General features: G+C 47.7%; 1 protein-coding gene and 1 pseudogene across 1 annotated transcript; one reads left to right on the plus strand and one right to left on the minus strand.

The window, feature by feature from the left end:
- The first annotated feature begins 27,806 nt into the window (after positions 1-27,806).
- Positions 27,807-79,264, plus strand: AKR1D1 (aldo-keto reductase family 1 member D1). The gene is made up of 8 exons (XM_066590152.1): positions 27,807-27,944; positions 70,286-70,453; positions 71,045-71,161; positions 72,327-72,404; positions 77,228-77,350; positions 77,430-77,539; positions 78,810-78,975; positions 79,135-79,264. The coding sequence occupies exons 1-8, from the start codon at positions 27,819-27,821 to the stop codon at positions 79,219-79,221; spliced, it is 975 nt and encodes a 324-aa protein (XP_066446249.1). The 5' UTR covers positions 27,807-27,818; the 3' UTR covers positions 79,222-79,264.
- A 311-nt stretch (positions 79,265-79,575) lies between these two features.
- On the minus strand, positions 79,576-97,632 carry LOC136610945 (dihydrodiol dehydrogenase 3-like; annotated as a pseudogene).
- Positions 97,633-144,179: the final 46,547 nt, after the last annotated feature.

A 144,179-nucleotide genomic window follows, 5' to 3' on the forward strand; every position in this document is an offset into this window, starting at 1 on the left:
TTGTCGCCGCTGGAGGGGCGACTGGATCCTGACCCACCCCCTGACTACCCTCCAAAGCCCCACCCTCCCGTACAAAAGGTGGCATACCAGCCGGGGAATCGGGGACACCTGTTCCTGCAGGAACAGGGGCAGCAGGAACAGGGGCAGCAGGGGTACCAACAGCCGCATCCATTACCGCACTCACTTCTCCATTAGCTGCTGGACCAGGACCCATGTTACCTTTACTCTTAATTTTCTCTTTATGCCCTGAGGGCAAGTCCATGGCACCTTTGGTGGGTGGCTGAAGATGTACTTCAACATTTCTTTTGACATTGGTGGCTGTAGCTCCGCCCACCTTAGCCACTCTTGGATTTGCAGTTCCCCCAGCTTTCCTTCCAGCAGCAGAAGGATGTTTACCATGTGTGGGAGGATCGGCAGACCCAGCCACCACCCCCTGCGTCCCCTCTGCACCGGAAAGGCGCTTTAGGGACACAGGGGGGACAGCTAAGCCACCACCGGTGGGACCTGGTGCCGGATCACGCCCCCCTCCCACTGGGACGTGACCAACAGCGCCAGCACCTCTGGACTGGCCGCGACTCTTCGCTTTCCGAACGCTCTTCTCCACCTCCTTTACTCCTCCATTCCCACTACTAGCACAAGTGGGCTTGGAGTTTTGGGCCGCATTAACCCTCTCTTCCCCAGTCCCCTGCACCGGACCCACCATAGAGCCCGGGACTAGGAGCTCAGGGTTACCACCCTGGTCTGACTTTTCAGCCAAACCAGAGTGCTTGGTGACATAAACGAACTTTTCTTGAATATACGTTTTTTCCTTTTTCCTCCTCTTTTTGCTTGAGGTTTCTGGGGGCAAATCCTTTCCAAAGTAGCAGGATTGTAGCCTCTCTGGGGACTCCTGCAGCTGTATCTGCCGCATTATCAGCGCCCCCTCTCCACTGCTGCTGCAGCTGTCGTCGGTGTCCTCCTGGTCAGATTCGCCTGACGTGGGGGGCAGGCTGACCTGTTCAGCTGGGATGCTGAGCCCTGTAGTCCCACCTGGCAGCGACGATTGCTGCTCACCAGAGCACCCAGCTCGCCCATCCTCAGCACTGTCTGATTCGCCTGTGCTGCTGCTTGAGCACCTGGCAGAGCGCTCTTTAATAGCAGCGCTGCTCACCGACGCCATTTTGCTAAACCTTTCGTCGTTTAACAGTTTTTCTTTGAAAGGCCCGCTTCTTTGCAGAATCCTTTCCCTCTCCTCTGCATAAAACTCAATGTCCTCCTCACAGGCTTCAATCTGCCGCGATATGGCTAACTTCCTGGTGCGGGATCTGGCCCGCTCCGCATCATAGCGGGCAACGTGCAGCTCCTGCTTATATTTATTCAGCTGCCTCCCGACATGCCCAAAGTCCTTCATATACTTTGCAATGCGTGATGCCACATCCGTTACAGACTCGCCCTCCTTGCGATCAGCCCAACTTGCCTGCAAACGTTGTTTTGCCGCATGGTCCTCCACTCTCTTCCTCTGGCTGCGGGTCCTCTTGGGCTCCTCCAGGGGAGTCAGGGTGACATTGCTGCCACTCCGACCAGGTGTTCTCCCCTCCTGGGGTGCAGTCCTCCCTCCCCCCGACCGAGGCCAGAGGGAGGAGGTCTGGGACTCCATGGCTGGAGCAAGCCCAGCACCTGTAGACTTGGCTGGGTAAGCTTTCCTCTTACTGGTGACCACACCCTGGTTCCTGCAGAGCTCTCACACACCCAACCTTCTCCTGAGATGCACTCACTATTCTGCTGGTGGTGTCACTGTGTACATACATTACTTATCCTGTACTGATCCTGAGTTACATCCTGTATTATACTCCAGAGCTGCACTCACTATTCTGCTGGTGGTGTCACTGTGTACATACATTACTTATCCTGTACTGATCCTGAGTTACATCCTGTATTATACCCCAGAGCTGCACTCACTATTCTGCTGGTGGAGTCACTGTGTACATACATTACTTATCCTGTACTGCTCCTGAGTTACATCCTGTATTATACCCCAGAGCTGCACTCACTATTCTGCTGGTAGAGTCACTGTGTACATACATTACTTATCCTGTACTGACCCTGAGTTACATCCTGTATTATACTCCAGAAGCTGCACTCACTATTCTGCTGGTGGAGTCACTGTGTACATACATTACTTATCCTGTACTGCTCCTGAGTTACATCCTGTATTATACTCCAGAGCTGCTCTCACTATTCTGCTGGTGGAGTCACTGTGTACATATATTACTTATCCTGTACTGATCCCGAGTTACATCCTGTATTATACTCCAGAGCTGCACTCACTATTCTGCTGGTGGAGTCACTGTGTACATATATTACTTATCCTGTACTGATCCTGAGTTACATCCTGTATTATACCCCAGAACTGCACTCACTATTCTGCTGGTGGAGTCACTGTGTACATACATTACTTATCCTGTACTGATCCCGAGTTACATCCTGTATTATACTCCAGAGCTGCACTCACTATTCTGCTGGTGGAGTCACTGTGTACATATATTACTTATCCTGTACTGATCCTGAGTTACATCCTGTATTATACCCCAGAACTGCACTCACTATTCTGCTGGTGGAGTCACTGTGTACATACATTACTTATCCTGTACTGCTCCTGAGTTACATCCTGTATTATACCCCAGAGCTGCACTCACTATTCTGCTGGTAGTCACTGTGTACATACATTACTTATCCTGTACTGCTCCTGAGTTACATCCTGTATTATACTCCAGAGCTGCACTCACTATTCTGCTGGTGGTGTCACTGTGTACATACATTACTTATCCTGTACTGATCCTGAGTTACATCCTGTATTATACCCCAGAGCTGCACTCACTATTCTGCTGGTGGAGTCACTGTGTACATACATTACTTATCCTGTACTGCTCCTGAGTTACATCCTGTATTATACCCCAGAGCTGCACTCACTATTCTGCTGCTGGAGTCACTGTACATACATTACTTATCCTGTACTGATCCTGAGTTACATGCTGTATTATACTCCAGAGCTGCATTCACTATTCTGCTGGTGGTGTCACTGTGTACATACATTACTTATCCTGTACTGATCCTGAGTTACATCCTGTATTATACTCTAGAGCTGCACTCACTATTCTGCTGGTGGTGGAGTCACTGTGTACATACATTACTGATCCTGTACTGCTCCTGAGTTACATCCTGTATTATACCCCAGAGCTGCACTCACTATTCTGCTGGTGGAGTCACTGTGTACATACATTACTTATCCTGTACTGAGCCTGAGTTACATCCTGTGTTATACTCCAGAGCTGCACTCACTATTCTGCTGGTGGAGTCACTGTGCACATACATTACTTATCCTGTACTGCTCCTGAGTTACATCCTGTGTTATACTCCAGAGCTGCACTCACTATTCTGCTGGTGGAGTCACTGTGTACATACATTACTTATCCTGTACTGATCCTGAGTTACATGCTGTATTATACTCCAGAGCTGCATTCACTATTCTGCTGGTGGTGTCACTGTGTACATACATTACTTATCCTGTACTGATCCTGAGTTACATCCTGTATTATACTCTAGAGCTGCACTCACTATTCTGCTGGTGGTGGAGTCACTGTGTACATACATTACTGATCCTGTACTGCTCCTGAGTTACATCCTGTATTATACCCCAGAGCTGCACTCACTATTCTGCTGGTGGAGTCACTGTGTACATACATTACTTATCCTGTACTGAGCCTGAGTTACATCCTGTGTTATACTCCAGAGCTGCACTCACTATTCTGCTGGTGGAGTCACTGTGCACATACATTACTTATCCTGTACTGCTCCTGAGTTACATCCTGTGTTATACTCCAGAGCTGCACTCACTATTCTGCTGGTGGAGTCACTGTGTACATACATTACTTATCCTGTACTGATCCTGAGTTCCATCCTGTATTATACTGCAGAGCTGCACTCACTGTTCTGCTGCTGGAGTCACTATGTACATACATTACTTATCCTGTACTGATCCTGAGTTACATCCTGTATTATACCCCAGAGCTGCACTCACTATTCTGCTGGTGGAGTCACTGTGTACATACATTACTTATCCTGTACTGCTCCTGAGTTACATCCTGTATTATACCCCAGAGCTGCACTCACTATTCTGCTGGTGGAGTCACTGTGTACATACATTACTTATCCTGTACTGAGCCTGAGTTACATCCTGTGTTATACTCCAGAGCTGCACTCACTATTCTGCTGGTGGAGTCACTGTGCACATACATTACTTATCCTGTACTGCTCCTGAGTTACATCCTGTGTTATACTCCAGAGCTGCACTCACTATTCTGCTGGTGGAGTCACTGTGTACATACATTACTTATCCTGTACTGATCCTGAGTTCCATCCTGTATTATACTGCAGAGCTGCACTCACTGTTCTGCTGCTGGAGTCACTATGTACATACATTACTTATCCTGTACTGATCCTGAGTTACATCCTGTATTATACCCCAGAGCTGCACTCACTATTCTGCTGGTGGAGTCACTGTGTACATACATTACTTATCCTGTACTGCTCCTGAGTTACATCCTGTATTATACTCCAGAGCTGCACTCACTATTCTGCTGGTGGAGTCACTGTGTACATACATTACTTATCCTGTACTGATCCTGAGTTACATCCTGTATTATACTCCAGAGCTGCACTCACTATTCTGCTGGTGGAGTCACTGTGTACATACATTACTTATCCTGTACTGCTCCTGAGTTACATCCTGTATTATACCCCAGAGCTGCACTCACTATTCTGCTGGTGGAGTCACTGTGTGCATACATTACTTATCCTGTACTGATCCTGAGTTACATCCTGTATTATACTCCAGAGCTGCACTCACTATTCTGCTGGTGGAGTCACTGTGTACATACATTACTTATCCTGTACTGCTCCTGAGTTACATCCTGTATTATACCCCAGAGCTGCACTCACTATTCTGCTGGTGGAGTCACTGTATACATACATTACTTATCCTGTACTGATGCTGAGTTACATCCTGTAGATCTTTTATTATAAAAGTGAAAAACATAACAATAAACAGAACATAAATATCGCTCACTTGGCATAAAAGACATAAACATAAACCAAAACAAATCATCACTTATATTAACTGTACTTTGCCTTACTGCAGGACAAAGGGACAAAAGCAAAAGGTCCATCTGGTCCAAATAATACACACCGCACACTACACCAACCTGCACTCCAAACTACACTCACTCATCCTCACCAATACATATACACTACATACTACATATAACAATATACACACGTGAGAAAACATCCCTAACTCACAGGATCCAGCCGGAAATCCCAAGAAAGAAGAAAGAAAACGACTAATAACCGAAGCAATGATATAATAATAATGCAAACAACAACAAAAGTAATAATAATAACAATAATAAGAACAACCCAATACCTTTTTTTTTTTTTTTTTTTTTTTTATGCCCACCACCTAAAGAATTAAACCTTACATAATCCTAAACTAACCCTATATCCAGACCAAACCACCACACACCCCAAACAACCCCCTACGGTGCAGCCACGGGAGCCACGCCTGCATCCCAAGTCCGTGCTCAATGTCTATGTCCAGGACGAGCCGAGCTGCACCGCATACACACACCCTGCCCGCCGCAGCCTGAGGGCCACGCCCGCACCAACAGTCCGTGCCCAGTGTTCATTGTCCGGGACGTGTCAAGCTACGGCTGAGGCATAAATCCCCCCTCCCCCCAATAAGCCCCCACCCAACCTATCTATAACCCCTCACCCTATATACAAAACAAACCATATAACATATCTTATATTACACAACTACAAACCAACACTACACATTAATACCCGAAAGCCTAAGGTTCAGTTACCTGCAGCCGTACATACTTTATCTTTGACCAAAAACAAAAACTCTACTAGTGTCACACACAGCCCTCCACCAGGACTGGATATGATAAGTCGGGCACCGACCAAATAGAAAAACTATCCCTATAGTTAATCTGTCCCTACAATGTCCCTACTCCTTCCCTAAAACTTACCCTCAGAGAAACTGTCCCTACCTCTCCCTATTCTGTCCCTACAAAGACCCTAACAATAAGAAGACTGTCCCTAACGGAATACAAACCCTCTCCATAGGAGAGAGGCCTTAGTCGTGCCCAACCTCTCATAATCCAGAGAGCGCACCTTCACAAGGTCACCCAGGATGTTCCTATTCACCTCATCCACGGGGAGGATTTTCTCTTCCGTCGAAACTAGACACCGTGCGTTCCAAATGTGAAACCTGACCACTAGGCTGACTAAGAATAAAGTGCACCGGTCCCTGCCACCAAGGTCCCCGAATGCCCCATAGACCCATTCCGCATACGAGAGGCGTGCCAACCTGGGCCAACCAATGGAGGCTCCCACCCGTTTGTACACCTCTGTATTAAAGGGACACTGAAGCAGGAAATGCTCCATGCTTTCCAGTACGTTGCTGCACTCCTGGCGGGGGCAACCCCTGTCAATCAGAGGCCTGCTCTTCAAGTTACCCCTTACATACAGTCTCCCGTGGAAACAGCGCCAAGCCAAGTCCCAAAACTTCAAGGGGATCCTGTCAGAATTCAGTAAACGTAACCCTCCCTCCAGGTCCCGACTTGGGCAGTCCTTGAGCGCCAGGGGCTTCTGGAAATGGGTCAACAGAACCCTCTTATCGAGGAGTTTCCTCGACAGAGTTCTGATCTCCCACATCCCCAGACCCCACCGACGTATCATCTTCAGAACCACGGTAGCGTAAGCCGGAAGATGCCCGTGCGGCGTGCGAAGATCCTTCACTCGCCCTCCTGTCTCCCATTCCTAGAAGAAAGGCCGAAGCCATCCCCAACAGGAGAATACCCACGGAGGAGCCCTCTCTTGCCAGAGGTTGCCTATATTGATCTTAACAAAAGGTGTTTACGAGAAACACCACGGGGTTGACCATAGATAACCCCCCTAGTCTCCTCGTGCGATATGTGACATCTCTCCTAATTAGGTTCAACCTGTTCCCCCACAACATTACGAAGAACAGGTTGTAGACCCGGGTCCAGAGAGGTTCTGGCAAAATGCATACGCTGCCCAGGTAGATGAATAAAGGGAGCAGGTATGTTTTGATCAGGTTAACCCTTTCCCGAAGGGTCAAAGACCAACCCTTCCACTGGGCCACCTTCTGAGTGGCACCATCGAGCCTGACCACCCAATTTTGCATGGGGTAATCTCCCCGGCCAAATTTGATGCCGAGTTCTGGGGCACTGGAAGGGTGTCCGGGAGACCAAATGTAGGATCTCCCCTTCCTAACCAGAGACTTTCGCACTTATCCCAGTTGATGCCAGACCCGGATGCTTCCGAGTAGCGATCCACCTCTGCCATCACGTACTCTGCCTCCCCCCTCGAGGACACAAAGACGGTGACGTCATCAGCGTACGCTGCCACCCTGAGGGAGGCTTCCGGCACCGCCCGATCCATCCCGACCCCCGCCATAGGCCCACCATCAATCATCCTAAGGAAAGGATCAATGGCAAACACGTACAGCAAGGGGCTCAGAGGACAACCCTGATGGACGCCAGACCCAACCTCAAATGGGTGGCCGACCCAACCGTTCACTAGCGGGAAAGTCTCAGCCCCCGCGTACAATGTCTTGAGCCAATTGACAAACCCCACTGGCAGGCCATATCTCAGAAGAACAGACCAGAGGTACTCGTGATTAACCCGATCAAACGCTTTGGCCTGATCCAAGGACAGCAAGTACCCCTCCCAGTGACCAGCCCTACCCTGCTCCACTGCCTCCCGGACACCTAGAACAGCACTAAAGGTGCTACGACCTGGAACAGAGCAATGCTGGGCGCCCGAGAGGAGCCGGGGTGCAAACTTGACCAGCCGATTAAACAGCACTTTTGCCAGAACCTTCCTGTCCGTATTGAGAAGCGCTATGGGACGCCAGTTCTCAATACGGCTCGAGTCTTTACCCTTTGACAGAAGGATCAAAGCCGACCTTCTCATTGACTTTGGGAGAGTGTCCGAGGAAAGACACTCATTGAAAACCTCAGTCAAGAGGGGACTCAAGAGGTCCTTAAAGGTCTTATAGTACTCAGATGTTAAGCCATCCGGTCCTGGCGATTTTTTGAGCGCAAGCCCATCAATCGCCAGTTTAACTTCCTCTATGTTGATCTCCTCTGTCAAAACATTAAAGGAGATGTCTCGAGGAAGCAGTTAATTTTTTTTTTTGCCCAGTCCCCCCCATTAAACACACATTACTAAGCCCCCCTGTAAATGACATTTCTAGCTGGTTCGTACTTACCGTTCCAGCGTTTCAGCAAGTTATAAAAGTTTCCTCAAGATGGCCGCCGGCTCTTTCCCAGTCGCTCGCTGCAGCCCGACGTGCGCGCTCCCGAGACGCCGCCAGCTGTGTCTCCATGGCAACCGGACGCATCGCAGCCGCCGACCAGACGCCCCGCAGCCGCCGACCAGACAGCAGGTAACCGGCGCTAGCCCCCGGCTCCCCAGCGCTAGCTCCCCCGGCGCAGCGACAGCCCCCCCCATCGCAGCGACAGCCCCCCCGGCCTAGCGACAGCCCCCCCGGCCTAGCGACAGCCCCCCCGGCCTAGCGCTAGCCCCCCCGGCGCAGCGACAGCCCCCCCGGCCTAGCGCTAGCTCCCCCGGCGCAGCGACAGCCCCCCCGCCCGGCGCAGCCCGGCGCAGCGGCAGCCCCCCCCGACCCATCACTTACCTGGGAGGCTTCTCGGGGCTGCTGGGCTGGGCTGGGCTGGTCTTCTCCGCTGGGCAGCTCCAGTTTCTGCACCTTCCTCTAACAGAGGAAGGTACAGAATGGCCGCTCCAGCGCGCTCCCGAGCAGTGACAGCTCGTCTGCGCATGCGCAGAAGAGCTGTAGCGGGGAGCACACTGAAGCGGCTCGTGCTGAATGGAGAAGACCGGACTGCGCAAGCGCGTCTAAAAAAGCAAGCTGCCAGCGAATTTAGACGGAACCATGGAGACGAGGACGCTAGCAACGGAGCAGGTAAGTGAATAACTTCTGTATGGCTCATATTTAATGCACAATGTACATTACAAAGTGCATTAATATGGCCATACAGAAGTGTATAACCCCACTTGGTTTCGCGAGACCACCCCTTTAAGGGAGATGTCATCCCCTGGCTCAGGAACAGCTTCAGCCAGGAAAGCCGACATCACATCTCGATCTAGATCCCTCTTTCTCAAAAGGTGCGAGTAGAAGGATCTGATGACTTCCAGAATCCCTGATCTGGACCTGTTCAGAGATCCCGTACCGTCGATCAGTCCAGTGACAACTTTACGATTCACTGACATCTTGCAGTTTCTGTAAGGGTCAGGTGAGTGGTACTTCCCGAAGTCCCTCTCAAAAACCAAAGATGCGTGCCTATTATACTGGCAGCCTTTGAGCAAAGACTTCACTCTGGAGATCTCCTCGCGGCTACCTCCAGTCGAGACGAGATGTTCGAGTTTCCTCCTCAGGCCCTGATAAAGACGGTACTTACTCAGGCTCCTGAGGCTAGAGAGCTGGCGGAAGAACCTCGCCGCCCTCATCTTGAGCATCTCCCACCACTCTGACTTACTGCTACAAAGATCCAGTAATGGTACCTGGCTCTGCAGAAAATCCTCAAAGGACTGTCTTATCTCCGCTTCCTCCAGGAGTGATGAATTCAGCCTCCATAAGCCTCTACTCATCCGGGGGGTCTCTGCAACATTCAGAGAAAACAAAATCAGACAGTGGTCGGAGAATTCCACCTCAACAACAGAAACTGGTGAAGAGATGGCTTCCTCCTTCAAATAAAACCTATCTATTCTAGACCTACACTCGCCTCTATAATAGGTGAAACCCGTGTGGCCTGGGGTGTGCCGGATGTGGACATCCACCAGGCGAGCTTCGCTAGCTATGCTATTAAGCGCGAAGCTATCATAAGTCAGCTTGCCTAGGGAGCCTCCCCTGTCACGGGTCCTCGTGACTGCGTTAAAGTCACCCCCAAAGATCACCTGCCGACTGGTAAAAAGGTACGGCTTGATCCTCATAAAGAGATCCTTGCGGTCCCGCTTGGTTTGGGGACCGTAGATGTTGATTAGCCGAAGCTCTTGTCCCTTCATGAGAACATCCAGGATCAGGCACCTCCCTATTTCTAACTCGATAACCCGTCGGCATTCAACCGCTGCGGTAAAAAGTACCGCCACTCCGCTATATGGCTCGGCCGCAAGAGACCAGTAAGATGGACCAGACCTCCATTCCCTCCTTGCCTTATGCACAGCTGCCAAATTTGGCAGCCTGGTCTCTTGCAAAAACAAAATGTCGGCTTCAACGCGGCCGAGAAAATCAAAGGCCGCAAATCTAGCCATATCAGACTTAATGCTGGCAACATTAATGGATGCCAGCGTCAACGGAGCGGGTGCCGCCATCATTGGTGATTGAGTTAGATGGCTTTCTTCTTCCCACCCCCCTTCTCATCAGGGTCTGAGGATGACCCCTTGCCACGTTTCTTGGACACTGAAAGGTCCATGGCAAGGGGCTCCTCAACCTCGTCCTCCTTGCCACTGGGCTCTGGGCCAGCCCTCCCCCTGGAGGTCACCAAACCCCCACAAGAGGAAGGCTCAGCACCCCCTGTAGGCCCCACGCTTGTCCTAGGCACCTCTTCCTCCGAGGACGAGAGAGCTTGGTACCTGTTGGAGAGCCCAACAAGAGGAGAGTTTGGATTGCCTTCCTGCACCTGGCCCGTTGCAGGGGAAGATTTCCCTTCCCTTTTTTCATTTTCTTGGAGCCCTGCTTGCGCTTTTTCTTTTGCCACTCATCCTTGCCCTCACCCACACTTTCATAGTGGGAAGAATCTGAATAAGTGGCATCCTCTTCCCTTTGGATCCTCCTGACCTCCTCATCCAGCTCCCTGTCCCCTGGAGCCTCAACCACATGATTTGCGTCCGGAGCAGGGGCCAGCATTGACCCACCTGCCACCTGGGTTTCCACCAGCTCCCTGCCCCTTCCGCGCTTCTCTTGGCGCCTTAGCTTGGCTGCCCCAGCATGTTTGTTCTTCCTTGGCTCCTGGGCTCCATCGCCTCTGCTGGTCCCCTCCCCTGCAGAAGCAACCTCACGGCTCTCCTCCACTGGGGCCCTGACCGCATTGGCGAAAGAGCGCGGACAGCGACTGAATGGGTGACCGAGGTCACCACACAGGTGACACCTAATCTCTGTACAAGATGCCGCAAGATGACCTACCTCGCCACACAGAGCGCACTTGATGACGTTACAGGCTGCACTCAAATGTGTGGGGTCGCCGCACTTGTGACAGAGCTTCGGCTGCCCCTGGTAGAAGGCCAAGATACGATCCCTGCCAAGGAAAGCCGCGGATGGTATGTGGGCCACCGAATTCCCTGAACGCTTAAGTTTCACCATAAATGTCCAGGCTCCGGACCAGATGCCGTGTTCGTCCCGGTTCTTATTGGGCATATCCACCACCTCTCCGTACCGACTTATCCAAGTCATGATATCGTAACAAGAGAGGGACTCGTTACGAGTCAAAACGGTCACTCTCTTGACTCCAGTCTAGCGGGTTACCACTTGTGCAGCGAAACCGCGCCAGCCGGGCTCGTCCTTCATCAGCTCATAATTCCCCCAGAAGAGCTCCAGGCCCTCCGGGCGAGCAAAGCTGATGTCGAACTCAGACGTGCCATAAGGATGGATCAGGGCATAGATGTCATTTGCCCTGAAACCCATCTTCAGCAGAAGCTCCACCACCTTACTCCTGGATGGGCATGCGTCATTGCCTCTCCACTGAAGACGAGCCACATTCCTACGGCCAATGTCCTGCCCGGTTGTCGGCAGGGACCAAACGGTCTCCCCCCTTTGTTCTCGGAAGGCACCAAGACCATGTCTCTCCACCCAGAGAGACAAATCCACAACTCTGCCCCCTACATTCATCGAGCTCTCCCCCCTCCTCAAGGCCTCCAGGAGGCGCTGTTGCAAAACGCCGTCCCCAGAGCCCAAAGACGAGGAGGACGCATCCCCCCTCCCTCCAGCGGCGACACTGGCATAACTTCTACCAGATGTTGTCGCCGCTGGAGGGGCGACTGGATCCTGACCCACCCCCTGACTACCCTCCAAAGCCCCACCCTCCCGTACAAAAGGTGGCATACTAGCCGGGGAATCGGGGACACCTGTTCCTGCAGGAACAGGGGCAGCAGGAACAGGGGCAGCAGGGGTACCAACAGCCGCATCCATTACCGCACTCACTTCTCCATTAGCTGCTGGACCAGGACCCATGTTACCTTTACTCTTAATTTTCTCTTTATGCCCTGAGGGCAAGTCCATGGCACCTTTGGTGGGTGGCTGAAGATGTACTTCAACATTTCTTTTGACATTGGTGGCTGTAGCCTCGCCCACCTTAGCCACTCTTGGATCTGCAGTTCCCCCAGCTTTCCTTCCAGCAGCAGAAGGATGTTTACCATGTGTGGGAGGATCGGCAGACCCAGCCACCACCCCCTGCGCCCCCTCTGCACCGGAAAGGAGCTTTAGGGACACAGGGGGGACAGCTAAGCCACCACCGGTGGGACCTGGCGCCGGATCACGCCCCCCTCCCACTGGGACGTGACCAACAGCGCCAGCACCTCTGGACTGGCCGCGACCCTTTGCTTTCCCAACGCTCTTCTCCACCTCCTTTACTCCTCCATTCCCACTACTAGCACAAGTGGGCTTGGAGTTTTGGGCCGCATTAACCCTCTCTTCCCCAGTCCCCTGCACCGGACCCACCATAGAGCCCGGGACTAGGAGCTCAGGGTTACCACCCTGGTCTGACTTTTCAGCCAAACCAGAGTGCTTGGTGACATAAACGAACTTTTCTTGAATATACGTTTTTTCCTTTTTCCTCCTCTTTTTGTTTGAGGTTTCTGGGGGCAAATCCTTTCCAAAGTAGCAGGATTGTAGCCTCTCTGGGGACTCCTGCAGCTGTATCTGCCGCATTATCAGCGCCCCCTCTCCACTGCTGCTGCAGCTGTCGTCGGTGTCCTCCTGGTCAGATTCGCCTGACGTGGGGGGCAGGCTGACCTGTTCAGCTGGGATGCTGGGCCCAGTAGTCCCACCTGGCAGCGACGATTGCTGCTCACCAGAGCACCCAGCTCGACCATCCTCAGCACTGTCTGATTCGCCTGTGCTGCTGCTTGAGCACCTGGCAGAGCGCTCTTTAATAGCAGCGCTGCTCACAGACGCCATTTTGCTAAACCTTTCGTCGTTTAACAGTTTCTCTTTGAAAGGCCCGCTTCTTTGCAGAATCCTTTCCCTCTCCTCTGCATAAAACTCAATGGCCTCCTCACAAGCTTCAATCTGCCGCGATATGGCTAACTTCCTGGTGCGGGATCTGGCCCGCTCCGCATCATAGCGGGCAACGTGCAGCTCCTGCTTATATTTATTCAGCTGCCTCCTGACATGCCCAAAGTCCTTCATATACTTGGCAATACGGGTTGCCACATCCGTCACTGACTCGCCCTCCTTGCGATCAGCCCAACTTGCCTGCAAACGTTGTTTTGCCGCATGGTCCTCCACTCTCTTCCTCTGGCTGCGGGTCCTCTTGGGCTCCTCCAGGGGAGTCAGGGTGACATTGCTGCCACTCTGACCAGGTGTTCTCCCCTCCTGGGGTGCAGTCCTCCCTCCCCCCGACCGAAGCCGGAGGGAGGAGGTCTGGGACTCCATGGCTGGAGCAAGCCCAGCACCTGTAGACTTGGCTGGGTAAGCTTTCCTCTTACTGGTGACCACACCCTGGATCCTGCAGAGCTCTCACACACCCAACCTTCTCCAGAGATGCACTCACTATTCTGCTGGTGGAGTCACTGTGTACATACATTACTTATCCTGTACTGCTCCTGAGTTACATCCTGTATTATCCTCCAGAGCTGCGCTCACTATTCTGTTGGTGGAGTCACTGTGTACATACATTCCTTATCCTGTACTGATCCTGAGTTACATCCTGTATTATACCCCAGAGCTGCACTCACTATTCTGCTGGTGGAGTCACTGTGTACATACATTACTTATCCTGTACTGATCCTGAGTTACATCCTGTATTATACTCCAGAGCTGCACTCACTATTCTGCTGGTGGAGTCACTGTATACATACATTACTTATCCTGTACTGATCCTGAGTTACATCCTGTATTATACTGCAGAGCTGCACTCACTATTCTGCTGGTGGAGTCACTGTGTACATACATTACTTATCCTGTACTGATCCTGAGTTACATCCTGTATTATACTCCAGAGCTGCACTCACTATTCTGCTGGTGGAGTCACTGTATACATACATTACTTATCCTGTACTGATCCGGAGTTACATCCTGTATTATACCCCAGAGCTGCACTCACTATTCTGCTGGTGGAGTCACTGTGTACATACATTACTTATCCTGTACTGCTCCTGAGTTACATCCTGTATTATACTCCAGAGCTGCACTCACTATTCTGCTGGTGGTGGAGTCACTGTGTACATACATTACTTATCCTGTACTGACCCGGAGTTACATCCTGTATTATACCCCAGAGCTGCACTCACTATTCTGCTGGTGGAGTCACTGTGTACATACATTACTTATCCTGTACTGCTCCTGAGTTACATCCTGTATTATACTCCAGAGCTGCACTCACTATTCTGCTGGTGGAGTCACTGTGTACATACATTACTTATCCTGTACTGATCCTGAGTTACATCCTGTATTATCCTCCAGAGCTGCGCTCACTATTCTGTTGATGGAGTCACTGTGTACATACATTTCTTATCCTGTGTTATACCCCGTGGCAGGGGATCTGTTGTTGTCTGGTCCCCAGATATCATTCTTGCCATGTTGCTCACATCTAGTTCTGTCTTGAGTTCTCTTATCTCGGAATGATTAAAATAAGCCTGATAAGTACAACCTGCACTCACTATAATCTACGCAACCCAAGCAGATTGCAGGGCATATTAACATGTGAACGTGCGGAGCAGCGCTCTCCTTATCATAGCAGCTCAGTGATTAACGCGTCATTCATGATTCACACATGACAATGAAATGTTTAATTCCATGTGTAATAAAAGGTCGTTTCCCCATGGGGGTGCATTAACCCATGATATAAACTATCCAGTGGGGGTCAGTGGGGGGTCCGTACATTCCAACCTCTGAACAACAAGAAGAGAGACAACTGTAGCCGCACTGGAAAGTGTTGATGACAGGCCACGCCTCTCTCACACAAAGCCACACCCTCAGTCATCCCATAATAGTGCCCTTCCAGTGACCCCCTCACAGTAACAATGACCCCCATAGTGGTCCCAGTAGTAATAGTGCCCTCCATAGTGGCACAGGTAGTAATAGAACCCCCTATGGTAATACTGACACAATGCTAGACATGGCCATGGGCCACCTTTCGTGAGATGTGTCGCTGCCATCAATTTCTAGATGAGTTGTTTTTGTGAGTGAAATGGTAATCTGCCCCCCCCCCCCCCCCCGTCTGATATGTCCTACGGGGAATTAAAGGTGATTGGATGAGCGTTATAAAGATTGTGTTATTTATTTACATCTTACACAGCGTCCCAACTTTTCTGGAATTGGAGTTGCATGGTGACCCCATAGTGGAGCATCAGCCACCCAACAAGCATCTAACTCACCTGCAGGCCAAGTCTGCTGCTGTGATCAGTGCGACCTCTGACCTCTCTGCCAGTGTCTGCATGCCAGAACACAGTCCCCGGAGGACAGGTCAGGGGTTGCACTAATTATAACAGCAAGCCAGTTAAATGCTTGTCGGGTGGGGAGGTAGGACATGCCTCCTGCTAAACTGCACTGCATCCCAAATCTGGGACTGTCCCACAGAATCCAGGTTGATTGCCAGCATGGGGGTCTGACCTCTGGGACCCCCACCCATCAACGAAATGTGGTTCTGTATGTCACCCACAGAAAGGAAGGAGTGGTGGAGCCAGTGTGCTGCCCCTCCATTCATCTCAGCATACGGTGCTTTTTCTTGGGTCCAAAAGCCGGGCAGCTGGACGGAAACCGAACGGACCCCATTATACTCAACAGGGTCCGTGTGGCGATGTTCGGTTCTATCCCAAGATCGAGTCATTTGGCCACGAGGATTTCCCTTCCTGCTCCCCAAACAGAGCAGAAAAGCGGAGCCCTGGGCGCAGGTGTGACACCACGCAGACGGATACTAGAGCCGCGGCGAGCGCGGGGTCCGAGGGCCGGTGGGAAAGACTTGTTTTCACTCAAATTTTTCCACTATGTTAAAAGAAGGATCAAAATATCAACAACAGAGAAACGCGGTCAAGAGCCTCGGTGTCAGTGAACCTGGAGATGAACCTGATAACTCCTGGCAGGAGTATCAGAGTAGGGGGTGAGTAATACCGCCTGCAGCCATCAACCGCACCTCCTCATCAAGCGTACAGCCAGGGCCAAACTGACACAAGCCTTGTTTTTCACGAAGTTTTCTCCTTCAGTTTTTATGGTGATAATTCTGGATTGTCATGAAGATGATCAGAGGAAATGCAATAAATTAGAAGGTTTCAGGCCACTCAAGAAAGTTTAGCAAGAGCTAGCACCTCTCTTAAGGAGGATTCAGCTGCAGGATCGGTTCAACACCAGTGCAGAGCGGGTCAGGAATGGCAGCAGGCAGGAGGCACGCACAGTGGGGTGAAGGCTTCTGGAGGCCGTCTGGGGTCAATAACAGCAGCAAAAAACATCAAGGTCAGACACATTCTGTAGGAAGTAGAGGGATTAGACTGCAGAGGACTGGGAGAGTTATTTTCTCTGATGAAGCTCCTTCAAACTGTTTGAGACATCTGGAAGAAAAGCTGAGCGCTACCATGAGTCCTGTGTCATGCCAACCGTACAGCATCCTGAGATTATTCATGGGTGGGTTTGCTTTTCATCCAAGGGAGCGGGCTCACAGCCTAAGAACACCATGAATAAGGAATGGGGTCTTAGCCTCCTTCAAGAGCAACTTCTCCCAACCGTCCAGGAGCAATGTGTTGATGAACAATGCTTGCTCCAGCACGACGGAGCTCCATGTCACAAGGCAAAAGTGAGAACTAAGTGGCTCGGTGAACAAAACTTTGAAGGTTTGGGTCCATGGCCAGGAAACTCCCCAGATCTCAATCCCATTGAGAAAGTGTGGTCAGTGCTCAAAAAGGATGGACAAACAAAAACCCAGAACTTGTGATAAACTCCAAGCACTGATTAGGAGGAACGGGTTGTCATCAGTTTTTGGCCCAAATGCCGATATCCAGCATGCCCGGGCGGATTGCAAAAGTCTTCCAAAAATAAGGGGCAACACAGTAAACATTGTGTCATTGCTTATCAATTAAAGGTTGAAAACTTATGAAATGCTTCTAATTGTACTTCAGTAACCATAGAAACATCCAACTAAAAGATCTAAAAACAGTGAAGCAGCAAACTATGTGAAAACCAACATTTGTGTCAGTCTCAAAACGCTTGGCCACGACTGTACATCTGACCTAAATTGTTGTTCTAGTGCAGTAACAGGGACTGATTGCCATTATGTCCCATTGTTCTTTGCAGGTACTGGCCCTTTAAGCTGATTCTTCTGATGTTAGTAATGATGACTGCCAGCACTGTTCTGCTGAAGGACTTTATGGTTATGTTCAGGTCGGCAGGTCCTGAAGCTTAAGCAGAAGTAGTGATGCAGTTGATGAAAGGTCTGCGGCAACTTTGAGTTGTGACTGTAATGGTTGCATGAGACAGCATGGAATTTGCAAGTATCATCTGAATGGGGGGGGGGGGGGGGGCAGAACCTACTTTGGGTCCAGAAAGTGAAGCTCACTAAAGCCATAGAACCTAGGATCCTGTGGCTGCTAATCTGCCATCCTGGCCTCTTGACTGTGGCCTTATTTGAGACTGCTGACCTGATAGGGAAATCTCGAATTCAAGCATTCATGGATGACTGGAGCATTATAGACTAGACTATGGGCTAAACATGCTCTGGGGAATGTAAAAGAGAAACTATTAGCTCATAAATCTACTGCCCTATTTGAGTTCTATTTAATAAAAAATTACCCTGTGAGAGTAACAAAGACTGTAACTGCCAAGCAGTGTGACTACATAAAGAGAGACTGTAACTCCAAAGCTGTGTGCCTTCATAAAGGCAGACTGTAACCACAAAGCTGTGTGTCCTCATAAGGAGAGACTTGAAATCATAAAGCTGTGTGCTCTTATAAAGTGAGACTGAAACCACAAAGCTGTGTGTACTCATAGAGAAAGGCTGCAAACATAAAGCTGTGTATTTTCATAAAAAGAGACTGTAACCACAAAGCTGTGTGTCCTCATAAAGTGAGACTGTAACCACAAAGCTGTGTGTCCTCATAAAGTGAGACTGTAACCACAAAGCTGTGTGTCCTCATAAAGGCAGACTGTAACCACAAAGCTGTGTGTCCTCATAAAGTGAGACTGTAACCACAAAGCTGTGTGTCCTCATAAAGTGAGACTGTAACCACAAAGCTGTGTGCCCTCATAAAGGCAGACTGTAACCACAAAGCTGTGTGTCCTCATAAAGTGAGACTGTAACCACAAAGCTGTGTGCCCTCATAAAGGCAGACTGTAACCACAAAGCTGTGTGTCCTCATAAAGTGAGACTGTAACCACAAAGCTGTGTGCCCTCATAAAGGCAGACTTTAACCACAAAGCTGTGTGCCCTCATAAAGAGGGACTGTAACTACAATGCTGTTTGCCCTGATAAGAGACTGTTTGTTGCTTGTACTAATTGCCAAGCTGAATGTGCCCGTTAGAGACTATAAGTGCTAAACCATTAGGATTGTAAACATTTCAGTCTGTGCCTCCGGTGGAGTAAAGTTATTCAAGTTCATTACTATGTGTTCACATCCATTACTGTGCCGTCCTCCAATGGGGTTTCGCAGTAAGGGTCAATGGTCACATTCAAATTTTTCCTTCCTGGGGGACATTCACATCTTGTCTTCATTGTGTTCCAGGGTTCCATTCTGGGGTCCCTGAAAACAGGATTCAGAGCCCCGAACAGAACCATTGGCTGTCAATCATCAGATGAAGACCATTAAGGACTAAGTTATATTACCAGGCGCTGCCACTGCATTGTGCCCATCATCGGAGGTCGCCACTTATAAGGAAAGGCCAAGATTTCATGCGAATACAGCTTGGCACCACATACTAATGAGTTCTGGGTAAAAGGCCCCTTTAAGACCCGTCTGCTGATTGCGGAGTGATTTCACAGTGTTTGTGGAGTATGAGGCATCACCATCGCTCCTCTCAGGACATTTTGTGTCAATATGAGATTGTTGAATCTGAAGATGTAAAACTATGCGACTTGTTTACATTGGGCAGCCGTGAGCACATTGAGTGATGGTCTTGTGCTCCCTGCTTACATCTTAGTCTTGATTCATCACAATCATATGACCTTTTCAATTGACACATTGTTCTTGAAGTACAATGGGTTACATGACCAGAACGTGACCCCCGAGGGCAGCAGAGCTACTCCTCACGGCAGAAGTTGTAAAACTACCTTCAGCGTTCTTGAGGAGTCTTACCCCATTCCTCATTGACAGCGGCCTCCAGCTCACTAATATTCTTTGGTTTATGGGCTGCCTTCTTCACATCCCACCAAAGATTTTCTACAGGGTTCAAATCAGGAAATTGTGGTGGCCACTCCAGAATCTACCAGGACTTCTTCTGAATCCAAGTCTTGGTGGACTTTGAGGTCTGCTTGGGATCACTGTCCTGCTGAAAGGTCCAATGATGCCCAAGCTTCAGCTATCTCGTAGAAGGCATGATGTTTCTATCAGCGTATGCTTTGTTCTTCCTCCTCCAGACATACCCACAAAGTTCCACTTTTGTTTTATCGCTCCACAGAGCAGATTCCCAGGTCTTCTGTGGCCGATTTATATGGTTTTCAGCAGACTGGAGCGACTTCTCTTGTGCTTTTGGGTCAATAGATGTGATGTTTTGGAGTTTCGTCATTAAGACCTTCAGTGTTTAGATTGTGCTTCAGTGCAAATAGAAACCTCAGAGCTGCTGCTAGATCTTTCTGCAAGTCTTTTGCAGTTACTGGAGGGTTTTTGAATGCTTGCATCCTCAGCAATCTGGTGGCAGCCGGAGATCGCTTCCTTTTGCTGCCACCTCCAGGTAGGTCAGCCAGTGTTCCTATAACTCAGAACTGCTTCCAGCTGCATCTCGAGGAGCCCTCAGGGTTGTTGGGTCTTTGCTATCTTTCTGTGTTCTTTTCCTTCTTTGTACAAGGCAATGAACTCTCCTTTTAACTTTTTGGACCACTCTCTTAACTTTTGTCCCATTTAGACGGGAGAGTCGTCCAAACGACTGCATAAGCACTGAGGTTACCGCTAAGGTCATTAGCGCTCGTGCAGAGCATTAGACAGGCAGTTTACTGCTGGATCGCGGGCTTCTTATTCAGCGAGTCATCTTAATGGTAAGAACGCCCCACGGTATTCACCTAGATCTTCTGTTATTTAGTTCATTTTGTCTCTCTGGTTAGTTGGTCTCTCCTGTCCTTGCCCTAGGGTCCCCATCAGTGTAGAGTAGGGACCGCCACCCAGTTGTCGCCCTGGGGTTTAGCCCAGGGGGGCAAGTAGGTAGGGACAAGGGAGAGGGTTGGTTGTAGGGACTTCCAGTCTTCCGTTTCTAACCGACCCTGATAGTCGAAAGCTTTCACCAAGGATAGAAGTTCCAACCTGCTCCAACTACACCTCCAACTGAACTGAAAAGCTGCAAATGAAATCCGCGGACAGATATAAACCAACGACTAATAAGCACCCAAACACTCACCAAACATGCCCGCATGCATAGTTAGATGGAAATACTACAGAATATACAAATGAGATAAAAGGAAAAAAACCTCAGCGCTCGTACCATAGAATAGGTAGAAATAGAGTATACTGAAGAGATTAAAGTTATATCACTTACTTCAGGGAGGCGCCTTTAGGGTAGGCGCCTCCTAATCCAAATAGGCGTATCAAATATGGTGCCGATCAACAATGATGAACAGGTTCCACGATTTTAATAAAATAGAATAAAATATACACAACGCGTTTCGGCCGCACTTGAAAAAGGCCGTGCGGCCGAAACGCGTTGTGTATTATATTTTATCTTGTTTTATTAAAATCGTGGAACCTGTTCATCATTGTTGATCGGCACCATATTTGATACGCCTATTTGGATTAGGAGGCGCCTACCCTAAAGGCGCCTCCCTGAAGTAAGTGATATAACTTTAATCTCTTCAGTATACTCTATTTCTACCTATTCTATGGTACGAGCGCTGAGGTTTTTTTCCTTTTATCTCATTTATATCTTCCTCCTTCATGCCATGATTGGAGTTTCCCTCTAGCCGCTCTCTCTTATGAGATTGTTTACAGCACCTAGGAATATTCGTCTTCACCTGGCAATCAAGACCCCTCACCTACTACACTTTTCAGTATCCTTCCAGTGAGCGCCAAATCCTTACTCATCACAGAATATACAAGGTATTGGTTCATGTCTTGGCCAAGACACTTAAGCCCACGAGCCCGCGACAAAGGTCCTCATTGTCTCGTGGGTCCCTCTTCTACAACAGAGCTTACCCATGAATCATGCCTGCATGCGGGGCAGTCATCCCCTTCAGGAATCTAGGACCTGCCTCCTGCACAGACACACAGAACTGGACACTGTTCATATCTACACAAAAACATCCATTACTGGAAACACCAGGGTATTGGGAAACCAGCATTCTCTAGCCAGAGAGGTTGGTATATATGTGTAGCAGACTGGTGGTGATTGGCTGGCTATAGATCTCACACCCAATTATCTCAGTTATCCCACACCTGTGAAGGTGCGCTCCTGCAAACCCGTAGAACAACAGGTCCCAGCAGCACAGCTTAACATTAGCAATATTTAAAATATGCAATCAGACATTACAGTCAACGCAGCCCTCGGCAGTCCGGGAATTGGTCAGTTATGTTTAGGGGGCATTTACTGTTTTTATACTGGGACTGAATATATTATTCTTCTGGCTGATGCAAATATAAGTTTGGTTCTGCTCCCATATCTATGTATTAAACTCACTTCTGGTACTGTATCTATGTAGTGAGCTCGGTATTGTTATTGCATCTATGCAGTAAGTTTGGTTCTGGTACCATATCTATAGAGTAAGTTTGTTTTCTTACAATATTTATGTAGTAAGCTCAGTTCTGGTACTGTATCTATGCAGTAAGCTCAGTTCTGGTACTGTATCTATGCAGTAAGCTCAGTTCTGGTACTGTATCTATGCAGTAAGCTCAGTTCTGGTACTGTATCTATGCAGTAAGCTCAGTTCTGGTACTGTATCTACAGAGTAAGTTTGTTTTCTTACAATATTTATGTAGTAAGCTCAGTTCTGGTACTGTATCTATGCAGTAAGCTCAGTTCTGGTACTGTATCTATGCAGTAAGCTCAGTTCTGGTACTGTATCTATAGAGTAAGTTTGTTTTCTTACAATATTTATGTAGTAAGCTCAGTTCTGGTACTGTATCTATGCAGTAAGCTCAGTTCTGGTACTGTATCTATGCAGTAAGCTTGGTTCTGTTATAGTATCTAAGCAGTAAGTTTAGTTAAGGAACCAAATCTATAGAGCACATGTGTTTCTGTTACCATACTTATGTAGTAGGCCTGGTTCTGGTACTGTTACTATACAGTAAACTTGGTTCTGGTATTGTATCTACACCATACATTTGCTTCTGATACCTTATCTATGGAGTAAGCTTGTTTGTGTTACCATATTTATGTAGCAAGCTCAGTTCTAGTACCGTATCTGTGTTGCACTATATGTGTAGAGCAGATTAGGGAGGTAAGGAAAATGATAATCTTATTGCTTAATGCTAATTTCCTGCATCAGCACTGAGTAATTATGGTTACAATCACCCAAAACGAGCGCATTGTAGCAATAACAGTGTAGATGGGGCAGTGCCAGGGGCGGCATGAGTTGTAAATGCAGTCCGGGTTACGAAATGATCTTCTGGGTCACAAGAAGTTATTCTTTGAAGAGAACAATCTGTCAGCAGTTCCTCCTTCCCACCTGAACTGTGACCGCTAGCAATCATTAGTGCTGAGCTGTGCTGCCCTTTGTAATGCTGCACTGTATACAGGACTGCGTGCGATGGCTGATATGCACTGTATACAGGACTGCGTGCGATGGCTGATATGCACTGTATACAGGACTGCGTGCGATGGCTGATATGCACTGTATACAGGACTGCGTGCGATGGCTGATATGCACTGTATACAGGACTGCGTGCGATGGCTGATATGCACTGTATACAGGACTGCGTGCGATGGCTGATATGCACTGTATACAGGACTGCGTGCGATGGCTGATATGCACTGTATACAGGACTGCGTGCGATGGCTGATATGCACTGTATACAGGACTGCGTGCGATGGCTGATATGCACTGTATACAGGACTGCGTGCGATGGCTGATATGCACTGTATACAGGACTGCGTGCGATGGCTGATATGCACTGTATACAGGACTGCGTGCGATGGCTGATATGCACTGTATACAGGACTGCGTGCGATGGCTGATATGCACTGTATACAGGACTGCGTGCGATGGCTGATATGCACTGTATACAGGACTGCGTGCGATGGCTGATATGCACTGTATACAGGACTGCGTGCGATGGCTGATATGCACTGTATACAGGACTGCGTGCGATGGCTGATATGCACTGTATACAGGACTGCGTGCGATGGCTGATATGCACTGTATACAGGACTGCGTGCGATGGCTGATATGCACTGTATACAGGACTGCGTGCGATGGCTGATATGCACTGTATACAGGACTGCGTGCGATGGCTGATATGCACTGTATACAGGACTGCGTGCGATGGCTGATATGCACTGTATACAGGACTGCGTGCGATGGCTGATATGCACTGTATACAGGACTGCGTGCGATGGCTGATATGCACTGTATACAGGACTGCGTGCGATGGCTGATATGCACTGTATTGTATTATACGTGTTAAGTGCTGAATTAATGTGCGCTGTGCCTTTAAGGTGATATTGGTGGTGGGCGCACTGGAGGGCTGTGGTCAGGGGTCTTGTGTGTAAGGCATATGGATGCGGTAATGAGGCCCAAACTGCGCTCTAGTAGAGGTCTGATTATAAATAGTAAGGACTCTGAGCGCCTCGTGGTCCGTTAGATAGAGTGCTGCTGACCCGCCGGGCACCTGCCGCCATCTAGAGAGCAGCGAGGAGGATCCGTGGTTGGAGTTTTGTGGAGAGTAGCGACTCTAAGACTCGGTCTACTTACCTCCCAACTATCAAACATCGAAAAGAGAGATGTCTGATTTTTGTTTACATTAAGCCACACCTCTAACCCTGCCCATACATGCCCAATCCTGCCCTGTCCCCTTAGTGCCCCCTCACAGTAATAGTGCCCCTTAGTGCCCCCTCACAGTAATAGTGCCCACTCTCGGTAACAGTTTCCACTAGTGCCCCCTCATAGCAATAGTGACCTGTAGCACCTACTCTGTTCTAGTGCCCGCTACTGCCCCCTCACAGTAATAGTGCCTTCTCGTGCCCCCTTATAAAATGAATGCCCTGTGGTGCCCCCTCACAGTAATAGTGCCCCTTATTGACATCCTCACACTATTAGTGCCCTGCTGATACCTCCCTGGTGTCTGACAGCGAAGGTGAGGGGCACGCCAGGTTGGAGGTCACCTCTTCAGCCATATATGGTGACTGTCAGGGTACGGGAGGGGCACGGGCCCTTACGCATCAATATTGGCGGATATTGCATCAATTCTTTTTGAACTCGGCAGTCGGGCGCACGAGCTGTAAATGTGTTGCTATTTACATTGAACCAAAAATAGTAAAGCCGTGTCAAAGTGTTCCAGTTGTCACATGGCAGCGCTGCGGGCGCCAAAAATACGCCAATCTCTATTCAAAAATTACATTTAGCTTTATGTACTAATATAAAAAAATAATAAAACAAAAAATGGGGGCAAATCAAGAAAAACAAAAACCCCTCGGGGGAGTTGGATCAGCGGGAGCCACTAATTAACGCCAAATGCCGCTTGGCTTAAAACAACCCTCGTTAGGTCCTGTTAGCGCCAGTTATTGCAGACGCTTTCTTGTAGGAACCCTTCGTAAGGACAGACAGCGGCTGGCCACGCCCCCTATCGGGGAAGAAGGAACGAGCGAGCGAGCGGGCGGGCGGGCGGGCGGGCGGTGTGTGGGAGCTTAACTACTTGTATAAACCCGAGCGGCTGGATTCTGGCAGACACTGTATAGGGGGTACACCCCGACTGACACTGTATGGGGGTACACCTCGACTGACACTGTATAGGGGTACACCCCGACTGACACTGTATGGGGGTACACCCCGAATGACACTGTATAGGGGGTACACCCCGACTGACACTGTATGGGGGTACACCCCGACTGACACTGTATGGGGGTACACCTCGACTGACACTGTATAGGGGTACACCCCGACTGACACTGTATGGGGGTACACCCCGAATGACACTGTATAGGGGGTACACCCCGACTGACACTGTATGGGGGTACACCTCGACTGACACTGTATGGGGGTACACCCCGACTGACACTGTATGGGGGTACACCCCGAATGACACTGTATAGGGGGTACACCCCGACTGACACTGTATGGGGGTACACCCCGAATGACACTGTATAGGGGGTACACCCCGACTGACACTGTATGGGGGTACACTGTGCCCGCCAATATATTGGGGATACACGGACTGGCACTGCAAGGCAGAGTATACCGTGGCTCGCACTGTGAGGGTGTACACTGACTGGCACTGCACGGTTGGGACACTGTGATTGGCACTATGGCTGACACTATATGGCAGAGTACACTGTGGCTGGCACTGTATGGTGGGGGGTACACAGTGGTTGGCACTGTATGAGGGTACACTGTGGCTGGCACTATATGGGTGTGCACTGTGGTTGGCACCGTATGAGGGTACACTGTGGCTGGCCTGTATGGATGCTACACTGTGGCTGGCACTGTATTGGGGGTACACTGTGGTTGGCACCATATGAGGGGACACTGTGGCTGGCCTGTATGGATGCTACACTGTGGCTGGCACTGTATGGGGGGACACTGTAGTTGGCACCATATGAGGGTACACTGTGGCTGGCACTGTATGAGGGGACACTGTAGTTGGCACCATATGAGGGTACACTGTGGCTGGCACTGTATGGAGGCTACACTGTGGCTGGCACTGTATTGGGGGTACACTGTGGTTGGCACCATATGAGGGTACACTGTGGCTGGCACTGTATGGAGGCTACACTATGCCTGGCACTGTATTGGGGGTACACTGTGGCTGGCACTGTTTGGGGGGTACACTGTGGCTGGCACCGTATGAGGGTACACTGTGACTGGCACTGTTCGGGGGGTACACTGTGGCTGGCACCATATGAGGGTACACTGTGGCTGGCACTGTATGGAGGCTACACTATGCCTGGCACTGTATTGGGGGTACACTGTGGATGGCACCATATGAGGGGACACTGTGGCTGGCACTGTATTTAGGCTACACTGTGGCTGGCACTGTTTGGGGGGTACACTGTGGCTGGCACCGTATGAGGGTACACTGTGGCTGGCACTGTTCGGGGGGTACACTGTGGCTGGCACCGTATGAGGGTACACTGTGGCTGGCACTGTATGGAGGCTACACTGTAGCTGGCACTGTATGTGGGATACACTGTGGTTGGCACCGTATGAGGGTACACTCTGGCTGGCACTATATGGGGGTGCACTGTGGTTGGCACCGCATGAGGGGACACTGTGGCTGGCACTGTATGAGGGTACACTGTGGCTGGCACTGTTCGGGGGTACACTGTGGCTGGCACTGTATGGAGGGTACACTATGGTTGGAACTGTAAGGGGGGTACACTGTAGCTGGCACTGTATGGAGGGTACACTATGGTTGGAACTGTAAGGGGGGTACACTGTAGCTGGCACTGTATGGGGGGACACTGTGGTTGGCACTGTATGAGGATACACTCTGGCTGGCACTGTATGGCAGAGTACACTGAGGCTGGCAGTTTGTGCCCATGTGTACCTCAGCACCTGGTATAGTTCCTCCCATGTTCCTTGTTGAACAATGTGACGTAATGACTGCGGGAATGACATCACAACAGATGCCACCTGCAGCTCCCCGGGGGGCAGGAGCCGTCGGGGTTGTGCCCGTGTAGACCTCCACCTGCAGGAACTGGAGGAGCGCAGTGCGCCCAGCTGGCGCAGCGTCTGCAATAGGTGCGCTGCTCCCGGACCTCCTGTCCTGCCCTATGTGCCCCTGCACCGGTGTCCTGCCCTCCGGTGTCCTCCTCCTCCTGCCCGGTGTCCCCCTGCACCGGTGTCCTCCTCCTCCTGCCCCCGGTGTCCTGCCCGGTGTCCCCCTGCACCGGTGTCCTGCCCTCCGGTGTCCTCCTCCTCCTGCCCCCGGTGTCCTGCCCTCCTGCCCGGTGTCCCCCTGCACCGGTGTCCTGCCCTCCTGCCCCCGGTGTCCTGCCCTCCTGCCCCCGGTGTCCCCCTCCTTCTGCCCCCGGTGTCCCCCTCCTTCTGCCCCCGGTGTCCTGCCCTCCTGCCCCCGGTGTCCTGCCCTCCTGCCCCCGGTGTCCTCCTCCTCCCCCTGCCCGGTGTCCTGCCCTTCTGCCCCCGGTGTCCCCCTCCTTCTGCCCCCGGTGTCCTCCTCCTTCTGCCCGGTGTCCTGCCCCCTGCCCGCCCCGTCCTTAGCGCCCCTTATGAATGGCAGGTTGCGCTCTCACTCCGGATCGCAGCATGGAGCTGAGCGCGGAGCAGCACCGCATCCCCCTGAGCGACGGCCACAGCATCCCGGTCCTGGGGCTGGGGACCTACTCCGCCCCCACCACGGTCAGTGCGATCCTACCCCGACTACCCCGTACTACCAGTGGCACTACTGTTATATTATGGGGACTATTATACCCCTGGCACTAGTATTATATTATGGGGACTACTGTTATATTATGGGGACTACTGTTATATTATGGGGACTACTATTATATTATGGGGACTACTATTATATTATGGGGACTATTATACCCCTGGCACTAGTATTATATTATGGGGACTACTATTATATTATGGGGAATACTGTTATATTATGGGGACTACTATTATATTATGGGGACTACTATTATATTATGGGGACTACTATTATATTATGGGGACTACTATTATATTATGGGGGCTACTGTTATATTATGGGGACTACTATTATATTATGGGCACTACTGTTATATTATGGGGACTATTATACCCCTGGCACTAGTATTATATTATGGGGACTACTGTTATATTATGGGGACTATTATACCCCTGGCACTACTGTTATATTATGGGGACTACTGTTATATTATGGGGACTACTATTATATTATGGGGACTACTATTATATTATGGGGACTATTATACCCCTGGCACTACTGTTATATTATGGGGACTACTGTTATATTATGGGGACTACTATTATATTATGGGGACTACTATTATATTATGGGGACTACTATTATATTATGGGGACTATTATACCCCTGGCACTACTGTTATATTATGGGGACTACTATTATATTATGGGGACTACTATTATATTATGGGGACTATTATACCCCTGGCACTACTGTTATATTATGGGGACTACTATTATATTATGGGGACTACTATTATATTATGGGGACTATTATACCCCTGGCACTACTGTTATATTATGGGGACTACTGTTATATTATGGTGACTACTGTTATATTATGGGGACTACTGTTATATTATGGGGACTATTATACCCCTGGCACTACTGTTATATTATGGGGACTACTGTTATATTATGGTGACTACTGTTATATTATGGGGAATACTGTTATATTATGGGGACTATTATACCACTGGCACTACTGTTATATTATGGGGACTACTGTTATATTATGGTGACTACTGTTATATTATGGGGAATACTGTTATATTATGGGGACTATTATACCACTGGCACTACTGTTATATTATGGGGACTACTGTTATATTATGGGGACTACTGTTATACCCCTGGCACTAGTATTATATTATGGGGACTACTGTTATATTATGGGGTCTATTATACCCCTGGCACTACTGTTATATTATGGGCACTACTATTATATTATGGTGACTACTATTATACCCCTGGCACTAGTACTATATATCTTGGCATTTCTCTTATACTGCTGGCACTAGAATTATAGTCTTGGCACTTCTCTTATACCCCTGGCACTACTATTATATTATTGGTACTACTATTATACCCCTGGCACTAGTACTGTATATCTTGGCATTTTTCTTATACTGCTGGCACTAGTAATATATTCTTGGCACTTCTCTTATACCCCTGGCACTACTATTATAGTCTTGGTATTACTATTATACCCCTGGCACTGCTATTGTAGTATTTGTACTTCTCTTATAACCCTGGCACTTGTATTATAGTCTTGGTACTTCTCTTATGCCCCTGGCACTAGTAATATATTCTTGGTGCTACTTTTATACCCCTGGCACTAGTATCATATTGTTGGTACTTCTCTTATACCCCTGGCACTTGTATTATAGTCTTTGTCCTTCTCTCATACCCCTGGCACTAGTAATATAGTCTTGGTACTATTATTATACCCCTGGCACTAGTATCATATTCTTGGTACTTCTCTTATACTCCTGGCACTTGTATTATAGTCTTTGTCCTTCTCTTATACCCCTGGCACTACTATTATATTCTTGGTACTTCTCTTATACCCCTGGCACTGGTATTATATTCTTGGTACTACAATTATACCCCTGGCACTAGTATGATATACTTGGTACTCCTATTATACCCCTGGCACTAGTATTATATTCTTGGTACTACTATTATACCCCTGGCACTAGTGTTATATTCGTGGTACCACTATTATACCCCTGGCACTAGTATTATAGCCTTGGTACTTCTCTTATACCCCTGGCACTAGTATGATATACTTGGTGCTACTATTATACCCCTGGCACTATTATAGCCTTGGTACTTCTCTTATACTCCTGGCACTAGTATCATATTATTGGTACTTCTCCTATACCCCTCGTTTACCCCTGGCACTAGTACTATATATCTTGGCATTTCTCTTATACTGCTGGCACTAGAATTATAGTCTTGGCACTTCTCTTATATCCCTGGCACTAGTATTATATTATGGGGACTACTATTATATTATTGGTACTACTATTATAGTCTTGGTACTACCATTTTTATCCCTGGCACTAGTATTATATTCTTGGTACTATTATTATACCCCTGACACTGCTATTGTAGTCTTGGTATTACTATTATATCCCTGGCACTAGTATTATATTCTTGGTACTACTATTATACCCCTGACACTGCTATTGTAGTCTTTGTACTTCTCTTATAACCCTGGCACTAGTATTATACTCTGGGCACTTCTCTTATACCCCTGGCACTACTATTATAGTCTTGGTACTTCTCTTATACCCATGGCACTAGTATCATATTGTTGGTACTTCTCTTATACCCCTGGCACTTGTATTATAGTCTTTGTCCTTCTATCATACCCCTGGCACTAGTAATATAGTCTTGGTACTACTTTTATACCCCCGGCACTAGTATCATATTCTTGGTACTTCTCTTATACCCCTGGCACTAGTATTATAGCCTTGGTACTTCTCTTATACTGCTGGCACTAGTAATATAGTCTTGGTACTTCTCTTATACCCCTGACACTAGTATTATATTCTTGGCACTTCTCTTATACCCCTGACACTAGTATTATATTCTTGGTACCACTATTATACCCCTGACACTAGTATTATATTCTTGGCACTTCTCTTATACCCCTGACACTAGTATTATATTCCTGGCACTTCTCTTATACCCCTGACACTAGTATTATATTCTTGGTACTACTATTATACCCCTGACACTAGTATTATATACTTGGTACCACTATTATACCCCTGGCACTAGTATTATATTCTTGGCACTTCTCTTATACCCCTGGCACTAGTATTATATTCTTGGTACTTCTCGTATACCCCTGGCACTAGTATTATAGCCTTGGTACTTCTCTTATACTGGTGGCACTAGTAATATAGTCTTGGTACTTCTCTTATACCCCTGGCACTAGTATTATATTCTTGGCACTTCTCTTATACCCCTCGCACTAGTATTATATACTTGGTACTACTATTATACCCCTGACACTAGTATTATATACTGGGTACCACTATTATACCCTTGGCACTAGTATTATATTATTGGCACTTCTCTTATACCCCTGGCACTAGTATTATATTCTTGGTACTTCTCTTATACCCCTGGCACTAGTATTATATTCTTGGTACCACTATTATACCCCTGGCACTAGTATTATATTCTTGGTACTTCTCTTATACCCCTGACACTAGTATTATAGTCTTGGTACTTCTCTTATACCCCTGGCACTAGTATGATATACTTGGTACTACTATTATACCCGTGGCACTACTATTATATTCTTGGTACTTCTCTTATACCCCTGGCACTAGTAATATATTCTTGGTACTACTATTATACCCCTGGCACTAGTATCATATTCTTGGTACTTATTTTATACCCCTCACACTAGTGTTATATTCTTGGTACTTCTCTTATGCCCCTGGCACTAGTATTATATTCTTCGTACTTCTCTTATACTCCTGACACTAAGTATTATAGTCTTGGTACTTCTCTTATGCCCCTGGCACTAGTATGATATACTTGGTACTACTATTATACCCGTGGCACTAGTATTATATTCTTGGTACTTCTCTTATACCCCTGGCACTAGTAATATATTCTTGGTACTACTATTATACCCCTGGCACTAGTATCATATTCTTGGTACTTATTTTATACCCCTCACACTAGTGTTATATTCTTGGTACTTCTCTTATGCCCCTGGCACTAGTATTATATTCTTCGTACTTCTCTTATACTCCTGACACTAAGTATTATAGTCTTGGTACTTCTCTTATACCCCTGGCACCAGTATGATATACTTGGTACTACTATTATACCCCTGGCACTAGTAATATATTCTTGGTACCACTATTATCCCCCTGGCACTAGTATTATATTCTTGGCACTTCTCTTATCCCCCTGGCACTAGTATGATATACTTGGTACTACTATTATACCCCTGGCACCAGTATTATATTCTTGGTACCACTAATATACCCCTGGCACTACTATTATATTCTTGGTACTTCTCTTATACCCCTGGCACTAGTATAATATTATTGGTACTTCTCTTATTCCCCTGGCACTAGTATTATATTCTTGGCACTTCTCTTATACTCCTGACACTAGTATTATATTCTTGGCACTTCTCTTATACCCCTGGCACTGGTGTTATATTCTTGGTACTACTATTATACCCCTGGCACTAGTATCATATTCTTGGTACTTATTTTATACCCCTGGCACTTGTATTATAGTTTTTGTACTCCTCTTATACCCCTGACACTAGTATCATATTCTTGGTACTTCTCTTATACCCCTAGCACTAGTATTATATTCTTGGCACTTCTCCTATACCCCTGGCACTAGTATTATATACTTGGTACTACTATTATACCCCTGGCACTAGTATTATATTCTTGGTGCTACTTTTATACCCCTGGCAGTAGTATTAGATTATTGGTACTACTATTATACCCCTGGCACTTGTGTTATAGTTTTTGTACTTCTCTTATACCCCTGGCACTAGTATTATATTCTTGGTACTTCTCTTATACCACTGGCACTAGAATGATATACTTGGTACTACTGTTATACCCCTGGCACTAGTATTATATTATTGGTACTTCTCGTATACCCCTGGAACTAGTATTATAGCCTTGGTACTTCTCTTATTCCCCTGGCACTAGTATGATATACTTGATACTACTATTATACCCCTGGCACTGGTATTACATTCTTGGCACTTCTCTTATCCCCCTGGCACTAGTATTATATACTTGGTACTACTATTATACCCCTGGTACTAGTATTATATTCTTGGTACCACTAATATACCCCTGGCACTACTATCATATTATTGGTACTTCTCTTATACCCCTGACACTAGTATTATAGACTTGGTACTTCTCTTTTACCCCTGGCACTAGTATTATAGACTTGATACTACTATTATACCCCTGACACTAGTATTATAGTCTTGGTACTTCTCATATACCCCTGGCACTAGTATTATAGACTTGGTACTTCTCTTTTACCCCTGGCACTAGTATTATAGACTTGGTACTTCTCTTTTACCCCTGGCACTAGTATTATATTCTTGATACTACTATTATACCCCTGGCACTGGTATTACATTCTTGGCACTTCTCTTATCCCCCTGGCACTAGTATTATATACTTGGTACTACTATTATACCCCTGGCACTAGTATTATATTCTTGGTACCACTATTATACCCCTGGCACTACTATCATATTATTGGTACTTCTCTTATACCCCTGACACTAGTATTATATTATTGGTACTTCTCATATACCCCTGGCACTAGTATTATAGACTTGGTACTTCTCTTTTACCCCTGGCACTAGTATTATATTCTTGATACTACTATTATACCCCTTGTACTACTATTAGATTTACATCTACTCTCTACCCCAATACTATTTTACTAATATAATTAATCCATTGCTTCTGTAATAATCCTAATACTCCTATTATATATGCCTTCTCACTGGAATAACCACATTATTATTATTAGACCTAACTCCTATTAATACTGAAATATCCCCCTGCTTTGGCTATAGTAACCCTATACCCCAGTACTATTATAAGACCCCTGGCACTAGTATTATTTTCCTGATATTACTATTATACAACGGTATTGTTAATATACCCCTGGTACTATTAGTATACTACTGGTACTACTATTATACTCCTAGTACTACTATTATATGTCTGGTAGTTCTATTGTACCTCTAATACTTGTATTATACTACTGCTATTACTTTTAAACCACTGGTACTACTATTATACCCCTGGTGCTAGCACTATAGTACTATTATGCACTTGGTACTAGTATTATACCCCTGGTACTACTATTATACCGCTAGTGCTAGCACTATAGTACTATTATGCACTTGGTACTAGTATTATACTCCTGGTACTACTATTATACCCCTGGTGCTAGCACTATAGTACTATTATGCACTTGGTTCTAGTATTATACCCCTGGTACTACTATTATACCCCTGGTGCTAGCACTATAGTACTATTATGCACTTGGTACTAGTATTATACTCCTGGTACTACTATTATACCCCTGGTGCTAGCACTATAGTACTACTATTTTGCACTTGGTACTAGTATTATACCCCTGGTACTACTATTGAACTTGTGATGCTAGTATTACACTCCTAATATTACTGTTAAACCACTGGTAGTACTATTATGCCCCTGTTGCTATACCATACCTCTGGTACTATACACCTAGTACTAGTATTACACCCCAGGTACTAGTATTATTTCCCTAGTACTACTTTTAAACTCCTGGTACTAGTGTTATATTTACTTCTACTCTCTACCCCAATACTCTTTTACTCCTCTAACTACCCCATTCCTTCTGTAATAACCCTAATACGCCTATTATATGTCACATTAGTACTTTATTACCCCTATTATTAGTATAATATCCGCTGGTTCTGCTTTAATTACACAATGACTACTCTAATACCATTTCTACTATGGTTTTACTCCTTGTACATTTCTAACATCGTCTTGCTGCTATAGTAACCCTCATATTCTCCGCACACCCTTATTACTCTTATAGGAAACCTATTGTTTCCATCATACACTTTATGCTATTACACTATACAGGTTACTCATGTAATACCCCTTTTGCAGGTATGTTATCCCTAGTCTTAAAAATGTCATAGTACTCTTATTGTTGCTATAGCCTGATCACTGTATATTACCCCAAGTACTGCCAGTATATTCGTATTACTCCTATAATAACTCTGCTTTTGCTGTACTGTACATACCATATTATACCTATAATAACCCTGCCTGCGCTGTGATAACCATATTAGTGGCTACAATATCCCTATTACCATATTGTAAGTATTATTCCTAAAATACCCCTACTTGTGCTATAATAACCATATTAATCTAGTAATATCCCTATAATAGCTCATACTTATTACACCTATAATAACCCTACTAATGCAATAACATAGCTATTACGCCTCTACCAGCACTGGAATATACTTGTAACAATGATACTTATTACACCTATAATAATACTACTAGTATTGTAATATCCAGATTACTCCCATATTACCCTGGCTAGTGCTTTAATATCCGTACTACTCCTATATTAACCCTACTAGTGCTGTAATATACTTGTATAATAACTACTAGTGTGGAAATCCTAATTTTCCCAGCATGCTGTTTTTATATATCGCTGGTCTGAATGAACACATTGGATTTGTGCCCAATGTATATACGCGGCTAATTAGCTGCAAGGATAAAAATGGCAGCACGTTGTGTCCTGTGGGGTTTCCTTGGAACGTCTCGCCGTTGGTTTCCATTGGATCTTAGAGAACATGCGGGTGCGATGAGATCAGCGGGAAGCCCTTGTGGTCTCCTTGGTGCAGGAAGCACGCGGCTGAGGATCGCAGTCTTGTGGAAGTGATGCCGAGTGTTTTTGAATGAAAAACACCGTACATTGGCGTAAATATCGCACGTTGGCAATCGCGATAGAAACCCGTCCCGCCATGGTGCCCACCGTGTGCATGTAGCCTTACTGGTGTAATAACCTTCCTAGTGCTGTGATATCCCTGTAACTCCTAGAATACCCCTACCTGTGCGGATATACCTGTTAGGCCGTATTCAGCTGAAGGTCGCGCCGCGTGCCGCCTGGGATCCCAGCGCTTTCATTCACAGGAGTGAAAAAATCCTGACATCAAAAAGTCAAAAAGAGAACTTGGGCGACTTTTATCTTCAATGATTTTTACGCTGCGTGCATATATAGGTGGAGGAGAAGGGGGACAAGGGACGCCTGCTCTTGGGATTGGTGGGGGTCTCATTGGTGAGCCCCCCCACTGATAAGACTTGGGTAGATCTTGGTGCATTAAGCAGTATATGGTGATGTTACAGCGCTGTATGAAGGTATTTGAGTACTGCATGGCGTTATTAGTCATTGTATGCTGATATTACAGCAATGTATCGGGGGATTTGGTCGCGGTTTGGGGGGATTTGGGTATAATGTTGTGGTGACATTTGAACACTGTATGGTGATACTTGAAGATTGCATGGTGATACTTGAGCCCTGTGGGGGGGTATTTGGCCGCTGTATTGTGGTATTTGAGCGCTATATGGTGATATTTGAACCTGATGGCATTTGGTCACTGCATGGCGGTATTTTCTAGTACGGTATGGTGGTATTTGTTCACTGTATGGTGGTGGAGGCACTGGGTACTGTTGTATCTTGATGCCACCAGAAGCTCGGGGTGTGACAGGGCTTAGATAGAAGAACGCCCCTGCCGATTGGCTGACAACCCAGCACAGCTCAGAGGGACAACAGCAGCATGGAACGAGTTTTGCCTAGGATGGAGGGTTAGGGTTAGAGGTAGTTTCAGTGTTAGGCTTACATTATTAGCTGTGAATGGTTCCATGTGAGTGCCACACAGCATTTTCATGGAAGCATTGACACCTAATAATGTAAGCCTAACTGTGAAACTAACCCTAACCCACCATCCCTGGCACAAGTCTCCCCCCTCCCCCCTACAAGGCCTAACATCCATACTCTGCGCTCCATCGGCCAATGGCACCTGTCAGCATCGGTGCCGCTGGAGTGTGGGGGGGATGCAGCCGCTGATGGCTACTCCGCTCCCCATGGTCCTCTTGGCAGCGGCGCCCGTGACAGCTGCTGTAGGTAGTAGAGACAGGGGAGAGGAGTTTCCATCAGCGGCCACCTCCACAGTGCCATAACATCAGAGGCCAGCCTTACCGGTGACGGGCCCCCAGCCAATCAGAAGCTGGGGGCTTTACTAAATGTTCACACAGCTGTATTATGTCTCCACCCCTTACTTCCGGTGGTGACATGCTGTATAGCATTATTAGGCAGTTGTATACAACCATTATTTGACAAAGGTATAGCACTGTAATTAGAACACCACCCGGTATGACACTAATATATACGCACTATATGGTCTAGCTATTTGTATACTGCATTACAGTACACCATATGAAGTTGGGGCGGGCTGAACATGTGCGCTGAGTGGCAGGAGGACTCTAACAAGCCACTCTGCCTTGGCTGGGGTATTTAGATGCAGGGCTTGGGTAATGAATGGAGCTTTCTTGATACCCATTTGGCCGACATATGTCTATGTAGGACTACCAACCTTCTGATACTAAAATACGCCTCTCCCAAGCACAGTTAGGAACTTGTCCCAGCCAGGACTCTCTTCTAGGACAATATATGGTCAATATGAAGCTAGGCCAGCAGTTACTGTCCGCCAATCTCCCCTCCCCCCAGGTCACACTAGTTGCCAGTTCTCCACTGGAACCACCGCACACGAGGCGTTCTGGTTAATGAATACCGTCTCTGTATGGGGCTGAGTCATATCTCAGCTCTGTGTAAATGAGATGTGACAGAAGCATCCAGCACCGCGGCCATAAAACTACCCAGATATCCCCCCATAATCTCACCTGGACGGCTAAACCCCCTGATCAGTGCAGACAAACAGATTACCTGCGCCCAACCTGGCTGCGCCTCCTCTAATCCATTCAAGGAGAAAATATCACTGTCGCATTTTTTTTCAATTAACCCCTTTGAGGAGCAGCTAAAAATTTCAATTCTTACGACTTTCAACTTTTATGGATCTGGTGGTTTAACCCTTTAATGCCTCGTGTGTATTCCATCTTAAGGGCCAAGGAACTTTTTTTCCCTTGTTGCCTTTCATGAGCCAGAATTTTTTGATTTTTCCATTGATATAGCTGTGTGACGGCTCGCCTTATGCGGAATAGGTTGTAGGTTTCCTTTGCACCATTTTAAAGTACATACACTCTTTCTCAATAAGAACACCCCGACCTGCGGAAGAAGTTGTCGTTTTGCTGTAAAACCCGTCCAGTTCCATCTCAGGCAAATTCGTAAATGATGAGAGTTGTGGTGATTAGATGGACGGTCTTGTCCCCGGAGACCCTAAAAGTGGTCCACCCCTTGGCCTATAAGAGGCTCTCGGACGCTCCTTGTGTGTGGTGACCACTTCTTCCGCTTGTAGATCTTGTTGGCCACTAGACGCCTCTACGACACAGAGAAGAGATTTCACCATGTTACCAGAGGGGGGCGCATTATTGGGATGTGAGAAGCTGGTCGTATCGATGAATTGCCCCTGACCAGCCATTCTGTCCAGACGGCTAGGAGGTGTTGGGACCAGTGGATGGGGGCACACAAAGTGACTGGGCACAGGACGCCCCCTACAGACCACCTGTAGAGAGAACCGTCTGACCAGACTGTTAAGAGCTGTTGGGACCAGTGGATGTGCGAGGACACACAAGGTGACCAGGCTCAAGACGCCCCCTACAGACCACCAGTAGAGAGGAGTGCCTGACCACACTGTTAGGGGGGATTGGGACCAGTGGTTGAGGGCATACAAGGTGATCGAGCTCAGGATGCCCCCTACAGACCAACAGTAGAGAGGAACATCTGACCAGACTGTTAGTAGGTGTTTGGACCAGTGGATGGGGGCACACAAGGTGACCAGGCTCAGGACGCCCCCTACAGACCACCAGTAAAGAGGAGCATCTGACCAGACTGTTAGGAGGTGTTGAGACCAGCAAATGTGTCAGGCCACACAAGCAGAGACCAAAAGTAGAGAGAAGCGTGTGACCAGACTATTAAGAGCTGTTGGGACCAGTGGATGTGAGAGGGCAGACAAGGTGACCAGGCTCAGGACGCTCCCTACACACCACCAGTAGTGGGGAGCGTCTGACCAGACTGTTAGGGGGGATTGTGACCAGTGGATGAGGGCACACAAGGTGATCGAGCTTAGGATGCCCCCTACAAACCAACAGTAGAGAGGAACGTCTGACCAGACTGCTAGTAGGTGTTAGGACCAGTGGATGAGGGCACACAAGGTGACTGGGCTCAGGACGCCCCCTACAGACAGCCAGTAGAGAGGAGCGTCTGTCCAGACTGTTAGGAGGTGTTAGGACCAGTGGATGAGGGCACACAAGGTGACCGGGCTCAGGACGCCCCCTACAGACAGCCAGTAGAGAGGAGCGTCTGTCCAGACTGTTAGGAGGTGTTGGGACCAGTGAATGTGTGAGAGCACACAAGGTGACCGGGCTCAGGACGCCCACTACAGACCACCAGTAGAGAGGAGCGTCGGACCAGACTGTTAGGGGGTATTGGGACCAGTGGATGGGGGCACACAAGGTGACCGGGCTCAGGACGCCCCCTACAGACCACCAGTAGAGGAGCGTCGGACCAGACTGTTAGGGGGTATTGGGACCAGTGGACGTGTGAGGGCATACAAGGTGATGGGGCTAAGGACCTGCACACAGTGCCACCATTGTCTATAGAGTCTTGTGATCTATTGTCTAATTAATCATGCAAATCTATCATCATTGTCTTAAGCCTGACCTGGAGCCTCCTGTATACTTGGAGCTGGGTGCTGCCATTGTTTTAAGAATCAGTTTTGTTTGTCTGATCTGGTTAATGGTCAATTCGGTTTGCGGCCTTTTTCCAACACACAACCCTATGGATTGATATTTGCATCTATTCAAGCAGTAGATCCTACTAGTATAAAGGACGGGGGAGGGGTTGGGGGGTTAGAAGCATGTTGGACCTGTGATGGGGGACGCCCGTTTAGAATGCGGTTCCCAAGAGGCCCCCTGTTCTCTGACTTTTTGCCATTGCTTCTAAGGTAATGCACAAAGCACATAAGTATACTTAGGCTGGGTTCACACGCTGCGGTTTTGCCGTGGAATTTCACCGCGGCAAATTTGCCTGCGTCCGCTAATCCCGGGATTAGCCAGCAATGTGGCTAATCCTCCGAAATCTTGTCCACACGGGACGATGAATCCATCGCTGCAATGCCGGCAGAGGCCGGCGTTGCGGCGCGAATTCGCTGGCTACAGCATGTCCATTCTTTTTCTTCCCGCTGCAGCCTTGCTTTCCTCTATGGGAGTGCCAGTGCCGCGGGTTTTGAAGCACCGCTTTCCTGGCGGAAATCTCACGGTTTTTCGCTGCGGCCAAACCGCGAAATTTCTGCTGGGCATACGCAGTGTGGGAAGCCAGCTTTAAGGCTCTTAGTGATGTGAGTATTGATTTAACCGTTGATTTAGAATTGTTTACAAAACGTTTATGCAATATCAACTATTTTTATGTAACTTAGTTTTATTATCATAATTATCATTTGTATTAATAAACTTTGTTGTATCCACCCACTTGTCCTTCTTTAAAGCCGTCTCTGAACTAGTGGTTTTCCAGTTGGCAAAACAGGGGACACAAGGTGACCGGGTTCAGGACGCCTCCTACAGACCACCAGTAGAGAGGAACATCTGACCAGACTGTTAGGAGGTGTTGAGACCAGTGAATGGGGGCACACAAGGTGACCGGGCTCAGGACGCCCCCTACAGACCACCAGTGAGGAGAACCGTCTGACCAGACTGTTAGGAGGTGTTCGGACCAGTGGATGTGTGAGGGCACACAAGGTGACTGGGCTCAGGACGTCCCCTACAGATCACCAGTAGAGAGGATTGTCTGACCAGACTGTTAGGAGGTGTTGGGACCAGTGGATGGGGGCACACAAGGTGACCGGGCTCAGAACGTCCCCTACAGACCACCAGTAAAGAGGAGCATCTGACCAGACTGTTAGGAGGTGTTCGGACCAGTGGATGTGTGAGGGCACACAAGGCGACCGGGCTCAGGACGCCCCCTACAGACCACCAGTAAAGAGGAGCATCTGACCAGACTGTTAGGAGGTGTTCGGACCAGTGGATGTGTGAGGGCACACAAGGCGACCGGGCTCAGGACGTCCCCTACAGACCACCAGTAAAGAGGAGCATCTGACCAGACTGTTAGGAGGTGTTCGGACCAGTGGATGTGTGAGGGCACACAAGGCGACCGGGCTCAGGACGTCCCCTACAGACCACCAGTAGAGAGGAGCATCTGACCAGACTGTTAGGAGGTGTTGGGACCAGTGGATGGGGGCACACAAGGTGACCGGGCTCAGGACGTCCCCTACAGACCACCAGTAGAGAGGAGCATCTGACCAGACTGTTAGGAGGTGTTGGGACCAGTGGATGAGGGCACACAAGGTGACCGGGCTCAGGATGCTCCCTACAGACCACCAGTAGAGAGGAGCATCTGACCAGACTGTTAGGAGGTGTTGGAACCAGTGGATGGGGGCACACAAGGTGACCGGGCTCAGGACGCCCCCTACAGACCACCAGTAGAGAGGACTGTCTGACCGAACTGTTAGGAGGTGTTGGGACCAGTGGATGGGGGCACACAAGGTGACCAGGCTCAGGATGCCCTCTACAGCCCACCAGTAGAGAGGAACATCTGACCAGACTGTTAGGAGGTGTTCAGACCAGTGGATGTGTGAGGGCACACAAGGTGATGGGGCTCAGGACGTCCCCTACAGACCACCAGTAGAGAGGAGCGTCTGACCAGACTGTTAGGAGGTGGTGGGACCAGTGGATGGGGGCACACAAGATAACCAGGCTCAGGACGCCCCCTACAGACCACCAGTAGAGAGGACTGTCTGACCGAACTGTTAGGAGGTGTTGGGACCAGTGGATGGGGGCACACAAGGTGACCAGGCTCAGGATGCCCTCTACAGCCCACCAGTAGAGAGGAACATCTGACCAGACTGTTAGGAGGTGTTCGGACCAGTGGATGTATAATGGCACACAAGGCGACCGGGCTCAGGACGCCCCCTACAGACCACCAGTAGAGAGGAGCGTCTGACCACACTGTTAGGAAGTACTGGGACCAGTGGATGTGTGAGGGCACACAAGGTGATGGGGCTCAGGACGCCCCCTAGAGACCACCAGTAGAGAGGAGTGTCTGACCAGACTGTTAGGAGGTGTTGGGACCAGTGGATGTGTGAGGGCACACAAGGTGATGGGTCTCAGGACGCCCCCTACAGACCACCAGTAGAGAGGAGTGTTTGTATGTTCGCCAAGCATGAGAAGCTCCAAATGTTTTGTTGCCCCCATCCAGAGACAGGGGGCGCCATTGTTACACCACTCTGTCTGCCAGAACCATTCCCAGGCACTTGGCAGAAGGACATTTGTCCTCCCGACCCCCATTACATGTACGGCCTCTGCCCCCCATCGTCGCCGCCGTTTGCAGTGATGTTGTGAACGATGACACTAGATGCTACGGAGGAACCGGGTGTCCTCAGCAATGAATCCAGGTTTAGTTTGGGCACTGACGACGGCCGTGTTCGTGTCTGGAGACCTCGGGATGACACCTCAATCATGGCTTTGTTGTTGAGCGGCACACTGCCCCCTGCTGGTGTGATGGTCTGGGGGGTCACCGTATACAACAGTCAGTCCCGCTTAGTGGTGGTACGAGGACAATGACTGCTCAGAACATCCTGTGCAGCACCTCAGAGGAGTGATAGCCCGGACACCTGACATATATGGGGAGCTGGGAGGGTTAAGTGTTGGCTTGTCACGGCGGCACTTACCAGCTCCATTCCCGGAGGGATGACACGCAGCCAACGCCATAGTGTATCTGCAGACCACTAAAGACGCCCCTAGGATAGGGAATACCAATAAACAGAAGGATGGGGGTAGTAGTTGTCACGGGTGACGCCACCGTTCCTACACAACGGTATGCTACACAGCGGGGAATAATCACAGACACAGATTTCTACTACCTCGGGTCCCCAGGAACGGTTAGGGCCCGGTATGAACTTTACCTAAAATTACTTACAGCAAACAATTATTACACGGCACCTTAGGTCCATTCTTCACAGAGAGATCAGAGGTCAGGGGGGAAACTCAGGATGACAGCGGTACCACAGTCTATGTTATCTGTACGGTACCGCTCCTGGACTGGGAGCACTCCGGAGGAGGATGGGGGTGGGGGTCACTCCACAAACACTCTGGCCACAATTAATTGACTTTTAGTTTTGGCACCCCACTTTTTGAGATGTGTGGGTGTAACTTAGTAGCAAACTTCTACACGGTGATCCTGGCTGCCGCGTAGGAAAACTGCATTGTACCTCTGCACTGGTCTTGTCTTACAGAATAACTTACTACGGCTCGCTCTCTGATCTGGGGCTCACTACATTCACATCCAGACTTCACTTGCTATGGGATATCTCTCCTCCTCTTCCATCTTCACCACAAGAAAGCTGAAGGCGCTTCCATGTGGCTCTGTGTTTGGTGGCACTGAGGTAGCAGACATGATGGAAGACCCTTGCCTGCTCTCAATCCCTCCTATTTATACCCTCACTCACACCACCAGACAGGACAGACCGATACATTAAAGGCTCATTTAGACAACGATTTTCTCTCAAAAATCACTCAAAGCCGTCGTTTGAGAGATAATCGGTGTCTAACAACACGGACATGCTGCAGTTTTCGTTAAGCCATCGCTCATCGTTGTGTTTCAGCATGCTGGAGGACAATGATGAGCCTTATTAGGAGTTCACAGCGGGATACAGCTGATACTATTGTTTCAGCTGTATCCCACACCCTGAAGACAGGTGGGGTATGAAAAACACAGCTCTCCTGCTGTGTTCTGCATCCGCCGCTCGGAGCGCTCAGCAGTATAACAGCCGGGCGCTCCGAGAACAGCTGGATGCAGAAGACAAGCCGCCCTGCTGGTCTTCTGCATTTCCCGCTCGGAGGGCAAAGTGATCAGTCTATGTTTGAGCGATCACCTTAAGCTTCAAGGCACACAACGATTATAGCTCAAAAGACATACTTTGAGCGATGATCCTTGTGTCTAGACCAGGCTTTACAGGCAGGCAATGATTTTGTTGGAGTTAACCTCTCATGCGCCGCAGCTGTGCAACACACACACTGATATGACAGGACAAGCCCTGCACAGAGCATCTACATAGGACAAACATGTATGACATTTATGGAGGGACCAGGATGGGGTTCTGGGACACTATGTCCTGCAGCCACATGTGTTCCTCTCATGGCGGCCTCCAGCAGGATAATGCCCGGCCGCACACACAAGGGGGTCCCAGGAGCCCCCACATCATGGTCACACTGCCGTGGCCGCCCGGTCACCAGATTTATGACCAGTAGAACATGTATGGGACCATCTGGGATGCTAATTTCCACAGCCTACGAGACTACACGGTCCACAGGCTCAGTGAGAGCAAATGTAAAACAATATGTAGAGGATACCATATGGAAGCTGTATGCCTCCAGGCCCCCATATCACATCATGCATCTAAGCTAGAGGCAACCCAACAGGGTACTAGAGCCGCCAGGCCCCCATATCACATCATGCATCTAAGCTAGAGGCGGCCCAACAGGGTACTAGAGCCTCCATGTCCAGCTGTATCACATCTTGCATCTAAGCTAGAGGCGGTACAGCACGGTACTAGAGCCTCCAGGCCCGCCCGTATCACATCTTGTATCCAATCTAGAGGTGGTACATCAGGGTACTAGAGCCTCCATGCCCCCCATATCACATCTTGTATCCAAGCTAGAGGCGGTACAACAGGGTACTAGAGCCTCCATGCCCCCATGTCACATCTTGTATCCAAGCTAGAGGTGGTACAACAGGGTACTAGAGCCTCAGTGCTCCCATGTCACATCTTGTATCCAAGCTAGAGGCGGTACAACAGGGTACTAGAGCCACCATGCCCTGTATCACATCGTGTATCCAATCTAGAGGCAGTACAACAGGGTACTAGAGCCGCCAGGCCCCCATATCACATCATGCATCTAAGCTAGAGACAGCCCAACAGGGTACTAGAGCCTCCAGGCCCCCATATCACATCATGCATCTAAGCTAGAGGCGGCCCAACAGGGTACTAGAGCCTCCATGTCCAGCTGTATCACATCTTGCATCTAAGCTAGAGGCGGTACAGCACGGTACTAGAGCCTCCAGGCCCGCCCGTATCACATCTTGTATCCAATCTAGAGGTGGTACATCAGGGTACTAGAGCCTCCATGCCCCCCATATCACATCTTGTATCCAAGCTAGAGGCGGTACAACAGGGTACTAGAGCCTCCATGCCCCCATGTCACATCTTGTATCCAAGCTAGAGGTGGTACAACAGGGTACTAGAGCCTCAGTGCTCCCATGTCACATCTTGTATCCAAGCTAGAGGCGGTACAACAGGGTACTAGAGCCACCATGCCCTGTATCACATCGTGTATCCAATCTAGAGGCAGTACAACAGGGCACTAGAGCCTCCATGCCCACCTGTATCACATCTTGTATCCAAGCTAGAGGAGGTACAACAGGGTCCTAGAGCCTCCAATGTCCCACGTATCACATCTTGTATCTAAGCTAGAGGCGGCACAACAGGGTACTAGAGCCTTCATGCTGCCCGTATCACATCTTGTATCCAAGGTGGAGTCTTTCTGTTTCTCTTACACAATGGCGCTGGAACTGGTCGCCCGCTGTTATACCATCCGTGCGGAGGAACGGCGAGTTGTGGGTTCGGACACGTTAGTCGGCGCTCCAGCGTTGTATCAGCTGACCTGCAGCCTGTTGGATGAGCGGTCGGTGATTTTATGCTGCACTCCGGGTTCACGCCGATAATTACCATGCAGGGAAGGGCCAATGGAGAGCGGGCCGGGGCTCTAATACAGGGGCCCGTCAGCATATAATACTATGAGTGTGCAGTCCCGATCTCGTCAGATCGTCCTGCATTGCTGCTGCAGCTCTGGATGAGCAGTGTGGCTCTCGCGGACAGCTCTGGGGGCCGGATTAATGAGTGACTTGGGAGTCATCTTCCATTCTGTATGTTTTCTTCTGCCAGGAACATGCTGAACCTCCTCCAGGCCTTCCGATAATAATGGGTCGGGAAGACAAATATGCGCCGTCCTACATTTATGTTTGTGTTCATGGAAACTGGCAGCGCTTCCATCGTGCTCAAGGAATTCCTCAAAGTCTGAAGAGACGCGCTGCGCAAACAGGACACTTAAGCCGCGGGGACAGCAGATCCTGTGTAACCGCGTTCAGGAGCACCGCAGCCTTTAAAGAGGAATGATCCCATTACAGCGGAGTCCGCGACACGCTGCGGGGGGGATGAAGGTCTGCCATTGGAGCAGCTGGGGGGGATGAAGGTCTGCCATTGGAGCAGCTGGATACGGGACGGCTTCCAAAATGTACATTACCGTTTCTCCAAGACTAGGGGATGGCGTCATACAAGGCTGATCCTCTGCTTTATGTCAGCTGTATGACACATCCAGCTAACTGCACCTGCCACTAGGGGGAGCTCACTGCATACAGATATATACAGCCACCACTAGGGGGAGCTCACTACATACAGATATATATAGCCACCACTAGGGGGAGCTCACTACATACAGATATATACAGCCACCACTAGGGAGAGCTCACTACATACAGATATATACAGCCACCACTAGAGGGAGCTCACTGCATACAGATATATACAGCCACCACTAGGGAGAGCTCACTACATACAGATATATACAGCCACCACTAGGGAGAGCTCACTGCATACAGATATATACAGCCACCACTAGGGGGAGCTCACTACATACAGATATATACAGCCACCATTAGGGGGAGCTCGCTAAATACAGATATATATAGCCACCACTAGGGGGAGCTCACTACATACAGATATATACAGCCACCACTAGGGAGAGCTCACTACATAGATATATATAAAGCCACCACTAGGGGGAGCTCACTACATACAGATATATATAGCCACCACTAGGGGGAGCTCATTACGTACAGATATATACAGCCACAACTAGGGAGAGCTCACTACATACAGATATGTGCAACCACCACTAGGGGGAGCTCACTACATACAGATATATGCAGCCACCACTAGGGGGAGCTTACTACATACAGATATATACAGCCACCACTAGAGGGAGCTCACTACATACAGATGTATACAGCCACCACTAGGGGGAGCTTACTACATACAGATATGTGCAACCACCCCTAGGGGGAGCTCACTACATACAGATATATACAGCCACCACTAGGGGGAGCTTACTACATACAGATATATACAGCCACCACTAGAAAGAGCTCACTACATACAGATATATACAGCCACCACTAGAGGGAGCTCACTACATACAGATGTATACAGCCGCCACTAGAGGGAGCTCATAACATACACATATATACAGCCACCACTAGGGGGAGCTCACTGCATACAGATATATACAGCCACCACTAGGGGGAGCTCACTGCATACAGATATATACAGCCACCACTAGGAGGAGCTCACTGCATACAGAAATATACAGCCACCACTAGAGGGAGCTCACTACATACAGATATATACAGCCACCACTAGGGGGAGCTCACTACATACAGATAGATACAGCCACCACTAGGGGGAGCTCACTGCATACAGATATATACAGCCACCATTAGGGAGAGCTCACTAAAAACTGATATATACACCCACCACTAGAGGCAGCTCACTACATACAGATATATACAGCCACCACTAGGGGGAGCTCACTGCATACTGATATATACAGCCACCACTAGGGGGAGCTCACTACATACAGATATATACAGCCACGACTAGGGGGAGCACACTGCATACAGATATATACAGCCACCAGTAAGCGGAGCTCACTGCATACAGATATATACAGCCACAACTAGGGGGAGCGCACTACATACAGATATATACAGCCACCACTAGGGGGAGCTCACTACATACAGACATATACAGCTAGCACTAGGGGGAGCTCACTACATACAGATATATACAGCGACCACAAGGGGGAGCTCACTACATACAGATATATACAGCCACCACTAGGGGGAGCTCACTGCATATAGATATATACAGCCACCACTAGGGGGAGCTCCCTACGTACAGATATATACAGCCACCACTAGAGGGAGCTCACTACGTACAGATATATTGTGGTGGCTGTATATATCTGTATGTAGTGAGCTCCTCCTAGTGGTGTCTGTATATATCTGTTTGTAGTGAGCTCCCCCTAGTGGTGGCTGTATATATCTGTATGTAGTGAGCTCCTCCTAGTGGTGTCTGTAAATATCTGTATGTAGTGAGCGCCCTCTAGTGGTGGCTGTATATATCTGTATGTAGTGAACGCCCTCTAGTGGTGGCTGCATATATCTGTATGGAGTGAGCGCCCTCTAGTGGTGGCTGTATATATCTGTATGTAGTGAGCGCCCTCTAGTGGTGGCTGTATATATCAGTATGTAGTGAGCGCCCTCTAGTGGTGGCTGTATATATCTGCATGTCGTGAGCTCCTCCTACGGTAGCGGTAGCTGTATATATCTGTATGTAGTGAGCTCCCCCTAGCGGTGGCTGTATATATCTGTATGTAGTGAGCTCCCTCTTATGGTAGCTGTATATATCTGTATACAGTGAGCTCCTCTAGTGGTGGCTGTATATATCTGTATACAGTGAGCTCCCCCTAGTGGTGGCTATATATATCTGTATGTAGCGAGCTCCCCCTAGTGGTGGCTGTATATATCTGTATGCAGTGAGCTCCCCCTAGTGGTGGCTGTATATATCTGTAGTGAGCTCCGCCTAGGGGTGGCTTTATATATCTGTATACAGTGAGCCCCCCTAGTGGTGGCTGTATATATCTGTATGTAGTGAGCTCCCCTAGTGGTGGCTGTATATATCTGTATGTAGTGAGCTCCCCCTAGTGGTGGCTGTATATATCTGTATGTAGTGAGCTCCCCCTAGTCGTAGCTGTATATATCTGCATGTAGTGAGCTCCTCTAGTGGTGGCTTTATATATCTGTATACAGTGAGCCACCCTAGTGGTGGCTGCATATATATATCTGTATGTAGTGAGCTCCTCTTATTGGTGGCTGTATATATCTGTATGTAGTGAGCTCCCCTAGTGGTGTCTATATATATCTGTATGTAGTGTACTCCCCCTAGTGGTGGCTGTATATATCTGTATGTAGTGAGCTCCTCCTAGTGGTGTCTGTATATATCTGTTTGTAGTGAGCTCCCCCTAGTGGTGGCTGTATATATCTGTATGTAGTGAGCTCTCCCTAGTGGTGGCTGTATATATCTGTATGTAGTGAGCTCCTCCTAGTGGTGTCTGTATATATCTGTATGTAGTGAGCGCCCTCTAGTGGTGGCTGTATATATCTGTATGTAGTGAGTGCCCTCTAGTGGTGGCTGCATATATCTGTATGGAGTGAGCGCCCTCTAGTGGTGGCTGCATATATCTGTATGGAGTGAGCGCCCTCTAGTGGTGGCTGTATATATCTGTATGTAGTGAGCGCCCTCTAGTGGTGGCTGTATATATCTGTATGTAGTGAGCTCCCCCTAGCGGTAGCTGTATATATCTGTATGTAGCGAGCTCCTCCTAGTGGTGGCTTTATATATCTGTATGTAGTGAGCCCCCCTAGTGGTGGCTGTATATATCTGTATGTAGTGAGCTCCCCCTAGTGGTGGCTGTATATATCTGTATGTAGTGAGCTCCCCGTAGTGGTGGCTGTATATATCTGTATGTAGTGAGCTCCCCCTAGTGGTGTCTGTATAAATCTGTATGTAGTGAGCGCCCTCTAGTAGTGTCTGTATATATCTGTATGTAGTGAGCTCCCCCTAGTAGTGGCTGTATATATCTGTATGTATTGAGCTCCCCCTAGGGGTGGCTGTATATATCTGTATGTAGCGAGCGCCCCCTAGTGGTGGCTATATATATCTGTATGTAGTGAGCTCCCCCTACTGGTGGCTTTATATATCTATATACAGTGAGCCCCCCTAGCGGTGGCTGTATATAGCTGTATGTATTTAGCTCCTCCTAGCAGTTGCTGTATATCTCTGTATGTAGTGAGCGCTCTCTAGTGGTGGCTGTATATATCGGTATGTAGTGAGCTCCTCCTAGTGGTGGCTGTATATATCTGTATGTAGGGAGTGCCCCCTAGTGTTGGCTATATATATCTGTATGTAGTGAGCTCCTCCTAGTGGTGGCTGTATATATCTGTATGTAGGGAGTGCCCCCTAGTGTTGGCTATATATATCTGTATGCAGTGAGCTCTTCCTAGTGTTGGCTGTATATATCTGTATGTAGTGAGCTCCTCTAGTGGTGGCTGTATATATCTGTATGTAGGGAGTGCCCCCTAGTCGTGGCTATATATATCTGTATGCAGTGAGCTCTCCCTAGTGGTGGCTGTATATATCTGTATGTAGTGAGCGCCCTCTAGTGGTGGCTGTATATATCTGTATGTAATGAGCTTCCCCTATTGGTGGCTGTATATATTTGTATGTAATGAGCTTCCCCTATTGGTGGCTGTATATATTTGTATGTAGTGAGCTCCCTCTAGTGGTGGCTGTATATATCTGTATGTAGTGAGCTCCCCCTAGTAGTGGCTTTATACATCTGTATGTAGTGAGCGCCCTCTAGTGGTGGCTGTATATATCTGTATGTAGTGAGCTCTCCCTAGTGGTGGCTGTATATATCTGTATGTAGTGAGCTCTCCCCTACTGGTGGCTATACATATCTGTATGCAGTGAGCTCCTTCTAGTGGTGGCTGTATATATCTGTATGTAGTGAGCTCCTCCTAGTGGTGGCTGTATATATCTGTATGTAGTGAGCTTCTCCTAGTGGTGGCTGTATATATCTGTATGTAGTGAGCTCTCCCTAGTGGTGGCTGTATATATCTGCATGTAGTGAGCTCCTCCTAGTGGTGTCTGTATATACCTGTATGTAGTGAGCGCCCTCTAGTGGTGGCTATATATATCTGTATGTAGTGAGCGCCCTCTAGTGGTGGCTGCATATATCTGTATGGAGTGAGCGCCCTCTAGTGGTGGCTGTATATATCTGTATGTAGTGAGCGCCCTCTAGTGGTGGCTGTATATATCTCTATGTAGTGAGCTCCTCCTACGGTAGTGGTGGCTATATATATATCTGTATGTAGTGAGCTCCCCCTAGCGGTAGCTGTATATATCTGTATGTAGGGAGCTCCCCCTAGTGGTGGCTGTATATATCTGTATGTAGTGAGCTCCCTCTTATGGTAGCTGTATATATCTGTATACAGTGTGCTCCTCTAGTGGTGGCTGTATATATCTGTATGCAGTGAGCTCCCCCTAGTGGTGGCTGTATATATCTGTATGTAGCGAGCTCCCCCTAGTGGTGGCTTTATATATCTGTATGTAGTGAGCTCCCCCTAGTGGTGGCTGTATATATCTGTATACAGTGTGCTCCTCTAGTGGTGGCTGTATATATCTGTATGCAGTGAGCTCCCCCTAGTGGTGGCTGTATATATCTGTATGTAGCGAGCTCCCCCTAGTGGTGGCTTTATATATCTGTATGTAGTGAGCTCCCCCTAGTGGTGGCTGTATATATCTGTATGTAGTGAGCGCCCTCTAGTAGTGTCTGTATATATCTGTATGTAGTGAGCGCCTTCTAGTGGCGGCTGTATATATCTGTATGTAGTGAGCTCCCCCTAGTAGTGGCTGTATATATCTGTATGTATTGAGCTCCCCCTAGTGGTGGCTGTATCTATCTGTATGTAGCGAGCTCCCCCTAGTGGTGGCTGTATATATCTGTATGTAGTGAGCTCTCCCTAGTGGTGGCTATATATATCTTTATGTAGTGAACGCCCCCTACTGGTGGCTTTTTATATCTGTATACAGTGAGCCCCCCTAGCGGTGGCTGTATATAGCTGTATGTAGTTAGCTCCTCCTAGCGGTGGCTGTATATATCTGTATGTAGTGAGCTCCTCCTAGCGGTTGCTGTATATCTCTGTATGTAGTGAGCGCCCTCTAGTGGTGGCTGTATATATCTGTATGTAGGGAGTGCCCCCTAGTGGTTGCTATATATATCTGTATGCAGTGAGCTCTTCCTAGTGGTGTCTGTATATATCTGTATGTAGTGAGCTCCCCCTAGTGGTGGCTGTATATATCTGTATGTAGTGAGCTCCCTCTTATGGTAGCTGTATATATCTGTATACAGTGTGCTCCTCTAGTGGTGGCTCTATATCTGTATGTAGCGAGCTCCCCCTAGTGGTGGCTTTATATATCTGTATGTAGTGAGCTCCCCCTAGTGGTGGCTGTATATATCTGTATGTAGTGAGCTCCCCCTAGTGGTGTCTGTATATATCTGTATGTAGTGAGCGCCCTCTAGTAGTGTCTGTATATATCTGTATGTAGTGAGCTCCCTCTTATGGTAGCTGTATATATCTGTATACAGTGTGCTCCTCTAGTGGTGGCTGTATATATCTGTATGTAGCGAGCTCCCCCTAGTGGTGGCTTTATATATCTGTATGTAGTGAGCTCCCCCTAGTGGTGGCTGTATATATCTGTATGTAGTGAGCTCCCCCTAGTGGTGTCTGTATATATCTGTATGTAGTGAGCGCCCTCTAGTAGTGTCTGTATATATCTGTATGTAGTGAGCGCCTTCTAGTGGCGGCTGTATATATCTGTATGTAGTGAGCTCCCCCTACTGGTGGCTTTTTATATCTGTATACAGTGAGCCCCCCTAGCGGTGGCTGTATATAGCTGTATGTAGTTAGCTCCTCCTAGCGGTGGCTGTATATAGCTGTATGTAGTTAGCTCCTCCTAGCGGTGGCTGTATATATCTGTATGTAGTGAGCTCCCCCTATTGGTGGCTGTATATATCTGTATGTAGTGAGCTCCTCCTAGTGGTGGCTGTATATATCTGTATGTAGTGAGCTCCCCCTAGTGGTGGCTGTATATATCTGTATGTAGTGAGCTCCTCCTAGTGGTGGCTGTATATATCTGTATGTAGTGAGCTCCTCCTAGCGGTTGCTGTATATCTCTGTATGTAGTGAGCGCCCTCTAGTGGTGGCTGTATATATCTGTATGTAGGGAGTGCCCCCTAGTGGTTGCTATATATATCTGTATGCAGTGAGCTCTTCCTAGTGGTGGCTGTATATATCTGTATGTAGTGAGCTCCTCTCGTGGTGGCTGTATATATCTGTATGTAGGGAGTGCCCCCTAGTGGTGGCTATATATATCTGTTTGCAGTGAGCTCTCCCTAGTGGTGGCTGTATATATCTGTATGTAGTGAGCTCCCTCTAGTGGTGGCTGTATATATCTGTATGTAGTGAGCTCCTTCTAGTTGTGGCTGTATATATATGTATGCTGGGAGCTCCCCCTAGTGGTGGCTGTATATATCTGTATGTAGTGTGCTCCTCCTCGTGGTGGCTGTATATATCTGTATGTAGTGAGCGCCCTCTAGTGGTGGCTGTATATATCTGTTTGTAGTGAGCTCCCCCTAGTGGTGGCTTTATATATCGGTATACAGTGAGCCCCCCTAGTGGTGGCACTATATATCTGTATGTAGCGAGCTCCTCTACTGGTGTCTGTATATATCTGTATGTAGTGAGCTCCCTCTAGTCGTTGCTGTATATATCTGTATGCAGTGAGCTACCCCTAGTGGTGGCTGTATATATCTGCATGTAGTGAGCCTCTCCTAGTGGTGGCTGTATATATCTGTATGTAGTGAGCTCCTCTACTGGTGGCTATATATGTCTGTATGTAGCAAGCTCCCCCTAGTGGTGGCTTTATATATCTGTATGTAGCAAGCTCCCCCTAGTGGTGGCTTTATATATCTGTATACAGTGAGCTCTCCCTAGTGGTGGCTGTATATAGCTGTATGTAGTGAGCTCCCCCTAGTGGTGTCTGTATATATCTGTATACAGAAGCTCTCCCTAGTGGTGTCTGTATATATCTGTATGCAGTGAGCTCCCCCTAGTGGTGGCTGTATATATCTGTATGTAGGGAGCTCACCCTAGTGGTGACTGTATATATCTGTATGTAGTGAGCTCCCCCTAGTGGTGTCTGTATATATCTGTATGTAGTGAGCGCCCTCTAGTAGTGTCTGTATATATCTGTATGTAGTGAGCTCCCTCTTATGGTAGCTGTATATATCTGTATACAGTGTGCTCCTCTAGTGGTGGCTGTATATATCTGTATGTAGCGAGCTCCCCCTAGTGGTGGCTTTATATATCTGTATGTAGTGAGCTCCCCCTAGTGGTGGCTGTATATATCTGTATGTAGTGAGCTCCCCCTAGTGGTGTCTGTATATATCTGTATGTAGTGAGCGCCCTCTAGTAGTGTCTGTATATATCTGTATGTAGTGAGCGCCTTCTAGTGGCGGCTGTATATATCTGTATGTAGTGAGCTCCCCCTAGTAGTGGCTGCATATATCTGTATGTATTGAGCTCCCCCTAGGGGTGGCTGTATATATCTTTATGTAGTGAGCTCCCCCTACTGGTGGCTTTTTATATCTGTATACAGTGAGCCCCCCTAGCGGTGGCTGTATATAGCTGTATGTAGTTAGCTCCTCCTAGCGGTGGCTGTATATAGCTGTATGTAGTTAGCTCCTCCTAGCGGTGGCTGTATATATCTGTATGTAGTGAGCTCTCTCTAGTGGTGGCTGTATATATCTGTATGTAGTGAGCTCCCCCTATTGGTGGCTGTATATATCTGTATGTAGGGAGCTCCTCCTAGCGGTTGCTGTATATCTCTGTATGTAGTGAGCGCCCTCTAGTGGTGGCTGTATATATCTGTATGTAGGGAGTGCCCCCTAGTGGTTGCTATACATATCTGTATGCAGTGAGCTCTTCCTAGTGGTGGCTGTATATATCTGTATGTAGTGAGCTCCTCTCGTGGTGGCTGTATATATCTGTATGTAGGGAGTGCCCCCTAGTGGTGGCTATATATATCTGTTTGCAGTGAGCTCTCCCTAGTGGTGGCTGTATATATCTGTATGTAGTGAGCTCCCTCTAGTGGTGGCTGTATATATCTGTATGTAGTGAGCTCCTTCTAGTTGTGGCTGTATATATATGTATGCTGGGAGCTCCCCCTAGTGGTGGCTGTATATATCTGTATGTAGTGTGCTCCCGTAGTAGTGGCTGTATATATCTGTATGTAGTGAGCTCCTCCTCGTGGTGGCTGTATATATCTGTATGTAGTGAGCGCCCTCTAGTGGTGGCTGTATATATCTGTATGTAGTGAGCTCCCCCTAGTGGTGGCTTTATATATCGGTATACAGTGAGCCCCCCTAGTGGTGGCACTATATATCTGTATGTAGCGAGCTCCTCTACTGGTGTCTGTATATATCTGTATGTAGTGAGCTCCCTCTAGTCGTTGCTGTATATATCTGTATGCAGTGAGCTACCCCTAGTGGTGGCTGTATATATCTGCATGTAGTGAGCCTCTCCTAGTGGTGGCTGTATATATCTGTATGTAGTGAGCTCCTCTACTGGTGGCTATATATGTCTGTATGTAGCAAGCTCCCCCTAGTGGTGGCTTTATATATCTGTATGTAGCGAGCTCCCCCTAGTGGTGGCTTTATATATCTGTATACAGTGAGCTCCCCCTAGTGGTGGCTGTATATAGCTGTATGTAGTGAGCTCCCCCTAGTGGTGTCTGTATATATCTGTATGTAGTGAGCTCCCCCTAGTGGTGTCTGTATATATCTGTATGTAGTGAGCTCCTCTAGTGGTGTCTGTATATATCTGTATGGAGTTAGCGCCCTCTAGTGGTGTCTGTATATATCTGTATGTAGGGAGTGCCCTCTATTGGCGGCTGTATATATCTGTATGCAGTGAGCTCCCCTAGTGGTGGCTGTATACCTGCATGTATTGAGCTCCCCAACTGGTGGCTATATATGTCTGTATGTAGCGAGCTCCCCCTAGTGGTGGCTATATATATATCTGTATGTAGTGAGCTCCCCCTAGTGGTGGCTTTATATATCTGTATACAGTGAGCCCCCCTAGTGGTGGCTGTATATAGCTGTATGCAGTGATTTTCCCCTAGTGGTGGCTGTATATATCTTTATGTAGTGAGCTCCCCCTAGTGGTGGCTGTATATATCTGTATGTAGTGAGCTCCCCCTAGTGGTGGCTGTATATATCTGTATGTAGTGAGCTCCTCCTAGTGGTGTCTGTATCTATCTGTATGTAGTGAGCTCTCCTTAGTGGTGACTGTATATATCTGTATGTAGTGAGCTCTGCGTAGTGGGGGCTGTATATATCTTTATGCAGTGTGCTCCCCCTAGTGGTGGCTGTATATATCTGTATGTAGGGAGTTCCTCCTAGTGGTGTCTGTATATACCTGTATGTAGAGAGCTCCCTCTAGTGGTGTCTGTATCTATCTGTATGTAGAGAGCTCCCTCTAGTCTTTGCTGTATATATCTGTATACAGAAGCTCTCCCTAGTGGTGGCTGTATATAGCTGTATGTAGTGAGCTCTCCCTAGTGGTGGCTGTATATAGCTGTATGTAGTGAGCTCCCCCTAGTGGTGGCTGTATATATCTGTATGTAGAGAGCTCCCTCTAGTCTTTGCTGTATATATCTGTATACAGAAGCTCTCCCTAGTGGTGGCTGTATATAGCTGTATGTAGTGAGCTCTCCCTAGTGGTGGCTGTATATAGCTGTATGTAGTGAGCTCCCCCTAGTGGTGGCTGTATATATCTGTATGTAGTGAGCTCCTCCTAGTGGTGGCTGTATATATCTGTATGTAGTGAGCTTCTCCTAGTGGTGGCTGTATATATCTGCATGTAGTGAGCTTCTCCTAGTGGTGGCTGTATATATCTGTATGTAGTGAGCTCTCCCTAGTGGTGGCTGTATATAGCTGTATGTAGTGAGCTCCCCCTAGTGGTGGCTGTATATATCTGTATGTAGTGAGCTCTCCCTAGTGGTGGCTGTATATATCTGTATGTAGTTAGCTCCTCCTAGTGGTGTCTGTATCTATCTGTATGTAGTGAGCTCCCCCTAGTGGTAGCTGTGTATATCTATATGTAGTCAGCTCCCCCTAGTGGTGGCTTTATATATCTGTATGTAGTGAGCTCTCCCTAGTGGTGGCTGTATATATCTGTATGTAGTTAGCTCCTCCTAGTGGTGGCTATATATGTCTGTATGTAGTGAGCTCCCCCTAGTGGTGGCTGTATATATCTATATGTAGTGAGCTCTCCCTAGTGGTGGCTGTATATAGCTGTATGTAGTGAGCTCCCCATAGTTGTGGCTGTATATATCTTTATGTAGTGAGCTCCCTCTAGTGGTAGCTGTGTATATCTATATGTAGTCAGCTCCCCCTAGTGGTGGCTTTATATATCTGTATGTTTAATCACAGAGGCAAAAATCTATTGAAGTAGTACGGCCTTTCACAATACAGATGAAATAAGTAAAACTAAATAAGAAATGTTATACAGATGCGCCAGGTGTATTCTTAATTTGTTATCAAGATAGGAAAAATGAGTGTTAACTCAGCTGGTGCCAAGCGAGGAGAACCTTACACAGGAACCTCGCTGACAGCACAATCCAGGTAGACTTGTAGCAGGACTTCAATCCCCAAGCCGATGGTACACGGAGAGCTGCAGGATGGTTAACAAGCTCACCGGCTAACCGGGGCTCGATGTATACAAAATGCATAAAAATGAAGAAACAAATCCGCGCTCCGAGGATAACGTTTTGACCATACAAGCGTAATATTTTATTACAGTAATGGAGCGACGCGTTTCGGTGAACATCCACCTTTTTCAAGGTCATCCAAACACTTAAACCACAGAAACATATATAGGAACGTCCATGTGAGTATGTAATCAGGAGGGGGCGGGGTAGAGCCTCCTGACTGATCGTAACGTCGGGGAGAGGCGGTACTTGGAGCGCACGTTGCGTTCCACGTCTTTCAATAAAACTTTATTAAGACTGCCTCTAATGGACAGCAGTCTCCGCCAGAATCTACGTGGGCACTAGTCTGAACTAGGAATGATACATTCATATTAAACAATAGTATCATACTAAGGAACATTCAGGAGCAGAGGAAGAAACGTGAAAATGACAATAAAGTGAAAAAAAGTTATAAAATCTTCGATTATTGTTTAAAAAACTTTTTCATATATAAGAAAATAAGGCGCTACACTTTGTAATTTATAATCGATCATAGTCTGCTAAGAACGCCCCTTCATCATCCTTCCAATATCACAAGTATAATCTATTAAATAGCTCTACTATACAATATCTAAATACCTTAAATCTAATATGATGTATCTGTAGTATACAAACTACGGGAGATCTATGACCATACTGTGAGATCTATGAACATACTGTGAGATCTATGAACATACTGTGAGATCTATGACCATACTGTGAGATCTATGACCATACTGTGAGATCTATGACCATACTGTGAGATCTATGACCATACTGTGAGATCTATGACCATACTGTGAGATCTATGAACATACTGTGAGATCTATGAACATACTGTGAGATCTATGAACATACTGTGAGATCTATGACCATACTGTGAGATCTATGACCATACTGTGAGATCTATGAACATACTGTGAGATCTATGAACATACTGTGAGATCTATGACCATACTGTGAGATCTATGACCATACTGTGAGATCTATGACCATACTGTGAGATCTATGACCATACTGTGAGATCTATGACCATACTGTGAGATCTATGACCATACTGTGAGATCTATGACCATACTGTGAGATCTATGAACATACTGTGAGATCTATGAACATACTGTGAGATCTATGAACATACTGTGAGATCTATGACCATACTGTGAGATCTATGACCATACTGTGAGATCTATGACCATACTGTGAGATCTATGACCATACTGTGAGATCTATGACCATACTGTGAGATCTATGACCATACTGTGAGATCTATGAACATACTGTGAGATCTATGACCATACTGTGAGATCTATGAACATACTGTGAGATCTATGAACATACTGTGAGATCTATGACCATACTGTGAGATCTATGACCATACTGTGAGATCTATGACCATACTGTGAGATCTATGAACATACTGTGAGATCTATGACCATACTGTGAGATCTATGAACATACTGTGAGATCTATGAACATACTGTGAGATCTATGACCATACTGTGAGATCTATGAACATACTGTGAGATCTATGACCATACTGTGAGATCTATGACCATACTGTGAGATCTATGAACATACTGTGAGATCTATGAACATACTGTGAGATCTATGACCATACTGTGAGATCTATGACCATACTGTGAGATCTATGAACATACTGTGAGATCTATGAACATACTGTGAGATCTATGAACATACTGTGAGATCTATGAACATACTGTGAGATCTATGACCATACTGTGAGATCTATGACCATACTGTGAGATCTATGAACATACTGTGAGATCTATGACCATACTGTGAGATCTATGACCATACTGTGAGATCTATGACCATACTGTGAGATCTATGAACATACTGTGAGATCTATGACCATACTGTGAGATCTATGACCATACTGTGAGATCTATGCACATACTGTGAGATCTATGAACATACTGTGAGATCTATGACCATACTGTGAGATCTATGACCATACTGTGAGATCTATGACCATACTGTGAGATCTATGAACATACTGTGAGATCTATGACCATACTGTGAGATCTATGACCATACTGTGAGATCTATGACCATACTGTGAGATCTATGAACATACTGTGAGATCTATGACCATACTGTGAGATCTATGAACATACTGTGAGATCTATGACCATACTGTGAGATCTATGAACATACTGTGAGATCTATGACCATACTGTGAGATCTATGAACATACTGTGAGATCTATGACCATACTGTGAGATCTATGAACATACTGTGAGATCTATGACCATACTGTGAGATCTATGAACATACTGTGAGATCTATGAACATACTGTGAGATCTATGACCATACTGTGAGATCTATGACCATACTGTGAGATCTATGAACATACTGTGAGATCTATGAACATACTGTGAGATCTATGACCATACTGTGAGATCTATGACCATACTGTGAGATCTATGAACATACTGTGAGATCTATGACCATACTGTGAGATCTATGAACATACTGTGAGATCTATGAACATACTGTGAGATCTATGAACATACTGTGAGATCTATGAACATCCTGCGAGATCTATGACCATACTGCGAGATCTATGACCATACTGTGAGATCTATGAACATACTGTGAGATCTATGACCATACTGTGAGATCTATGACCATACTGTGAGATCTATGAACATACTGTGAGATCTATGACCATACTGTGAGATCTATGAACATACTGTGAGATCTATGAACATACTGTGAGATCTATGAACATACTGTGAGATCTGTGACCATACTGTGAGATCTATGAACATACTTTGAGATCTATGAACATACTGTGAGATCTATGAACATACTGTGAGATCTATGACCATACTGTGAGATCTATGAACATACTGTGAGATCTATGAACATACTGTGAGATCTATGACCATACTGTGAGATCTATGACCATACTGTGAGATCTATGAACATACTGTGAGATCTATGACCATACTGTGAGATCTATGACCATACTGTGAGATCTATGAACATACTGTGAGATCTATGACCATACTGTGAGATCTATGACCATACTGTGAGATCTATGAACATACTGTGAGATCTATGACCATACTGTGAGATCTATGACCATACTGTGAGATCTATGAACATACTGTGAGATCTATGAACATACTGTGAGATCTATGACCATACTGTGAGATCTATGACCATACTGTGAGATCTATGACCATACTGTGAGATCTATGAACATACTGTGAGATCTATGACCATACTGTGAGATCTATGACCATACTGTGAGATCTATGACCATACTGTGAGATCTATGAACATACTGTGAGATCTATGAACATACTGTGAGATCTATGAACATACTGTGAGATCTATGAACATACTGTGAGATCTATGACCATACTGTGAGATCTATGACCATACTGTGAGATCTATGAACATACTGTGGAGATCTATGACCATACTGTGAGATCTATGACCATACTGTGAGATCTATGAACATACTGTGAGATCTATGACCATACTGTGAGATCTATGACCATACTGTGAGATCTATGACCATACTGTGAGATCTATGACCATACTGTGAGATCTATGAACATACTGTGAGATCTATGAACATACTGTGAGATCTATGACCATACTGTGAGATCTATGACCATACTGTGAGATCTATGAACATACTGTGAGATCTATGACCATACTGTGAGATCTATGACCATACTGTGAGATCTATGAACATACTGTGAGATCTATGACCATACTGTGAGATCTATGACCATACTGTGAGATCTATGAACATACTGTGAGATCTATGAACATACTGTGAGATCTATGAACATACTGTGAGATCTATGACCATACTGTGAGATCTATGACCATACTGTGAGATCTATGAACATACTGTGAGATCTATGACCATACTGTGAGATCTATGAACATACTGTGAGATCTATGAACATACTGTGAGATCTATGAACATACTGTGAGATCTATGAACATACTGTGAGATCTATGAACATACTGTGAGATCTATGAACATACTGTGAGATCTATGACCATACTGTGAGATCTATGACCATACTGTGAGATCTATGACCATACTGTGAGATCTATGACCATACTGTGAGATCTATGACCATACTGTGAGATCTATGAACATACTGTGAGATCTATGAACATACTGTGAGATCTATGACCATACTGTGAGATCTATGACCATATACCCCTATTACCAAAACACAGAAAATAATATAAACCTAGCATCATTAGATTTTGTCTACCACCTCATTTAGACCCGGCGGGCACAGGGCATGGAGCCTATGGATCCAATGCATCTCTCCGTAATCCATTGATGGATTTGGTCTCTATATGTTCCAGTGATGTCACAGTCATCTTAACCATCTGCGCTCTGCTGATCATTGAAGGGGTTCGGTATGCTACAAGTCCGCAGGTTCTTGGTTATATTTAGTCGGCGATCACATCATAAACAATGTAAGGCTGTTCTCTCATAGCCCATAAAGAACTGAAGTCGGATAGAACACTAAAATATTCTTTATTCATCAGTCCATGTCTTACCACACTGAGGGTAATCTACCTGATCGCATGTCCCTGCAAATTAACATATATCGGCCGTACAAAAAATAAACTAAAGTCACGGATTAATAATCACCGACTAAATATAACCAAGAACCTGCGGACTCGCAGCATACCGAACCGCTTCAATGATCACCAGAGCGCGGATGGTTAAGATGACTGTGACATCACTGGAACATATAGAGACCAAATCCATCAATGGATTACGGAGAGATGTACTGGATCCATAGGCTCCATGCCCTGCGCCCGCCGGGTCTACATGAGGTGGTAGACAAAATCTAATGATGCTAGGTTTATTTTATTTTCAGTGTTTTGGTAATAGGAGTGTATGGTCACAGATCTCACAGTATGGTCATAAATCTCACAGTATGGTCATAGATCTCACAGTATGGTCATAGATCTCACGGTATGTTCATAGATCTCACAGTATGGTCATAGATCTCACAGTATGGTCATAGATCTCACAGTATGGTCACAGATCTCACAGTATGTTCATAAATCTCACAGTATGGTCATAGATCTCACAGTATGTTCATAGATCTCACAGTATGTTCATAGATCTCACAGTATGGTCATAGATCTCACAGTATGGTCATAGATCTCACAGTATGGTCACAGATCTCACAGTATGGTCACAGATCTCACAGTATGGTCATAGATCTCACAGTATGGTCACAGATCTCACAGTATGGTCACAGATCTCACAGTATGGTCATAGATCTCACAGTATGTTCATAGATCTCACAGTATGGTCATAGATCTCACAGTATGGTCATAGATCTCACAGTATGGTCATAGATCTCACAGTATGGTCATAGATCTCACAGTATGGTCATAGATCTCACAGTATGTTCATAGATCTCACAGTATGGTCATAGATCTCACAGTATGGTCATAGATCTCCCGTAGTTTGTATAGTACAGATACATCATATTAGATTTAAGGTATTTAGATATTGTATAGCAGAGCTATTTAATACATTATACTTGTGATACTTGGGAAATGATTGAGTAGCGTCCCTAGCGAACTATTATCGATTATAAACTACAGAGTGTAGCGCATTATTTTTATATACGAATATCTAGATATTGTATAGCAGAGCTATTTAATAGATTTAATACATTATACTTGTGATATTGGAAGGATGATGAAGTGGCGTTCTTAGCAGACTATGATCGATTATAAATTACAAAGTGTAGCGCGTGACCACTTGATGTTTTCTTCGGCAAAAATACCTCTCTCTCCCACCAGCCCAGGTACAAATTTGCGTACAATGGGGCACATGCCGTCCCCATCACTGTACCCCTGAGCTGGTGGAAGTACTCAGAGTTAAAGATGAAAAAATTGTGAGTTAACACAAATTGAAGGAGATCAATCAATCAATCGGCTATATATATACTCTAGCCTACCACCAAGGCTATGAGCTGCCGGCTATATATATATATATATATATATATATATATATATATATATATATATATATATATCTAGCCTACCATCAAGGCTATGAGCTGCCATCTATATATATACACTCTAGCCTACCACTAAGGCTATGAGCTGCCAGCAATATATATATACTCTAGCCTACCATCAAGGCTATGAGCTGTCGTCTATATATATATATATATATATATATATACACTCTAGCCTACCATCAAGGCTATGAGCTGCCGTCTATATATATACTCCAGCCTACCATCAAGGCTATGAGCTGCCGGCTTTATATACTCTAGCCTACCACCAAGGCTATGAGCTGCCGTCTATATATATACTCTAGCCTACCACCAAGGCTATGAGCTGCCGTCTATATATATACTCCAGCCTACCATCAAGGTTATGAGCTGCCGTCTATATATATACTCCAGCCTACCATCAAGGCTATGAGCTGCCGTCTATATATATACTCTAGCCTACCATCAAGGCTATGAGCTGCCGTCATATATATATATATATATATATATATATATATATATATACACATACACACACTCCAGCCTACCATCAAGGCTATGAGCTGCCGTCTATATATACACTCTAGCCTACCATCAAGGCTATGAGCTGCCGGCTATATATATACTCTAGCCTACCATCAAGGCTATGAGCTGCTGTCTTTTTCTTTACCCTTATATCTGTTTGCTTATGGGGGGAACCTTTGCTGGAGAAGGGGACAATATGTTCTATACAGCCAGCAAAATCTAGTAAAGTGTGAATTACGTAGCCTCATATATGTAGCCATCATTATCTGAGATTGTGCTTTACCTCAATGTAGGGACTTGCATCATAACGCCAGTCAATACAAGATATCCACTAATGATCCCCACAGAACATCCTCTTGTAACCACCTCTGGGGGGATATTATCCACCATCCTGCCGGCTGGCTTTATCCTCTGGTTACATGAACCCCTCTGCTGAGGATTCCCTGATTCCAACATCTTAGGGCAGGGATATTATTTTATTAAACCACTTCTCCAACAGGCATAGTGAAACTCATTGATCCCTCCTATTGTATATTATCACCTCTGAGGAATCCATACCAACAAGGTTACACTACAGCAACAAAGTAATACGAAGCTCACACCAAAACCAGAGGAGCCGAGACCTATTAATGGGGGATATTGGTGAACTGAGTGGTTTAAGCCATAAAATCCATAAATATGTCCTAGGTTTGACCAGCTGGAGACTAATCAGTCATACACGACATTAGTTTATCCATGGTCCACCTTTACACTATATAAACCCCCTCCTCCTGACGAGCCATATCACCAAATGAGGCATTATACCGCTCCCAATGACATTTAAGCGACTAAGTGGAATATTGGGCATGATCCATCTTAGGGTCGATTGAGCAGAATGACCTAAATGTGTTGATTAGAAGATACAATCTATTAGGAATCTATTCTGTGTTTATTTCCTAAACCCGTCTATAAGGGAATAAATATACTTCCTGATGAACCGCGTAACTAGCGGGGAAACGCGTCGAAGGTATATAGAAGGTATATATGAAGTTGGATACGAAATACAGAAGATATATATGAAGTGAGACACGAAGTCCGGAAACTGTAGTTTGGTGAGACAATCAGCTATATCAGCAGCACCCATGGGGGAATAGTGGCAGGTATCTATGAAGGAGACAATCCACCATCCAGGTTCATGAAGAATTGGTATGAGTGATGGGAGGTGACCCGATCGCCTAATAACCAGGAACCAGTAGAACATTCCCAGAAGTGGGGTGTTGGAACATAATTGATCTCTCTCCACTAATATACATCAGGGTGGCCTACTGATTAGAATGGGGGAATAGCATCCCCACATAGTCCTGGAGGGCTGCACATGTTTGGTTGGTGCTCCCTATGGGGTCTATGTTAATGAATTACAGTAACATTTAGTTTTACTTATTTCCTCTGTACTGTAAGGGCCGGACTACTTGAATAGATTTTTGCCTCTGTGATGAATTATAATTGATATGGCAGGGTTTTGTCATTAAGTATCAGCTCCACACAATGGCTAACAGAAGCAGGGTCTGTCTTCTCGGAAGACGGAGGTAATTTTCAGTTGCAAAGCGCCTCTATAAGCACGAGCTGCAAAAATCTTATGCATGACTACAACGAGTATGTTGGTGGGAGGTACAGGGACTACCGAAGTATGCAGAAACTAAAACAGTACCAAGAGGCCTGAGGAGCCCGATACCACCCCGCCACGTTGTACTAAAAACAAGGAATTCATAAAGAAATGGGAAGAGGAATCAATACAATTCTCACTAAAACTAATTAATTTACTCTCAGAAGAGGAAAAAGCAACATTGATGAAAAAAAAAAATCAGAAAACTCTGGAAGAATCTGTAAAGTAAAACCATTCTCTGCTGATCCCGAGTTTATTCAGCGCCCTACAGGATATAAAGAGATGAAACCTCATCTATTGCCAAGGGGCCTGCAGGACCTTCACGAGAATAAAATCCCCACAAATCCCAGAGTACCATCTGACGGAATAGAGTTCATCTGACTGAGATCCTTCGGATACAGACGGATCTCGATATCCTAGATCCCGACCATTGCCACCACGAGAAAATCGGGGGCGGAGACCGCATCATGGAAGAGGACGAGCGAGGCAGAATGCCGAAGGGTTCCTTGAACAACCTATTGCACACTGTTATTTGACGGGACATTGCGATCTCCAACCTCCTCACTAACGGAACCAACTACTAACTTGAAGTCAGCACATCCCAAGACGACTATTGAATCTAACCCTTCAGATAAAATGTCCAGCCGTGACCTGAGTGCTAATGAAGCTGGGGTATTGGAGAGGGGGCTGTCCTTCGTCCCATGACCGGGTACCAGCCATTCGCCTGGGCGAAGGACATCTCCCTCTTCACCAGAAGGTTAAGATGGAAAAAGCACGTTATTGCCAAAGATAAGAAACTGGCTGAGGAATCTGACCTAACTACCCCGGATATTCCAGGTTTACGCGCTCCACGAAGTCTGGGGAACGAAGAAGATAATGATTACCAGCATACTACTTTGAAACGACCAAAGAGGTCTAACCCCCCACAGATACATTGTCCGGAAATTGATATTTTCGAGAAGCTGGTACTTCGTGAACTCAAACCAAAGAGATATAAATCAGGGAATATGAGTGGACCGGAGGTGGAAGCTCTGAAAGCCTTGGAAAATAATAAGATGATAATTAAAATGTCTGATATGGCCGGCAATATAGTAATATTGGATGAAGAAAATAGGAAGAAATGTGCTGAGCGATACTACAGGATAGACACCTATGTGAGTCTAAGAAGTGACCCCACGAGAGTCTACCAAGAACCCTGAAAAAACTACTTCTAGAAGCAAAGGAAATGAAGTGCATAAATGATAACGAACTGAAGTTTATAACGTCTGATTGCCCGAGGATAGCGACATTCTATGCACTGCCAAAAGTGACCACCGGGCTGTATCCGCTAAAAGGACCCCGATTTGACACAGAATGCAGGCTGTTAGGTTGACGAGATCCTGAGGCCCTTGGTGACGGCATTACCCTCTCACGTGAGAGATACAACGGACCTCCTAAGGCAGCTAGAGGGGATTTCTGCCAACCCTGGCACACTCCTTGCCACCCTGGATGCGGAGGCCCTATACAGTTCTATTCCACACCAGGGTGGTTTAGCTGCTATCCATCATTCTTTATCCCAAAGAGGCCATCAGTATCACCATCACCACCAATTCATGATTGATCTCCTTCAATTTGTGTTAACTAGTGGCTGATGTTTGGTACTGCAGCTCAGCCCCATTCACTTCAGTGCAATCTGCAGTACTAGATCTGGCCCACGGACAAGGATGGCGCTGTTTCTAGAGCAGAATAAAATAAGACACCTTTAAGTGGAATAAATCATTAAACACAATAATCTGGATAATCTACTTGGTCAACAGTTTGTTGGCCGGGGGCCACCGGAGTGAGGGAGCGCTCTATGCCATACAAAGCTCTATTATAGAGCTGACAATAGTGTTTGATGTCCATCTATACCCTGTGACTTTGCTCCTTATGACTTCACACTGAATTATGAATGAAGCAATCTCAAGATGTTTGATGTTATCTACAGTGCGGTGAGGACACCCTACGGCAGTTTTTGTACTTCATCAGCAAAATGTCCTGGGCCTGAAATAACCCAGCTCGAACAACTCCAGTAACTCCAGGTCCTGAACAGCTGGTTGGTTTTACCTTAAATTGTTTGCGTCACTCTTTTTACTGCTGGGCACAGTGGCATTATGGAGTTCCTACAGGCCGGGACGGGTGAGGTCATGGCTTCAACTCTAACAAGACCCTTTGCACCCTGCAGAAATTGCATGGCCATGTTGGCACTTGACGCGACGCGTACGTTATTAACAAGGATCTCATTCCAAAACCATGAGAAGCAATTTGGAGGTTTACCGCACCGAGTAGAACAGCCTGTTTTCTTCGCTTTCCCAAGGCTCTTTGGGACATGGCTGCGGGACTTTATGTCTATTTGATCCCAAGAGTGTAAAAGAGGTTGGGCATTGATATTGGGTGCCACAAAGGTAGCTTCAGGATGTTGACATAATGCTAAGCCCATTGTCGCCCTCACCGCATACAAAGTGGTGAAATTTGATTTTATTCACATTTTTCAATCCCGTGTTCGGCCGCCTTTGGTCTCAATGACTGCAGTAACCCTCCTCGGCATGCTTCACACAAAATTCTCATGGATGCGTGGACAATTTGTCTTCATTCGTCTAAAAGAGCTTTAGGTGATGCGCGTTTCTTGGCTGTCTTGGGCATACACAGATACAACGTTTTAGTTCGTCCCATAGATCCCCGATGGAATTGAGATCTAGACTTTGGGCTGGCCAATGAAGTTTGCAGATGTTCAGCTCCTCAAGCCAAGCCTCAATGTGTGCTGCATGACAAGCTGCTCCATCATGTTTGTAGAGACACAGAGCTGTACCAAAGTATTGTCACAGGTTAGGTAATGCCACATTGTCCGGAATGTCTCTGTGTCCATTGAGGGTGGCCTTCACTATAACCAATGCACTTAGTCCTTCCCAGCATAAACCCCCCCCCCCCCCCCACCATAACAGAAGCTTCTCCAAACTTTGCTGTTGGGACAATGCAGTCATGTAGAGACCATTCTCCAGACAACAGCTACACCCAAGTGCGGCCATCCAATCGGAAGATGGTATCCTGTGACTTATCTGTCCACAACACTTGCTTCCACTCATTTACAGACCAAGAATGATGCTCCAAGCCCCATTGCAGATGCCTTGTCCATTCACTGCTGTGATGTTGGGCTTGTGCCTCCGCTCATTCATGGTAACCCTTTGCATACAGTTTCCTACAGATGGTCCTGGTGCTACTGAATGTTCCAATGGCTTGCATTTCATCAGACAATCTGTGTGATGGCTTCACAGCTCATACAAGGCTTCGGTGTCCACGTTCTGCCAGTTTACGAGGTCTTGCACATTGGCTGCACCAGATGGTTTCCATTTCCGAACAACATTGCCAACAGTGGACTCTGAAATGTCCAAATGTTCTACAATGTTCCGTACGGATTGGTTTTTCAGGTGACATCCCACCACCATATCCTGTTGGAAGGCTGTCAACTTCACATTGTGACATTCTGATGGGTTCTGTACTAGGATGTGCCTGGGTGATGTTCTCCTTTATACTTAATGCTCACACATCCCATTTGTATGTCCCCCTTCGCCTGAGAGCACAGGATTGGATTGGTGGGGGTTCTATTACTTTTGTCAATATATTGTGCACATTGATATATTGCTGACATATTAATGATAGATCACTAGGACTATTAGGACTTCCAACATTTTGTAGAATGAGGTGGCAGCAGTGATAAAATGTTGTGGTACCATTTCATCTCCTGTTAGCTCAACTGGTCTGAATATCAATAGAGTGTTTGGGCAGACATATTGAAGATGGATGGGATTGTCTCTGGATAGACATTTATGGCATATTTCCAGGGCCATTGTGACCCTCACCAGTTACTTGGAATGTAGTGGAATCAGCAAGAGAATCATCCCATTGGCCCTTTTGGCTGCAAGAACATTTTAAATGTTAGGTACTGATGATGGGTGTCAAAGGGTTGTCTCAGGAGGATGGTATATTGCTCGCACTATTATAACCCAACCAGTTGGATCAGTGTGGCATTAATGATAACAAATTATTCCTGCTGCACCAACATTTTTATAGTGGGCACTAAACATTCGAACAGCGGGTTCTCCAAGCATCGACCAAAACCTGATTAGTCCATCAGACTGTCAAATGGTGAAGCTTGATCCATCACGTTGGGCAGTGGCACATTAAGGCTTTCTGCACAAGAAACTGCTTTATAGTCTTATGGTGGTGGCATCACTCCACTCTACTTGACGCTAAGTACCATACATAGTGATTTTTGGCTGATCCTAGACAGATACCCAGTCAATGAAGCCGATGATGAACAGTTCTTGTTATGACACAGTTTACGGGGGTTGTTTGACATAAATTTGGACTCCAGCTTTACATTATTGGTAACACTGATTTTGACTCTTGCAGACCCCTAAAGGAACCTGCTTGCAAGCTGTCAATTTGGCCATAGATATTGGATATCGTCACATTGATGGGGCTTTTGTGTATCAGAATGAGAACGAGGTTGGAGAGGCTATCAGAGCAAACATAGCTGAAGGGAAGGTGAAGAGAGAAGACATCTACTACTGCGGAAAGGTAGGTGGGTCGACTAGTACATAATGTTACATCAGTGCCCCCCTCACAACATGATGAGTCTGTAGAAGTTGAAAACATTCCCATTCATTTTGTTTTATGCAAGCCAACGATAGTTTAGCCTTGGCCAAGAAAAAAATCCTCTTCTACCCCAGGAGCAACTCTCAGTACTAAGAAGAAAACTTTCAGTAAACGGATGAGTAATCGAATCTTCTCCTGGCAGATGGCTCTTTTAGCGGCTCTTCTGCCAATCACAGTCTGTCATGACCTTTTCCAAGAGGAGAGAAGGACAAATCATTGGTTTTCTGGTTGGAAGAACTCCTGGTCCTACAAGACTATTTCCGGTCCTCCTGAATTTCCAGGAATTCTATGACCCACCAGACAACTCTTGGCTGTGCCTCGTGGCTTCTGTCCACAGACACAAATAGCTGAATGCGTTTTAAGGGATTTTCTTCCAGAACCTCAAATATGTTCATTTTCTGCCATAGAAATGCATCTTCACTTCGCATGTTAACTGGTTGTTCTTCGAGATTCGTCAGATTTGATTTGTAAAACTGAATTTTTAAACTTTTCCTTATATTTTCATTGTTTCAGCTTTGGAATACCTGTCACCCCCCAGAACTTGTTCGACCAACCTTGGAAAAGACATTGAGAACATTAGGTTTGGATTATGTGGATTTGTATATAGTCGAGCTGCCGATGGCCTTCAAGGTAAACCTCTTAGAAGATCATCAGTCTTACTTTTTACTGTGATTCACTTTGTGATTTTTCTTTAAGGGTTTTCTGACCACAGATCTTTATGGCAGATCCAGAAGATAAAAACTTTGGTAGATGCCGATTCCATGACCTCCATTTTGCATTGAAAGCTGTGCAGTGGCTGCAATACGGCCACACGGTATATTGAATGGCCACTTGGGAAAATCATCAATCCGAATGACTTTGGAGGCCGGGTCATTGGTGCTAAGCTGGTCCGAGCCAGGATTTCACTGAAAACCTTGTGGTGTTTCCTCATGTAACAGTGGGGGGAATATACCAAGAATGGCGCGATCGAAGAAAACATCCAGCGAGAGGAGATCCTCTGCAGGGAAACAACTCATCACTGAAAGGGGTCGGAGGAGGATGTCAGGAATCGTTCTGACCAACAGGCCGCACACTCAGCGGAATACAACGCTGGAGCTCCAACTAACGTGTCCGAACGCACAACTCACCGTTCCTCCGCACAGATAGGCTATAACAGCGGGCGACCAGTTCCATCACCATTGTGTCTAAGAGAAACAGAAAGACTCCAACGGCAAAAGAGCGCAAAACTTGTATCACTGAGCAGCGGGAAAACATCTCCTGGTCAGATGGGTCTAGAGTTCTGCTGCACCGTGCTGATGGGAAAGTCAGAATTTGGTGCAAGCAGCATGAACCGATGACCCCTTCCTGTCAGGCTGGTGGAGGTGGAGTAATGGTGGGGGAAGCTTTTCTTAGTGCAACCTGGGTCCTCTGATACTTGTGGTGGATGCCACAGAGAATTGCCATGGTCCTGAGGGCCAAAGAAGGTTCAATGCGCTATTAGATGGGGATCCAGTGTATATTCAGACCTGTCCAGCATAGTCATGGTTACAGACAGAACTTCTTTGGCCATTTCTGTTACTCCCATAGACTTGCACACCCGGCCTCTCCTTTGTCTATACTGGTTACTAACAGCCATCACTCAACTTCCAATGCAAAGTAGGAATCAAAAGGACTCCCCCTCCCCCAAGGGGTGGACCCCAACTTATCCCACATTGCTGCTATGTCTTATGCAGAAAGTTTGCAAAGTAATATCATGTTTCATTCTGTGATTCTGCCCAATAAGTGACCACTGCCGCTGACATTGTATCTTTTGCAGCCGGGCGATGAAACATATCCAAGAGATGGAAACGGGAAGTTCCTGTATCACAAGACGGATCTGTGCGCTACTTGGGAGGTGAGGCGATGTGTGTGCAGGCAAGTGATGGGAGAACACAAACTGCATGAGGTGCATGGTTGGTGCTATAAAGAGGCGTTCCTGGGTTAATCGTGGCATTAACAGGGGCGGGGCTTAACCCGCTGGTGGCTGACAATATGCCTATTTATTGACCTAACTTACGGGGTTTAAGCCCGCAGACTCCTCTTTTTAAGGTGGTGGCTGATTACTGCCCGGCTCCTGCTCCAACCGCCAGGAACAGAGTAGATCCTGGAAGTCTAACTCCGTATATGCCACAATCAATAGCAACTGCAGTATGGAAGCGGGTGATGGGGGTGTGCTTCCTGGCACCCACTGGCACCCCCCAATGCAATTGATAGGAGCAGGCGACACAGGGAGCAAACATCAGGATTACAACAGTCTGTTTCTTAGCCAATAACTTTGGAGATGATGTTGCCGTAGAAGCTTCTGTTAATGGATGAGCAATGTACGGCTATTGAGAAACGTTAGACAACCCAACTGACTCTAAGGCTGGGTTCCCATGGGATGGAAATCTCGCAGCTTGGCTGCACCGAAAAGCCGCTAGATTTCCACGGGAGAGCCGCAGCTTCAAACCCGCAGTTCGGCCACCGGCATTCATTGCAGCTTTCTCTCCCCATAGAGAGGAGTGAGGCTGCAGAGGAAAAAAAAAAGAATTAACATGCTGCGTCTATCAATCCGCCATCGCCGATTCCGCCCAGCTTTGCCACGACGGATTGGCCGCCCTGTGTGGATGAGATTTGTGCCCAATCTGGTCCACATGGCTGGCTATTCCCGAGATTAGGACCTGAGGAGAGAAGTTCTGCATGGAATGTCTGTGGCAAATCCGTCCGGTGTGAAGCCCAGCCTAAGAGCATGCTCAACTGTAACGGGAGTGGGGGATGGAAACAATCTCTTAGAAATGAGAGATCTGCGGCACAGTTCACTGTAGAACACGGGGTAGGATCACCCCGAATTTCAACCCAGTGGTGGCAGTCACCCGGAACAGTCCAAAAGTAATGCCAGGGTCGTCCGATAACTTGTATGCAACTAGCAGATGAATATGTGTTCCTTTGGTGTCCGCTAGAGTTCACATATTTAACTGGCAGGTCTGTGTTGAAGTCACTACCCGTGTGCACACGCCGGGCCTTTTCTTGAGGGCCAACCTCACTTACGTATCTCCAGCGTGGTTGGTACAGTAATGTAAGTGAATCTTTGGATGTTTGTTGGGGTCACCCAATATGCAGAGCGGCAGGATGATGTGAATCCTTTGGAGCAGACTATAGTTGTAGCCCCTGCAGCTTTGTCCTCTCAGCAATGTCGGTTCTGGTACATTATGGAGTTGCGCTTCTCAAACACCGGCTGCCTGCTTTCGTGTGCCGCTGACTCTCTCTAAGAGGCACAGATTCCCAGGACACGTCTCACATGGCTCTCCAAGACGACTTCTCACTCCTTTGGCCGCTCTCTCTTAAGGCTCACTACCACTTGAATTGCTCTCCAGCTTGCAGCTCTCTATGATCTCAAGTCCTCCAGATCTCCCACCTGACCTCTGCAGCCAATGGGGAGTCACATAGAAGACTCCATAGAGAAATACACAAACTGCAGTAATGTGCGATGACTGCTCATATACCATCTTATTACTGCAGTAATGTATCATGAACAGCTGTATACCATCTAAAACATAACAATAGGAGCCATAGCAGAGCTGATTGGAACACAAAATCAGACCTGGGCTCCCTCCTTATCCAATCACAAGGTACCAATGGGTTCCCATGGCAGCCGGAGGCCTGACAAAGACTTCAATGTCTGCCATCTAACTCAGCCTATTAGGCCCCACCTATGCTGATGTTATAGGCATAGTACAATGCACTACATAAGTAATGCAGTGTACTGCCCTACCAATCGAACAATCCTGTCTTTAGCCCTCAAATCCCTTTTAAAATGCCTACATTAGTTTTTTTTTAAAGCAGCACATATTAGATATCACCTCATTCGTCGCAACAAAGACAATGAAAAGATTTTGTTATTTTTCTCACATGTGAACGCCCTAAAAATGAAATTTAAAAAAGAAATGTCAGAATTGCTATTTTTTTTTCAAAAAAATGCAGTAAAGAAGCAATCCAAAAACCCTATGTACCTGAAAATGGTGCCAATGAAATCTACAAAAAACAAGCCCTCACAGAAGTGGAAAAATAAAAATGTTCTGCAGCGACGCAGTTTTATTTGTGTTCTCTAAAAGCGTGTTTTTAATTGTACAAAAAGGAGTAAAAATGTTTTTTTGGAATCTATATAAAGTTTGGTATAAATTGCACTAATCCACATAAGAAAGTTAATTTTGGGAAAAAAGGGGGGGGGGGGGGGGTTCTCCCACTTGAAAAAAAAATGTAATAAAAGCTTTTGAACACCTTATATGTATTGCAGAGTGCGGCCATAAAATATACAGCCGGGTCACAATAAAAGCGAGCCCTCATCCGGCTGTCAGCAAGTTCCTGCTCTTGTAGTGGGCGATAAAAATCACTCGGGGTTAAACTATCCCATAATTTTAAAAGAAAATGTCTGATTTAAGCAACTCCCGCCTTGTAAGCCACCTATCAGAGCACTCTCTCCTAGACCCCCTACAGTCTGGCTTCCGACCCCAACACTCGACAGAAACTGCCCTTACAAGGGTATCCAATGACCTACTGACAGCCAAACCGAGGGGGGATTACTCCCTACTGATCCTCCTCGACCTCTCCGCAGTGTTTGACACTGTTGACCACAAACTCCTCCTCAGTATGCTTCGCTCCATCGGCCTAAAGGATACTGCTCTCTCCTGGTTCTCCTCCTACCTATCTGACCGCTCCTTCAGTGTCTCCTTTGCTGGCTCTACCTCCCCTCCTCTTCCCCTTGCTGTTGGGGTCCCCCAGGGCTCGGTCCTCGGCCCCCTCCTCTTCCCCTTGCTGTTGGGGTCCCCCAGGGCTCGGTCCTCGGCCCCCTCCCCTCCTCTCCCCCTTGCTGTTGGGGTCCCCCAGGGCTCGGTCCTCGGCCCCCTTCTTTTCTCTATCTACACAGTCCCTATTGGACAAACCATCAGGAGATTTGGCCCCCAATACCCCCTCTATGCTGATGACCCCCAGCTATACACCTCTGCCCGTGACATCTCTGCACCCTTCCTCCAAAACATCACCGACTGTCTGTCCGCTGTCTCTAACACCATGTCCTCTCTCCACCTAAAACTAAACCTCTCTAAAACTGACCTGCTGGTATTTCCACCCTCCACTAACCGACCTCCTCCTGACATCTCCATCTCAGTGTGTGGCACCATAACTCCCAGCACGCCCGCTGCCTTGGGGTTATATTTGACTCCGATCTCTCCTTCACCCCCTACATCCAATCTCTGGCCCGAACATGTCAGCTGCACCTCAAGAACATCACAAGAATCCGCTCTTTTCTCACTGTGGACACGCTATAAACCCTCACTGTCGCCCTCATCCACTCCCGGCTGGATTATTGCAACCCACTGCTGATCAGCCCCCCTGCACCAGACTCTACCCTCTCCAATCCATCCTGAATGCGGCAGCCAGGCTCATCTTCCTGTACAGCCGCTACTCGGACGCCTCTGCCCTGTGCCAGTCACTGCACTGGCTGCCCGTTAAATACAGAATGCAATATTGCCTCCCTCATCCCAATCCATCACCCAGCCCGGGCTCTCCGCTCTGCTAACGAAACCAGACTGCGCGCCCCTTTAATGCGAACTTCTCATTCCCGCCTCCAAGACTTCTCCAGAGCAGCACCGGTCCTCTGGAACGCACTACCAAAGGCTACCCGGGCAATCCAGGACTCGCAGAACTTCAGGCGTGCTCTAAAAACGCACCTCTTCAGGGAGGCATACCGCATTCCCTAAACAAACCCCTCTGTACTCCGCCTGATAACATGCTCCCCGACCTACTGACTGCAATCCCTGCTAGCCATCATAAACCGCTCCTGCAGTCATACTGTTTCTGCCGTCACACGGCTAAATGTCTGACCATTGTCTATGTGTAAAGCATCCCTCACTCTCCCCCTCGCCATACCGTGCACATCTCCAGCCCGCCATACCGTGCACATCTCCACCCCCCCATACCGTGCACATCTCCACCTCCCCATACCGTACACATCTCCACCCCCCCATACCGTGCACATCTCCACCCCGCCATACCGTACACATCTCCACCCCGCCATACCGTACACATCTCCACCCCGCCATACCGTGCACATCTCCACCCCGCCATACCGTACACATCTCCACCCCCCCATACCGTACACATCTCCACCCCGCCATACAGTGCACATCTCCACCGCGCCATACCGTGCACATCTCCACCCCACCATACCGCGCACATCTCCACCCCCCATACCGTGCACATCTCCACCCCCCCATACCGTGCACATCTCCACCCCCCCATACCGCGCACATCTCCACTCCGCCATACCGTGCACATCTCCACCACGCCATACTGCGCACATCTCCACCCCGCCATACTGCGTACATCTCCAGACCCTCTACCTTCTGTATCACCCCATTACTGGTAGTATGTAAGCTCGTTGGAGCAGGACCCTCACCCCTATTGTCTGGTTGGAGCAGGACCCTCACCCCTATTGTCTGGTTGGAGCCGGACCCGCACCCCTATTGTCTCCATCAGCTGATTACTATGTAACCGTGGTTCTGTAATGTTTGTATTGTCTTTCTGTATCCCCCCCGTCTATGTAAGCGCTGCGGGATATGTTGGCGCTATACACATACAGATTATTATTACCTTCATGCCGTTTTGCCGCCGTTCATTATTGCTCCTCTTCTCTTGGCCCAGGCTTTGGAGGAATGTAAAGACGCCGGCCTTGTTAAATCCTTGGGGGTCTCCAATTTTAACCGTCGACAGCTAGAACTGATTCTTAATAAGCCGGGACTGAAGCACAAGCCGACAACCAACCAGGTGAGACTGGAGGAACAGAACAGGGTTTGGGGTTTGTGTTTGGGTCCGGGTCTTACCTCTACCATCTGTGTTGGCGCAGGTTGAATGCCATCCTTACTTCACCCAACCAAAGTTACTGGAGTTCTGCCAACAACATGGCATTGTAATCGTGGGCTACAGTCCGATTGGCACATGCCGCGATGCATCATGGTAAGTGATGTAAGCCATGATATGCATGCTGATGTTACCTCCATGAACTGTGGGACTAACCCCCCGAATCCATCCGAACTATGCCAACCCTTGAGTTCAATCGGACTCTAATCCTAAATACAATATGGCTGCCAAATTATATTGAGGGTTTTCCCCACTTTTGCACAATAAAACACTTTTTCAAAATCTATATCTTTTTGCATTGCTGCATTTAAAGTCCCAGAATGTGTTTATTGTCCCGTCCGCGGAGTCTGTGAGGACCTGCTTTTGTCGGATGAGCTGTTGTTCTGGGTGGTGCCGTTTTGGGGTACATACGGCTTTTTTCATCCCTTTTATTGCGTTTTCATTTTTTTGGGAGGCAAAATGAACAGAAAAGCCTTTTGTTTCTGGTTTCAGTTTAGTTTTTCATGCAGCTTTGGCCGTGCAGGATAAAAACACGTCCCAGTGATCTGTACGGGTCGATGGGGATGTGGCAACACCAAACGTTGGGGCTTCAAAAAACATTTTAGACAAAGAGGGGAGAGTGCAAAAAAAAAGAGGTTTTTTAAAAACTATTTTCTATATTTTTTTAATGTTTTCTATGTTCCTGTAGGGGACTTGAACTTGTGAACCTACGAGCGCTGTGAAAATACATTGTAGTACAAAATGTGCTCCTTTTTTACTTTTTACACCATGCTTGGACTTGGGCGCACGTGGCCTGACAGATTAGCTATAATTTATGCTGGAAACCGGCCGAAATTATAATTAGAGTTGAGCGAACGCCCTCTGCCCAGCTTGATGCTCGTCCTAGTATTAGCATACCCGATGGTGCTCGCTACTTGAGCGAGTATCACGCTGTGTTTGACCCCACCCCAGTTTTGGCCCCTCCCCACCGCTGACGTGTCAGATTTGACCCCTCCCCACTGCGGCGCTGCGCACGTCAATGGTAGTTTGTGGCTGGCTTGGCGGATGAGAGGGAGAGAGAGAACAGGAAAAAAAAAAGGCTCGGCAGCCGGCGGGTCCCATACAAAAATGCCCGAGTCTCCCATTGATGTCAATGGGGTTCGTTACTCGTATAGAGCTCTCGAGTTTTACGAAAAGCTGGACTCGAATAACGCGGCCCCGAGCCTTTGGGCGCTCGCTCATCTCTGATTATAACATAAAGCTATACCAGCTGCTCTACATTGGATTTCTGGCGCAGGGGCAGCCATAAGGTCCCTAATTTCGTACATGCCATATAATGCCGATATAGCCTGGGATGACTAAGACTGTACCATTCCTATCACTGCAGGGTAAATGTATCCTCTCCGCCTCTTCTGGAAGATCCAACCTTAAATCACATCGGCAACAAGTACGGCAAGACGGCGGCTCAAGTTGCTCTACGATTCAACGTCCAGAGAGGGGTTGTGGTCATCCCGAAAAGCTTTAACCCAGAAAGGATCAGAGAGAACTTCCAGGTAGAGGCACTTGGAGAGGGTGTCTACCAGCAGCTGCCACTAGGGGAGCCGACTGTAGAGCCGCAGGACTGCCGCCACCCAAGACTCTGATATGGGGAATAGATGAAGATAAGACCATTTACATCCAGTCTCATTTTTGTGTTTCCTCTTTAAATTCAGATATTTGATTTCTCGCTGACTGACCAGGAAATGAAGGACATCGAAGCTCTGAACAAAAACATCCGCTATGTGGAGCTGTTAATGTGAGTATACGGACAGACGGACGCCTCGGGGGTCCTACATTGGACAACATCTGCGTGGAGTTTGTACGTTCGGCTCGTCTGGTGGGTTTTGCCCCGTACGCCAGTAACCCACTACTAGGTGAATACAGACTGCCCACAGGGGATCAGGCCGTATATAAGGGATGACGGTTGGTGTCCAGCACTCTACTAGTATATAGCGTCTCTGCTTATTGACAGGGATGGCAGGAAGAGGGTCTTGTCAATGTGACTGAATGCCAGGGGGAGTTGGGGTCTCTGGATGACCAGTTACAGTAGAAGCCGCTCCACCAGTGCCAATATGGCTGACGGTGGTAGTGAGCCAGGAGCCGTGGCACAATGATGGCAGACACTAATCTCATCCCACTTTATTATCATACATGTACTACAAAGCCATAGATCACATGACAGGAAATGACAGGATCGGCAGGAGGAGTCATCACCATGTTGTATTCTTTTAGGTGGAGCGACCATCCCGAATATCCCTTCAAAGAGGAGTACTGAGTGGGCACCATGCAGCTCTCCTTCCTCTAATCAGTCTTGTGGAAGTGATAATGAGGATGACCTTCCAACCTACGTCAGATAACAAGAGTCAATACCGATGCTGCATCAGCCGGACCGAAGACCGTCCGCAGCCATGTCACTCCTGATTCACTGCGCCCCTCCAGAAAACAATGGGATTATCCAATTTTAATACACTTTTTTTATACAAGCTCCCGTGTCACGGTGTGCGTTATTGACATTATCCAGCAGATACCAACATGGCCGACACATTCCTGTATGGGTTCTTACCCAACTTTGGACCCCCTTTTTTCTCATCTCCTAACTGCTGTTGTAATTCGCCCATTGTGCCCGTTTTCCCTCGGTACCATCAATAGACTAGTTTTTGCATGGACTTCCTGTCATGTAGTCTTAGGAGAAGGGTTCACCTAAGAGTGGAGATCACATGACAGGAAGTCTATGTAGAATGTGTCTGTAGACTCCTCCATGACACCAGAGCAACTTCAATAGATATATTACAGCAGCAAATAGAAGATCAGAGAACAGATAATATCCATCCAGCATGCGGAAAGTCCTCAGACCTTCACTTTTTACATTTTATTCTGCACTCAGGACCCTGTAATGACAAAGTGACAACAGAACGTAAATGCTTTAAACATGAAAGCCCACCATTCTGCGGTGACATCAGCACAGTCATCCCCACTTTTGTCACCTTTGTCTTTCACCAGTTTCCAGTTTTGCTGATTCTTCAGTGCAGAATCTTGACTCTTTCGTCGCTTACTTTTAGTTGCGCCGGCGGCCACCGGCCCACATGACCTCGCTGCTGACGTCACAGCCATTCATGGATGAATGGCTATGATTGGAGCATCCAGCGCTGGCTGTGATTGACTGAGCAGACTGTCACTCAGCCAATCACAGCAATCTCTTGCTGGAGGCGGGGCATTTCAATCCCCCCCATCACTAGCAAGATGCTTTGCCGGCTTTACAAGCCTGCACTGAGCTCCGGAGAGCGGCCCCCGGGACATCGCCGGCACCTGCTCGGTGAGTATAATTTTTTTTAAGGTTCCAAACCAATTTTCAGCATTTAAAATTTTTCAGACAACTAAAAACTTTTGAGCCATTTATGTAAAACTTTGTTGCAGTGCGTGATTGGTTGGGGGCACATCCTGGTATCACCTATTGTTCTGGAGGATTTTGCTGCCCTCCAGTGGGCCATTGAGCCAAAACCACCAGGAGGAAGAGTAAAAACTTCTTCTAGCAGGACTCAGAAGGGAGTAACATACTCAAAAAGATTTATTAGGGTATCTGAAAGGTTTGATATTAAGGGGTTGTCTCACAAAGACAACCCCTTTAAAGTTTCTTAAAGGGGTGTTCTGGGACCGGAAATAAAAGCTTCCTACAATCATCTAATATTAAGGTGGCGAACATACCTAATTTTTTTCCCTCTACTCTCCAAGCCCTCTGCTGGGTTTTACCATTGTCTGACATGAAGGCATGGTGGGCCGCATCTGCCCACCATGGTCAAGTGATATGTAGTCCGTACGGACAAGAATGAGTACAAAATATATATATTTATCAATTTATGACCACAGGAAGCTGGAAACTCATTTAACCCCTTGAGTGGCGGGTTTCCTACCACCCTGTCGTGCCCACCAGGGCAGGTTTTTTAAAATGGTCTAATCATTGAATTTCAACTAATTTTGCAGTTGCGCCTCAAGAGCCATAACTTTCTCATTTTTCCATTGACATGGCCATATAAGGGCTCGTTTTTTGCAGGACAACTTGTGATTTTTTAAACAGGGGGGAGGAAAAAAAGAAATGGGGAAAAAAGAAAAAAAGGGGCCATGTCATTAAGGGGTTAAATAATGTAATAACTTCCTTCTCTGGGTCATTACGACGCATGGATACCACATGTGGGATTGTATTTTTGATTTTTTACAAAGTAAAGGGAGACAAGTGTTTTTATAATTTTTTTTACAATTTTTTTTTGTCCCTTTAGGGGACTTCCACAGGGACCCATCAGGACCCCCTGATCACATTCCGGGGGTCCGATGGTGACAGCCCTTTACATGCTGCAGTGACAGCCCTTTACATGCTGCAGTCACATAGACTGCAGCATGTAAAGGGTTAACACAGCAGAGATCGGAGGTTTTCTCTGATCTCTGCTGTAAGAGCTGGTACCTAGCTGTCCTCTCACAGCCAAGCACCAGCTCTCCCTGCCACAGAGACCATCGGCTTGCTTCTGACAAGCCGATGGTCTCTATGGCAACCTGTAAACAAAGCAGGAGATTGCCGGCATATCGGCAATATCTTCTGCTGGTTTTTCAAAGCCCGTGCTCTGCTCTCTGTGGGTCTGTGCAGGCAGAGCACACTGTCACAGCTTGTGGCATTGTGCTCTGCAGCTCCCATAGTGATACATAGCCCAGAAATCTTCCAGGCTATGTCACTTTGAGCAGTGGAGCTCGTCCCCAGAATATTTCCGGGCGTGCCACTCAAGGGGTTAAACTGTCTTAGCCGGAGTTTTACTTTAAATGTTTTTTTGGGGGGTTGTATACGGATGACATATCTTTACGGATGCTTCCCAAAATGTTTCTTACCCAAGGTGTGGATTATTGACAGCCACCATCAAGCTTCTTACTTACGGCACAAATTTCCAGTAGCGAAGGTTTTGGTTGAGGCCATCAATGGCTTTCATGTCTTCTGGACTGAGATGGAAGTCAAAAACCTAGTTGAATGTGTAAAACAAATGAAAGCAGATAAACTGGTGGAGAATAACAGGAAGTTCTAGTTGTAGTCAGACATCTTGGAGGCCATGGGCACCGGCCTCTGGGCACCCGGTCATGGAGCATGCGAAAATCTGTTCCCAAACACTTCCTCATCTACACTTATAAGTATGTTATACCCAATGGTGAATTTATGTATAGGTGGCTTGAGTAGATCCCCAGGGCTCAAGACTCCTGGGAAACCCATAGCCATCAACTGTTCACCAGCTGAATGTCGAAAAATTTGGAGGGGGAAGGGGGGCTCGTTAGGTCTGCCTGGCCGCACTACACCTAATTGCACTATTACTTGTGCTGCCCACTTCTACCATGCGGTTTGCAACATGGTATTAGTGTATCTTGATGCCACCAGGAAGAACGGGTTGAGTCCAGATTGACAGAGGGTGACACCCCCTGTAGCTGATTGGCTGCAGAGCTGGATGGGCTGCAGGTCCTGGCAGGCCACTAACCTTAGGGTGCAGCTGCAGTGATTAGTGACAGGGATGGAGGGTTAGGGGAAACTGTAACAGTGAGCGTACTGTTATAATATAAGGCTAACTGGTTACATGTACCCCTCACCCTAACCCACAATCCTTGTCAAAAGCTGGCGGACGCTGTTTTTGGTATTCGTCCCCTATGACAGTCCTTCCCCCAAGCTCCCCCCCACCCCCTGGGTCCGCAGCGGTGTCTGCTCTCACTGCCGCTCCCCCTGCGACAGAAGCAGGCGGTAGCGGTGTGAGTGGCATCCCTGCAGCTGGCCCATGCTCTCACGAACTCAGCACGGCTACAGAAGTATTCCACTGCTGCCCCCCTCCGGCCAGAACCAGGCAGGAGCAGTGTCAGTGGCGTCTCCGCAGCTGTCCCCTCCTAGCACACGCACAGGACTCTTCTGCTGCGGGCACAGCATCTGGGACAGCTGCTACTGGCATCGCCACTGCTGTGCCCGGACACGACTCCTGCAGGAATAGAAAACTTGTAAGCCGCTTCTCTCCCCCCGCGCCTATAGCAGCCTGTAGCACTGTAAGTGCTGTACTCGAGTCCCACTCCTCCTGCTGCTGCAGCTCCCCCACAATGTAAGTAGCGTCCCCGGCTCGTACCTCCTTCCAGGACCTTTGCTTCTTGAGCCAATCGGGGGCTAGGGGTCTGACAGGGGTGTTCCTCCTGTCAAACCCCTAGCTCCCGGTGGCACTTACCAACTTCTGGTCCCGGAGGGAGTTACTGCAGCGTAGGATCTGGCCAGTAGTCCTCAGGATGAGGGGGGTAGTAGTTGCTTGACAAAGATCCAGTGTTTGTAAGGATCGAAACGTTGCAGCTTTGTTTTACCATTGAGGAATAAATCGTTTTTTACCTTCTGAAACAACCCTTGGAGTGCTGATTCAACACATCCTATATAGAGGGGGGTAGTAGTTGTCAGTTCGTGACACTACCGTTCCCACACCGGCATTCATACACAGCAGATGAATAAACACTGGACGGGTGTATCGTACCTCGGGTGCTCAGGAACGGTTGAGGTCTGGTAATCCTTTACTAGTGACATTTGAAATGGTACAAACAACTCCAGCAGGCAGATCAGCATTATTCAGGAACTTGATATGGAAGTCAATGGCCACAGAATGGTAGTAATGATCACCCCGCTCTCATAGACTTCAGGATGCATCAGTTAAAGGGTGTACCTCTATACGGTGATCTATACTCAAGACGGCCGCATAGGAATCATAAACTTCAGCTTGTATTTGGAGATTTGGTATACTTCTGCACTGGCCTTGCTTGGGAAAATACACAGACACTAGAAGAAGCAGTTACTTACAAGGGCTCTCAGTTACTGGACTTTTGGGGGGAAAACCCTCAGGCACACCCACTCCCTCATGCGCTTCACATGCGGTAGGGATGTCTCTCGGTCTCCTCCATAATAGATGCAATGAAACCAGAGATGTCTCCCTGCTCCCCCTGCGGTTTCTCCAGCGGATCGGGGAAGAGGGAAGATCCTCATAGGGAGCCTCTCCTTCTCTATTTACAATGCAGGGAAGCTAAAGGTGCTTCCCTGCATCACTGTGGGGCCTCCAGCAACATGGGCAGATGGAAGATCATCAACAACCACCCCCGCTCTCAGACCCTCACATTTATCACCTCACTTGTAGCACATGACACAGTAAGATAGATACATTCAGCAGCACACAGAGCTGACAGGCAATGATTTTATGGGAGTTAACCCTTCAGTGCATCCGCATAAGACAGACATAAATGACAATTATGGAGGGGACCAGGATGATGTACTGGGACACTACACCACCTTGTGGGGGGCACGAAGCTGGCATCATTACTCTGCGGGAGCACAAAAGGAGGAATTTGTATTGTGTAGGAGCAGAAAGAGGGCGCTATCACTTATGTGCCTACATGGTTTAGTGTAGAAGGGGAAAGTCTATATGATACTCCACATGGACCCAGCATAGCCAGAAGTATTAGCCCCCCTTTCCATTGTATTGTGTGCTTGCGATTTCTGCCCTTACCTGGAGATTCTGCTTCATACGCTCAGGGCTGTAGCTTTTTACAATGGGCACCGCCCCCCGCTGCAGGGTGTATCGGATTGAGACCTGGGCCGCACTTTTCACCTATTGAAATCAGGACTGGATTTTGCAATAGGCTTGGAACGCTGTGATCCACCCTGCGGGCGCAAAACGAGAGGTATTCACTGATGGGTTAAATAAGCAATGCACATAAATCTACAGGATCCAACCCGTTCCCTCAGGCAGCTTGTGAATATAGTCCCTCCTCATATATACTTTAAGGGATTGTCCAGGACTGAAGTATAGATGACCTATGCTCAAGATAGTTAATCAGTATGGATCCAGTGCTTGGGATACTTGCTGATCAGCTGTTCGCAGGCTTTATGTTCATGTACTGAGCTGATTTCTGCAGTGACCAAACTTGGTCCCCATTCACTTCAATGGGAGCTTTGCTTGCATTCTTACACCTGGCCACTGCAGTAGGAACGGCGCTGTCTGCTTCCTGCTGAAATCAGCTCAGTAGATGAGCACAATGGCCTAAAGAACAGCGAATCAGTGAGGATCCAGAGCGGTGAACCTCCACTGATCTACTATTTATGGCTGATCCTAAGGATATACCATCAATAGTTTACAACCAGACAACCCTTTTAAAAAGGATTCCACATCAAAAACTTGGAACCCCAGAAACCGGGCATTGTGCAGAACCTGGAAAAGAAAGGACCTGCAGAGATTAAAGCTACGGTCCTAGTGGACCGTCTGAGTAATGTGTGGCCCATGAGCAGCTTTACCCACCAGCCTCCAGCTCCGGGGGACCCCACCACCCCAAAGGCAGTCAGAACAATGTCCTTGGATTTACAGAACTCCAGCAGCCCGCTCTGGCTCAGGTACGGGTGACATTCCACCTGTAAATGACAAAAAATAAAAATTGGTGTCATCAATACATCCTTAATGATCTGATCGAATTGTGAAGTCAGGGGGCGGAGTCAGTGTGAAGAAGGGATTTGATTGGCTTAAGAACATTTTTATCCCCCGCCACCAGGAGGCGCACTAATGATACAAAGTAGTGTATTTTAATGCCAACTACCTGATTACAGACGGGCTTATACTTCAGTCCAGGCTTGTTCAGGATCGTCTCCAGCAGCCTGCGGTTGAAGTTGGATACTCCGATAGATTTCACCAGCCCGGCGTCCTTACACCGCTCCAGAGCCTGCGAGGGGAAGAACACGAGTGCGGTATTAGTGTATCTTGACACCACCAGAAGCTAGGGGTTTGACAGGAGGAACGCCCCTCTCACACCCCCAGCTCCCGATAGGGTCCAGGCTGCAAGGTCCTAGCAGCACACGGTGGATCCATTTCTGCCAGCCCGCTGCCTTACGCTGATGGCGAGTTCTCTTCTTTGCCTTACATCATTACCTGTAAATGCTGGCATGTTACCAAAGTAACATGGCACCGTGAGCATGTAATAATGTGAGGAAAAGCAGAGAACGAACCGTCAGCGTAAGGCAGCGGGGCGGCAGGAATGGTAGGAGACACAGCAGCGTCTCACCTGTGTCCCGGCCGGCATTTCTGGCATGTATCCCACCTGGCTGCTGGCCTGACACCTCCTGCCACTGCCACGAGGTCCGTCCCTGCTGCTGGCTGTATCTGCTAGCGGCTGTGAGCTCCGTTGTAGCGGGCGGACGCCGGCTGTGAGCTCCGTTGTGGCGGGCGGACGCCGGGAAAGCTGCTTGGAGATCTGGCTACAGCCCCGACGGCCGCTCCATGCCTTTTGTTGCCTTTTAGTGCCCTTCCAGGACCTTGTGCCCAAGAAGCAGCACAGCCAATCAGCTACAAGGGGCATCACCCCGTCAATCTTGACTCCCCCAGCTATTGCTGGTGCCGTCAAGATACACTAATACCCATGAGTGCCCCAGGAGTAATCAGGAGGACAGACTTGGATCTTGCTTGCATGCCGAAAATGCAATGAACAAATCAAAAACACAAACCCAGGTGTCAGTGCGCACTGCTGGGATTAGATTCTTATTTTAGATTGAGGGCTCCTGCAGGCGGCCGGGTCGGATCTCGCTGCACATATGGTTACATGATTGCTTATGCCGCAGGTTTATCCTGTAATAACCAGCAGATTCTCACCTCCCAGGTCTGACACAGATCAGCTGAGTCAAAGGCAACAGCTCCGCTCTCATCAACGGGCCAAAGGTCCTCCCCGGGCTGCAGGGAAAGCAGAACCAATGAGTCTGAGGCCTCCTTCACAGCCGGCCGATATACGTACGTTGTTAGTGAAAGATTTGTGCGCCCGTTCATATGGCCTGGTGAGCCCGTGCGCCGAGCTCACCGGGCCATCACCCACCCCTCGCCATCGCAGGCTCACCTCTATTCCTCATTCTGTACAATGGGAGGGGTGGAGCTAAGCACCGGTGTCAGGCGCGTCCAGCTGCTTGTTCTCCCTGCACGGCTCTGAAGCTCTTTAAGCAGGCAGCGTACCCGAACTGGCAGTTAGTAACAGACCATTCAGCTGTGTTACCCACGGTGGGGGGCCCAGATCGCCGACGGAGCAGGTGACATACAATGTACATCGCTGCTGCACAGAGCCCAGGCAGCAGAGAGGTGAATTTACCTTCGGAGGGTGTGAAGGTGTTAAATGGTTAGGTCCCTACTCTCAGATGTTCAGGATTATGTACTCCAAGAGATAGAGATGATACTCTGTAAAAGATAGACCAGCCCCCCCCCCCCCCATGTGTGGTAGTTCTCCTTCCCACTATATGTTCCACGCTGTGTTCTATGCAACTCATTATTAGGGGTTTAATGATGGCCATTCTCAGTCCCACGCATGCGCATTAGTGGTCATTCTCGCTCACTGCAGTGCTGATGGAGTCTCGGCTTTTATATCGCAAGCATAATATGTTCCCACGCATGCGCGGTGATGCACGCTATTCAGTTACTATGGTGAGGAATATATCCCTCTGATGATATGGCGCGAGCCTCAAGTTCCCGCGCATGCACAGTGCGGCCTACAGACGCCGGCTGACTATATGACTATGGAGACCCTACATATGATGTGATCGGTCACGGTCATTCCTGATGTTCTCCGCTGTGCGCTATGGATTGGACAGTGCTGCGCCTGCTGTGGGCGTGGCTTTAATTATTGAACACAATTGTAATTAGTGCAGTTTTGTGCTTATTGTTGGGCTGGTGGGCGTCTCTTCAGCTTGACAAAGACTCCTTACAGAGTTGAAACGCTGCTTGTGCAATAAAGGAGCATCGATGATGCATAGAGATGAGCAAGTATACTCGCTAAAGGCAATTACTCGAGCGAGCATTGTCCTTAGCCGAGTATCTCCCCGCTCGAGACGGAAGGTTCGGGTGCCAGCGGCGGGCGGGGAGATCTCTCTCTCTCCCCCTCCGCTCCCTCCTGCTGACAGCCGCTACTCACCGCTCCCCCGCGCTGGCACCCGAATCTTCAGTCTCGAGCGGGGAGGTACTCGCTAAAGGCAATGCTCGCTCGAGTAATTGCCTTTAGCGAGTATACTCGCTCATCTCTAAATGCATTAACTTCTATCTGAATTGGCTCAGTATGCTTCCCCGCTTTTTCTATACTGGACTGTAAATTGGAGTTTTGGAGTCAGCTCCGACCTTGGGCTGTGCATGGCTATTTGCCCCTCACCAGTGGTGTTGGCTTGTGAAGTGCTGCTGTGTTCAACCCCCCAGTCCTATAAAAGACTATCGGAGGCCCCTTCTGTGTAGTGATCTCTTCTTCCACTTGTAGAGCTTGTTGACAACTAGACGCCTCTACGACACAGAGAAGAGATGTCACCCCGTTACCAGAGGGGGGCGCATTATTGGGATGTGAGTAGCTGGATGTCGTATTGATGAATTGTCCCCCACCGGACTGTTCTGTACAGACTGTTAGGGGTATTAGGACCAGTGGATGGGGGCACACAAGGTGACCGGGCTCAGGACGCCCCCTACAGACCACCAGTAGAGAGGAGTGTCTGACCAGACAGGAGGTGTTGGGACCAGTGGATGTGTGAGGACACACAAGGTGACCGAGCTCAGGACGCCCCCTAGAGACCACCAGTAGAGGGCTGCATCTGACCAGACTGTTAGGAGGTGTTGGGACCAGTGGGTGTATGAGGGCACACAAGGTGACCGGGCTCAGGACGCCCCCTACAGACCACCAGTAGAGAGGAGCGTCTGACCAGACTGTTAGGAGGTGTTGGGATCAGTGGATGGGGGCACACAAGGTGACCAGGCTCAGGACGCCCCCTACAGACCACGAGTAGAGAGGAGCATCTGACCAGACTGTTAGGAGGTGTTGGGATCAGTGGATGGGGGCACACAAGGTGACCGGGCTCAGGACGTCCCCTATAGACCACCAGTAGAGAGGAGTGTCTGACCAGACTGTTAGGGGGTGTTGGGACCAGTGGATGAGGGCACACAAGGTAACCGGGCTCAGGACGCCCCCTACAGACCACCAATAGAGGAGCATCTGACCAGACTGTTAGGAGTTGTTGGGACCAGTGGTTGTGTGAGGGCACACAAGGTGACCGGGCTCAGGATGCCCCCTACAGACCACCAATAGAGGAGCGTCTGACCAGACTGTTAGGAGGTGTTGGGACCAGTGGATGGGGGCACACAAGGTGACCGGGCTCAGGATGCCCCCTACAGACCACCAGTAAAGAGGAGCATCTGACCAGACTGTTAGGAGGTGTTGGGACCAGTGGGTGTGCGATATAGAAAGTATATCGGAAAATTGTACAAGGTTTCATTATCCATAGAATAACATTTGCTGAAACTATAAAAAAAAACCTTTAATTGAGAGATATGCCAGGAACAAAGCTGCCCCCACCCCCTTTAGCCATGACATGGGATCATACATGGTAGCCTTCACTCAACCTGTAATTTACCTTAAAGGATGTGGGATGATGGATGAGGTACAGGTCAACGTAGTCCAGCTGAAGAGAATGAAGAGACCTTTCCAGAGCTGGACGGACAAGATGGGGCTGATGGAAAGTGTTCCAGAGCTAAAATATAGAGGAGACATTTAGTGACGGGGACCTCAGCCTCTCCATGTGTAGTAGTAGTGAAGCCAAGGGGGCAATAGTGGCCAAAGGATATTCTGCCATATAAGAGCCTGCCCCTTCATGCTACACAGACTTGTTTTAAGCTCCTCCCACTATGGAGCATGAAGCCTAAAATATGCCACTTCAAACTGTAAACCACAGGATAAAGCGTTGGGGGTGAAGATGCCATGTTGGTTAGATGCTCTTCATGTACTGAGAGATAAGTGGCAACATTGTGCAATTTATGGGTGTAGCCCTTTAAGAAAAAACACCCAGAACCTACAGTCACCTACCTTAGATGTATAGAAAAGATCTTCTCTTTTTAAGGTCCCATCCAAGAACTTCTCTCGAAAGACTTTCCCCATGATATGTTCTGTCAGATAAAGATAGGCGCAGTCCACATGACGGTAGCCAATATCCAGCGCAGTCTTGATGGCCTCCTCCACGCAGTCTGTGAGGGACTAGGAAAGAATCTGACTGTGATGCAAGATATCAAAGCCGCTGGATGTGACCACATATTGGAGAATGCAGATAACGGTCTGGCAGCCACCCCATGTAGATGCATACAGCTTCCATTTAACTCAGAACTAAATCTGTATTTACAAAGCTCCTAAGCTCCCCCTAGTGGTGGCTGCAGGTAACCGCTATTTTAAAGGCAAGCTGGGAAACGCAATTGGCGTTTTTATTTGTAATCAACCTACCTGGTCGAGCGTATCTGCAGCTTTAACATCGGAGACCGTTATGGGAGTCATGTCTGCGCTAACCTGAAAAAAAAAAGAACATCTTGTAAAATATGGTCTGGTAAATATGAACAATAAAGAGGAGTATATCTAATTCATGGCAGGGGCGCCCCAAGCCTTTATGCTGCCTGAGGCTAAGTGTGAAATGGCGCCCCCTGCAAAACAAACATTCACTTCACAAGCATTGAAAGTGCCAAAACACAAGACACCCAACATGTATCTGAACCATTGAGAATGGTTTGTAGTGGCTCCAATAGGGAGTGCCCCCCTTAGTGGCCCTAATAGTAATCCCTTTAATGACACAAGTAGTAACAGTGCCCCCAGTAGCAATAGGGACCCCCAGAACAATAGTGCCCCAATAGTAATATTGTCCCCTATAGCAGTCCCAGTAGTAATAGTGACCCCCATGGTGGCTCCAGTCATATTGATGAACCCATAATAGTCCCACTAGTAATCGGGTTCCCCATAGTAATAGTGACCTCCATAGTAATCCCAGCAGTAAAAGTGGCTCCACTAGTAATAGTGTCCCCCTAAGTAGCTCCAGTAGTTAGTGACCCCCTTATTGGCAGTCACCCAACAGGCATCTCACGACCCCAGCTTGTTGCAGAGTCTGTGACCCCTGACCTCTCCCCTCCAGCATCTGCGTTACGTACAGGCCGGCTTCTCCACGCAGGAATGCAGACTGGAGTTGCCGACTCGGTGAGTGAAATGTCTGTTGGGTGGCTGTCCAGCCTCCTCGCAGCAGGCAATCATTTCCCCCCCAACCAGTAATATAAAATTACCAGCCTAGTGGCAACCCGCCAGCCCTCTGAGGTCCTGTAGGCTACTGCCTCATGGTAGGGGCACCCCTGATTCATGGTGCCTAGGCATTGGATGACACAAGAGGTGCCATGAACAAGAGTGATGCCCAGCTCTTCTGTTGGCTACCAGAGCATTACTTTCCAATTGGTGTCTGCAGCCGACATCTCTACGCCTCATGTTAGTTATAACATTATGTTGCGGCAATACATGGTGATGATGGGGCGGTATTACATGGTAACTGTATTATTCAGTGATGCAGATATATATATATGATTATTACCCGCTCTACAAGCAGCACCTGATCACCGTCCCCATGTGATAGCCGCACCCATGAATAGTTCTGCCTCATACACTAGAAGGCTGTATTAAAGGAATGTATCACCTATATGTTTTCACTCTCTACAAGACTATGGGGACAGCAGGAAGGGGCGGGCGTTTAAGCTCAGTGGTCAGGGTGAGGTTTTATGGTTGGTATAACCGGCTCCACATATTAATCACCTTTACTTACAGTGATACAAATAGATACACATGCAAGATGGCAAAAGACGTTTCATTCAGACACAGCGATTATCACTCCTCTTCCATCTTTAAGTGATAATGGTTGTGTGCATTCACAGGGCAAGGTGATCGCTCAAAATTCACTCAAACGGCGGCCTGAGTGACTGTTCTGAGCGTTCACTTTGGATAAGTGTTTAAATGAAGGCCCACACTGTATGCAGAAGACAAGCAGGACCGCCATCATCTGCTTACAGCTGCTGTCTTCTCGGAGCGCTCAGCTGGTATACAGCCCCTGCAGTGATTTTCGGAGAAGGGCTTTAATTATAATTCCTTCCCTGAAAATCATCAATTGAACGTAATGAATGGCCTAGCGCTGCTGGTGATTGGCTGACTGCTGTGACCAATCACAGGCAGCGCCCAGGTGTCATTCATTGAATGGATGAGCACTGCCTGTGATTGGCTAAGCGCTCAGCCAAATCAGATACAGCCCTTTCAGCTGATGAAAGAACTTCAGAGCAGTGCAGGGAGAAAAAGTGGCGGAGAGGTGAGTATATATATTTTTTTTACACCTGCTAGGGATGATTTTTAGGGAAGGGCTTATATTTAAAGCCCTTCCTCGAAAATCACTGCGTAGGTGCCGCCATCCTATACCCCTGCTGTTTTCACGGAGCGCACAGCTGGTATACAGCTGAGCGCGCCAAGAGGGGTATACAGAACACAGCTTGGCCGCTGTGGCTGTGTTCTCTGAGCAGGATACCAGCTGAAACATGGGATCTTACGCTAGATTAAAACCTTCACAAACTCTTATAAATAACCGACACCAATATTGGATACAGAAGGCCGTGGTGTTTGTTAACGGGGTTACAAACATTTGGGGAGAAATGTAACCAATAATAACCAGAACACTTCCTGTAAACTCTGTTTTACAGACCCAAGTTTATTAACCAATCAATAACCAGAACAGTTCATGTAAACTCTGTCTTTACCACCACCAAACTCTCCCCAAGTTTACCTGCCCCCCCCCCCACCTAATGCGGATGACAATCCCCTATTAACTACACCACAACAAACCTAAGGGAGGGAGGGCAGGATGCTGCTTCCTTTCCAGATGATGATGGCCCACATCTCTGCACCTCCATATCTCACTGCTGCTCCTCTCAGCTTGTTCCTCTGGACCAATCACCAGCCACTGTCAGGCCACCAGATTCTGCCTGATAACCACAGGCATTTCCCGCCATTCTTCTACAGCCAATCATTTGCTGCTGCCAACCAGTCCATTACTGGGCAGAACTCACTCTGTGCCATCTCATCTGACCCAGTAATGACCTTTGTAACATAGCTTGGTTAACCAGAAAACCTCCATAGAAGGTGATATATCATCCATCCATCATGTACATAAAGCTCCCAGATCCCATGAGGCTCTATAGTGACATATCATCCATCCATCATGTACATAAAGCTCGCAGATCCCATGAGGCTCCATAGAGGGTGACATATCATCCATCCATCATGTACATAAAGCTCCCCGATCCCATGAGGCTCCATAGAAGGTGACATATCATCCATCCATCATGTACATAAAGCTCCCAGATCCCATGAGGCTCCATAGAGGGTGACATATCATCCATCCATCATGTACATAAAGCTCCCAGATCCCATGAGGCTCCATAGAGGGTGACATATCATCCATCCATCATGTACATAAAGCTCCCAGATCCCATGAGGCTCCATAGAAGGTGACATATCATTCATCCATCATGTACATAAAGCTCCCAGATCCCATGAGGCTCCATAGAAGGTGACATATCATCCATCCGTCATGTACATAAATCTCCAAGATCCCATGAGGCTCCATAGAGGGTGACATATCATCCATCCGTCATGTACATAAAGCTCCAAGATCCCATGAGGCTCCATAGAGGGTGACATATCATCCATTCATCATGTACATAAAGCTCCCAGATCCCATGAGGCTCCATAGAGGGTGACATATCATCCATCCATCATGTACATAAAGCTCCCAGATCCCATGAGGCTCCATACAGGGTGACATATCATCCATCCATCATGTACATAAAGCTCCCAGATCCCATGAGGCTCCATAGAAGGTGACATATCATCCATCCGTCATGTACATAAAGCTCCAAGATCCCATGAGGCTCCATAGAGGGTGACATATCATCCATCCATCATGTACATAAAGCTCCCAGATCCCATGAGGCTCCATACAGGGTGACATATCATCCATCCATCCATCCATCATGTACATAAAGCTCCCAGATCCCATGAGGCTCCATAGAAGGTGACATATCATTCATCCATCATGTACATAAAGCTCCCAGATCCTATAAGGCTCCATAGAAGGTGACATATCATCCATCCGTCATGCACATAAAGCTCCCAGATCCCATGAGGCTCCATAGAGGGTGACATATCATCCATCCATCATGTACATAAAGCTCCCAGATCCCATGAGGCTCCATAGAGGGTGACATATCATCCATCCATCCATCCTGTACATAAAGCTCCCAGATCTCATGAGGCTCCATAGAAGGTGACATATCATTCATCCATCATGTACATAAAGCTCCCAGATCCCATGAGGCTCCATAGAAGGTGACATATCATCCATCCGTCATGTACATAAAGCTCCAAGATCCCATGAGGCTCCATAGAGGGTGACATATCATCCATCCATCATGTACATAAAGCTCCCAGATCCCATGAGGCTCCATAGAGGGTGACATATCATCCATCCATCATGTACATAAAGCTCCCAGATCCCATGAGGCTCCATAGAGGGTGACATATCATCCATCCATCCTGTACATAAAGCTCCCAGATCCCATGAGGCTCCATAGAAGGTGACATATCATCCATCCATCATGTACATAAAGCTCCCAGATCCCATGAGGCTCCATAGAGGGTGACATATCATCCATCCATCATGTACATAAAGCTCCCAGATCCCATGAGGCTCCATAGAGGGTGACATATCCATCCATCATGTACATAAAGCTCCCCGATCCCATGAGGCTCCATAGTAACATATCATCCATCCATCATGTACATAAAGATCCCAGATCCCATGAGGCTCCATAGAGGGTGACATATCATCCATCCATCATGTACATAAAGCTCCCAGATCCCATGAGGCTCCATAGAGAGTGACATATCATCCATCATGTACATAAAGCTCCCAGATCCCATGAGGCTCCATAGAGGGTGACATATCATCCATCCATCATGTACATAAAGCTCCCAGATCCCATGAGGCTCCATAGAGGGTGACATATCATCCATCCATCATGTACATAAGCTGCGCTGCGATTGGTTGTTATATATTATACTGCTGAGGTAACATGAAAGCTGTGCTGTGATTGGTTGTTATATATTAAACTGCTGAGGTAACATGAAAGCTGTGCTGTGATTGGTTGTTATATATTATACTGAGGTAACATGAAAGCTGTGCTGTGATTGGTTGTTATATATTATACTGAGGTAACATGAAAGCTGCGCTGTGATTGGTTGTTATATATTATACTGCTGAGGTAACATGAAAGCTGCGCTGTGATTGGTTGTTATACTGTATATTATACTGAGGTAACATGAAAGCTGTGCTGTGATTGGTTGTTATATATTATACTGAGGTAACATGAAAGCTGCGCTGTGATTGGTTGTTATATATTATACTGCTGAGGTAACATGAAAGCTGCGCTGTGATTGGTTGTTATATATTATACTGAGGTAACATGAAAGCTGCGCTGTGATTGGGTGTTATACTGTATATTATACTGAGGTAACATGAAAGCTGCGCTGTGATTGGTTGTTATATATTATACTGCTGAGGTAACATGAAAGCTGCGCTGTGATTGGTTGCTAGGGGCAACACAGATTTTCTTTAAAATCTCAACTCATGTTAATGAGTGTTTTGTTCAAGTTCTAATCCCAGTCAGCGCCGGGTATCCCTGCCAGCTTAATAATCGCATACAATCGACAACGACATCTGCCCGTTTGTTTAGGCATAGCTTATGATGTGCACCCCCTCCCCCTCACAGCGCCGGAGGTGCTCATCACCAAATAAATTTGTCTTGTCGCGCTCCCTAGAGAACTCTATACATTTTTGGGATAAAACGTAGCCTTACAGGGAGTAGCTAGAGGCTCATGGGCCCGCGGGCAAACGTTTATCCTGGGGACCCCAAACTTCTCTTAACACAGAGGCGTAACTTAAATCTCCGGGGCCCCAATGCAAAGCCTGTAACAGGGCCCCAAATATAATGCTTTATCCATAGTACTGGGCTCCCTATATGGAGTAGAGAGGCCTTATGGGCCCCAAAGGCTCCTGGGCCCGGGTGCAACCCCATCCCCTATAGTTACACTAGGGGTTTACTATGTCCTTCCTCCAGATGCTAGCCATCTCCCTGCTTCAAACAGTCATCTTCACATTTCTAATATTAGTGTGGATGTGTTTGTAGTGGCCCAAAACACGTATATCGGGCCCCTCCATACAGGTCATGTCTTCAGTGTGGATGCACTGTGCAATTGTCTTGTCTCCAGTTATGTGCATTGCACAGCTGAAGTATGTAAGGGTTTAATCTCTGAAAGTGGCTGGGATATGTCTGGAATTTGTAACCAATTGTCTTGTTTCGTGATGATTTAATGCTATAAATATGAGTGAGTGAAGAATGTCTGCGTCTTCTATCTGCTTCAACGGTTGAGAGTAAGCAGCCAGTAAGCTACTAATTCTCGAGTGAGTGTCTGCGGAGTGTTGTGTCCCCCTCCAGCGTTAGCCTGCATCCCGTGTGTCCAGGAGCGGAGAACCACAGATAGCTTAGACTGCAGGCCCGATTTCACCCCGCGTCCTCCTCCCTGACTGTCTCCCAAACAGTCTTTCCTGCACTGGCATGTAACGCTGTATTCTACAAGCAAGAAGTAAAGTGTTACAGTCACTGCCCGGTCCCAGTGATTGAGTTTCCAAAGTTAACCACATGTGGACTTTAATATTTGTACCGCCGGAGAATAAACGGTGTGAAGGAACAGTGGCGTCACGAGTGACAACTTCAGGCCATTACACATCTACAAGTAGCTGCTGTCCCAGCGCTGCCTGGAAGAGGCCTAGCGATGCCTTTGCCGAGGTCCTGTGCGTCCCTCTAGGGAGGAGTTTGGTAGAGCCACCATGACGAGTGCCATCTCTACCCCCGCCGGCTCCTCAGCCTGGGCCTTGTGTCTTGGTTGCTGCAGGATGTTACATCTTCAGTAAAAGTAATTTTTGGGGAAAAACAACACGTATGGCTTCTGTCTCTGATCGCCATGTAGAGCTGAACCTGTGTCACACCACCACCCGCGACGGGAGGAAAGTTACATAATGTTTGGTACGTACGATTTCAGGGCAGAATGTGCCCAGTGCGATCACCGGCATCTTGTTTCCATCGTTGAGGAGACCACGGGAGTTTTTGTGAAGTTGGCCGCCATCACTTGTCTCTGGAGCTGCTGACATGTTCTGTGATTCTGGTGCTCTGGGGATTGATTCTGTGCTTAAAAGTCCTAGGAGGGTAGCGGGGCGTGGTCACAGGTGCAAGGCCCAGGATAGCAGGGCGTGGTCACAGCTGGGAGGCCCAGGATAGCGGGTGTGGTCACAGGTGGGAGGCCAAGGGTAGCAGGGGCGTGGTCACAGGTGGGAGGCCCAGGATAGCAGGGCGTGGTCACAGGTGGGAGGCCCAGGGTAGCAGGTGTGGTCACAGGTGCGAGGCCCAGGATAGCGGGGGCGTGGTCACAGGTGTGAGGCCCAGGCTTGCGGGGCGTGGTCACAGGTGGGAGGCCCAGGATAGCGGGTGTGGTCACAGGTGGGAGGTCAAGGACAGCGGGTGTGGTCACAGGTGGGAGGCCCAGGATAGCGGGTGTGGTCACAGGTGGGAGGCCAATGTAGCAGGGGGCATGGTCACAGGTTGGAGGCCCAGGATAGTGGGTGTGGTCATAGGTGGGAGGCCAATGGTTGCGGGGCGTAGTCACAGGTGGGAGGCCCAGGGTAGCAGGGGCGTGGTCACAGGTGGGAGGCCCAGGATAGCGGGTGTGGTCACAGGTGGGAGGCACAGGAGAACCTGTCAGGTGCTAATAAGAATGTAAATGTTCCCGGACAATGTAAGGAAGCGTGATCTTGGGAAGAAATAGAGAATTGTCAATTCAGTAGATACTTCTGGAAGAATTCCGTTCGTGCTGATCGCATTTCTCATAGCTACTTATATAATGCCTGGAGCACATAAAGGGCTGTGATTTAAAGACCAGGCTGTTTTGGTCCTTAAGGACCAGACACTTTTTAGGGATTTTACCCATGTGGTGGCTTTACTGCTCTATTTTTTTTTCTTCAGCTGGCCAAATTTTTTTCACTTTTTCCCATTTTTTTAGTTTTATTGGCGGTAAAAAGCTAAAGAAATCATTTTTTCTATAGTTACTTATTAGTATTAAAATTAGTATATTTAGGCTACAATAAACCATGCGAACGGGTTCTTCATTTTGTTTCAGTGTTCTGATATATAATTTGTCTCGGATGACAGGCGCACACCGCGGTATATTTTTATTTTATTCTGTAGCTTTATTTTCACTTGTTTTTGTAACGATTTTTTACCATCTATGTCCTCCATGACGTCATATAAGACCTTATTGATTTTTTTCTCTTTTTTTTATACTCTTCCGCTGTAGCTGGGGCATCCCTAGGAGCCCCATCTATAGGAGCCCCAGTTACAGGGGAAACATTCCCTTGCAGTGACAATAGTCACTGGCAGAGCTGATCTAGGTCTACTAGGACCCTGTAGCTCTGCTGTAGCAGCGGGCTTCCGATGGTCACGTGATCGCTGGTTTTAATACATACCACTCATCGAGCGCTATGCAGCCAGGGAAGGAGAAGGCGCTTTTCCTTTCTCCTCCGGGTCCTCTGCTGTGTCTTACAGCTGAAGGCTGGATTCAGACGAACGTATATCGGCTGGGTTTTCATGCTGGCCGATATCGTCGTCTCTCTCTGCAGGGGGGGAGGCTGGAAGAGCCAGAAGCAGTGCTCTGAGCTCCCGCCCCCTCTGCACTAATTGCAATGTGGAGAGGTGGGACAGGGCGGGGCTAATTCTCGGAACTTAGCCCCACCTCCTTTCATTGCAAATAGTGCAGAGGGGCGGAGAGGAGGCAGAGAGGGGGCGGGAGCTCAGTTCCTGCTCCTGGCTCTTCCAGCCTCCCCCCCCCTGCAGATGAGGACACCGTATATCGGCTCGGCGTGAAAACCGAGCCGATATACGGTCGTCTGAATCCACCCGAAGACCCGATCTGCTCCTGTTCGATTGCAGAAGCAGACTTTAATTTTTGGTATCGGCTAGGATTAAAGCCCAGGACCAAGCACCATATATTTACCGTGTTTGGTCCTTAAGGGGTTAAAAGAAGCGGAAGCCATTAACCCCAGAAAGGGCAAATCAAGCAGTGAAAATAATAAGCCGGACAGATATGAGGGATGAACACTAAACGTATTATGAGGCTCCTGTTCCTTAATACATTGGATGTATTGCGCTGCTCCTCTGTGCGCCGGCTGACGGTTACATCTGCTGTATAATCCCGGGGCCGCCACGCCGGATGGAATTAGTCCATGCGGACATTTCTGCGCCACAATGCTATCCATATGGGGAACGCATACCAGTGGAGAAGCTTTCTGCTGTGGAATGAAGGACGTCTTGAGGAGTTGTTGTTGCGGATCGGTAACCTACAGGAAGTAATTCCGCAATTAACCCCTTAGTGACGGCCCCATTGCTTTTTTACATCCTGGCCTGCTGGGGTTAATTCCCAGATGACGTAAAAACATGCCTCCTCTAGAATTTAAAGCCCTGCAGGCTCAGGACGTGACAGCTCCATGCTGACGATTACCGGAGGTAGCCGACAGCATGGAGCTGTCATCCAGAGACGCGGGACCCCACCCCCAGTCACACGATCGCTGGTATCCACCAGATACTGGCGATCACGTTACAGTTACCAAAAATTTAAACAAAGTTAAAGTTTCAGCTCTCCTTACGGATCCTCACCCCCCCCCCCCCTCCATCCTCCGCGCCGTCCGGCATCATCTACTTTCTCCCAGGCCCTGCGCCTGCACGCCAGACGCATTATGTCACACGCATGCCCAGAGAGCCGGGAGGCCCGGGAAATTTAAAAACTCCTTGCTCCCGGGTAGTATGAGTAGCCGAGAGCAGGGAGTTGTCACCGGGAGCCGCTGTATGCCGTTCCTGGTCACATGATCGCTGCTATCCAATAGATAACAGCAATCATGTAAAAGTAAAAAAAAATTGAAAAAGTGAAGAAAAAAAAAAAAAGAAAAAAAAGTTTGTTCATCTCCCCTCATGGATCATATCCATAAGGGGGAGATGAAATTAGGTACCTAAAGCCCCCAGATTTATTTGCGGACCTTGCCCGGCTTCTGCGCACACGGCCGTCGCTAAAATGGCGGACGCAGGCACAAAAGCCGCAGATTGGTGGGGTAATTTAAAATCTCTCTGCACTTGGCTACTGAATGTAGCCAAGAGCCTGGAGATTGCATCGGGTGCCATGGTACGCATTTCCCAGTCATGTGATCGCTGTTATCCAATGGATAACGGCGATCACGTAAAAGTTAAAAAAGCTCAAATTTTCACCTCCCGTCACGGATGGGATCTGTTTGGGGGGGGTGAAATTACTTAAATAAGGCCTTCGGCGATGTCCCCTGACGGGATCCTTATCCACGGACCTTTCCCCAGTTTTGGCGAATGCGCCCGTCACCAAAATGGCGGACGCAAGCGCAGAACCCGGGGAGAGCAAGAGGAAATTTAAAATCTCCTTGCTCCTGGCTACTAAAGGTAGCCAAGAGCTTGGAGATGTCACGGGGGCCGCGGGGAGCGTCTTCGGTCATGTGAGCGCCATGGATAATGGCGATCACATAAAAGTTAAGACAGTTAAAGTTGGACGCTCCGTTCAGTTTGGGCCCCGTTGTGCATCCAGACAGAAGATTAGGGCCACAATGGGTATGTTTCTGAACACGGGACAAATGGGGGTATACATTTTGGGGTGAAAGTCTTTATTCCCATGTATGCTGTACAAAAAAAACTATTTCTAAAATGACATAATTGCCAAAAAAACTAAAATCGTAATTTTTTCCTTCTGCTTTGCTTCGATTCATTTAAGAACGGTGAAGTCAAAATATGCAGAACGCCCCTAGATGAATGCGTTAAGGGGTCTGGTTTTTATTATGGGGTCATCTGTGGGGGTCCTCCGCGTTTTGGCCGCTCAAGGGCTCTACAGGTGGGCGATGGGGCCTAAATCACCTTCAAGCAAAATGGGTGTGTTTCTGAACATGGGACAAACAGGGGGATCCATTTTTGGGTAAAAGCCTCCATTCATATGTCTGCTGTCCAAAAAAATCTCATAATTGATTAAAAAAACAAAAAAAATCGTAATTTTTTCCTTCTGCTTTGCTTTGATTCATTCGTAAAGTGGTGGGCCAAAATACACAGTACACCCCTAGAGGAATGCGCTAAGAGGTCTAGTTTACAAAATTAGATCATCTGTGGGGGTCCTCCGCGTTTTGGCCACTTGAGGGCTCTACAAGTGGGCAATGGGGCCTAAAACGCCTTCAAGCAAAAAGTCTGATCTAAAAGCCACTGGCTGCTCCTTTCAATTTTGGCCCCGTTGTGCATCCGGACAGAAGATTAGGGCCACAGTGGGGATGTTTCTGAACACGGGACAAACGGGGGTATGCATTTTGGGGTGTCAATCCTCATTTTCATGTGCGCTATAGAAAAAAATCCTGTGTTAAAAATTACATATTTGGGGGGGCGTGGCCTAGCAGGAGAGGAGACCAGACGCAGGTCCCAGCGCTCCTCCACAGAGGCCGACAAACGGGAAGATTCCCGAGCGCTGCATCGGAGTGAGGGGACCGGGAACCTAGCGGTCCGTATCCCCAGATCGAGGGGCACATTTAGAGCTCACTTGAGCCCGGATCGGGACCGGAGCGGATCGCGGCCTGCGGGCGGGCCTGAAGCCGCGGCCTAAAGTTGGGAGAGACGCGCAACCGGAAGTGAAGGGGAGAAGCGCCGAGACAGCACCACCTACCCAGCACATCGGGAGGAGGACCAGCGGCACCCAGGAAGAAGGTCAGAGTCGGTGGCGTGGAGGAGAGAAAGCGGAGAAGATCGAGGGGCCCTGACACCGCTGCTGAGGGGAGAGAAGGGAGCGGAAGGAAGAGGGATGAGATAGTGCCTGGCAGACAGGGGGTACGACTGAGGACCCGTCGGGGAGACAAGAGACTGCAAGGGGGTATAAGCAGTGGTTAAAGGGGACCTCCCCTCACCCCCCCCCACCCGGCCAGAACTGAGCTTATTACGGCCGCAGGGGCCCTGCCAACACCCGAGGAGAGGAGGGAGATCCCCACCACCACAACTCCACAGGAGAAAGCTGCAGCAGGATTCATAGTGAGGCCTGCAAGGGGCACAGTGAAGCCCAGCAGGTGAAATCTAGAAGGTGAAGACCCCATTCGCCGCCAAAGGAAAGGCAGCTATAACTCCAGCAGACCACACACAGCTGTGGGCCCTCAACGCCAACACGCCAACACAGGGGACCCTCCGCCCCCCTGGCAAACAAAATCTAAGGGGCGACTGCAAATAACCCACAGCAGACTGTTAGTGCCCATATATTATCAGGTTCCAGCCTTCCAGCATCCGCAAAAGTGTGGGCACCAATCCCCTGCACAGCTACAAGTCCCCACTCAACGCTTAAGCGGAGCTAGATTCACGGGATAATGAACCCCTAGCCTCTGCTCCATCGGGCCACCTGCATCATGTTGTAAGATTTTCAGCTCAAACACAGCAGCATCCTTTGGTGTAATTACCCAACCAGCTAAGAAGCATGACCAAACCCAAAGGTAAATCAGCGAAAACCCCATCCAAAGGCACTATATCATTATTATAACATGTTCATACATGTTCACATCTCAGCCGCATACGGACTCACCCACCCCCACTACATCTAGAACCCCCTCAGAAGTCGACGCAGAAGAAGACACGATGGAGACCAGACAAGACACCACAGACCTCCCCAAGCTGCTAGAAAAAATGACAGAAAAGATGACAAACATCTTCAGAATAGAACTCTCCGCAGCAGTGAAAGATTTCACCGAGCAGATTCGGGATCTGGGGCAGAGGACTGACGAACTGGAAAAGAAAACGGATGATATAATTGACGCTCTAGAAACGGATCGCAGCTACATAACTGATCAGGAGACCAAATACGACCAGCTGGAGGCCAAATTTGAGGATCTCAAAAACAGATCCCGACGATCGAACATTAGAATACGAGGCCTACCAGAGTCAATTACAGCCCTGAAAGAAACTGCGATAAATCTCTTCTCGGCACTTCTGCCCCAGATCGACCAGGCGTCTCTTAGAATCGACCGAATCCATAGGGCGCTGGCCAAACGCCCGAATCCTGAGCTGCCCAGGGATGTGGTGCTCAAGCTGCATTATAGCGAGGTGAGAGACCAGCTCCTGACAGCAGCAAGAGATCTTGCTCCACTCCCAGGGGTGTCCCCCACAGTTCAACTTTATGCGGACATCGCCCCCTCAACATTGGCAAAACGGAGAGCCTTCCGGCCAATCACCCAAGCCCTAATTTCGGCTAACGTAAGATACAAATGGGCATTTCCTTTTGCGATCATTTTCCAAAACCAGGGTAGATCGTATGCAGTGAAAACCCTAGACGAGGCCTATGAGGCTCTGGAAAGAGCGCAGATCCCAGTCGAAAGAGCACAGGAGGATGGGAGAGCGCGCTCTCGTCCCAGACGCTCCTGGCTTACTCCACACCCGAGACAAGACAGGCCGAGACCACGTGACTGCACCTCAAGAAGCAACGGCCCCCACCAACCTTGACTCCGGGGACGGCAAAGTATAATAGTAACCTGGGACTCTTCCCGTCGCCCCTCCTGACTCCCGGTGGGGGGGGGGTGGGACGCGGGATGAGACTTTGAAGAAAGGGGGGGGGGGAAGAAGGGGGGGTCCCTCCCCCCCTCCACACACACTAAAGATAAAAGACCCCAGGTCTGAGAGATTTTCGGGGGTGGGGGATAGCTTCGAGGAGAGTAATCAAGGGAGATTGCCCTCACACGATGGGGAAACGAAATGGATATATCAATGTTGTGAGCTGTATTGCCAGTTACTTAATATGATGCCTAGGCCCAACGATGGTTTACTAGTTGTTGAGTTCTTCAGAGATGGACGAATCGCCGAAGGGTCAAGTAAATCCACTCTCTGGCCAAAAGGGTCGGAGGACCCTAGTTAATTGTAAGTTGGGTTATACGCCATTGACTCCCCAAAGTCAATGGGAAAAAGTTGCTTTGTTTGAAAGTTTGTTTGTTAATGATATTGATTTCAGACCACAGGTTGTCATTCAGAAAAAAGGTCGGACTGGAGGACTACAGAGGTACAGAGGGAAAACCCCTGATGAAAACATCTTAGCGAGCCTAGACCAGGCCAACAACTATGCTTAATCTCACATAATGTAAGAGGATTTAACTCCCCAAGCAAAAGGAGAAAGGCCCTCATGACATATACCAAACACAAGCCAGAAATAATATGTATACAGGAGACGCATTTCTCCCACAATTCGGCTCCTAGATACATTGATCGGAATTACACCAGAAGCTTTTCAGCCGCAGCTAGTAAAAAACACAGAGGCGTAATGACGTTTTTGCACAACTCGTTCCCCCTTCAGGAGATCCAATCGGAGAGTGATCAGGAGGGCAGATATTGTCTCACATGGGGTTTACTACAGGAACAACCTTTACTAATAGTCAATATGTATGCCCCCTCGGAGAACCCCTGGCTCACGATGAAAAGAGTAGCAAACCAGTTAGCGCGATTTCCACATCACAGGGTACTGTGGGCTGGGGACTTTAACTTCCCTTTTCACGGGACACTAGATAGGTCAAGCAACACTCCAGACAGATTCTCCGCCAAACAGAGAAAAGAATGGGAAAACAAACTAGAACAACATAGATTAGCGGACTCCCGGAGAGAGATACGAGGCAAAGATAGGGGGTACACCTTTTTTTCTGCGCCCGACCAGACATATTCAAGACTTGACTACGTCTTGACCTCAACATCGCTCCTACCTCAACTCACGACCACCAGACATCTCCCATGTGCTTGGTCGGACCACGACCTGGTAATGTGCGAAATAGACTTGGGGAAAATAGCTAAGAACACCTATAGATGGAGGCTAAACGAGACACTAGTGAAAGACCCAATTAGCTCAAATAAAATCACAAGCCAAATTGCGGAATTCTTTGACCTCAATAAGGGCCCAGAAGCCAAGCCGCAATGGGTCTGGCTATCTCACAAAGCATACATTCGAGGCCAACTAATTCAGCTTTCCTCCCAGAAAAGGAAAGAAAAATCAAAAGCTTTCCAAGCGCTGGAGAGAAGGTTGTTCCTTTTGGAAGATCTTAACCAACGCAATCCCTCACGGGCAACCACAAAAGAAATAAGAGACATCAAACTACAACTAAACACCCTGCTATATGAGAAAGTAGAGAGGGCGCTACAATGCACCAAATACAAATACTACAAATTCGCCAATAAACCGGATAGATTGCTCGCTGCAAAACTGCGTGATACCTAGAGACTCAACTCTGTATTCAAACTCTATACCCCTCATAGCAACACAACAACAAACCCAAATAAAATTTACGACATATTCGCCAATTTTTACACCTCCCTCTACCAGGAGCATAAGGGAGGAAGCGAAAGCCAAAGGAACGAATTTCTGGAGGCACTTCCAATCCCCGTTATCTCTAAAGAGCAGAGGGATGTACTAAACGTCACCATCTCTAACGAAGAAGTAGCGGAAGCCATAGATAACTTAAAACCGGGAAAAGCCCCAGGCCCTGACGGTCTTACAGCCATATATTATAAAAAATACAAAGACTCACTAATTGGGCCCCTAAGAGAAATGCTCCAAACTATAATGGAAGGCCAAATTCCACCAAAAGAATTCCTGAACTCTAACCTCACAGTAATACCCAAAGCAAATAAAGATCCGTTGTCCCCAAAAAACTACAGGCCGATATCGCTCCTAAATTTGGATTACAAACTTTTCACTAGTATATTAGCAAAACGATTAAACCAACTCCTCCCAAAATTAGTACATAAGGATCAGGTAGGTTTCATCCCGCAGAGACAAGCACCGGACAACATCCGAAAGGTTCTAATCATCATAGATCAAGCCCAGAGGTACAACAGTCAGCTTTCCCTTCTAGCGCTGGACATTGAGAAGGCTTTTGATTCCTTATCCTGGGACTATCTTTTTAAGCTGCTGAGACGGATGGGTTTTGAGGGAGAATTCCTACAGGCAATAAAATCCTTATATTCCCTACCAACCACCCTACTTAAATTACCAACCACTAAAGAAACCCCAATTCCAATTAAGCGAGGCACCCGACAGGGATGCCCGCTTTCCCCGGCACTTTTTGCACTTGCCATGGAGCCATTAGCAATTGCGATAAGAAAGAACCCAAACATAAGAGGAGTTGCCCTCGGAAGCAATGAATATAAACTGAGCATGTTTGCAGATGACATGTTGCTTACAATCACCCAACCCCTAATATCGCTACCTAATTTAATGAACCTACTGGATAAATGGGCAAGTCTGACGGGACTAAAAGTAAATGCGGATAAAAGCGCCATATCCCATATAAACACACCCTCACCACTAATAAAATGAATAGACTTAAACTTTGGCTTCAAACAGCTCCAATACATTCCATATCTGGGAATTAACCTGACCCCCTCACTGTCCACATTATATAAATGTAATTACCCCCCCCCCCCCCCCCCCCAATAAAAAAAACTAACTGCGGAACTAGATAAATGGGATGATCCAATGCTGTCATGGATAGGCAGGATACATGCGATAAAGATGAATGCCCTGCCACGACTACTCTACTTATTCCGAACCCTCCCTATCCCCATCCCGAATGAGGCACTGAACAACTTTCAGAAACGCATCTTCAAGTTTATATGGGCTAACAAGCGGCATAGAATAAAGAATAAAATCATGTACTACCACAAGAGTCGGGGAGGACTCTCGGTCCCTAATTTAAAGAAATACTATACAGCGGCGAGACTAGCACAGTGGATTGAAACCCTCGGGGGAGCAAAAGCACCCCTCTGGGTCAGCATGGAAGAAGCCAAATTATACCCTTACACCCCCAGGGAACTGACCTGGTCTAGAGGTACTATAAAGGCAAATCTTTTGGAGAAGAGCCCCCTCTCATATCACTCAATGCGGATCTGGAGAGAGACTAGACAAGCATAAACTGTCAACTAGCCCATCCAGACTACTACCAATAATAACAAACGAAAAGTTCCCCCCTAGTAAAGATCTAGTGCACTTCCAATGGTGGAAAATAAACGAAGTTACAAATGTACACCACTTGGTAGAAAATTCAAGGCTACTGACGATAAGCCAATTTAAAGCTAAATTCAATCCCCCCATATCGGAAAACTTCAGAATTAATCAAGGCTACCATTTTTTGAACTCACTCAAGCTTCCACAGACCTTCCCGGACTTGACCACATTTGAGAGAATGTGTCTGAGGGACCCAATGAGAAAGGGCTCCTTGGCCCTGATCTATAATATTCTGAACACACCAGATGGGGAGGGAAGATTACCATATATGGAAAAATGGGGAAAGGATTTAAATATAGAGATGGCGCCGGAAAAATGGAGGCAGTGTTGCGAGACAATTGCAAGGGGGAGCCAACAGGTGTCTCTGATGGAGACATCCATAAACATCCTCCACCGAACCCACCTGGTACCGAGTAGACTACACCAAATTCACCAATCAGTCTCACCCCTCTGCTTTAGAGGCTGTGCGGAGGTAGGCACCCAAGTCCATGTCTGGTGGACATGCCCAGTAGTGAAGAGGCTATGGGCACAGGTTCATAGGCTCATACAGAGACTATTTATAGGTCCCCTGCATAGGTCTCCAACAGTGCTTCTCCTCGGCGACCGACAACCGGGTGTCAGATACCGGGCACATAAGCTGATCCAGGTGATTTGTATGGCAGCGAGAATTCATATCGCATCCAGATGGAAGCAAAGAACTTTGTCCTTTCAGGAAGTTATGGAAAGAGTCTCCCGGATTGCACTATATGAAAGATTACATGCAATAGGGACGGACACACTAGAAAAATACGAGGAGGTCTGGGAACCATGGATAAACATGGTAGATATACCGGGATTCCGACACGTCCTCCAGTCGACCTAAAAACATCAACTGGGACACGAAAGAAGGGAAAGGGGAAAAAAAAAAAAGAGAGAAGACCACAGGATTTGGAGTAGAAATGAGTGACGACCAAAGCTGAATGTAGTTAATGTTTATTGGTTTAAAGGATAACATTTATGAATAAACATAGAATATCAGTTAGATAATTTAATTGCAATTAAAGAAAACAAGAATCAGCGCCTACTCACACAAAGCGATTTTCAAAAGGTGTGAGATACTTTTTGTGTACTCACCTGGTGCTCGGCCAAAACTCCTGTCCAGGAGATTGACCGGCACCTTATATCCGAGTTGGCTTGTAGCGTCCCTGGAGTCCCGAATCCGATCACCGGAGAGCGTCTCTGGGGTTTACAGCCGTGACCGGCTGTTTATATAACCTCTCGTATCAAATGGAAAAATTTCCCCCGCGCTCGTGGGTTCCAGCAGAGATAGAGGACACAATGTCCGTAAATAACTTTAAATGGTTTATTAGTTCGTTTGCTACGCGTTTCTGCGGGCTTACCCGCTCTCTTCAGGCCAAGGTGATGAGGAGGAGGAGAGGGAGCAGAGTGTGAGGAAGGTGATGATGAGGAGGAGGAGAGGGAGCAGAGAGTGAGGAAGGTGATGAGGAGGAGGAGAGGGAGCAGAGTGTGAGGAAGGTAATGAGGAGGAGGAGAGTGTGAGGAAGGTAATGAGGAGGAGGAGAGTGTGAGGAAGGTGATGAGGAGGAGGAGAGTGTGAGGAAGGTGATGATGAGGAGGAGAGTATGAGGAAGGTAATGAGGAGGAGGAGGAGAGTGTGAGGAAGGTAATGAGGAGGAGGAGAGTGTGAGGAAGGTGATGAGGATGAGGAGGAGGAGGAGAGGGAGCAGAGTGTGAGGAAGGTAATGAGGAGGAGGAGAGGGAGCAGAGTGTGAGGAAGGTAATGAGGAGGGGGAGAAGGAGGAGCAGAGAGGGAGGAAGGTGATGAGGAGGAGGAGGAGAGGGAGCAGAGAGTGAGGAAGGTAATGAGGAGGAGGAGGAGAGGTAGCAGAGTGTGAGGAAGGTAATGAGGAGGAGGAGGAGAGGGAGCAGAGTGTGAGGAAGGTAATGAGGAGGAGGAGGAGAGGTAGCAGAGTGTGAGGAAGGTAATGAGGAGGAGGAGGAGAGGGAGCAGAGAGTGAGGAAGGTAATGAGGAGGAGGAGAGGGAGCAGAGAGTGAGGAAGGTAATGAGGAGGGGGAGAAGGAGGAGCAGAGAGGGAGGAAGGTGATGAGGAGGAGGAGGAGAGGTAGCAGAGAGTGAGGAAGGTGATGAGGAGGAGGAGAGGGAGCAGAGTGTGAGGAAGGTAATGAGGAGGAGGAGAGTGTGAGGAAGGTAATGAGGAGGGGGAGAAGGAGGAGCAGAGAGGGAGGAAGGTGATGAGGAGGAGGAGGAGAGGTAGCAGAGAGTGAGGAAGGTGATGAGGAGGAGGAGGAGAGGGAGCAGAGTGTGAGGAAGGTAATGAGGAGGAGGAGAGTGTGAGGAAGGTAATGAGGAGGAGGAGAGTGTGAGGAAGGTGATGAGGAGGAGGAGAGTGTGAGGAAGGTGATGAGGAGGAGGAGAGTATGAGGAAGGTAATGAGGAGGAGGAGGAGAGTATGAGGAAGGTAATGAGGAGGAGGAGGAGAGTGTGAGGAAGGTAATGAGGAGGAGGAGAGTGTGAGGAAGGTGATGAGGATGAGGAGGAGGAGGAGAGGGAGCAGAGTGTGAGGAAGGTAATGAGGAGGAGGAGAGGGAGCAGAGAGTGAGGAAGGTAATGAGGAGGAGTAGGAGAGTGTGAGGAAGGTAATGAGTAGGAGGAGGAGAGGGAGCAGAGTGTGAGGAAGGTAATGAGGAGGAGGAGGAGAGGGAGCAGAGTGTGAGGAAGGTAATGAGGAGGAGGAGGAGAGGGAGCAGAGAGTGAGGAAGGTAATGAGGAGGAGGAGGAGAGGGAGCAGAGTGTGAGGAAGGTAATGAGGAGGAGGAGGAGAGGGAGCAGAGTGTGAGGAAGGTAATGAGGAGGAGGAGGAGAGGGAGCAGAGTGTGAGGAAGGTAATGAGGAGGAGGAGAGGGAGCAGAGAGTGAGGAAGGTAATGAGGAGGAGGAGAGGTAGCAGAGAGTGAGGAAGGTGATGATGAGGAGGAGGAGAGTGTGAGGAAGGTGATGAGGAGGAGGAGGAGAGGGAGCAGAGTGTGAGGAAGGTAATGAGGAGGAGGAGGAGAGGGAGCAGAGTGTGAGGAAGGTAATGAGGAGGAGGAGGAGAGTGTGAGGAAGGTGATGAGGAGGAGGAGGAGAGGTAGCAGAGAGTGAGGAAGGTGATGAGGAGGAGGAGGAGAGGGAGCAGAGTGTGAGGAAGGTAATGAGGAGGAGGAGGAGAGTGTGTGAAATGATAAGGCCCCCTGTCCACGGCCATGACGGAATATCACCAGTGTGAGCACTAAGGCCCCCTGTCCACGGGCGTTGTGGTATCCCACAGCGAAGCTCCACTGCAGGAGTCGCCGCCCGGGAGCAGGAGCTGCCGACGAATCTGCATCGGTCAGCCTAATCTGATAGATAGGCTGACCGCGGAGAATGGGGGCAATTTGCAGCATGCTGCGAGCGGAGAATCACAATGATTCTGCGCTCATGGACAGGTGCCGGCGCTTTCCATAACAATGCTATGCAAAGCTTCGGACGGCGTGATAAACCGCCAGCGAAATCATTGCCGTGGGCAGCGGGCCCAACCGGTCTCAGCGGGGAGCCTATCTCAGCACCAAGAATCGCGGCACTCTGCGATTTAGATCCCGCGAGCAGAGAATCGCTATGATTCTCCGCTCGTAGACGCCACGGCTGCGCTTTCCATAGTAATGTAGTCACTGTGTTACCCGAGCCTGGATTATCGCCATGGGCAACGTAATGAACAATCACCTGTAAACAGGTAGCCTAAAGGAGAAAAAAATGCTGTGATAAGCCACGCCCCCTTAACCATGACCGGTATTTTTTTGAGACAAAGCTATCACCGGCAAAGATTCCACTTTCTGGCAGGAGAAAGATGCGCCATATTTATGAAGGGGCTGTCTACCGCTGTGAAGCACATTGTATCTTAAAGGACTTGTGTCACGAAATAAAGTCCTTCCCTATCCACGGGATATCGTATAACTATCTGACTGATCCCATCACTGGGACCACACCTTCCATCACAACAGGGTCCTGAATGCCCCTCAAAGCACAGAGCGGTGGTCACCCATATGCACTGCCCCTCCATTCATTTCAATGGGGCTGCCTCACCTGGCGGAGTGCTTGAACCTTCGATCTCCGGCAGTCCATGTGTAGTGAATGGAGTGGTGGCCGGCATGCGGACCTAATGCTCAGTTCATTCGAGGGCCTTCAAAACTTCAGTTTTTATGAATAGTGAAGGTCTCGGTGGTTGGCGCTCCATTGATCAGATACTAGGTGTTAAAGGGGTTTACCAGAATTATTCCCTAATCACAGGATAACTGGCTGATCATTGAGACCCCGCCGATCTGGAGAACGGGACTCCTGTGTCCTTACAAGGCTCGCTTAGTCCCCAGTAGTAATGTCACTGACTAGAGCGCTGGGTGCAGATGTGTAGGCACCTCTCCATTCATCTCAATGGGGCTGACATGCCGGGGGGTGTAGCACACAAAAGCAACATGCTGGATGCATCTTATCTTGGGTAGAAGGTGGAGCTCATTTCTGGGAAGAGGCATTCTAAGTTTGCATACTGCATGAACGATGATCTGATTGCTGATCAGTATGTGCGGGGCAAGTAGCAGGCATCGTTTGCCCCACATTCGTCCCGTCTACGGCCTAATTCCCACGGGCGGATTTCCGCAGTGTTTCCCCGCAGCTATTAAGTTCTATTTAACTTAATAGCACTAAGCATCCATAATCACCCGCGGCACGTTCTATTTGCCGCGGGTGTACGCGTGGATGGCTTCCATTGCAGTCAATGGAAGCCGTCCGTCATGCTATCTTCTGGTGTAGCACAGCGGAAGATAGCGTGAAAATACTTCCCCACCCGCTGACGCCCTCGATGTCGATGGATAAAGCAGTTCTGATTTTTTTTAAAGGGGGGAGGAAAAAACGAAAATGGAAAAAAAAGGGGCCGTGTCATTAAGGGGTTAAAGTGCATCTGTGTATACTTAAATTAGGTGTGTATGCAATGCATACAATGTTTGTCTGACTTCCACTTCAGAGATGGGCTGACATATTTCTTTTTCGAAGACTTATGAATGCAGCATGCGGTCATCAGCATTCGAATAATATAAAAAGGTCCCATTTTCTCAAATCAAATTGGAGGCTTTGGAGAAAGAAAGAGGATGTTTCATATCTGTCAGACCCCTAGAAGGGAGGGGATATTGTGGTGGTGGGATGAGGAGGTGTCATGCCTGTCGGTCTACTGGAGAAGACGCTCTATCTTAGCACTGCTTGACTCCCCCCCCCCATTGTTAGCTCAGATGAGTTGACTTCCCAGTGATGTTCCAGGGTAGGGTTGGAGCGAAGGAGTCAGATAGCCCCGGGATAGAAAGCTAGGAAAGGGTTAATGGGGAAGGTTAGGGATGTGCTGGAAGGTGGAAGGTAAAGTGTAGTGATTGGTGGGTAGAGAAGTAGGTGGATGGGGGGGCGGGGGTTATTTAAGGAGGTAGACGAGGTGAGCGCCATCTTTGGAAAAGAAGAAAGTGAAGACTGAGACTTACACTTACAGTAGTGGCCAGGGGAGGTTGGGAGTGGAGAAGCGGTTACGGGAGCTCCGGGTGGCAGCAGATGTGCCTGGTGCGGACTGGCTGCAGGCTCAGATGGCGGCAGTGCTGGGCAGTGGAGCTGGAGAGGCTGGAGGTCATTGGGTGCAGGAGTGGAGGTTCTGGTGTACCTGGCCGCCGACGCGGCTCATCGAGTATGACGTCACCCCACCGACTCCTTAGTTCCTCCAGGGAATCTTGGAGCAACATCTCCCTCCCTAAGCCTCACAGCAGAGAGGCGTAGCTCAGGAGGAATCAGATGCAGCCGCTGGCAGGCATGGTGAGCAGGACACCCCACTACTATCAGGGGTCGGGGCCTGTGGTGCTGGCTGGCAGGGAACAGCCTAGAGGTATGGACGTCTTCCTTGGCTATGTACCAGCTGGGGGAGCATCTAGGAGGTGGATACTGTTCAGAAAAACGGCTGCCAGGACTGGAGGGCGAAAGTGGAGGTGGGTGGAGCTACAGTACAGTGACCCCTGTGGGAGAAATGGCGGACCGGGTCACAGATCGGAGGAGCTGGGGATGCTGTGCAGAGGTCTGGAGTTGATGGTTGGTGAAAGAGACAGGATGGACCCGCTGGGAGCGGCACTGCTAGGTTGCAGTCAGTGGTAGTCGTTCCTCCTTCGCGGATGGAATCACTGAACTACACTTCCCAGCATCCCTTAATTAATGTGAAACATGTTTTACAAACTTAGACCTCATAGGACATCTATAGAGTGGAGACAATCTCAATGGACTAATAAATATAGGGTCAGATGACTCTACAACACGTTATATGTAAAAGGAGAAGGAGGCCCCTCTATGTGGTGCAAAGATGGGTAGTAATTAGGAGATCAGAGGAAAATAGGTCAAAGCTAATAAGTTGTGTTTTTCCTTTTACAGAGAATATCCTTTTTGCTAAACTAAAAAATGTTTAACAATTTGTGAATACGCCAAGCGAGCGTCAATATCATCTTAATATCTAGTCGGTAGTGCAATATGCACGGTCAGGTCACAGTATTGTAACCAACACCGGCAGTGTGTAGCCCATGAAGGACGTGACATATGGGCGGCGGCTTGGTAGGTATATAAGGCTGTGATAGGCTGCCTGCTTACACATCACTTGGCATGGATAAAAAAGTTAAAAAAAAAGGGATGATTATTGGCTTTGGCTTTCTCAGAAGGCGCAGCTTGTGAACCGCCTGCAGTCTGCTGTGGTGAAAGTGTATAGTGAGCAGACAAATGGCACCATTGGGAGTTACCAATGCGGAAACTGCGGAGCACCATGGGCCATGGATGTGAGAGGTGAACATCTGTACGAAGGTGCACAAGGGCCGACTGATATACTACAGTGGAGCAGCTCACCATGAGCATCAACCATGGGGCTACCAGTTCAGCATATGTGGCTCCGAAGCAGATGGATGGTCACTGCAGCTACACTAACAAAGGTGCAGCAGAGGAAAAGGCTTCATTTTGCATGGCAGGATTGGAAATGGGACAATGTTGATTGTCAAAGGGTTGCCTTCTCCGATGAGTCACGTTTTCTGCTTCATCGAATAGATGGATGTTGGTGTGATAAAGTTTAGTGAACACATACTGGTGGTGGCAGCGTTATGATCTGGGGAGTTTTTTAATGGCCGCTCATCCATGTGGAGGCACTCTGAGCCGATCTGGTTATGACTCCACCCTTGCAGATCACGGATACCCATACATGCTGATTGTCTTCCCCAGGGCAGATGGGATCTTCCGGCAAGATAATGTGATGTGTCACAGGGCTAGAAGTGTCCAACAGTGGTTGGAAGAGCCCTACCAAGACTTCCAAGTACTTCTCTGGCCCCCTGATTCCTTGATCATCATGTTCGCTCTATGAATCCTTCCCCACGCACCCTCCAGCAACTGTGGGATGCAATAAGCATGGCTCAAGCTACCTTAGACGACTTACCAACACCTTAAGGAATCACTCTCAGCCCGTCTGGCTGCCGTCCATTTGGCACACAACTATTACTTTGGATATTAGCTGGTGGTGAAAATAATGTGACTCAACTCTGGTTCTTGAAGGTACAAGGACATTAGCTTAAAATGTCCCGGCTAGCAGGACCTGGAAGTGAGTGTGTGATACATACTGAAAATGATAAAAATGGTTGTATCACTGAGACCACCTGGTCAAGGTGACAGAAACAGCCTTGTTCTTCTGAAAAAACCTACCATCTTTGATCTCTGTCACTCTGAACCTGTGTCACACCACCACCCGCGACAAGAGGAAAGTTACATAATGTTTGGTACATACGATTTCATGGCTGAACGTGCCCAGTGCGATCACGGGCATCTTGTTTCCATCGTTGAGGAGAACACGGGAGTTTTTGTGAAGTTGGCCGCCATCACTTGTCTCTGGAGCTGCTGACATGTTCTGTGATTCTGGTGCCCTGGGGATTAATTCTGTGCTTAAAAGTCGCAGGATGGTAGCGGGGCGTGGTCACAGGTGGGAGGCCCAGGATAGCGGGTGTGGTCACAGGTGTGAGGCCAAGGGTAGCGGGGGTGGTCACAGGTGTGAGGCCAAGGGTAGCGGGGGTGGTCACAGGTGCAAGGCCCAGGATAGCAGGGCATGGTCACAGGTAGGAGGCCCAGGATAGCAGGGCATGGTCACAGGTGGGAGGCCCAGGATAGCGGGTGTGGTCACAGGTGCGAGGCCCAGGATAGCGGGTGTGGTCACAGGTGTGAGGCCAAGGGTAGCGGGGGCGTGGTCACAGGTGGGAGGCCCAGGAGAACCTGTCAGGTGCTAATAAGGATGTAAATTCTCCCTGACAGCATAAGGAAACTTGATCTTCTTTGGAAAAAATGGTGACAAAAAATTCAGAACATACTTCGGGGAGAATTCCGTTCGTTTCTCATAGCTACTTATATAATGCCTGGAGCACATGAAGAGCAGTGAATTACTTGCAGAAAAGCAGAAGCCATTAACCCCAGAAAGGGCAAATCAAGCAGTGAAAATAATAAGCCAGATAGAGATGAGGGATAAACGTATTAAGAGGCGGACAACCAAGACTTCAAGAACTTCTCTGGCCCCCTAATTCCCCAGACTTCAACCCAATTGAGCCTCTGTGGGACCATCTTGATCGTTGCGTTCGCTCTATAGATCCTCCCCCATGGCCCCTCCAGCAACTGGGATGCATTGCAGACTGTATGGCTCCAGATACCTGAGACGACCTACCAGCACCTTATTAAGTTACTCCCAGCTCTTCTGGCTGCCGGCTGTGTGGCACACGGCTGTTACTCGGGATATTAGCTAGTGGTCAAAATAATGTGACTCAACTCTAGTTCTTGAAGGTTCTGCTGCCCCTAGTGGACACATTAGCCTAAAATGTCCCTGCTAGCAGGACCTGGAAGTGAGTGTGTGATACATACTGAAAAATGATTTATTAGAGATTCTGTTAGGTTGTGTCACCGAGACCACCTCTGTAGGGTGACATACGCAGCCTTAAAGGAGTATTCCAAGACTGGAAATAAAAGCTCCTACTGTAATAAAATACAGTAATACGTTTTTGAATGCTCCTCCCCAACGTCTTCAGTGCTGCTCTTCAAGTCCTCTGCTGAGTTTTGGCCATACTGACATGTCACAGGGTACGGTGGGCCATTTATTCCCAGATAGATCATGTGGTGTCGTGTGTGTTCAGTAGGGACAGAAGCTGCTATATACTATCTATATTTAGGTTGTACTGTTCTATGGCCATAGGAAGCTGGAAAACAACCGTCCAGCTTCAACAACAAGAGTCCAGCTTCACTAAAAACCTAAAAATGGCCACCGCAACCGAGTAAACATATGTTAATATCACCTCAAGTATATGAAATAGAGAGGATTTCCAAACCAAGGCTATCAAGCCTCTGACTCACTACAATATGGCCAATTTTAATATTTTCTTAGTAGAACCCCCCTCCCTTTAAGCAAGTAGCTCCGCCCCCCCTCCCCGTACCAAGCCCCCCCCCCCTCCACCCTCCACTGGCCTTAGAGTAGTAACCCTGTAAATAAAATAAGATGCAGATAATCTCTGCCCTAACTAGTCGGGTTACACCAATTCTTCTACAGGACTGCACTCACATTTTGGGCAACATCCTCATGTTTGATTGTTTCTCAAAGTGTGGTCTAGTGACAGCCCGAATCAACCTTCACGTTCTCAGATCTTACATCAGATATTTCCAGTATCGAAGAATTTGATTGAGATCGTCAGTAGCTTTCATGTCTCCTGGACTGAGTTGGAAGTGAAAAAAACCTGGTCAAATTATTAAAACACATGCAGAATAAACTGGTGTAATGTAACAGGAAGTTGTAGTCGTAGTCAGCCATCTCGGAGGCCATGGGCACCGGGCTTGGTCACCCGGTCACTGAGCATCCAAAAAAGTAAAAGATAGAACTCTCAAACATTTCTGCATCTCCAGTATTATGTATGTTATACCAAATGGTGGATTTACATACAGGGGGTTTGGGTGGCTGACCAGGGCTCAAAGTTCCTGGGGGCCCATGTCCATCCAAACTGCCCACCAACTGAACACTGACAAATTTGATGGGGGGAGGGAATTATGTCCAACCACACTAAGTCTGATTATGTAATTCCCCAATGAACTTACTATCCGTATGGCTGGAGGCCTAGTCCTTGTCACGTGACGCCAACTCTCTAACTGGACCCTCAGAATGATATGCATTAGAATTAACGGAGATGAGTCCAGTGATAGTTTAGTAATCTGAGAGAGTGCAGATTACTAAACTATTAGTATTAGATTACAAGGGGGGCACTATGAACTAATAAGGACACTATTACCTTGTGGGGGGTACTATGGTGGCATTCTTGCTTTGTGAGGTCACAAAGGGTGAATTTCTACTGTGTCATAGCAAAAAGGGGACACAAAGAGGGCAGTATTACAGAATGGGGGCACAAAGAGGGCAGTATTACAGAATGGGGGCACAAAGAGATGACTGTGAAGTAATGGGGCCCACGAGTGGAGAACTAACTAAAAAGGGCTCAAAAGGGATACTATTAACTAATGGGGGCACTATGGTGGCATTATTATTATTGTGTGGTAGCACAAAACGAGAAATGTAGATCTGTAGGAGCACAGAGAGGATATTATTACTGTGTAGGGAGCACTGAGGGATTTGGTTTGTTTTTTAATACTAATAGTGGATATGGGTTTTTTTCTACCAGAGACAAACAAAAACTTTTTTTCTGGTACCGTATCTATGTAGTGAGCTGGGTCCTGTTATGGAATCTGCGTAGTGAGCTCTGTTCTGCTACTGTATCTACATAGTAAATTTGGTTCTTTTACCATATGTATATAGTAAGTGTCATGCAGACTATGTGGAATCCACCTTGCCCCACACACCGATTTGGCTGTGGGCTAACTGAGCTGGCTGCTTCTGCGAAAACTCGTTTTTCATGCTTAACCCCTCCAAGTGGGTTACCAGCTTTGCTGCGGGTTCCCAAAGCTGCCACAAGCACATATAGTCCCACGCTGCCCTGGGCCAAGGTGTGCTACCTGAAAGTCTGAACAGGTGCATAGTTGAGGCAGGCTTGAATCAGAGCTGTCAGTAGAGGCGGCAAACGAGTTCCAAGCTGAAGGTTGGGGAGGCAGCAGACAAAGGCAGAGTCCAAAATACAAAGCTGAGGTCAAGGATCACAGAAGTCAGAATAGTCAAAACTAGCAGAGGTGAGAACTAGAGATAAGCGAGCATGCTTGTCCGAGCTTGATGCTCGGTTGAGCATTAGCATACTCGGAACCTCTCGTTACTCGACTGAGCAGCAGGCAGTGCTCGGATGCTCGATCAAATTTCAAGAGAGAGAGAAAATAAAATGCTCGAGTCTTCGGCGGATCTATTGAAAAATGCTCGAGTCTCTCATTGACTTCAATGGGGTTCGTTACTCTAAACGAGCGCTCGAGTATTACAAAAAGTTTGACTCTAGTAACAAGCACCCGAGCATTTTTGTGCTCGCTCATCTCTAGTCAGAACCAGGAACACATGAACTGGGGCTTTGTCACAATAGTAGGAGCCCACCTGTTTAGGTATCCACCCTAGGGGAGCTGATATAGCAGGTACAAGAATGTGGTTGGTGGGAAGAGATTAGGGAAGCACGTGGGAGGGGGGGGGGCTGTTGTTGACCTAGAATGCCCTGCTGGGGGTGAGTAGTTTCAGCCCCCCTCATGGATGCAATCTGAAGCTCTAACTTTTTTTGACTTTTTACTTTAATGCGTTCGGTGCGTCCCTGAGGATTAAAGGATGTAAAAAGGCAATGAGGCCGTCACTAAGGGGTTAAGAATATTATTTAAATGTTAATTACATCTTAAAAACTAGAAAAATCTGATATCACTGTAATTGGAATGACCCGAAGAACAAAGTTCCTAAGGAATTGTTACTGAACACTGTAAAGACTAAGCCAACCAAAAACTTTTGAAATTTCCCCCCAATTAGAGATTTTTCAAAGTTTTTTCATGCATTATATGGTACAATTAAAAAATACAACTCGTCTCGCTAATCAAGTCTTCACATGGCTATATCAATGGGAAAATGAAAAAACAAGTTATGGCTCCTGAAAAGCAAGGACAAAAAATGAAATAAAAAATGAGAAATCTCTGGTCCTAAAGTGGTTACCGCCAACTACCTGATTACAGCCGGGCTTATACTTCAGTCCAGGCTTTTTCAGGATCGTCTCCAGCAGCCTGCGGTTGAAGTTGGATACTCCGATAGATTTCACCAGCCCGGCGCCCTTACACCGCTCCAGAGCCTGCGAGGGGAAGAACACGAGTGCCCCAGGAGTAATCAGGAGGACAGATTTGGATCTTGTGTTCAGAAAATTCAATGAACTAATCAAAAGCACAAACCCAGCTGTCAGTGCACACTGCTGGGATTAGATTCTTATTTTAGTCTATTATGACATATATAAAAAGAGGCCTCAGGCCAGCAGAGCCGAGCGTGTGATTGTGTAACAGTCAATGGAATCTGTCCATGAAAGTCATAATCCTCAAACAATCCGTAGAGAAGTGTACAGTCTGTGCTCATAGCATTCTGAAGGGATTAGGATCGGGGGTCCCATATGGAGGGTTCCTTATAGTGGAATATAATAGCCTCCGCCATCAATACATTTTGGATATGTTCCCCAATGACCGTACCAATGGTCCTTGCTATATCAGTTACTTTATAATATTGCTCACATCGCACTCGCATAGTGCTTATGTCACATCCAATCTGGACTCACTGGATGGAAAAACCTGGAAGACTCACGGGCTGTGAACAAACAGACTGCCAGTGCACACAAAACAGTGGTAAGCAATAAAGAAAACATGCCAGGGAACACTGCCCATATAAAGCCTTTACCCAGGGAAGGGATCTGCCTTTACGCAGATAACCCATCCTAACAAGGGCGAACCTGACCACGTACCTAAGCCACTAGCAGATCTTATGTGGGATAGGAGAACAAGATATCAACAATAGTAAGTTCACTGCTTAGCTTAGTGTAGAATCAGGAAAACAGGAGATCCTGTGTAGTGGCCCAGCGGGTCCTACAGAACACTCACAGCACACTTGGTCTGTCACACCTGTCTATATGCTGTCCATGGATATAGAAGGTGTCGTCTGTAGGAGAAACCCTGTGTCTCCCCTTCTTCTCTAAGCCTAGAGCTTAACACTGAAGTCAGCTGGTCTCCCATTGGCTGATAATCAGATTCAATTTCACTGGTGCAAAGTCCAAGGGCGGGAAAGCCACAACATAAGTCCCTATGCAACAGTGGGAGGAGTCCAGAAAATGCGGGAAAGTAACAGAGGAGATAAAAGGGAGTGACAGTGAGCAGTTAGGAGACTCAGCCAGGTGTGAGAGAGGAGAGGTTGCAGTCAGTCGAGTTGGAGGGGTGGAGGTATACGTACCAGAGCAGCCGGTGGTCTGTTCTCTGCATACAGCTCATTTGGTCTGCCATGGGGCTTTCAGCTGAACACAGTGTAATCTGCGCTCCCGTGGAGAACATAGCATGCGGTCCTTTTAATCTTCTCTCCGGCCGAACAATGGATTTAATGTGCACCTAAAAATCATTGTGCGGCCGAAAAGTAAACAATGGTAGCATTTACACTAGAGATGAGCGGGCACACTGGTCTGAGCTTGATGCTCGATCGAGTATTAGGGTACTCAAGATGCTCGCTACTCGAGTCAAGCACCACGCGGTGCACGAGTAAATTTAATTTCCCCTCCCTGCATGTTTAGCGCCATTTTTTAGCCACTAAACATGCAGGGAAGGCATTACCACTTTCTGCTGTGATGTGCCAACCCACTGAGTGGGTGAGCTGATCAGGTGACCGCCGAGTATTTAAACTGGTGCCGCCCGCGGCTCGCCTCAGACGCATGCTGGCAGAGGTTAGGGAAAGTGCTGCTGAGATAGGGAAAGTGTTAGTGTAGGGAGCGGTTAGGCAGGGATCCTGACTTCAAGAACCTAACAGTTCTTTTTAGCGCTACTCCTCATTGTGTGCATTAGCATTTTGGCTGGCTGGGACCAGTAGTGCACCAATTTTTTTGTTCAAGCATCCCAGCTGTATCCTGCCTACTGGTAGAGGTTTTATGCAGCTTACTGCCAGGGGTGTACACACAGTACAAAGGAATTTACCATTTTTAATTTACATTTTTTTCTGGCCTTCATCAGAGTCTATAAAAGCTACTATTCTCTGTGTGCGGTGAATTAGCCGTAGTTCTCATCACTACGCACTGGGTTAATTTTTATCTGGGCCTGTGCAGAGTATCTCACATCTACCATTCTTTGTGTGCGGTGAATTAGCCCCAGGGATCAGCGGTATCCATTGACTAAATTTTTTCTGTCCCTGCTCTATCCTTTATCCTACATGATGAAGAATAGGGGTAAGGGTCGAGGCCGAGGACATGGATGTGGGCATCCTGATGAGGGTGTGGGCAGAGGCCGAGGTCTTGGGTGGGGTGAAACAGTGCCTGCTGCTGAGATATTGGTAGAGCGCCACGTATCTCCACTCCCCAGCTTCATGTCACATTTTGCAGGTCCGCGTGGTAGACCATTATTAAAAGCACAGCAGTGCGATCAGCTGCTGACATGGATAGCGGATAACGCCTCCAGTACTTTATCCACCACCCAGTCTTCCACGCAGTCCACTCATGCCACCCAAGGGAATGCACCTCTGAATCCTCAGGCTGCTCCTTCTTCCTCCCAGCCTGGTCACTCCAGGAAAAGGAGAGATTATGATGAACAGGTATACACCCAAGAACTCTTCTCGGGTCCCTGCCCTGAGTCTAAAAAAACAGTTCCACAGCCACATGAGGAGTTTGTCGTGACCGATGCGGAAAATGTGGAACTTTCACAGACTAGGGGGGATGAGGCTGGGGACTTCCAATTACTGTCTCAAGAGCTACTTGTGGATGAGGATGACGAGACAGAGTTGTCTGTCAGTGAGGTTGTTGTTAGGGCAGTAAGTCTGAGGGAGGAGCAGACTGAGGATTAACAGGAAGAGCCGCTGGACGATGAGGTGACTGACCCCAGCTGGGTTGCAAAGCCAACTGAGTACAGGGCTTCAGAGGGGGAGGCAAGGGCAGCAGCAGAACAGGTTGGAAGAGGCAGTGGGGTGGCCAGGGGTTGAAGCAGGGCCAGAGCAAAGAATCCACCAACTGTTCCCCACAGCACCCCCTCACGGCAAGCCTCCGTGCAAAGGGCTAGGTGTTCGAAGGTCTGGAGGGTTTTTAGTGAGAGTGTGGATGACCGACGAACAGTGATGTGCAACCTGTGCCGCACCAAGATCAGCTGGGGAGCCACCACTACCAGCCTGACCACCAGTAGCATGCGCACGCATATGATGGCTAAGCACCAGACGAGGTGGAACGAAGGCCATTCACCCCCTGCGCGTCACACCACTGCCTCTTTCCCAGTGTCACAGATGCTCCCACCCTCCGGACACTGCAACAGTGCTTCTAGCTGCCAGTGCACCAACTGCTGTGCGACGTGCCCACGCGCTGGAATTCTACATTGCACATGTTGGCCAGGCTGTACAACAGCATAGAGCCATTGTAGAATACCAGCTGCAACATGGCCGGAGGAGTGGCAGTCAGCCTCTGCAGTTCTTAACAGAGGAATGGGCATGGATGGCAGACATCTGTCAGGTCCTTGGAAACTTTAAAGAGTCTACACAAATGGTGAGCAGCGACGCGGCCATTATCAGCGTAACCATCTTGCTGCTTTGCCTGTTGAGAAGTTTGCTGGTAAGCATAAAGGCCGGTTAGAACAGGGGATTGGGGAAGACAGTATGTCGCTTGATAGCCAAACCACCCTCACACCTGTTTTTCAACGCGTATTGCAGGAGGAGGAGGAAGTAGCATGGGTATTCTGCAGAGGGTACCCATGCTACTTCCCTCACATCTGTTCAGCATGTAACCCAGGAGAAGAGGCAGTGGTGTGTCCCACAGGCGGTGATTGTCCTTGGTTGCAGGTAGTGTGGTGCTTAGCTAAGGTGTGCCAGCGCGTGTGCCTTGCTGATTATGGTCTGTCCCAAGTAAATTGTTAAGGGGGGGGGGGGGGGGTGACCGCCCGGCTCTTGCCCACAATTTGGCTTAATAGTGGGACCTGGGAGCCTCAGATGCACCCAGCCTCAGATGCACCCATGCATGCTGCCCTGCTCTTCCCTATCCGTTCCTGTGGTGTTTCCATAACTTTCTGATGTTTTCAGGTGATTCACACAAATGCTTGAGTCGCCCATTGACTACAATGGGGTTCGTTACTCAAAATGAGCTCTCAAGCATTATGAAAAGTTCGGCTCAAATAACCAGCACCCGAGCATTTTGGTGCTCGCTCATCTCTAATTTACATGCAACGATTAGCCCTTAAAAGCCATTGTTTGAGCAAATTTTGAGCAATAATCATTGCATGTAAATGGGCCTTTAAAATGATGTGTTGCAAGTTGGAGGAAGAGTCTACAGATCTGCATAGTTGCAAGCACAAATGGCAGAGTTGAAAATGCAGTTAGCTAAGAAGAATTGTATATTGCTCTGGCAAGAGTAGAGGAAGCGGCTGCAAACCAGATCATCACTTTTCAGGAAAATGGTGAACTGGAGTCTCAGATAAGTGAACTCAAGGAAAACCTGGAATCGGAAAAAACTGCTTGCAGCAAAGCGAAAAACAAACAAGGGTCTTGGAAGATATACTGGACTTCAAAAAATCCCTGGAAGCACAAGTGGGGACCCGCTACAGGTGAGCTTGGATGGGGAAGCTGAAGTATAGGAAACCCAGATCCAGAAGCTGACTGAGCAGTAGAGCAAACTGAAAAGGTGGAAGAAACCTTGAAAAGGACAAACAGTCTTGGTAAAGTGAGTGTACTGGGCTGAGCCAGGAGGTGAAGGGGCTGCTGGAAGACAAGCATGACTCTGAATACAGAGTGACAAGCGTGACGCCTTAAGGAGAGCACCCAAAACAGTGGGAGCCAACCTATGGCACTCAGAGCCCTCTCTTTGGGAATGCATGCCATCGCCCCAAGCACAAACAGTCAGGTAAATGAATTCGCGGCCGCTGACGTCACCGCTAAGAGAGTTTACACGGGCAGCGTTCTGCCACATTTAGACGGGATGAGCTGTCAGGCAGAAGATGTCCGATGGCGCCTCCCAGTGATGTTGTGCTGTTATACAGGAGCAAATATCATCAGCATCACTGAAAGCGCTGCCGGCATGGAGGCGGAGCGGCTGGGGAGCGCGGGAACTCAAACACTTCTGAACAACGATGTCCCATGTAATGGCTTCTCGCTCAGCGCTTCACCTCCTATGTGAAGCATTGAGCAGGGAGCGTTTACACGGAATGAGAAGCCAGCGATAGCTTTTATGTTGACTGAGGGCTTAAATAGATGGCCGTGATTTTGACCTGTCACAGCCACATAACGGGACAAAACGAACCCATTGGTTTTGTTTTCACTAGCGCTATGTTTCTCGCAAGTAGTTAATACTATGTGTGAGAAAGATAGGGCAGGACCAATCTTCCTGCCTTTCTTTTCAAACTCGAGGGCATTGGTCCAAGGAAAAAAAACAACCGCACTCCGTAGTGGCGAATGTAGTGGCGCTCACGCCCACATGTCTGAGCTCTCGAAGTCAGCCCTTAAACGAAGTGCAAACTAATAGTGAGCATTTTTTCTGCATTTACACTGCACAATTATTGCTGAAATTCGAATGTTGAGTGATGATCATCCCATGTAAATGGCCATGTTGGCGCCTTGAGATGAATAAGTGAGATCTGGGCTGCAGTTTGGACACTCGGTTTCTAAACGGTTCGCCATCACTGACCGAGATGGTGTGGGAGGAGACACTTAGAGATAAGTGAGGAGACTTATAAGGCCATGCAAGCGCCTCTGGGAAATATATGCAAATAAGTAGGATGAAACAATACCTCTGCAGGGCCACCAATTGAAAGGTGCCCTTCCCAACCCACATCACAGGCCTCGCACTAGCCAAGCCAGAAACCTACTGCACACTGATGAGCGGCAAAAACCCAAAACAGCTGTATATGTATGGTTTTCTGGCTTTTGGTCAAATCCCAATCATTCTTATAAAGACTTGTACAAAGGGTTTGACATCGATTTGCAGGAATGCTGCCCTTCCATTGGTGGCGCTCAGAGGTATTGTCCCATCTTCCTTATCTGAATGAAAAGAAAACACGGTTGAGATGCAGCTTCAAGAGCTACAAGGAAAATTGCAGAAGGCGACAGCTTACAGACAAAGGAGTCTGAGAAGGCAAATAGACTGCAAGTGGAAATGGAAGCCCTGATTAACGATTATTGCAAGAAGAAATTAGTCAGAAGTTTGGCCTTTGTACCAGGCTGAAACAAATGGAGGAGGAGAGGAATGTGTTCCGTGAGCAACTAAAGAAAGATGGAGGAGCCAAGAAAATCTGATCAAAGCAGCTTTCAATACTTCAGCCTCAGGTGTCAGACATGGAAAAGAAAATGGAGAACGCTGTGTCCTTGGACTGTTGAAGAGCAGAAGAGAAAAATTCAAAAAGAATTAGAAGCTATAAATCAGCGGTACGAAGAAAAAGCAGCTGCTTCTGACTAACTAGAGAAGACTAAATTAGAAAATTACACTTTAGCAGGAATTAGAATATATCAGTGTGGGTCTTGATCTCCAATGTCAGATTGTGTCCAACCTGGAGAAGAAGTTTGATCAGTTGCGTGGTGAGGAGCAAACAGTGGCCAGATGGCCAGGTTATTGTTTTGGCATGTGCACTGTGATGTCTGTTACAACAGTGTGAATACTGCTGAACTGCTGCAATATAAGGCCAGTTTTTCTACAAAAACCTCACTGTGAATGTATTTCCTGAGGTGCTGCCACCCATCCTACTAAAGAAACATGGCGGTCCAAGACTGAGTGACCCCTAAGTTACCATACATGCCAACCGTAAAGCATCCTGAGAGCATTCATGTGTGGGGCTGCTTCTCATCCAAGGGAGCGGGCTCACTCACAGCCTAAGAACACCATGAATAAGGAACCTCCTCCAAGAGCAACGCCTCCCAACCATCCAGGGGCAATGTGGTGATAAATAAGGCACGACGGAGCGCCATGTCACAATTCAAAAGGGATAACCAAGTGGCTCGGTTAACAAAACATTGAAATGGCCAGGAAACTCCCCAGATCTCAATCCCTTTGAGAACCTGTGGTCAGTGCTCAAAAAGGATGGACAAACAAAAACCCAGAACTCCAATCACTGATGAGGAGGAACGGGTTGTCATCAGTCAGGATTTGTCCCACATGCTGATATCCAGCATGCCCGGGCGGATTGTAGAAGTCCTTGAAAAATAAGGGCCATAACTTTAAATATTGAGTCTTTGCCAAAACTTGATGCATTTGTCAACAAAAGGTTAAACAGTTATGAAATGCTTAGAACTGTAATTCAGTAACCATAGAAACATCCGACTAAGGCCCCCTGTCCACGGGCGTTGCGAAGTCCCGCGGCGATTCTCTGACAGATAGGCTGACCGCAGAGAATCGCAGCAATTCGCAGCATGCTGTAAATTGCCGTCCGCGAGCGGAGAATCCCAATGATTCTCTTCTGGTGGACACAGGGCCGGCGCTTTCTATAGCAACGCTATGGAAAGCTTCAGACGGTGTGATTCGTGGACAGGGGGCCTAAAAGATCTAAAAACACTGAAGCAGCATACTATGTGAAAAACAAAATTTGTGTCAGTCTCAAAACGCTTGGCCACGACTGTACCTATAAATATATACTAGAGGAATGGATAAAGCTCCCCAGAATCTACCATTAGGGGAAACTCACTACTTGCGAATTTCTAGAACTCTCAATGAACTTAATAGTCAGTACACTGGTATTATTGTACCTTGACGCCACCGAAAATGGTGGGTGCGCTGAAGTGTAAGGCTCTTTGACAGCCAGGTGATGCCCCCTGTTTGTGATTGGCTGCACGGCGCGCTCCCACTCCTCGGGCTCACAGGTCCTGGCAGCGAGTAATGACTGCGGTCACAGTTATCACTTGGGTCCTCGGCCTGTCAGCTGTGCCCCCTCAGCACTCAGCTCCGTTCTGCCTGCCGCCCTCAGCACTCCGCTCAGCATCGACAGGCTGCATAAAAGGTGCGCTGGAGGCAGTGACAGCAGGCCACTAGGGGATATTCCGTCCACTGCGACACCGGGGAGGGTAAGGGGACACCGTATGGGGAGATGGGAGTCCGCTGTTTAGCACAGAGACAGCCCAGCTCATAGTCAGAGCGGGGCCAGGAGCCGGGGAGCTGCAGCAGATGCACGCTGTAGCCAGGACAATTACAGCGGCCGCGGGAGGGGACATGGCAGTGGGACACTCATTTCCGCAGACTGTGCAACACTGATATCAGTGACACCCTCTCCTCAAGAAACCTGACTGCTCGGTGCCACCAGTGGGGATTGCCAGGACCTGTGAGCACGACACAGTGCAGGCAGCCCTGCAGCCAATCAGAAACAGGGGGCATCACCTGGCTGTCAAACAGCCTTACCCTTGACCACAGCCATCACTTCCGGTGGCATCAAGGTACAATAACTCCCAGTGTACCCTAGTGGTACCTTCAGACAACTAGAATTTTAAAGGGAAGCAGGGAAAGGACACTGGGTGTGCGGCGCTTATCCTTTGTAATTAGCTGGTTACCTGGTACAATCTGTCTGTAGCTTTGGCTGTCCAGGAACATGTGGGAGCCAATGCAACCAAAAGCTGAAGATAAGAATAAGCAGTTTTGTGGCCGGTAGTCTGCTCAGCGAAGGATTCTGTCCTGACCAGTGGAAGAGGCAACATTTCGTAACCTTTCTATATGTTCAGTGAGTTAGATCATGATCAAGCTTGGTAACAGCAAACATGGCGACCATTAAAGGTGTTGTCATCCAGCTCTCCCAGGCTTCTAAAAGGTAATTCTGTTTACTCATACAACACATAAGCAGCCATTAAAGTTACTAGGAAAGCTGGGTGTTGCAATAGCTACTAAATCAGCTATCACTCAGCTTTCCCAGATATTGCTCACTATACGTATCGGTGGGAGAGAAGCTATATAATCTATATAGTATGTCCAATTTTAGGGCTGAACGCGCCCAATCCTGTCATCAGCATCTTGTGAAGTTGTCCGTCTTCACTTGGCTCCTGCCCTGCTAACATGTGATTCTGGTTCTCTGGTGATTAGCTTTGCTTGTGAAAGTTGCAGGATGGTAGCGAGGCGTGCAGACAGGAGGCGCGTGCCCAAGAATGTGTCGGTTCTCACCCAAATCATCGCCAAGTATATGACCCTCAAGGGCAGAAGTGGTGATTGATCAGCTGCTTCAGTGTAGACTTCAGGTATTATGCCATTCACCTGGATGGTGTTGAGCGATGGGCACAGAGATACCAGGGCACAGGATGCCTCACAAGGTGTTGCAAAGAATAATCCCATTAGCCCTTGACCCTTGCCGGGTTTAACGACTTGGCGGGTCAGAGAGTTAGAAAATGTAGTTTGGGATTATTCCAGATTATCTCCAGCTGTTGGCGGTTGCAGTTGGACACATCAGTAAATTTCACCAGCTTGGCATCCTTACGCTGCTCCACAACGGGGAGGAGAAGCACATGAATACCCATGGGGGTAATTAAGCCATTACATTTGGATCTTGCTTGTGTCCAGGAAATGTGATGAATTAATTGAAAACACACACACCCAGCTGTCAGTGCACACTGCTGGGATTAGATTCCTATTTGAGCTATATTGTGACACAAATAAAGAGGCCTCAGGCCACTAGAGAGCTGGGTGTGTGGGAGACGTGGAACAGCCAATGGAATCTGTCCAAGAACGCCATAATCCGAATACAATCCCCGAGAGAAGATTGTGAAATATTTACTCTTCTGGAGAAAGGCGGAAAGGGAACACTCCAAAACTACCAATAAATTGGGGATAATGCAGTATATGGGAACGCCGAACATGATGTGGTGCCATAGTGGGAAGGCGCGGGCGACCTTCCAGCGTCTACGTTCTATATGGGCTACTGCCTCACTCCCATTACAAATGGAGATACGACTTCTAAGCACCACCATGACCCCAACTGCACTCCACACATCTAGAACATGGAGGGCGGCCGCACGGATCAACCAGTGACTGGATGTCCATCAACAGCTATGCCTCCGCTGCCTACTCAAGGTCACAGACCATGACCGGTTACCAATGAAGAAACAAGTCGCTCAAATACGCAGCCACTCCCTTCCAGACTCCGTTCTGCTGGACACATTCCATGCATCTCTCACACAAGACTGGGAAGAATCGCTTCCATCCACATTTCATGGGATGACGCCCAACTGCTGTCCTTCATCGTCACCTATGGCATCGTTTGTCACCCGATGTGCTGAAAGTAAGTCTATGGTGGGTTCCTTCCCGTGTCCCGACTGAGGCCGTTAAATGCCCCCAAGTAGACAGACGTTGCCAGCTTTCTACATAAATGATGTGGCGTGGGATGAGTGACCGTATCTTCGTCGTCCTTCTGGAGGCTGCAGTGGTTTTGCGGTCAGTATCTCTGGTGATCTCAGATGAAGGCGTGCTGATAGACATTATACAGGGGGGGTATGTGGATTGTTCCTGAAGGTCCATGGTGTTTTACTGGTTAACACTTAAAGGGGTTGTCCATCTATTAGCTGGCTGAAGCCTGTATATTGGCAGTATTCAAGCATGCCGTTTGAGCTCCTCCTAGCCTTGGCTTACAGCTGGAGGAAGCGGGATTGGGGCTGAATAGGTGAAAATAGTCCTGACTGGAATACATTAAAGGACAACAATATTACAAATGGTAGACGGTAGACGGTAGATGGGGCAGCTACAGATTTTGCATAGAGGCCAAGTAACACCTTTGCAGTAGGGCTCCATTACAGGAGTAAGCTCCTCCCAGCAGGAGGTCTAATGGAGATTTAATTTAAATATTTTTAATGGGATCTTCTGTCAACTTTCATATTTCAAGCACCTTAACCCCTTAGTGACCGGCCCGTAGTGTTTTTACGTCCTGCCCAAGTGGGCTTTATTCCCTGAGGATGTAAAAACATGTGTCCTGCAGGGATTAAAGCCACGTGGACTCAGGACGTGACAGCTCCATGCTGTCGGTGCCTGCAGGTAGCCAACAGCATGGAGCTGTCATCCTGGGCTGCGGGCAGTCCCCCCCCCCCCCCCCGGCAATGTGATCGTCGCTATCCAGTGGAAAGCGACGATCACATTAAAGTGCAAAAAAGTTTAAAAAAGTTAAAGATTCAGCTGCCCTGATGGATCGAATCCATGGGGGCAGCTAAAATTACTCACCCACGTCCTCCACATTGTCTCCCGTTGATCTGGTCCTCCCGGACCCACCGCCGCTCTTCTGCGCATGTGCGCCAGACGGATGACGTCATGTGCATGCGCCGAAGCCCAGGAGCCCCGGCAAATTTAAAATCTCCTGGCTCTCAGCTCCTGAAGGTAGCCAGGAACCAGGAGATGTCACCAATGGATAGGGGATCACAAAAAAGTTTCAAAAAGTGCAAGTTTCACCTCCCCTCCCGGTGTTCCGGGACCTGAAGTCCCCTTCTGCGCACGTCAATCATCGGGCGCATGCACAGAGGGGCTTAGGCCCCGGGAAATTTCATAATCCCTCTGCTCCTGGCTACCATGTGTAGAGGGATGTCACCGGGGATGTGATCACTGATGTCCAATGGATAACAGCGATCATTTAAAGTAAAAAAAAGTTTTAAAAAGTTGACATTTCATCTTCCTTCACGGATCATATCCATGAGGGAGGATGAAATGACGTACCTAAGGCCCACAGATTTATCTGCGGACCTTACCACAGCTTCTGTGTCACGCCCGTCGCCAAAATGGCGGACGCATGCGCAAAAGCTGTGGATTGCCAGGGTAATTTAAATTCTCCCTGGTCCTGGCTACAAAACTGAGCCAAGATTTCATGGGGGGCCGCGGTGAGCGCTTCCTGGTCACGTGTTTGCCGTTATCCAATGGATAATGGTGATCACGTAAAAGTTAAAAAAAAAATTGAAGTTTCATCTCCCCTCACTGATGCGATCGCTGAGAGGAGATGAAACTTTTTACCGGAGGCCTCCGTATTTGAATCCCGACACGATCTTCCTCCATGAACCTTCCCGGATTCTGCACATGCGATTGCCGGCAAAACACCGGACACATTCGCAGGAGGCCAGGAGCCTGGGGAACTTAAAATCTCCTTGTTACCAGCGACCAACGGTGACCGAGAGCCCGGAGCAGTGACCTTACTGAGCGGTCGCCGGTCACGTGATAAAAAGGTAGCGATCTAACAGGTTGGTCTCACATGACCGGATAGGAATTACGGATTCCGCATGCGTCTGATCCGCGGTAATACGCAGGTCAATCGCATTGGATTACACAATTCGGCTCACATTAGCGGGTTGGAATTGTGTAATCGACTCGCAGAAAACAGAACGCAGCAGGTTCTATTTTACCGCGGCTATCCGCAGCGTAGAGCCCATTGTGCTCCGTGGTCCCGGATATACCCGCTGCTCATACGCAACTACATTGTATACGGGCTGCGGGTACCGGGTCATCGCTAAGCGACGGTGCGAGAAATACAAACAAAAAAAGCTGTACAGCGCATGACCGCCTGTGTGAGGACGCAGTGATGCGCCGTACATTACGCGGCCGTACGCAGGGTCACAGCCGGGCTCACAGCTGGGATCCGCTGCGGGCCTCCGCAAGCGGATTCCACCTACGGCTGTGTGAGCCCGGCGTTATTCAGACCGCTACCTGTGATACGTATTTTATAAGAAGCCCCGGGAACGTTCGCCTTCCTGCAGCTCCAGGAGCAGCTTGTTGAGCGCCTTCTGTGTGAGACCGCCGCACCTCATCAAGCTTACACAGACTCACAGAGCGCCACTTTACACCCCATCCCTGCCGCTGGGGTCAGGAAATACCCCCAAAAAGCATGAGAGGAGGGGGGATACCCGCATTATTGCCCCATGTGCCCATCCCAGCCAGCCCCCGTAATTACCCCTGTCTGCGGACCACACAGTTCACTTTATTACGTTTATCTAAGATTTGGGGAACACTGAAATGGGCGCAGAGGGGGGGTTGGGGGGTGGGGGATTATTTTTAGGGAGTCTATTCTTATTTCATGGGTATATTCTGAACCCGGGACAAACGAGGGTATCCATTTTGGGGTGAACGTCTTCATTCCTGTGTACACTGTACAAAAAAGCAGTTTTTAAATTGACAAAATTGCCAAAAAAATGAAAATCGTAATTTTTTGCTTCTGCTTTGCTTAGATTCATTCAAATACTGTGGGGTCAAAATCCCCAGTGCACCCCTAGATGAATTCGTTAAGGGGTCTAGTTTTCAAAATGGGGTCATTTGAGGGGGTTCTTTATAGTTTTGGCCGCTCAATGGCTCTATAAGTGGGCAATGGGGCCTGGAATTTATTCCGTTGTACCCTGAAATCCAACGGGTGCTCCTTCCATTATAGGCCTAGCCATGTGTCCTGTAAGTAGATTAGGGCCACAAGGGGTATGTTGGTGAATACGACACAAACGGGGGGATCCATTTTGGGGTGAAAGTCTTCATTTATATGTGTGCTGTACAAAAAAAACTGTTTTTAAAATGACACAATTGCCAAAAAAATGAAAATCGTAATTTTTTCCTTTTGCTTTGCTTAGATTCATTCAAATACTGTGGGGTCAAAATACGCAGAACACCCCTAGATGAATTTGTTAAGGGGTCTAGTTTTCAAAATGGGGTCTTTTGTTGGGGTTCTCTATGGTTTTGGCCGCTCAAGAACTCTACAAGTGTGCTATGGGGCATAAAAGGCCTTCAAGCAAAATTTCTGTTCTGAAAGCCACCGACTACTCCTTACATTTTGGGCCCCGTTGTGCATCCAGACATAAGATTAGGGCCACAATGGGGATGTCTCTGAACACGGGAGAAACAGGGGGATGTATTTTGGGGTGAGCGTCTTCATTCATATGTACGCTGTCCAAAAAAACTGTTTTTAAAATGACACAATTGCCCAAAAAATGAAAATCTTAATTTTTTCCTTCTGCTTTGCTTGAATTCATTCAAAAACTGTGAAGTCAAAATACGCAGTACACTGCTAGAGAAATTCGGTAAGGGGTCTAGTTTTCAAAATGGGGTCATGTGTGGGGGGAATTTACAAGTGTGCTATGGGGCCTAAAACGCCTTCAAGCAAAATGTCTGATCTGAAAGCCACCGGCTGCGCCTTTCATTTTGGACCCCGTTGTGCATCCAGACAGAAGATTAGGGCCACAATGGGTATATTTCTGAACACAGGGCAAATAGGGGTATTTTGGGGTGTAAATCCTCATTTTCATGTAAACTATAGGAAAAAATTAGGCCTTTAGAATGACATATTTGCAAAAATATGAAATTTAACTTTTTCTCCTCTAAATTGAATTAATTCCTGAAAAAAACTGTGGGGTCAAAATACTGATGACCCCCTCAATGAATACACTAAGCGGTGTAGTTCTTAAAATAGGGTCATTTGTGGGGGATCTATAATTCTGACACCTATGAGCCTTTGTAATCTTGGCTTGGTGCCGGAAAACAAAGTGTTCCTCAAAATGCTGAAAAGTAATATTAAATTTGTACGTCCTCTAAATGGTTAAAAAAAACGGTTTTCAAAACGTGCTTCCAGAATAAAATAAACAGATGGAAATATATATCTTAGCAGAGATTTGTACAGTGTGTTTGCACATATTTGAGATATTACAATTGAAAATGTGCAAAAATGATAATTTTCTCAAAATGTTCCCAATTTTGGCGCTTTTAATAAATATACACAAATTCTATCGGTTTGTTTTCACCACCTAAATGAAGTACAACATGTGGCGAAAAACACTGTCAGAATCACTTGGATATGCAGAACCTTTACAGAGTTATGATATGTTAAGTGACACATGGCAGATTTCCAAAATTTGGCTCCGTCACTAAGGGGTTAATGCAACTTTTACTTAGTTGGAAATTAAATGCTGAAATAGAGGCCCACTTTTGGCTTTTAATTAAAAATATCCCAGATTACACACGAACTATCTGAGATGTATGTAAGTATGGCAGAATCCCCATGATGGGTAACTACAAAGCTCAGCAGCTTTCCTTTAGTATTCCTGATTGGGCGATGACTGGCGAACCGGTAAAACTATTGGAAATACAGTGAGACTCCAATCTAACCGAATATCAACTATTACCAGCATGTTCCTCCTGAACGGGATTGGGCTGCAATACCAGGCACAACCTATTGCACAAAAGTGGCGCTATTTCTGTTTAGAAAAATGGCTATGTTTTTGTATTTTTATTCTTGGACGAGCGCCTTACTTTTGGGTTCACAAGAATTCTCAAATAATCGTAACTGCGGTATCTGGAATACTGAGTGACCAAACACCCCGATATAACGATGTGATTCCAACCTGGCATTGCTGATAATATTCACAGTTTTCGTTTTCTGGTCTTATCTCAGATGTTTTGCTCCATCTGGTTGGGCATCTTTAAGACTCTACTGTCTAGTGCCACCTATTGGTCACTGATATACAGGGTAGCGATCTCTAGATGGATAAGCGTCTTCCTCCTTAGAAGAAATATTTTGCTTAGACTTCCCAGTGTTTATCTTGTTCCATTCCCATCAGATTCGCACCCCACGGCTTTTATTTTGTTCCATTCCCATCAGATTCGCACCCACGGCTTTTATTTTGCTCCGTTTCTCATTAGATTCGCACCCCACGGCTTTTATTTTGCTCCATTCCCATCAGATTCGCACCCACGGCTTTTATTTTGTTCCATTCCCATCAGATTCGCACCCACGGCTTTTATTTTGCTCCGTTCCTCATCAGATTCGCACCCCACGGCTTTTATTTTGTTCCATTCCCATCAGATTCGCACCCACGGCTTTTATTTTGCTCCGTTCCTCATCAGATTCGCACCCACGGCTTTTATTTTGCTCCGTTTCTCATCAGATTCGCACCCACGGCTTTTATTTTGCTCCGTTTCTCATCAGATTCGCACCCCACGGCTTTTATTTTGTTCCATTCCCATCAGATTCGCACCCACGGCTTTTATTTTGCTCCGTTTCTCATCAGATTCGCACCCGCGGCTTTTATTTTGCTCCGTTTCTCATTAGATTCGCACCCACGGCTTTTATTTTGCTCCGTTTCTCATTAGATTCGCACCCACGGCTTTTATTTTGTTCCATTCCCATCAGATTCGCACCCACGGCTTTTATTTTGCTCCGTTCCTCATCAGATTCGCACCCCACGGCTTTTATTTTGCTCAGTTTCCCATCAGATTCGCACCCACGGCTTTTATTTTGCTCCGTTTCCCATCAGATTCGCACCCGCGGCTTTTATTTTGCTCCGTTCCTCATCAGATTCGCACCCCACGGCTTTTATTTTGCTCCGTTTCTCATCAGATTCGCACCCACGGCTTTTATTTTGCTCCGTTTCTCATCAGATTCGCACCCGCGGCTTTTATTTTGCTCCGTTTCCCATCAGATTCGCACCCCACGGCTTTTATTTTGCTCCATTCCCATCAGATTCGCACCCACGGCTTTTATTTTGCTCCGTTCCTCATCAGATTCGCACCCCACGGCTTTTATTTTGCTCCGTTCCTCATCAGATTCGCACCCCACGGCTTTTATTTTACTCCATTCCCATCAGATTCGCACCCACGGCTTTTATTTTGCTCCGTTTCCCATCAGATTCGCACCCCACGGCTTTTATTTTACTCCATTCCCATCAGATTCGCACCCACGGCTTTTATTTTGTTCCATTCCTCATCAGATTCGCACCCCGCGGCTTTTATTTTGCTCCGTTTCCCATCAGATTCGCACCCACGGCTTTTATTTTGCTCCGTTTCTCATCAGATTCGCACCCGCGGCTTTTATTTTGCTCCGTTTCCCATCAGATTCGCACCCACGGCTTTTATTTTGCTCCGTTTCTCATCAGATTCGCACCCACGGCTTTTATTTTGCTCCGTTTCCTCATCAGATTCGCACCCACGGCTTTTATTTTGCTCCGTTTCCCATCAGATTCGCACCCACGGCTTTTATTTTGCTCCGTTTCCCATCAGATTCGCACCCCGCGGCTTTTATTTTGCTCCGTTTCCCATCAGATTCGCACCCCACGGCTTTTATTTTACTCCGTTCCTCATCAGATTCGCACCCACGGCTTTTATTTTGCTCCGTTTCTCATCAGATTCGCACCCCACGGCTTTTATTTTGCCCGTTTCTCATCAGATTCGCACCCACGGCTTTTATTTTGCTCCGTTTCTCATCAGATTCGCACCCCACGGCTTTTATTTTGCCCGTTTCTCATCAGATTCGCACCCACGGCTTTTATTTTGCTCCGTTTCCCATCAGATTCGCACCCACGGCTTTTATTTTGCTCCGTTTCCCATCAGATTCGCACCCCACGGCTTTTATTTTGCCCGTTTCTCATCAGATTCGCACCCACGGCTTTTATTTTGCTCCGTTTCCCATCAGATTCGCACCCACGGCTTTTATTTTACTCCATTCCCATCAGATTCGCACCCACGGCTTTTATTTTGCTCCGTTTCCCATCAGATTCGCACCCACGGCTTTTATTTTGCTCCGTTCCTCATCAGATTCGCACCCCACGGCTTTTATTTTGCTCCGTTTCTCATCAGATTCGCACCCGCGGCTTTTATTTTGCTCCGTTTCCCATCAGATTCGCACCCCACGGCTTTTATTTTGCCCGTTTCTCATCAGATTCGCACCCACGGCTTTTATTTTGCTCCGTTTCCCATCAGATTCGCACCCACGGCTTTTATTTTGCTCCGTTTCCCATCAGATTCGCACCCACGGCTTTTATTTTGCTCCGTTCCTCATCAGATTCGCACCCCACGGCTTTTATTTTGCTCCGTTTCTCATTAGATTCGCACCCCACGGCTTTTATTTTGCTCCATTTCCCATCAGATTCGCACCCACGGCTTTTATTTTGCTCCATTTCTCATCAGATTCGCACCCGCGGCTTTTATTTTGCTCCGTTTCCCATCAGATTCGCACCCACGGCTTTTATTTTGCTCCGTTTCCCATCAGATTCGCACCCCACGGCTTTTATTTTGCTCCGTTTCTCATCAGATTCGCACCCGCGGCTTTTATTTTGCTCCATTCCCATCAGATTCGCACCCGCGGCTTTTATTTTGCTCCGTTTCCCATCAGATTCGCACCCGCGGCTTTTATTTTGCTCCGTTTCTCATCAGATTCGCACCCACGGCTTTTATTTTGCTCCGTTTCTCATCAGATTCGCACCCACGGCTTTTATTTTGCTCCGTTTCTCATCAGATTCGCACCCACGGCTTTTATTTGCCTCATTTTTTTTTTTTTTAAATAGAATTTTATTTTCAATGTTTTTACTTTAATTTTCTATTTTTTGATTTCCTAATTTTAAATGTTTTCGATGTTTCCCTTTTTTTCACGTGCTTTATTTCCTTCGTCCTTCTGCCAGCGAGGCTCTGGATGATATTACACTCCGGCGCTGTAATGGAGACTGAAGGGTTTGTAAATATAATCCAATAACCTGTTTACTGAAATGAAAAGAATGTTTTACGTTTGGATTCTTGGAAAGTCGTTGGGTTGGCCCAGTGAGAATATTGCAGAAGCCTCGGTGTGACATGTAGATTGTGGCTCTGGATGGACGTCCTCCTGACTTTCAGGCTCGGGGTTTGTGTTGTTGGTGCCAAGAGCCGTTCCTGGCAGCGCCGCCTCGCTGCTCCCTCCACACCTCACTGCTAATGGGCGCCGCTCATCAACTGTTTAGATATGGGAACATGATTGCTCCGTGGCTCCGCTTCTCTTCCAGCCAAGAAGGAAATGAATGTTTGAATTTGTGAAGATTTATGTTAACAAAGAAACCTAAAGGGATCCAGAAGGTCCCAAATTCAAAAAAAAAATCTAAACATTTCTAAAAAGACCAAAATAAATCGTAAATGTCGGAGTAGTTTGTGGATTGACGGGACTTTTACAACAGTCACAGATTTGAACGATGATTTTTTTCCTCCCGTTTTTGTATAAACGTTCTCTTTAACCTCATCGCTTCCAAGGTGAACGCGATCCCGGGTGAGAACACGGATGTAGCCATATTGGATATTGCCTACTTCTCTCTGGACTTCATCCAAGAGGAGGATCCCTCTGACAAGCCCAGTGAGTCCTTGCATTTCCTGGCCAGATTCGGATCAAACCCACGAAACCAACTTCTTTCCAAAAATATTCCTCTTCACTGAGTTTGGTGACATTCTGATACTTGATGCTTCAACTCCTCAACATTTTCCCTACTTGATATCAGTGAATGGAGAGATTCTTATTTTTGGTCCTGGCTGATGGGTTTGCTGTTCTCTACAGTGATACATTGCAACAGTCAGCCTGGTTTCTAGCTGTATTACAGGAAGCCCGCCACCAGCATGTTATCATGTAAGCCGAGGCGTAACTTGAAGCTCCCGGGCCCAAATGCAAAATCTGTAACAGGGCCCCCAACTATAATGCTTTATTCATACTACTAGGCTCCCTATATGGAGAAGATGGGCCTTATGGGCCCCCTAAGGGTCCTGGGCCCGGGTGCAACCACATCCCCTATAGTCACGCCCCTGCATGTAAGTGTATCCTAATATGAATTGAAGCATGAACATACCTCTCTTTTTCTGACAGGGGTGTCTTGATCCCCAAATTGTTGCTTTTTGGTGGTGCATGCTCTCCAGGAAACAGTCCGATGGGCATTCCACTCCTCAGACCGCTCTTCCTTCTCTTCATTCCAGCCAAACTCCATCACTTGCCGGATGAGTGACCTCTCCAGTTCTGAGCTGGGGATATTGAGTGTTCCACAGACGGTGAGTGGACCACACACCTCAGACTAGGCACACGTGTGGGATGTCACTAAGGTCACTCCCAAGTGCAGGGCACATCACTACATACGCACCTAAATACCAGATGAGCAATAGGTAATAGAGGCCCTCTTAGTTAGGTAATAGTGCCTCATTTGTGCCCCCTTTAGATGATGGTGCACCCTTTTTGCCACTATAAGGTAATAATACTCTATTTTGTGCCCCTATTAAGTAATAGTGCCTCCTTTGTGCCCCATTAGGTCAAAGTCCCCCTTTTGTGCCCCCAATAGGCAGTAGTGCCCCATTGGTCAAGCCAGTTACTGGGATTCCGGAACACTGAATACAACTTGGGACATACCCGTCCTTGTGTCTGTGTGACCAGTACACAGTACCCTAAAAGCTGGATGTCCTTAGATTTGCAGTCTGCTCTGGTTCAGATATGGGTGACATTCAATCTGCAAAACACCATAAATTATACATAGTCCATGATACCTGTCTGCCTGCAGTCAACACTAGGGGGCGCTTAGCTGCTTATTTCATATGCATTGATTTCGGTAATAACTCTGCATACAGTGAGCTACCTCTGGTGTTGGCTTCAAGCAGACACAATGCTATCATCTAACATTATGTCTAAGCAGGGGATTTAGAGCTCCGTATCGGGAACACCAAGCTATCCAGAGGGATATACTAAGACATGTAGACTTCTGGACCCAACTAGAATGTTCTTCAAGCGCCCGGCACAGGACTCGCTGGTACTGGAGTTCAGATGTGTTGACAATCATTTCCAGCTGATGGTGATTAAAATTGGACACTTCACTAGATTTTACTAGTCCAGCATCTCTACATTTCTCCATGGTGGGTCAATAAATGATACTTACTGTATGACGTGGGATGTTAAAGAGCTCCCCCGCCTTTTATAAGGCATTTATGTAATTATGAACACACTAAACGTTCTCATTGCTTATGTGGGTTCTATCTTGTGGTCTTTGATTACCGACCGTGACTTCTGATGGTTGGACTAGTAATTACCTTGGACACTATTCTGGTTGCCTACAGCCACCACTAGAGGGAGCTCACTGTATATGGTGCATACACTGAATATACTAATATTAAAGGGGTTCTACCAAGATTACAAGTTACCTCCTATCCTTTAATCAGTATACAGTAAGATCCTGCGCTCCTCCTGATTGTGGCCGCAGACAGCTAAAGTTTTATTAGCCAACGCCATTAAGATGTTCAGTTTACCATTCAAGAGCTGTAGGTTAAGTTGAACAAAGAAACGATCCCTGGCCGTGCCAAACATGGGTCCACTGCTTGGTATTGGGCGCATTCATCTTCTCGGAGAGGGAAGTTTTGGCTGTGCTGACCATGTATGATGCTAGTTCCTCCCCTGGATCCGCGGTGGTTTTTTTTACCATTACTCAATAGTCCCACCTTGTGAAAGTAGAGCAATGCACGCGGACCTGATGATGGTCATCATCCATTGGTCCCAACATCTCCACCCCACACTATCCTTCACCTCCCAAATTGCAGGCAGGTCTGAACTTGTTTCCAGGAGACTTTTCCCATTTGCATCCAAAGGAATATAATCAACTGCAGCGTAGGAAACGAGAGCGATTGGTCAGTGCTGCGACGGCGCCAAGTGGGGTTTACATCGTGCTGGATGCTGAGCTGGCATCTAAATCCAAGTGCCAAGGACCAACCCGAGTCATTGGAGTCATACTGGATCAGAAGAAGTAAGAATGCCTTCAGAAATAGAAGTGACTGAACAAAGCCGAAATGTCACTTACATCAGTGTTTAATATGACGCCCTCGGCCTCTAAAACGGCATCAATTCTTCTAGATACACCTGCAGATTTGTAGGATTATAGTCAGGTATAGGATTACCCTATTATACCAAGGGGGTGGTAATGATCATCTACAGTCATGTAGGAGCCACGTGTGTTCCTCTCATGGCGGCTTCCAGCAGGATAATGCTCAGCCGCACACACAAGGGGGCCACAGGAGCCCCCACAACATTGTCACACTGCCGTGGCCGCCCGGTCACCAGATTTATCACCACTAGAACATGTATGGGACCGTCTGGGACGCCAACTTCACCCGCCTACAAGTTTGAACGATCTAGAAGCTCAGTAACAGCAAATATGAAGTGATATGCTGCAAGATACTATACAGAATCTGTATGCCTCCATGCCTGCCTGTATCACATCTTGTATCTAAGCTAGAGGCAGCCCAACAGGGTATTACGTCCTCCATGCCTACTTGTATCCCATCTTGTATCTAAGCTAGAGGCAGCCCAACAGGGTACTAGAGCCTCCATGCCTGCCTGTATCACATCTTGTATCTAAGCTAGAGGCAGCCCAACAGGGTATTACGTCCTCCATGCCTACTTGTATCCCATCTTGTATCCAGAGGTGGTACAACAGGGTACGAGATCCTCTACACCTTCCAGTATCACATCCTGTGCCTAAGCTAAAGGCGGGACAACAGGGTTCTAGAGCCTCCAGGCCCCACATATCACATCTTGTATCCAAGCTAGAGGCGGTACAACAGGGTACTAGAGCCTCCATGCCTGCCTGTATCACATCTTGTATCCAAGCTAGAGACAGTACAACAGGGTACTAGAGCCTCCATGCATGCCTGTATCACATCTTGTATCCAAGCTAGAGGCGGTACAACAGGGTACTAGAGCCCCCATGCTCTGATATTTTAATCACTTTCTTGTATCACCGTTACCATCACACAGTTCCTTCTGTTTCTTTGTTGCAGTGGGTGTATTATTGGTGCGAACGTCCTGCTAGAGATGCTGACTGATGCAGCTCCCAGGCACGGGATGCTGCAGGGTAATGGCTCACTACCCATGCGTACGGCTGGAGTTGGGAGGGTGCAGTGTGTGGACCTGTCATGGTGGCACTTACCAACTTCTGGTCCCGGAGGGAGTTACCGCAGCAGAGGATAGGGTCATTAGTCCTCAGGATGAGGGGGGTAGTAGTTGTCAGTTCGTGACGCCACCGTTCCCACACCGGCATTCATACATGGTGGATTAACAAACACTGGACGGGTGTATGGTACCTCGGGTCCTCAGGAACGGTAGAGGCCCAGTAAAACGTTACTTAGTTTAACTTTGCATGCAGGTAAGTACAGGTAGGTTCACGGCAGCAGTTACAGACAGGAGCTCAGAGGGTGGGAGGAAACAGGAACAATACGGCCCTACAGTCCACATTATCGATATGGCTGGTGTAAATGGGCCTTAAAGGAGGGAGATTTTGAGCTTCACACCTCCAAGAAACCTTCAATGACGACTTCAATCCAGACAGCTGCATGTACCCAGATGGCGATCACCTACTGCAGAGGGGAAGTCACATGGTCGCTCGCCTGAAGACTAAATAAGGGAAGATATAAGATAAGAGAAAAAGATAACTAAACTCCAGACCCCAGGGGCCACACCTGCAGCCTGGTTCTCTCCCTTTAGTCTTCCTATTGGCCGTGCGGGCATTGCAACGTATTCACCGTAGCCATCCTGGGTACTGATGTACCTTGACGCCACCAGAAGTGATTGGTGGAGACAGGGGACAGTGTGTTGACAGCCAGTTCACACCCCTCGGTACTGATTGGCTGCAGGATCTTTGCACTGTAGCTGAAGGCCTGCCATGGAGCTGCGCTGAGGAGTTGGGTGCAGAGGTGCTGGGAGTGTTCATTCGTGCTCCGCTGGTGTCTGGGAGCCACCCCGCCGCTCTGCTTCGCTGATGTCGTGCGCTCCTCAGGTAGTGTAATTCATTACTTCCCACCCGCTCTCCTGCACTCACAGTCAAGGGGCCGACACAAGGATGGCTGACACAGGGAGGTTGCAGGCCAGCGGGCAGGCGCCGCTCTCACTGTCATGTGCAGGCGGCTCACTACCCCCCACCGCTGTCCTGCAGTAAGAGTCAAGGGGCCGACACAGGGAGCTTGGAGGCCAGCAGGGAGACCCTGACTGCTACAAGACGCTGCTGTCAGTGTCCTGAGCTGGTGGCCACACTCCATGATGCTCCACCCTGCGCTATGTTCTCATGGCGCCTGTGTGTGTGTAAGCGGGAAGGGGGTGTCGGGGCACCGGGTGGACCGACCAGAGAGGTGGCTACCACTATGGAGCACACAGCTGGCAGCTCCTCATATAATAAAATCTTCTTATCTTACCATTATCACCATTTTTTGGAGTTATTGCTCCTTGAGCCCTTTTTTTTCACTCCCACTGCATAAGATAAGAGACATATATGTGCCTCTGGCAGAGGTTTGTCTGTCATACTAATCATATGTCCATGTCGTTACTGCAGAGGAATTAAAGGGGGTGTCTATTTTGTCCCAAGAGGATTCCATTAAACAGATCTTGAGACCCCTAGGGACATAGGGGATTAGGGCATCTCAGAGGGGGTTAGGGCATCTTAGAGGGGGTTAGGGCATCTCAGAGGGGATTAGGGCATCTTAGAGGGGGTTAGGGCATCTCAGAGGGGGTTAGGGCATCTTAGAGGGGATTAGGGCATCTTAGAGGGGGTTAGGGCATCTCAGAGGGGGTTAGGGCATCTTAGAGGGGGTTAGGGCATCTCAGAGGGGGTTAGGGCATCTTAGAGGGGGTTAGGGCATCTTAGAGGGGGTTAGGGCATCTCAGAGGGGGTTAGGGCATCTTAGAGGGGGTTAGGGCATCTCAGAGGGGGTTAGGGCATCTTAGAGGGGG

The sequence above is a fragment of the Eleutherodactylus coqui genome, chromosome 2 (assembly GCF_035609145.1).
Source record: "Eleutherodactylus coqui strain aEleCoq1 chromosome 2, aEleCoq1.hap1, whole genome shotgun sequence".
In the NCBI taxonomy this organism is placed as follows: domain Eukaryota; kingdom Metazoa; phylum Chordata; class Amphibia; order Anura; family Eleutherodactylidae; genus Eleutherodactylus; species Eleutherodactylus coqui.

Bases quoted from the DNA above. Each gene is read 5' to 3' on its own strand.
- AKR1D1 (XM_066590152.1), top strand. From the start codon at position 27,819: ATGGCAGGTTGCGCTCTCACTCCGGATCGCAGCATGGAGCTGAGCGCG. The intron at 71,162-72,326 runs GTAAACCTCTTA...TATCTTTTGCAG, and splicing joins AGCTGCCGATGGCCTTCAAG to CCGGGCGATGAAACATATCC. The intron at 77,351-77,429 runs GTGAGACTGGAG...GTGTTGGCGCAG, and splicing joins ACAAGCCGACAACCAACCAG to GTTGAATGCCATCCTTACTT.